The 138,969-nt window shown below is 57.3% G+C and overlaps 3 protein-coding genes across 19 annotated transcripts in view; all 3 read left to right on the top strand.

Annotated features, from left to right (window-relative positions):
• The first annotated feature begins 21,093 nt into the window (after positions 1-21,093).
• Positions 21,094-61,988, top strand: LPCAT1 (lysophosphatidylcholine acyltransferase 1). 2 transcript variants are annotated; one of them, XM_060146831.1, is made up of 14 exons: positions 21,094-21,228; positions 38,184-38,326; positions 43,937-44,151; positions 46,502-46,614; positions 47,932-47,992; positions 48,311-48,369; positions 49,927-49,961; positions 50,806-50,860; positions 52,572-52,654; positions 54,977-55,102; positions 55,637-55,790; positions 56,042-56,140; positions 58,552-58,693; positions 59,882-61,988. In XM_060146831.1, the coding sequence occupies exons 1-14, from the start codon at positions 21,094-21,096 to the stop codon at positions 60,064-60,066; spliced, it is 1,605 nt and encodes a 534-aa protein (XP_060002814.1). In that variant the 3' UTR covers positions 60,067-61,988. The 2 variants fall into 2 exon arrangements, with proteins under 2 accessions (XP_060002814.1, XP_060002815.1); XM_060146832.1 differs by lacking the exons at positions 21,094-21,228; positions 38,184-38,326 and adding an exon at positions 43,661-43,842.
• A 15,347-nt stretch (positions 61,989-77,335) lies between these two features.
• On the top strand, positions 77,336-111,161 carry SLC6A3 (solute carrier family 6 member 3). Its single transcript, XM_060145975.1, has 14 exons — positions 77,336-77,621; positions 78,786-78,917; positions 84,511-84,736; positions 88,969-89,107; positions 90,192-90,326; positions 94,152-94,255; positions 95,666-95,790; positions 99,221-99,333; positions 100,487-100,615; positions 101,254-101,353; positions 103,714-103,814; positions 104,883-105,050; positions 105,842-105,913; positions 111,064-111,161. Exons 1-14 carry the CDS (start codon positions 77,336-77,338, stop codon positions 111,085-111,087), a joined length of 1,854 nt encoding a protein of 617 aa, XP_060001958.1. The 3' UTR covers positions 111,088-111,161.
• A 24,936-nt stretch (positions 111,162-136,097) lies between these two features.
• The window catches only part of CLPTM1L (CLPTM1 like), a 12,618-nt gene continuing 9,746 nt past the window's right edge, over positions 136,098-138,969 (top strand). For 3 of the 16 annotated variants that reach the window (XR_009539952.1, XR_009539953.1, XM_060146824.1), the window contains exons 1-3: positions 136,099-136,326; positions 136,714-136,814; positions 137,779-137,968. Coding sequence is in view for 6 of the 16 variants with exons in the window: in XM_060146824.1 (XP_060002807.1) it covers positions 136,165-136,326; positions 136,714-136,814; positions 137,779-137,968 (453 nt within the window). In the remaining 10 variants the exon portion in view is untranslated. Of the gene's footprint in view, positions 136,327-136,713; positions 136,955-137,778; positions 137,969-138,969 lie in introns of all 16 variants that reach the window. The other 13 variants (XR_009539960.1, XR_009539959.1, XM_060146829.1 and 10 more) reach the window with 10 other exon arrangements.

The raw sequence follows: 138,969 nt of genomic DNA, 5'->3' as shown, positions 1-138,969 counted from the left end.
TTTTGTTGCCCTGCGGTTTCCAGGGCTGAGCTGGCCTCGCGCACCGAGTGGTCCTGCTCCACAGACCTTGGCCGCCTGGCCGCTGTCCAGCGGGGGACAGAGGGATCTGTGTTGGGTCCACAGCACAGCGCAGCCACGGCAGGAAAGCGGGGCGGCCGTTCCCAGAGCCCTGGACTGTGCGAACGAGGTTTCTTTTTCCGAAGCCGCCAAAATGTCGGTCCATGCTGAAAGCTCACCGCCAGCCAGGGTCACGGCAGTTACATCGAAAATAAAAATACTACAGAACCGGAAGCTGAGTACATTCTTTTTTCTTACTCTCCTTCAACAAAGCTGAATGGAATAATTGGGATCAAATCCTCCCCTTCGAAATCACATTTGGCGGAGAACCATCTGTGCCAAGTGTCAGCCTGAAATAATCCTTTTGCTGACATTACAAACCCTGTGAAAGAGAGTGGACCACAGAGATGCTGACGCCACCAGAAGCGCGGCAGGATAGACGAGATGTGAGTTCTCTTTAATTTTATGCTTAAAGTGAAAGAGCTTGTCAGCGGAGCTGCATCGAAAACGAGTCACGTAAATGCTGTGAGCAGTCTCACAACCTACTGTCAGGATTCACCCTCCAACGTAAAATAAAATTCAAGCCCGGAGATTAAAATTAAAAGTATTGAATATAAAAAGCCATAGCTTCATGATCAAAAGAATAAAGCTCGGGCTTCCCTGGTGGCGCAGTGGTTGAGGGTCCGCCTGCCGATGCAGGGGACACGGGTTCGTGCCCCGGTCTGGGAAGATCCCGCATGCCGCGGAGCGGCTGGGCCCATGAGCCATGGCCGCTGAGCCTGCGCGTCCGGAGCCTGTGCTCTGCAACGGGAGAGGCCACAACAGTGAGAGGCCCGCGTACCGCAAAAAAAGAAGAAAAAGAAGAATAAAGCTCAGGTCCTAAAACGTACATTCCCAGTTACATAAACACCCGTGGGTGTCTCGGTGTCACACCCCCTCCTGGGTCCAGCCCGTCTGCTTTCCTGTGCAGGACGGCAGTTGCCACAGTGAGACTCCGACAGACCCCAGCTTCATGCTGCTCCCCTCACCATCTGCTTTCGTCCATTTACTGCTGGGGTCATTTACCGTTGCTTCAACTTTCAGATGTCTCACCACCTCCTGCATCTGCTTGTCAAAATCTGTTCATGTCTTAGAAGGAGTCCGAGTCCCCACCCAAAGTGCAGCCTTAGGACGCCCCCTGGAACTCTGTGCCTCTCTTCTTTGGTCTTAGGTTGTGGCTGTTTCCGTGCTTCTACACACGAAAAGCAATCCCCATTCACTGTGGTCCTCCGGCTCTGCCTTGTTCCCACCGCCAGCAGCCGGGGCTGCACCTCCTCCTCGGCTACTAGTCGACAGCTCAGGGCTCCACACGTGGCTCTGCGGACTCCTCTTACCACCTGCCCCCCGGCTGGACACTCCAGTTCTCACAATTCCACAAGAAAGCGTCTTCTCAGCTGTGGGGCTTCTCTGGGATGTGTCCCGAGGGCCGCCGTTCCCGGGCCACGGGGCGTGTGCTTCTTCACCGACTGGGTGTTTGCGCACTGGTTCCCGGGCGGCCGCGCTCGCCTCGCGCCCCAGGTCCTGGCTGGTCCCCAGCACCACCTTGCCAGCCCCTCTCATGCCGCATCTCCTCGGGTGCGTCTCCCGGGGGTCTGCAGGCTCAAGCACCTTCTGTCTCTTCCTGCCCTGCGGGCTTCCTCTCTTGGGTGCTGCCTGTGCGTAAGCTTTCCCCATTTGGGGTCATTTTGCTTTCTTAGCGCCGTATAGAATTTCTTTACATTATCAAACGATGCTGGTCCTTTTCCCGTGATGCTCATTGTAACTATTTTCTGGCTGAGTTGTGGCTTTTATCTTCAGCTGGTTTACAGTGAGACTTTTACAATGTTATGAAACGTGCTGGTGTCTCTTTGGCTTGTGATTTTTGTGGACTCGTTAGGAAATCCTTCCCTATCCCAAAGTCACAAAGATAATCTCCGGGCTTCCCTGGTGGCGCAGTGGTTGAGAGTCCGCCTGCCGATGCAGGGGACATGGGTTCGTGCCCCGGTCCGGGAAGATCCCACATGCCGCGGAGCGGCTGGGCCCGTGAGCCATGGCCGCTGAGCCTGCGCCTCCAGAGCCTGTGCTCCGCAACGGGAGAGGCCACAGCAGTGAGAGGCCCGCGTACAGCAAAAAAAAAAAAAAGATAATCTCCATTTTTTTTTTTTTTTTTTTTTTGCAATACGCGGGCCTCTCACTGTTGTGGCCTCTCCCGTTGCAGAGCACAGGCTCCGGACGTGCAGGCTCAGCAGCCATGGCTCACGGGCCCAGCCGCTCCGCGGCACGTGGGATCTTCCCGGACCGGGGCACGAACCCGCATCCCCTGCATCGGCAGGCGGACTCTCAGCCACTGCGCCACCGGGGAAGCCCAATAATCTCCAATTTTTTTAACTTTAAGGTTACACTTTGCACAATTAGCCACTCACTCACTTGTGGGTTATTTTTTTAACGTGGTAAAATAAACATAAAAGAAAATTCACCATTTTAACCATTTTCAAGTGTACGGTTCAGTGGCATTCAGTGCATTCTCAACGCTATGCTACCATCACAGGCTCTTTCTTCACCCCGGACTCATTTGTTTTCTAAACCGTTTATTCAACAGACGTTATGGAGTCTCTCAGGAGGGCCGGCAAGACGCTGGAGCAGCCAGTGAAGGAGCTAACAGGCCTCCCCCTGTCCTCGGCGGCCGGCCCTCGGGGACGCGTCAGCGGTGAGAAGCGGGGACTCCCCGGCTGTTGCCCGAGGGCCGAGATTTGTCCCCTCTGACCTGTGAGGTGACACGGGGGGCCCTCACGCCGGCCACGCAGGGCGGCCCGCTTGCGGACCGGATGCCGCTGCATCTCAAGGAGCTTCCCCCAGAGAAAAGCTGCTGAGAGCACCTGGTGGCACAAACCAGCTCCCGGACGCCACTGATGAGGGTGTCTGTGGGCAGGAGATGACGCTCCTTCCGTGCAGGTTTCAGATCTTCTGGAGCAGAGATGAGAACCAGATGAGCTGGTGAGAGGGGCCCCAGCCCTAAAGGGCTCATCCTGGAGGGAGGCAGGCGGCTGCTCTGTTCTCTTCTGTTCCGAGAGCAGCTTTCACGGTGTGGTCGGCGTCCTGGCCCGGGGTCGGGCGGCAGGAGGGGCGGCTCCGAGAACAGCCCAGCCCTGGGGTCCCAGGAGGTGTGGGGCGGGGGGACCCGGGATGCCCCCGGCACCTTCTTCATGTGCAGCCGGCAGCGCCACGGCGCGGCCACGGCTCCCCCGGGTTTGCCGACGGCACGGGCTCCTCGGCACAGGCCTCGGCCACACGTCCGGTGGGTAGAGGGAAGGTCGGCCTGCAGTGAGGCCGCCGGCTCGGGACGTGCCCTGGACAGAGGCACAGGGTCGGGGGATGGCTCAGGACCAGCTCGGGGTGCGGACAAGAGGCCCCGGCCGGGTCAGCCCCCTAGTCTGCAGCCAGGCTGGTCCTGACTGTGTCACTCCAGCCGCCCAAGGCGTCGCCGATTTTCACTCGCCTTCTCCTGAGCGGCGAGTTCCACCGGACCTTGGTAACAGAGCCATCGGGGAGCCGTCCCCAGAGCGAGGCAGGCCACTGGGGTGCCCTTCACATGACGGCACTCAGGACTGGGGAAGAAGGCGGCTGTTCCGTGTCTCACGGGGTCTGGAGCTTACACAACTGCAGGTGCTTTCTTTAAGGAAAAAGGTGTACAATTACAGTAATAGATCAGGACGGCACTGAACACCTGTGTGGAGTGAGAACAGAAGTGGCCACACAGCACGAACATTCTAAAGCTGCAGGACAAGGTCAGATGTGGGAGGAGTGCCCTCCCTGGGGCCGCGCCCTCTCCGCTCCCCAGCTGGTCCACACCTTGGACACAGGGAGTCCCGAGCCCAGCCCAGCCAGGCCACGTTTACTGACAGCTTAGGGAAGTTTCCTTCCGCTTTGCCCTGCGGAAGGGCTGCCCTTCTGAGGCAGGAAGGGGGCAGGGCACAGCCTTTAAAAGCACGACATAGCCCGAGGACACGACAGAAGCTGGTTGGAACAACCAGACAGCTGACAAGCAGAGCTCCGCGAGACCCCGAGCCCCAGTATTCGCTCATTGTAACACATCAGCTACGTGACTCACCCACAGGAGCCAGGAGAGTTCTGAGGGTGACCATGGAAGGCCCAAAGCGGGCGCCGCCCAACCCCCAGAAACTTCCCAGCCCTCCAGCCCTCCTACTCACCAGCCTGTGACATTACCCAGCCCCATAAAGGCTGACAACCCCGTACCCTGGCCCTCTCGGTTTCTTGCTTCTCTCACTTCCGTCTATGGAGTGTGTTTCTCCCTGAATAAACCTTCTTTCTCTACCACGGCTCGCTCTTGAACTCCTTCCTGTGCAAAGCCCAGATCCGCACTCGGCAGCCGTGCCCGGGACTCGGATGGGACCCGGGAGGTGACCATCTTCCCACATCTCACTCTCTTACCTGCAACGCTTTGACCTCAGCTGTGCCAACTTCTCACCCCGCCTCAGCCTCCGGGCTCGGCCAGGTCCTGGGTGCCCCAGGGGTACCCTGCTTCACTCTTCCGCCTTGAGGGTCACAGAGGTCCACGTGGGCCATGGGCCCTGGGGGGTGGGGAGGTCATGTGGAAGCCAGGACCTCGCCCAGGGGAGGGGCACCCCCTAGGCCTCGCCCCATATCCCAGAGAACGCTCTGGAAGGGTCAGGAAAGAGGGGCCCAGAGGGTGACTGGGCCGGGGGGTTGTGGGTGAGGACACGGGCATCATTCTCTGGCCAATGGGGAGAAGCACCTCCCGGGGATGCTGTGGCAGTGGGGTGGACACCTGGCAGGGGCCAGGCCCCGTGGCTTCCTGGCAGAAAGAGGAAGGAAGAAGGTTTGCTTCTCTGACTTGGGCACTTTCTCACTGCGTGCACGGTTAGAGCAGAGGCACCGGGCTCCGGTGCTGCAATTGTCATAGTTGTCACCTGGGCCCCCTTGCTGTCCCCTCACCGTGCTCTGTGGCTCACTCCCCTCTGCTCATGGGGGACCTCGGGGCCCCCACGAGTGCTGTCACTTCCTTCCTCTCACCTCGATCCCCTCAAACCCAGCCCCCAAGGGAGTGCCCACCTGGTCCAGTGCTGGGGGGGTGACCCCACTGCCCCTCAGTCTCCCCCTCCTTCTTCCTCTCCGGGGCTGCGTCTCCTCTACAGACACCGCCGTCCACTCTGCCTCGCTCCATCTGTGTCCTGGAGCCGCGCCAGACATCTGGGCATCCCTTCCACGCCTGGAGGAGAGGAAAGAAATTGGCTTTGAGGATCTGAAAGAAACCACTGCCAAAGTAAACCTTAGTGTCCCCCACGGTGACAAATACCACGGTTGGTTACTCAGACAACCGAGATTCGAACGGAAACGTGTGGGTCCCAAAGACGCCGTGCGGTGGTCCACAGTCAACCAAGGAAGAGCTTGCAACAGCAAATGGTAACATGTCCACAGATTTTATTTTCCACTGAATCTCCTATCACTAGAAACTTTCTTTACTACTGGGCTAAAAAAAAAATTTTTTTTAAGGATTAAGATAGAAAGATTTAAGTTGGAGCCTAAGAACCTTGTTACATACAGCTTGGGGGATTGACAAAAAAAGAAGAGGGAAATGGCAAGGGTGTTACGAGGGTAAATCTGCAAATCTGTCCTGCCTGCAGATGTTACTGAGAGCTTTATATCTCAAGGTAGAATACGCTTCCAAGGAAAGAAATCATTTCTGGAAAAAGGACCTTTTGAAAAATGTTTTTTTTATTTTTTTTTTTTGCGTTACGCAGGCCTCTCACTGTTGTGGCCTCTCCCGTTGCAGAGCACAGGCTCCGGACGTGCAGGCTCAGGGGCCATGGCTCACGGGCCCAGCCGCTCCGCGGCACGTGGGATCTTCCCGGACCGGGGCACAAACCCGCGTCCCCTGCATTGGCAGGCAGACTCTCAACCACTGCGCCACCAGGGAAGCCCCTGAAAAATGTTTGACTGGTTCACATTCTCACAGTGTGTCTTTACATTTGGACTTTGGATAAACTAGAGGAGTGGCTGTGTAACGTAACTGTGTCCCCAGGGATCCCAGCACAGGCGTCACCTGACAAGGGACTCCACCTCCGAAGCCCTGGGGGTGGGTCTGTCCTCTGCTCTCCAAGTCCTAACCCTGAAGCCTTAATTGCTTAGACAGCAGGCCCAGACACCTGGGAATTCACTGGAATTCAGATTCACTGGGCATTCTTTTTGTTTGCTTGTTTTGGTTTGGTTTTTTAAGTTGATATGTTGTATTTTCACTTTTATTCAGTTCAAGGAATTTTTTTTTTTTTTTTTTTTTTGGCCACACAGCATGCGGGATCTAGTTCCCCAACCAGGGATCAAACTCGCTCCCCCTGCAGTGGAATTCTTGGAACTGACTTCCAAGTGGAAGCCTGGAGTCTTAACCACTGGACCGCCAGGGAAGTCCCTGGGCACCCCTTTTGGGTGTGGGGAGACCCATCCCATCGCCCAGTGTGGGACCTGCAAGGAGCTGCCTTTTCACACTTCACGCCTGTGAAGTACGACCGTGGCTGCAGAAATGCCTGGGGGAGCAGACGCAAGGGCTGCCCGGGGTCCCTGTGTTTTTACCCGTGTTCGCTTCATGGGTGGGTCTTGTCACCATCACACCTGTCGGGATCCTACAGGAGTTCTTCACGATCGCTTAGCCACGTGGGACGCACGTCCTTCGCCCCAGGTTGTGCTGTGCAGCCGCGATGCCCTCCCCCACCTCCGAAGAGGCACTGGACGCCAGGAACGAGGAAGTGGCCCTAAACCGTTTGGTTGAAGTCACTTCATGAATCATAATGATGGTTGGGAACAATAAGCCGCGTTGTGAGTGCTGCACGAGTGCACCTCAAACATCCTGTGCTGCTGTGGGCAGCCTTTGCCCGGGTTTCTTTTTAAAAAGGGAAGACAGAAGACCTCACTGCCCGCCCACGTGTGATTCAATGTCCGTTTGTCTCGGGTGGTTTCATATGCGGGAGGTGGGTCCCTCCGGTCGTATTGGGGGCTCCAGACCCCACCTACCCTCGCCCCCAGCCCCTCCCCCAGCTCACTCCCCCGGGGACAGGACAGGCACGAGGCTGGACCATTTACTTAGTGATTACCTCCGTAACCCTCCTGACAGCCGTCAAAGAGGCAACAAGATCTGGACGCAGCCAGTCCCTTGGGCCCCAGTGAGAAAGGGGGGATTAGAATCCAGGCTTAGAGGCGGCCGCCTTCAGCCCCTGTCGACTTCAGCTTCTCACAGAAGCACAGCATGCCTGTGAGAGTCAAACGTGTGAGCTAACGTTTAAAATAAAAGTGCACATCACATTTAGAGACAGGAAACAGCCTGCAATTGAAAGTAATAATCATAATTTGAAAAACAGAAAAAGACGACAGCGCATTGGCGCAATCTGTTCCTGGGAGGCTGTGGTGTGGACAGAGGCCCACGGTCACGAACACTGAGCGGCACCTGAGCCAACGCGGGCCACGATGTTCCACCTCGTGGAAGAGGAGGAGGTCCCTGCGGTTGGCACGGTGAGCGAGGAGCAGCAGGACTTCAGGTTTAGGTGCGGAAGCGGCTCACGCGTTTCATGCCGGCGCTGACACGATCGTTCACTAAGAACGTCCTGCGAGCCCACCTTTGCTAAGGTTGGACATGAAGACGCTGTTTGCAGTGACCCCTGAGACACGCTGTCCCACTGACCCCCTTAACTTGTCCAAGGTTCCCCTCACGGCAAAGGGCCACCCCGAACCCCAACTCTCGGGCAGCCCCTGGGGGGCAGCCTTTGTTCCGGTGCCCTTGGTCAGCGAGCACGTTCATGTGTCTAAGTCATGTCATCGTGCACACGTGCTGGGGATGTATGTCCAGAGAAATGCGTGTGTGTTACACAGGAACAAACCCAAACTGTGAAAATGAAGAGTACAGGGCACATGGTCAGAGTAGGACTCACGAAGCTGCATGTGAATGTGGAGGAAGTCCTCTGCTCAAAGAGAAGGTGGGGAGATGCCCACGTCGAAACACACCTCTCCTGTAAGAATTGGGGCTCTCTGCTAAACACACGAAGTTGGCACTGCTTTTCCCCAGTAATCTAGTCAGTAGCAAAAATCACATCCAGCTGGGCTTCCCTGGTGGCGCAGTGGTTGAGAGTCCGCCTGCCGATGCAGGGGACGCAGGTTCGTGCCCCGGTCTGGGAGGATCCCACATGCCGTGGAGCGGCTGGGCCCGTGAGCCATGGCCGCTGAGCCTGTGCGTCCGGAGCCTGTGCTCCGCAACGGGAGAGGCCACAACAGTGAGAGGCCCGCGTACCGCAAAAAAACCAAAAACAAACAAACAAACAAATCACATCCAACTCTCCACAAAACCCCGTTTGCCGTCCAGGACCCAACTCTCACAGAACTAGAACTGATTCCCTAACCTTCATGAAGCAGTTGACGCCTTGTGTTTTCCCAACCACATCAAAACAAACTCTACTGAGAACCCAGGGATGTGCTCCTGTCCACCCCAAATTCCCGCTTCTCTGTGAAAAGAGCACTGACTCTGGCGGACGAGCACTGATGAAGACCGTGGGGGCTTCAGAGCACAGGCCACGCCAGGCGCCCTTCCACGCCCTTCCAGGCACCTCACCTGCGCTCACTCCGGGCTTCACAAAAACCCTGCAGACAGGTTCAGCTCCATCCTTATTTTGCAGATGAGGGAGGAAAGTGAGGCAGACAGAGGTGGTCCCTCCCAAGGTCACGGCAGAACCCACGCTCCTGACCCTACTCTGCTGTCTTGCTGTGTCACAGAATGTAACTCCCATGACTAAAAAGACTTGGGACTTGGGTCAACTTGTCCCAACGGTGAGATCACCATTGGTTACAAGAGGGTTTCCAGGATAACCCTTTAATTCTGAGCCCGGATGAAAGGAGAATTGCTGAGACCGTGGTCAGAAAACAACCCCGCTCATATCAGACAAGTTTGCCCTAGCACGGGGATTGGCACAGCTGAACGGCATGAAAGTATTTCCTTTACAGCTTTAAGAATACAACAGCAGAAGAATCAGATTCATTTTGGGTTTTCAATGCCTGTTCTAACTGGGGGGTCATTTGGGAATTCCCTGGTGGTCCAGTGGTTAGGGCTCTGTGCTTCCACTGCTGGGGGCGCAGGTTCCATCCCTGGTAAGGGAACTCAGATCCCACGTGCCGCGTGGCGAGGCCAGAAAAATGGGCGTCATTCTAAAAACACACGATGACGTGAAATATATGCTGTTCAACTCGGACTAAACATGCTTTCCGGGAACCAAGGTCTGCACGCCCAGTTCTGAGCGCAGAGTCCTGACTCAGAAGCCCTTCCTCAAACCCAGGAGCTCCTTTCCACCCCTTGTCTTAAGAGATACACCCTCCTTATTGAGTCTCTAAACTCAAGTGGCTTATGAAAGCCCTGTGCTCCAATACAAGTTCCCGGCCTTATCAATTTAAGTGCTGAAAATAGGCACAGGGCTCCTGGTATGACCGACACCCCGAGGTCAAGGAGCCGGATCAGGTGATTCCCTGCAGCCTCTGTTCTCGGAGACCAAGTGCCCCTGCTCAGGACGACGCCCCTGTTTGCTGAAGCAAGAACCACTTGTACAAAGTGAGCCCCGGGGCTGCCGCAGCCGGGGCGCCAGTGCACTGGGAGGACGTGAAGAGGACAGGTGTGCAGGCAGGGGTGTGTGCAGGTGTGTGAACAGGTGCAGGTGTGCCTGCAGGTACAGGCTGTGAGCAGCACAGCCCGGGGTGCCCATGCTCCACGGCCCAACCCACCCACACCTGCCATACTTGCTCACTTCCAGGTGTGAGTGAAGGATATAGCGCCACCCGCCTGTGTAAGAGGTCTCGCCGGAGATCTGGTGCCCAGCCCGCATGTCCCCAAGAGAGGACTACAGGGAGGGAGGGGCAGGCCACGCCCCCCCACTCCTGGCCCACGTGCTGCAGACACCTGGGGCCCGGAGTGGATGAGGTTCTCAGCTCCTCACTCACTACTTTCCTCCTGGACCTCCTTCCAGACTTTCCCAAATGCCCTCTCCTCCTTGGAGACCTCCGTGACCTTCCAGTAGGAGTTACTGCTCCCTTCCTCAAGCTTCTGGGCCTTTCCAGCCCCTCTTTCCCCCAGGCACCTGCTGGGCCCACCTGGGCAGGCGTTATCCCCCAGCTCGGGGCAAACCCACATCCTTGCCCCAACCTCCCGGCCAGAGCTTGGGATGTACTAAGGGTTAGTCAATCATGAATATGAAGATTTAAGCCACTACACCCATCTAGAAGAAACTTGTTGCTTCTCTAAATGAGTCTATTTTCTCTCTCTCTCTCTCTCTCTTTCAAACAATAATGTGATACAACCAAAATGTCTCAGGAGCCTAGAGCGAAGGTGGCATCTTTGAGAAACATCTCCTGAATCCCTACGACGTTCTAGAGCTTTGAGGCAAATAAAAAGGTTCGGGAGATGTCAGACCACCAAGGGCAGGAGGCCCTCCTGACGGGAGAGCAGGGTGGGCTTTGGGGAGTGAAGTGGTGTGGGAAGGGGTGGAGAGGGGCCAGGCCAAAATGTCCTGTAGAAATTGGGATGAGAACCAACAAGGGGATTGAAGAGGAAGCGGGAGATAGGCGTATTCAGAGGGGTTTCAAGGGGCCTCCTAAGTCTATTTCAGTGCACAAAGATCAATACCTAAGTCTATTTTGTCGATACGAAAAGATCAAAAACATACCTCCCTGGGCTTTGCTTAGGTTTTGTGGGGGTTTTTGTTAGTTTTGTTTTGTTTGTTTTGGTTTTGCTTGGGCTTTTTTCAGTCCAAGCATCCCTAGTGGCCTATAGATTCGTTAGGATTAAGTTTGCTTGCAAGCAACAGAAAAATCCGGAACAATAACCACTTAAAGATAGAAGCGTACTTCTCACAACCATGAAGGCCAGCGGTAGCCACCCAGGGCTGGGAGCATCCTCCACATGGTCCGGGACTTGGGTTCCTTCTCTCCGATTGGTCTGCTAGGATGCCTTCCACTCCCAAAGTTGTTTCATGGCTCAAGATGGATGCTGCAGCTCCAGCCATTACATTCCCCTTCCAGCCAGCAGAAAGGCACCCTTGCTTAAGGGCACTTCCCAGAGGTTCCACAAATCTTGTGCTTTTGCCCCATCTGCTGCTGGAACGTAGTCATATGACCACAACTAACTGGCAGGTAGGTTAGGAAATGCAGTCTTTATCCTGGGTGGCCGTGCTTCCCTGTGAAACGTGCGTATTCCATCACGAAGGAGGTGCGGATGTGTGTGGCCTGGCCTCTACCCCCCTCCTCACCGTGAACGCCCTCCTTCAGGAATATGTCCTTCTTCCGAAAAGTGAGGTCTCTGTTTGCAACTTTGTAAAACTAATTCGACACAGTATTTCTCAATGCCAACTGGAAACAATTACTGTAAGCAATTTTTTTCATAAAAGATCACTCCTTTGAGAATATATTTTCATATTTGTGCTTTCTTTTGACATTTCGGGAAGCAAAATTACATGCAAACATTTGTTCTGCAAACCCAATGTGTGAAGAAGCTGTGCCTCTGAGTTCCAAAATCTGTTTAGTTTGCACAGAGGCCCACGGAAGAGCATCATCTCAGCTCATGTTCCACTCCAAGGATCGTCTTCTTAATGCCACAGAAAATGGAACGCTGCTAAGGGGACACCGCTAAGAGAGGGGCCGTGGGATGACGAGACTTTAAACCCCTGCGGCCCCTTACAGCTGCATCTCTGTGTAAGTGGCTTCAGATCACCAGCGTTACCCCACGTGAGTTGTAAGTGCTCACCTGAATATTAAATGACAGTCAAAAATTACACATAAGGGGGCTTCCCTGGTGGCGCGGTGGTTGGGGGTCCGCCTGCCGATGCAGGGGACGCGGGTTTGTGCCCCGGTCCGGGAAGATCCCACATGCCGCGGAGCGGCTGGGCCCGTGAGCCATGGCCGCTGAGCCTGCGCGTCTGGAGCCTGTGCTCCGCAACGGGAGAGGCCACAGCGCTGAGAGGCCCGCGTACTGCAAAAAAAAAAAAAAAAAAAAAAAATTACACATAAAATACAGAAAAATGTCAAGTATCTGGATCCTTACTTGATGTCCAATGTCTGTAACTTTGAGGAAAATGGTTTTGTCTGGAATCCAAGTGTTATAAAAATAGGACCTCTCTCTGGAAGGCCACCTGCAGAGATGGATGGCCACAGGGCAAGTCCATCCTGACACGTGAGCTGAAGGAACGACGCCTGGAAACACGGCCGCGGCCTTCACTGGTCCTGGCTTAGATCTTGACCTCAGTCTCTGCACCTCCATTTTCCTATCTATAAAATGGCCCGAGTGTGAGGGGAAGGGGGAGGGGAGGGAGGGAAAAAGCGGTCGGGAGAGAAGGGGGAGACTGGGGAAGGTGCTGACGGGGGTGGACGAGGTCAGGGGAGCCGCCAGCCAGGGGAGAGTGGACAGAGACTCCAGGAGCGTCTGGGAGCCCCGGCAGTAAGGTGGACGAGGGGCGTGGCCAGCAGTGAGATGCCCAGGAGCGTCCAGATGCCGACGGACCAGGGCCCAGCAGTGTGGGCCCCAGGACCGGCCGTGGGAGGGTGGGGAGCCCGGGGTGGCAGCGGGTCCGGGCGGCCGGGGGTGCGGCTACGCCAGCCCTCGGAGAGGACGGACACCTCGGGCCCCTCTGCTGTCCTGCCACCTCCAGGGGGTTCTGGGCCCTCCCCAGTGCCAGAGAGCAGCCCGTGCTGAGGGCACCAAACCAACACAGGCAAGACAGTGACGCTGCCCAGGCCACCAGCACCCGGGCAGCCCGGCTCCAGCCACGGCCACGGGTGGAGCTGGACGCCGGCAACGAGACTTGCGTGGGCACATCCTCGCCTCTGCCAGGTCTGAGGAGGGGGAAGGGCTCTGAAATCCTCCAACAAGAGGCCAGACCTCACCTGTGTGTGCTGGTGGCTCAGCCCGTGCTCGCGGAGACGCAGGCGTGAGCTCCATCCAGAGCCTAGGGGACACCGACACAGCCAGGCTTTCTTTAAGGGACCACGTAACGTAAACTCCTGAGCGTGCAAAAGCAATATTGTCTTTGTGCTTCCATGCTGGACTGTGCACCTTGAATCTAAATTGAGTACAGAGAAGATGGCGCTCTTCACTGTGCACTAGACAAACCCAGCGTAATAACGCTCAGCTGGCTGACGTCCATCAACATCATATTTTGATAGGTTGAAGTCCCCAAATAGGTAACATTTTCTTTCTTTTTTTCCCCTCCAAATTGCATCAGTGTTGGGTTGAATAAGAAAGCACGACGGGGGATACTTCACGGCCTTAGAAACGCGCTCACACACACAGTCCCCTTCTGCCCACGTCGACACCTGGCCCCTGCCCTGTGGAGGGCCCCGGGGGAAGGATTCAGGCCCTGCAGCCCCGTCCCCATGCTCACGGGCGGCACGGGGACCCCTCCCCACCTCGAACCCTCCGAGGACTGGACGGGCAGCGGGTGTCTGGAGCAGAAGAATCCTCAGTGCACTGGGCGCTGGGGTATTTTATGGGTATTTTATGGCCAAATGCGTACGGAAAACTCTCCCAAAGGGGCCAGCAAGGTAACGTAACAAGGAGAGCGGCGGGCGTGCAGTGAGACGAGGCCCCGGTGCAAGTGGGCCACGAGGCCCACAGAAGAACTTGCTCCAGGGCCGGTGCAGCTTGTGATGTCCTGAGCCATCCTTTGCAGACGCCACCAGGTTGCTTCTGGACGTGGGCGTGCTGGCTGAGCTGCTTCCACCGAGTGTAGCCCCCAGCCCACGGGAGGAGGGAGCCCTGAGCCCTGGCCTCTGTGGGGTGGTGGAGGGGACAGAGGCTGTATTTTATCTTCAGCATCTATTCACGGATTTTGCCAAGATTGCCCAAGATTACCTGGCCATAATGGGCTGGATCATGCTCCCCAAAAAAGATGTGCTTAAGTCCCGACCCCTGGTACCTGTGGAAAGAGCGTGACCTTATTTGGAAACAGTGTCTTTGCAGATGTGATTGAAGTAAGACCTCCAGGTGAGACCCTGCTGGATTTAGAGCAGGCCTTCCACCCAATGACTGGTGTCCTCCTAATAGAAAGAAGAGGGCGGCGGGAGACCCACAGACAGACACTGCCCTATAGCTATTAAAGAGACTGCATTTCAGTTAAAAACACTCCCAGAAAGAAAACTGCACACCCAGATGGCTTCATGGGAAATTCTACCAAATATCTAAAGAAGAGATAGAGCCAGCTCCACACACACTCCTCCAGAAATTTCAAGAGAACTGAACAACTGCTTCTAAGGCTAACATCACTCTGGTTGCAAATCCAGACACGGATGTTATAGGAAAGGAAGCAGCATCCTGCGTGAATACAGATGCCAATTTTCTTTTAAAATGTTTGCAGATAGAATCCACAATGTAAACAAAGGACAGTACATCAAGCCTAGGTGGGAGAAGACAGGGATGTCCACGTCACCGCTTCTATTCGAAAGTATACTCAAGGGCTTCCCTGGTGGCGCAGTGGTTGAGCGTCCGCCTGCCGATGCAGGGGACATGGGTTCGTGCCCCGGTCCGGGAAGATCCCACATGCTGCGGAGCGGCTGGGCCCGTGAGCCATGGCCGCTGGGCCTGCGCGTCCGGAGCCTGTGCTCCGCAACGGGAGAGGCCACAACAATGAGAGGCCCGCGTACCGCAAAAAAAATAAAAAAGTATACTCAAGACTCCAACCAGTAAGAAACAAAAGACATCCAAATTAGAAAGGGAAGGAGTAAAACTGTCTTTATTTGCAGAGAACGTGACTTTCTATCGAGAAAATACAGATACTAGAACTTGCAAGTGAATCTAGTTAGTTCATGACATGAAATCTGTATTAGAAATAAATTGTATTCTTATATACTAGCAGTGAACAATCAAAAATGGACATTTTTCAACAAGAATTTACTGTATAGCACAGGGAACTATATTCAATATCTTGTAATAATCTATTGATCTAATGGGAAAGAATCTGAAAATATATATTATATGTACACACATAAGTGAATCACTTTGCTGTACACCTGAAACTAACACAATATTGTAAATCAACTATACTTCAATTAAAGAAAAAAATAAAAAGGGGCATTTTAAAGTATTGTGTACAGTAGCACCAAAAATTTAAATACTTACTGATAAATCTGACAAAAGATATACAAGATCATACACTGAAAACTACAAAACGTTGCTGAGAGAAATTAAAGCAAACCTAAATAAGTTGAGAGATAAACCATGTTCATGGATCAAAAGACTCAATATTGTTAAGATGCTATTTCTCCCAAAACTGATGTACAAAAGCAACATAATCGTAACGAAAATGGCAGAAGGAATTTCCTGTGTAAATTCACAAACTGGTTCTAAGATTCACATGGAAATGGAAAGGACCTAGAATAGCTGGAACAACTCGCAAAAAGAAAAACTAAGTTTGAGGACCAATGCTGACTGATGTCAAGACACATTATAAGGCTCTAGTAATCAACACGGTGTAGAATTGGCATCAAAATGGATAAATAGATCAATGCGCAGCACAGACAGTCCAGAAATAGAAGCACATACATGTGGTCAGTTAACTCCTGACAAAGGTACAAAGGCAATTCCATGGTAAAAGGATGGTCTTTACAATAAATGGTCTGGAACCATGTATGCCACGGGCAAAATATTAAAAAGCCTTATATATATATATATATATATATATATATATATATATCTCACATCAAATAAAAAATGTGTTCACAATGGACTATATACCTAAATGTAAAATATGAAATTATAAAACTTCTTGAAGAAAACAGGAGAAAGTATTCATGACCCTGGCTTCAGCAAGAATATTTTTAGATATAACACTAAAACGCAGGATTCACTTAAGAAATGATAGATTAAAAATAACCACGAAAGACAGAACTCAAAATAAATATAAATATGAACACGTGGGGGTTTATCCAGAAATACAAGGTTGGTTTAAAATTGGAATATCAACCCATTTAATTCAACATATTAACAGGATTAAGGAGAAAAACTATATGATAGATCTTTGACCAAACGGCAAAAACTCTCAGCAAACTGGGAATAGAAAGGAACTTCCTCAGCTTTATTCAAGGTGGCTATGAAAACCCACAGCTAAGGTCGATGCAGAATCCCTTCCCCTAAGATTGTTAACAAGGCACCACCTCTGCTCAGCATCGTGTACTGACGTCCTAACCAGTGAAATGAGAGAAAATCAGAACAATAGAAGACACACATGTTAAGGAGGAAAAAACAAAACTACCTTTATTCACAGGTAGCATGACCATGAATAGGGAAAAGCCTAAGAAATCTACAAACATGCTATCAGAACGAAGAAATGAATTTAGCAAGGTTGAAGCATACAAAGTAAACACACAAAATTCAGTTGTACTTCTCTATATTAGCAACAAACTTCTAGAGACTGAAATTAAAAATCAGTCCCAGGGCTTCCCTGGTGGCGCAGTGGTTAAGAATCCGCCTGCCAATGCAGGGGACACGGCTTCGAGCCCTGGTCCGGGAAGATCCCACATGCCGTGGAGCAACTAAGCCAGAGAACCACAACTACTGAGCCTGCACTCTAGAGCTCACGAGCCACAACTACGGAGCCCATGTGCCACAATTACTGAAGCCCGCGCGCCTAGAGCCCATGCTCCGCAACAAGAGGAGCCACCGCAATGAGAAGCCCAACGAAGCAGCAACGAAGACCCAACACAGCCATAAATAAATAAATAAATAAAAACCGTCCCATCAGTCCCATGTGGGAATTCCCTGGCTGTCCAGTGGTTGGGACTCTGCGCTTTCACTGCTGGGCCACAGGTTCAATCCCTGGTCCGGGAACTAAGATCCCATAAGCTGAGCAGCACAGTCAAGAGGAAGAAAAAAAAAAAAGGTCCCATTTACAGCAGCATCAAAACATAAAACAATTAGGGGCAGAATTAGAAAAACATAGGTAAGACCTATAAGTGATAAGCAAAATCATGAAACATTGCTGAGAAAAATTAAAGAAAACCTAAATCAATGAGATATATACCATGCTCAGGGATAGATAACAATATTACTAAGATGTTGAATTTTCCAAATTAATCAGTAGATTTCACACAATCTCATTAAAAATCCCAGCAGATGTTTTTGAGATATTAACAAATTGATTCTAAAATTTCTATGGGAAGTGAAAGGATCTGGAAGAGGAACAAAATTGGAGGACTTACATTATCTAATTTCAAGGTTTAACACAAAGCTTCAGTAATCAAGGCAGTGTGATGTTAGCACAGGGGTCGATGTACAGATAAATGAAACACTACACGGGGTCCAGAAATGGACCCCATACTCACGTCACAAAGTTGCCAAGGTAAGTCAACGGGGCAAGGATGTTCTCATCAATGATGGTGCTGGATATCCAGAGAGAAAACAATATAAGCCTCTGTCTCCACCCTCACCACAGGGCTTCACAAACAGTAATTTCCAATGGAATCTAGACCTACAAGGCTAAAGCTAAAACTATAACACTTTTTAAATTAATTAATTAATTAATTAATTTGGCTGCATTGGGTCTTCGTTGCTGCGTGCGGGCTTTCTCTAGTTGCGGTGAGCGGGGGCTACTCTTCGTTGCAGTGCGCGGGCTTCTCATTGCGGTGGCTTCTCTTGTTGCGGAGCACGGGCTCTAGGTGCACGGGCTTCAGTAGTTGTGGCACACAGGCTCAGTAGTTGTGGCACACGGGCTTAGTTGCTCCGCGGCATGTGGTATCTTCCCGGACCGGGGCTCGAACCCATGTCCCCTGCATTGGCAGGTGGATTCTTAACCACTGCGCCACCGGGGAAGTCTGATTAAGACAATTCTTGAAGGGCCAACCGGAATTTATCCTACTGGCGACTAAGGCACATTAATCCAAAGGTACAGATGTTAGAACGGTGTGGTACCAGCCCAGGAACGCACAAACCAATGGAATAAAATAGAGCATCCAGAAATAGCTGTATAAACACTTCTCTTCATGCCCAAAGCGAGACCACAAGTGGAGACACAGATTGATCAACGGTGTTGAAAATATTGGGTCACTGTGTAAGAAGAAAAATCTGTAGCTGGGTTAGAAACAACCGTGAAAGGCAGAACTAAAAATAAATATTAGAAGAAAATGAAAGAATGTCTCTTCCTCTCCTGTAAATAACTCTGGAATTCAAAAACTAAACAAACCAAAACTATCGCATCACCCAGGAACAGGCAGGTACCTCCCGCGCTCCGTGCGTCTGGAGCGCAGGAAGTGGTTCTCTCTACATCCACCTTCACCAAACCGAGCACAGCAAGAGCGGGGAGCTGCAGGGACACAGCTGTGTCCCCAGAGCACAGCCAGCAGCTCCTGGGTCCCAGCGTCAGGGTCCAAGAGTTCCTGGGGATTCCAGGCGACTGGCTTTAGTGGTTAAAGGACCCACCTGGTGGTTTTTTCCAAAACCAAGAAACTAAGGCCCAAAATGATTGAAAGCTTTCTTTCTCCTCTAGCAAAAGGAACTGCTTATAACTGCCTGCCCAAGACCAGCTTCTCCCAACCAAGCTTCCAGAGCCCTCTGGGACTTCCGGAACATTCCATCACACTATGAAAATTGAAGCCTAGGTGTGAATGACCAGTGCAAGCCAACAAGCTTCCCAGCCCCTCTTCCGAGCCCGCAGCACCCTCCCCCAGCCCCTACCCGGCCTTCTCAGTCCGCAAAACTGACTCCCCTGCCCCCCACCCCCCGCACGGAGGTCCCTCATCCCCAGCGGGTAACTGTCCTCCTTTCCAGCTGTAGCAGACAGGGCTCCCCATCCCATCCCAGCCCGTCCTGTCCCTTCCCCTGATCCGGGATCCTTCAGGACTGAGATGGGGCCACAGCGGTGGTTTCAACCTCCCCTGTAGGGCTGGCTTTTTGCCTCCTGCCCCCAGCCCTTCCCCAAAGAGACAGTCCTGGATCCGAACCCCTCCCCTCCCCAGGCCTCCACTTCCCTCCTACTCCTCTGTCACCCAACTTTCCCCACGGCCCAGTGCAGGCTGGTCTCCACCGCTGGCTACTGCCACTGAGTGGCCATCCCAGTTCTATCCTGGTCGGTCCTCCTGCGGGGGGCGACTCCAGAGCGTCACCCCTGGCTCCCCAGCCCCGCTCTCCTGGCTGTCTTCCGCCCTCCTCGGCCACTCGGGGCCCACCAGGCTTCTGCTCGTTGTCAATGAGTGGAGCATGCCTCCCTCACCCCTTTCCCCTCACACTGCCCAGCCCCCCGCACCATCCCACCAGCTCTCCCAGCCGTCAGAGCACCTGAGCACCGAACGTCCAGGAGGTCAGCAGAGGGCCAATGGCCTAGAGGCAGAGGAGACGGAGCCCACCTGTGTCCACCAGCAAACGAGGCCCATCATGACCCCCGGTGCTTTCGTGTGGTCACAGCATGGTGGAGACGGCAGGCGCTGCTCGAGTGGCCTTTTACAGATGTGACAACCGAGGCTCTGAGGAGTGTTCACTCGTCCGGGTCGAGCATGAGGCTTTGAAGAAGTTTGGACCCAGCCCTGCACTTTCCCTTCTGTATTAACAATGCACACAGGATGCCGGCGACTTCAGGGGGGACCACTGGCCTCCCTTTTGGCCCTCCTTGCCCCAACGTCTCTCTCTCTCCATCAAAACGCAGAAGGGCCCTCAGCATGGCAAGGCTTCCCCACGGCATCCGTGAGGGTATTGGCTGTGTTATCAGAGGGCAGATCACTCCCTGACGTGCTGCCCAGGAGAACGCAGATGCCCCAGGAGCCCAGGGCTTTGGAGAAGGTCAGCCAGGCAGCCCTAGAACGATGTGGGAAGAACTGGGGCTCCTCCCCAAGGTTTCGGGAGTCCTTCCTCAGCCGCCACCCGCTGCCTTCTCCTGCTCTCCGTCACGTGCCCGTCGGGGCCACAGGAGAGATGTGCAGAAACGTTAATACTAAAGGTTTGCGGTGACTTTTTGAAATTTATAGACTTTGAACAGGGAGTTATTCTGCATTTGCCCTAGTTAGTACTGTGCCACAAATTAGGGATCCCTTGTGTACCCCCTTCACCCAAAAGAGTAATCCCAAGAACTAAAGTCCTCAGGGAATGAGAAAGATTCATCACCCCCTTCTCAAACCACTGAGTCCCTGGACCCTGTGGTCTGAGTGGACCCCGTGCATCTGGGATGAGGCCTGCCCTCAGGGGCTCCTGGTGCAGCCCACAGCCAGGGCTGGCAGGACCACGGGGCAGCGCAGCGTAGCCCATCTGGGGAGGACAGGTGAGGAGGAAGAAAAGCCAAGGGAGCTGGGTCTGGGACGGGGACCCAGTGGAACCTCTCACACGTGCGCCTGGCCAGGCGCTGCTCAACAGCGCCCCTCGGGATTTGGGCAGCTGGGGCTGCCTCCCTTGGGGACTGCTCTGGGGCTCTGCACCCACAGCCCGGGGTAGCGCGTGCCCGCCCCATCTCCACGTCGCTGCACTCCTTCCGCTCCACAGGCCGCGCCCCGGCTCGGCGCCCTGAGCGGCGGAAGGGGGCAACGTGGCGGGCCGCGCCGCGCTGGGGACTCGATCTCCCCTTCTCCGGGACCAGGCCCGCCTCGTGAGTCCCTGTGGTCAGGCCACCGCGAGAGGCTCTCCGCCAGGGCCTCGGCGCCCCTCGGGACCCGCGCCCAGCGGCTCCCGCGGGCACACCCGGGAGCAGCGCGCGTAGCCCCGGCCTGTCCGCGCGCGCTGGGGCGGTCTCTCCGGGCCCGCGGGGGGCGGGGCGAACAAGCACGCCCCTCCCCGGTCCGCCCCGCCCACCCCGCCGGCGCCCCCCGCCCGCCCCGCCCCGCCCACGTCATGCAGCCTCCCCTCCCGCGCCTGCGCGGCCGCGCGCCTGGCCCGCTCCAGACGCCGCGCATCCTCTGCCCGCGCCCGGCGCCCCGCGCCCAGCTCAGCGCCCGGCTCCGCGACCCGCTCCTCGCCCGGCCCGGCGCCCCGCTCCCCTCGCCGCGGGCGGCGCGGCCATGAGGCTGCGGGGACGCGATCCCCGAGCCGCCCCCGCCTCCAGCGCGGGGGCCGGCGACGCGCGGCGGCTGGCGCCCCCGGGGCGGAACCCTTTCGTGCACGAGCTGCGACTCAGCGCCCTGCAGAAGGCCCAGGTGGGTGTCCGTCGTGTGCCCAGCCCGCCCCGGGCCCGGGGCCGCGCCGAGGGTCGGGGATGCGCGGCCGGAGGGGGCTGGGAAGGGGACCTTGGGCGCGGCCCAGCCCCGCGGCGCCCCGGGGCCCGCGATCGCCACACTTCCCTGCGACCCGCAGCCTGCATCCCCCGCCGTCCTCACCCCATCCCCGGTTCCCGTCACCCTGGTTCCCACCGCCAGTGCCCTGAACCTGGCTCCGCATCCCCTTTCCCCAGGTCCCTGCTCCCGACTCCATCCCCCTCTCCTTGATCCCTGGACCCCGCAGCCCTTTGCCCTGGCCTCTGCACCCCGATGTCGTACCCGCACCCCGGTCGGTCGGCGCCGCGCTCTCTCCTGGTCCCGGCGTCCACTGCCGCCGCGTGCAGGCCCCGCGCGGTACCGGAGCGGCTCCCCCTGGATGTGACTTCGTCACTTGATGCGCTTCGTGTGGGGGGACCTCTTTGGTCACTTGAGTCAGTGCCGGCGGCAGTGGGGTGCGGGCTGTGGGCTCCCCTGGCGCTGCCGGCAGGACGGTTCTGCGTCTGCGGGTTTCCACGTTGTTTCTGGGGGACTCCCTTGGGGGTTAGTCTGCGGCCAGAGTCGGTCGTGGCCAGCCTGGTGCAGCCTGGGGTACAGCGCGCAGGCAGCCTGCTTCTGGCTCGTTTTATCTGCGGGGTGGTCTGGTCCTGGCTGAGGGACGGCGGCTGCAGGAAGCAGGACGGCCCCTACACTTGTCCCCTGCCTTCACGTGGCTCCCGACCTGGAGGGGTACTTCTCTGACCTGGTGGGATCTCTGAGCTGACCGTGAGCTGTGTCCGCATTTCTGGAGGATTGCTCACTGGAGGGCCTTTCTTTGACTCCAAAACTATGCATAGAAGCAGGGAAGTTTCAGGTCTTCAGGGGTTGTCTAGCCGGTGGGGCGTACACCTCCAACAACACTTTCTGTGGGAAGATCGGAGTTTTTTAAATGTGTAAAGTAACTCATCTGAAATCATATTAAAGTGAAAAGTTCTTGAAGTCAGTCTAAAACTGTCATTTCCCCAGATGCCTGCCTCTTCTCTAACAGCCCCCTTGGTGGGCCCGATGGTTGTCAGTGGGGAGCAGAAACGGGCAGAAGACTGGTGGGGGGGGGGAGAACGGAGAGTGGCAGCCCCCCTGGAGACACGAAAGGACAGGGCCGTCCCACCCCGCCCTCCATGTGGTCCCCAGTGCCTGCCCCCTTGTCTCCCCCAGGTGGGGCTCACAGTGGCTTCCTCTGAGCTCCTGAGTGAGCCCCCGTCACTGTCACACCCCCGCCCCCTGCTTCCAGGGTCTTCCTCCGCTGCTTAGAGCCCTCGGGAGGGGGCTCCCTGGGATGGAGCCCTGAAGCCTTCGGGCGGTTTCCGGCGCCCCCCAGGCCTGTCACCCTTGCTCCCGCTGCTGCAGAGCTGGCCCCTTTCCGCTCCTAACCCCTCTCTCCCGGCCCCTCTGCTCCTCCCTCAGGTCTGGGGTGAACTGTCTCCACCAGCAGGAAGCCCCCTGCGCCCTGGAGGGCCTCCTCCGTGTCCCTGTCACACTGGCAGCCCCCGTTGCTGCGGTCGCACGGGGCGGGGGGTCAGGTCTGTCCTGCCCGGGACCGTGCTCACTGCCCCAGGGAATGGAGGAGCCACACGCAGAGCCAGCTGGCTGTTGAGGGAATGAACGGGCGAAGGGACAGATGTCAGAGCAGAGTCTGAAACCCTGACCCCCTTCAGGTGGGGGGCCACAGGGTTGGGAATTGGAGGATCCCAGCTGTGGGCTGTTGTCTCAGCATCTGGATGAGTTCAGAAGAAGAATAGGTGTGTGGGAAAAAAAGAACAGGTGGGTGGCATGTTTTCACCTGCCTCCAAGGGAGGGATACTTGGTTTGTACCTTGTTGCAGTGTTTCAGAGGCCGGGTCAGAATAATCTTGGTGTCTTTGTAACAAAGCCCTGTTTCTGCCCAGGGGTCTGAGGCCCCAGGTGTAGTCTGTACTCTCCAGTTTCCAAGTCCAGCTCTGCAGAGGCATTTCGCTTTTTACCAGCAATGTTCTGCAAAACTCTCCCCCTTTACCATACTTTGTTACGGTAAAGTTTGAGCAGAGTGGACTTGGCCTATGCAAGCAAAGAAAGCCCACCTCCCGAAGTCAGTACATAAACGGATCCTGCAGTGTCCGAGACAGCCGGGGCCGCTCAGAGCTCACCTGAATTCTGAGTTGAGATAGAACAGTAAGCGTGCCTATATTTACCTGCTGGCCTTTGCTGTAGGGGAGGGGCTGCTGCGTGCCTGGGGATTAATGCCCAGTTGGCCCATCTGTCATTTAACTGCAGCTTTAGTGAGGAGCTTAAGCATCTCTTTGGACAGAAAACAACATGTTAAGACCTGAAAAACCATGAAGAGTGGAATATCACATCATCACCCTGTGATTCGGAGTCAGGCGGTGGGTCAGTGTCACCGGGTGTTTGTGTACTTCCCGCTGGAAGCCGCGGGTGTGAGCACATCCCCTCCAGCTCTGGTGCTTCCCCATTTCTGAACCCCCTGAACCAGTGTCACCGAGAGTTTACTTCCTGGAGAGCAGCCTGGTTTCCCAAACACCTTGGAACTGAGCCCTCGGAGGGAGAGGCCCTGTGTGCACCCCTCCCCCGGCCCGGTCCTCAGAGGGGATCACAGGAGAGTGACTCCAGGGACAGACCTGTTGGGCAGCCTGCGTGGAGTCCAATCACCCAGAAGCGGGTGATCTTTTTCTCCAAGTTCTGATCCAAATGCCCGAGTCTGGGGCTCGGTCTGGATGCCGAGCTAGGGGCAGCCGCTCTGGGGCAGGGAGCCCGCGCCCGCACACGCCCCAGCCACTCAAGGGAAGGCTGCTGTTTACATCCATCGTGGCCCCACATGTACACACACCAGGCCCACCTGCACGCCCTCATGACCCGCAAGTCTGCGTGCTCCACGCAGGAGACTCCACAGTGAGCAGCTCTTCATCCAGCCCCTCCCACAGCCCCAGCGCTGTGCCTGGTGGCGGGGTGGGGGGGTCGGTGGTGGGGGGACGGATGAAGGGGGAGGTGGCCCGGCCTAAAGCCAGTGCTCTTGAGGGGCTGGCGATAATAGAAACTGGGAACAGGAGACGGAGGCCCTCCAGGAGAGCATGTGTCCTGTGGAAGGGGCAGGCTGTGTCCCTGGGGATCTGGGAGGCCAAGGCCCAGAGGCCCCTTCTGAGGACTACTGAGGACCCGGCAGCACGGCCCTGGAAGGCAGGCGGGTGGAGAGTCGGGGGCCGTGTCCTCATGTCCAGGTGAGGAAGCCGAGGCCCAGGTCCTGTGCTGTCCCCGGACTCCGGGCAGCGCGGGCTGGCTCAGGGCAGATGTCTGACCCGCCGCTTCTCTCACAGCTCACCGGGAGCCTCCTGTAATCGGCTCCTACTTTTCTGGAAGGATGCACGTGTGAAACTCCGTGGTGGTTAACGTGGAGGAGTGAGACGGGGGATTCAAGGGTGCGGGATCCGTCTTCTCATTCGTTGCGTTCTTCTGCCCTGAAGTGGGACACACACACACACGCACGTGCACATAGTTTCCTCTTACACTCGCCTTAATTTCTTAGTGCTGAGCAAAGCACAGTCTTATTTCTCATTTTCACAAAGCAGGATTTTGTCCCTGAGAGTGGGCCCGGCCCGCGCCGGCCCCGCAGGCCCGGGGACCGTCTGAGGAGGTGACCTTGGGCTCCTGTACCCAGCGAGTCTCAGCACGGCCTCCAGGAGCCTCTGTCACGAAGCCGGGCCCTGCCCACCTGCCCCCGGGCTGTCACCACACAGCCAGGACAAAGGCCACCATCCCCGGCGGGCGGGGCCCCAGCCCACTTCTCGCGGGATCGCTGCAGGTTAGCACTGGTGTTTCCGTGTCCCGTAAACCTTTAGTCTTGCTGTGAGTTATTCTGAAATGAGCGCAGAGGAAAGCGTGTGTTTGGAAATACCCTGTGGAAATGCGGTAGCGGGTTTGTTCTCAAGCCCAAGTCACCGCTCGGCCGTCAGTGCGAGGTTTGCGGTAATTTGCTCATTCACACGTTCCTTGGTGTTTTGACCACGTTCCAGCCTTGTGGGCCGGGCTGTAACCGTGGCTGAACACCCTTCGTCACTGCGCACACGGCTGCCGGCCTCCAGGCCCCCCTTGGGCCCAGCATCCTCGGTGGCGCTCCGCAGGGGTCCTGGATGGGGGCCGAGCCGAGGCGCCTGGGACTGCAGCCTGTGTACCCCTGACTCGTGTTTCCATGTTAGACCCAGAGGAGTGAGTTATTTTCCCTAAAAAGTTAGTTGCCACCTAAGAGCTCTTTACACTACATCGTTCACGCTTTTAGCCTTTCAGCCCCTGGAGCTGGGCCTCACCTTGCAGGGTCGTGCTCGGGGTCCTGAGGTCCGGCTGGGGAGGACGGGCCACCCGGCGGGCCCTGCTACTCCTTGCCACCCGAGGAGCCCGGGAGCACAGAGCGACCTCAGTGCCCGAGACAGCGGGGATGCCGCTGGGCTGGACCAGGCACTGAACGCCCGCCCCAAGGCGGGGGTCTGTTTGCTAGCCCTGGAGGGGTAACAGCTGTCCCACGTACAGAGCGAGCGACAGAACCTTCTTTCGGTAGCAGTAGATATTTCTGACCAAGAGGGCAGAGCCAGTGGCCGCTTTTGTTTGTGGGCCTCATAATCTGCACATCCTCACTGGGTCTCGGCAGCTGGAGCCCTGGTCCCCCACCCTGGCTCCCTTCCTGCGGCTGGTTGCTGGCCTGCGACCACCCGGCACGAAGGGGCTGATGTGGGATGTGGAGCCCCTCCTCCCTCCCCCCAGAGTAGCCGGGGCCACTCTGCTTCCAGCCTCCCCGCAGTGCAGTGGTCTCCCGCAGGGCAGTGGTCTCCCCGCAGTGCAGTGGTCTCCCCACAGTGCAGTGGTCTCCCGCAGTGCAGTGGTCTCCCGCAGTGCAGTGGCCTCCGTGCAGTGCAGTGGCCTCCCGCAGTGCAGTGGTCTCCCTGCAGGGCAGTGGTCTCCCGCAGTGCAGTGGTCTCCCTGCAGGGCAGTGGTCTCCCCGCAGTGCAGTGGTCTCTCCCGCAGTGCAGTGGCCTCCGCACAGTGCAGTGGTCTCCCGCAGTGCAGTGGTCTCCCGGCTGCCTGCTCTGGCCCCGCCCTCTCCTTCCATCACTGCCTCACCTGTACCTGGTCCTCAGGAGCTGTCCGACCGGTCACCTCCCCGCTTCCCCAGGCTGCTCAGAGGAGTGACTGCCTGGCTGGGGGACGGGCTGCCCCAGGCTCCTCCCCCCTCCTGCTACCCTTAGCAGCCCCAGGGCCCAGTGCCGGGACCAGCCCAGCCCATGACGATGGAACTGGCGGGCCAGGGGCTACCTGCAACCAGGGCAGGGGGGTGGGCAGAGCTGGGGTGTTCTGGGGGGCTGCCTGCTGCTGGGGGAGGTACAGAACGTACCCATGGGTCGCCTTGCAGCTAGAGGGGCCATCCCAGAGCTGGGATTAGAGCCAGGATGTGGTTGGGGGGAACCCCTTGCAGTTGGGGGTAGGGCCAGGATGTTCCCTGGGGCTCCCCACAGCCGCAGGCCTGGAGGCAGAATTTTGGTGAGGGGCCTCCAGCTGTCGGGCTGGGGTTGAGCTGGGATGTCCTGGGGGTGCTCTCGGTACCTGAGGGTGGGGTGAGTAGGAGGTGCCCAGCTGGGGGGCTGCCTGCAGCTGGGAGCCCCAGAGGGCCCGAGGCTGCTGGAGAGGCTCCCACAGCAGGGGGACCAGGACACTCTGGCCAGGGCCCCGCCACTTCCTGCAGGTATTTGCTGAACCGGTGGAAGCAGCGGGAAATGCTGCAGGTCTGGGACTTCGAGATTCTCTTCTTCAAACCCTGCAGTAAGGGCCCTGGAGATAAGGGGTTTCCTTGAGCCACAAGCCAGGGTGGGTCTGACGTCTGGGCGGCTCTGAGCTGAGTGAGCAGGGGCCAGCGAGGAGCCTCTCAGGCCCGTTCTGTGCGGTGGGCGGGGGGCGGGTCCTTTGTCATCGGGGTTCTCACAGCTTCCTCCATCCCTGCCTTGGGGACCACCCCAGGCCCCCCTTCCCGTGTGTCCTGCCCCTGTTGGCCACCCACCAGGCGTGGTAGGATGCTCCTGGCTTCAGACAGTGCAAACATGAAAAGGGGTGCAGATAGGAGCCGGCCGCGAGAGCCCCGAGGGCAGGACCGCCGTGTCCTGCGACACAGCCAGGGGTTCATAGCCACCTGCGGTGAGCCAGCCAGTCGGCAGACGTTACCTCTGAGCCCTGGCGCTCACTCGGGTGGCACCCTTCGGCCCAGTGTGTTGTTTGTGGACACAGAGGTGCCCCGCCTCAGCTGCCCCCCTCCCCGCTCCCGTGTGTCTCAGCCCCTCGGGGAGACATTCTCGAGGACCAGGCTGCTGGTAGTGCTGGTGGGGTGGGCCCTGAGCCTCGGCACCTCTGTGTGGGACTTGCAGCCGCCTGGGTCCGCTTCTGCCAGTGGGGAGCTCGGAGCCTTGGAAGCTCCCTTTCTGCAGACACAGAATTACCGGGTGTCCTAACCCCACAGGAGAGATGCCTGGGGAAGGAGGTCAGGTGTCGCCGAGTTCCTGAACCAGCACTTGCTTTGGGATCTGAGCCTCGTGCTGGTGGAGCGTCCGGCCCAGAAGGCTTACACCTTCCAGCCTTTCTGCTGCTGCCCATCTGTCCTTCCCACAGAAGGGCTCCAGCCTGGGGTTTGCTTTACTGTGAATTTCACAGCTGGAGACCGCAGATCGCAATCACGGGGACCCCGGGACAGAGCTCTGGTCTCCAGCAGAGCGGTCCTGAAAACCCGGAGGAGATGAGATTTGGTACAAAACTTGGGTGCGTCGGAGGAGGAATGAGGAGGGCCAGGGAGGGTGCAGGCGAGACCCAGAGGCCAGCCCGGCGGGCGCCGGCAGCCAGAAGCAGGGGCGGTGCACCGGCTGTGGGCGCCCCCCACGTGTCCGCCCTGCCCCTCCAGGCCCAGCCTCCCCTCCCACACGTGGGAGGCTCTCCCCCTGTACTTCCTTCCGGCTTCTCTCAAATCCCACCAGTTATTATCCTAGGGGCCTTTCTCAACTGCCCTGGAGACCCGGAGTCCACGTGGCAGGCGGCTCCCAGTGTCCCAAGCGTCCACTGCCCTGGCCTCCCGGGTGGGCTCCTCTGCCATCTGCTGGAATGTACTGAGGCCTCCAGCCTGGCCTGAGTGCCCTGCCCGGCCTCCTTCAGGCCCCCGGGGCTGCGATCTCTGCTGCACTGCCCCCGAGGCCCCCGAACTGCCCCTCCGTGCTGACCGCTGACCCTGGGGCTGCCTTCCCACCTCCTTTGCCTGTGGACCATGGGCCCCACCACCCCCGGCATGCCCCGGCCCCGTGAAAGGCCAGTGTGAGTGCCGCGGCCAGACGCAGGCCGAGCCCGGCAGGATCAGCTGATGCGAAGACTTCGACCCGCCCCCTGGAGCCCTCGGACCCTGGCTGGGAGGAGGAAGGGCCAGTGTGTGGTTCTCCTTGCCGCCTGGGCTGCAGGGCGTCACGCTTAGGGTTCCCTCCGACCAAGTGGGTCTGGTCGCTCAAAGAGCTGCACAGGTGTTCACTGCGGCCTCACAAGATCACCCTGTCAGCTGTGGTTGAAAACGGTGAATATGGTCATCTAGGGAAATCGCTCTGTGTCGGACCGCGGGACAGACTTGTAAACCCGGTGAATGGACCGCGGGACAGACTTGTAAACCCGGTGAATGGACCGCGGGACGGACTTGTAAACCCGGTGAATGGACCGCGGGACAGATTTGTAAACCCGGTGAATGGACCGCGGGGCAGACTTGTAAACCCGGTGAATTACCGAAAGACACTCATTTTGCAGGAGGTTCCGGATGAGGCAACACGCGCTAACACTTGAGTTGAAAGCTCTTGAATAGAGACCACTGGGATGGTGCGGAAGTTGGGCCTGCTTGAGAGTTTGAAAGAAAAAAATAGCTCTTTAGAAAAGCTATATTTAATTTTAGATTTGAGTGGGAGAGCTAGGAAGAAATAGCTTCTATACACAGTAAGCATGGGCTCTGGAAGGAGAGTTTTCCCGAGTGGAGGCACAGGTTATCCTAATAGACACACAGGTAGATGGAGGACCTCAGAGGTCAGTCAGTGGAGGCCTGAGGTCAAGAAGACAGTCACACCTGAGCAAGAAAAAGACAGATGAGTCCAGTGTGAATTTGGGCACAGGATTTATGCAAGTGGGCAAACCCCCAAAAGAAGCCCAGGTACCCAGTAAACATAAAGTGCTGCATAAGCACAGGACAGGACCTGGGCCCCTGGGCCCCCACGAGCCATTCCCCCCTCGCTGGTGACCCCTCGGAGCTCTGGCCACACCTAGTGTTTCACCTGATGGTAAAGAGAAGCCTCTTCTGGAGAGCAGCTGTGTGTGTGACAAGGTCCAGGGAACAGCCACGTTTCAGAACGCCAGCCTTTTCTGTTTCGCTTTTGCTTTCAAGTATTTTAACTATTCGAATTAGTTGGGAAAAGGACTGCTTATCTCCTATTTGAAGGCGGTGTATGATTTGGACCGGAAGGCATTTTATATTAAGGAAGGTGTTTTGCTGATGGGGGCGAGCGGAGGGGATGCGCTTCCAGGTTGATTTGCTCGCTTTGCATCTCAGGCATCGGGTCCGGAGCTGGTACTTCTCCTTCCCAGCTGTGACCTCCAAGGGCCTGTGGCTTCACCGTGCCGGCTTGTAAGACTCCGTGGCAATAACTGTGCATTTCCTAAGAAACATAAATAAAGTTAGATGTGTCTTTTTCTCCCTCGCCGCTGCATCCAGCAGGTGGAGGGTTCCCTCAAGGTTCTGCCGGCTTCCTGCCCGAGCGAGGCTGGGGTGCGGCCACCGGCTGCCCAGGGCATCAGGTGTCACCTTGGCAGTTTTAGCATCTTCTGTCTACTCTAAAGTGGGATTCTCAAAAACAGCTGGCTTTATAGTTTGTTTGTTTGTTTGTTTTAATGCATGTAAGTAACAGCAAAGAAAAGATTGATTCCCTAGGTGAGGCCTTCCTGTGTTTCTCCCACGTGCCTTGGAGATCTTTCTGCAGAATCTGCGAGGCTCATTTCTTACTTGCTCCACGTGGAAGAGCTTGGAGGTGACCAGGGCCAGGCTCCCAGGAGAGCACAAGACCAGCCCCAGACGCACTGCTCCCTCCCCTTCCGCCCCAGCTGTGCTTGTCTGCAGGGGTGAGCTCTGTGCCCCACCGGGACTGCAGCTGACCTGTCTCGGGAGGCTCCTCCGGGTCAGGTTCAGGGCGCCTGTCTGACTCCCTCACTCCTCACCCTCTGGCCCTCGTCTGTGGCCGAGGGGTGAGAGGGTGCTGGACCTGGCCCTGCAGCTTGGGGAAGGACCCCCTGGGCAGGGAGGTGCAGGGAAATGGAGGAAGGAGGCCAGTGTGTCCGGCAGCGCCCGTGAGGGAGCCTGGGGTCAAAGGGTTACTCTGCAGCCGTGCAGAACTCTGAGCCCTGATCTGTTTTGGAGGCGGAGCCAGTAGGAGCTGGTAAGGAAGAGAGGTGGCGAGTGTGACTCCCAAGTGTGTGTCCAGGAACAGGCGGGTGGGCGGGGCCAGCTTGGGTGTCCCTTTGGGGGTTGTTGCCAGCTCTCCCGGGACGTCAGTGTAGGGGCCTCGTCCGCATCAGGCCAGGGTCCGAGAATGTGAGGGTGCTCACGGGAGGGAGGGGGTCCCAGGCCTGGGCTCCCCCCGCCCCCTCCGCCGCCAGGGCAGCCCCTTCTGGTCCAGGCTGCTCCTCGAAACTTGGCTTTGCTCCCACCGGCGGCGGACCTTGGGAAGCCGCCCCGCCTCCTGGCCCGGCCTCAGTTTCCCCGCCCGTCTGAGCCCATGCACTGTGGGTGCATTCTTTCTCTGGGGGGTGGCCTGCACCCTGCCTTCCCTGGAAGGATGATCGCTGACGCCCCCTCTGGCGGCCTGCCTGCGTCCCGCACGGGGTGCCCACACTGTTTGGGAGGGTGAACTGAGTTGCGGGGAGTTGACGGTCGTGTTCCTGGCGCTGCTTCCTTGCACGCTGTGAGCTGGTGAGCCGTCCCCTTGGCTCGCTGCGCCCGTGCCGGGTTCTCTGGCTGGGAGCCGTGTGGGCTCTCCTGGCCTCTGGTGCTTCCTGTGGCCACCAGTCAGCCCAGCGCCTGCGTCCTGGGCTCCCATCCTCGTCGGTTTGGGGAGACCCACAGGGCAGGGCACCTTTTGTCCTTCACACCTGGGATCTGGGCACCCTGGATGCTGGCTGCGTGCGCCCCAGGCCCCTGTGCTGGCAGTGCCTGTAGCACCCCCGTTAAGCCAGGCTTCACCTACCCCTCAACGCCACCACCGTGAGTGACTGGCCTATTTTCTGTGTGCTCACCGAGGTCCGCCATCCTTGAAAACACTTCATTCCAGGTTGTGAAGTCATCTAATTGGCTTGCACAGGTCTGTCCCGTCTTGTTTCGTGCCTTTTTTACCGACTGTCGCCCTGGGATGTGTCCGCTGTGTCCCGTGTAATTCATCGCTCCTCCCCTGGCTGGCCCCTGGTGTCTGTCACAGGGGTGACCTTCAGCACACCTGTCCCCCGGTGGCGCCCTGGGTGGCATCCAGCTCCACGGCTACCAGCAGCACGCCCATGGGAGCAGCCCCTGGGGAGCGGGGCCCGCCAGCTGGCCCAGTGTCCACACACAGCTCCCCACCCCTGACCCCGAGTTCTCAACTGCAGCAGAGGCTCCAGCACCGTCCTCACGGCCTGGGGACCAACTCTGAGCTGTGGTTATTCCCAGAAACTCAGGAGCATGTGGACTCCAGCAGAACCAGTGGGCCCTGGGCTCTGCACTCAGTGGCCTTGTGGGCAGTGGTGCAGAGCTCTTGGCCACATGACGTCAGGAGCCAACACGTCTGATGGTCCACATCTGTTCTATCAGTTCATGGATCTTACCCACTGCCCGAGGATGGTTTGTGGTGACTGTAGTAAATCGAGCACCCAGCGCACGAGGGCAGAGTCTATTCCTTCTTCTCTTTTCTTAAGTCCTGCTAAGATTTTTTAAAAATTTATTTTATTTATAGATTTTTGGCTGTGTTGGGTCTTCGTTGCTGCGTGCAGGCTTTCTCTAGCTGCGGCGAGCCGGGGCTACTCTTCGTTGTGGTGCGCGGGCTTCTCATTGCGGTGGCTTCTCTTGTTGCGGAGCATGGTCTCTAGGTGCTCAGGCTTCAGTAGTTGTGGCACATGGGCTCAGTAGTTGTGGCACATGGGCTCAGTAGTTGTGGCGCACGGGCTTAGTCGCTCCGTGGCATGTGGGATCTTCCCGGACCAGGGCTCAAACCCGTGTCCCCTGCATTGGCAGGCGGATTCTTAACCACTGCGCCCCCAGGGAAATCCCCTTTCTATTTCTATCAGCATGATTTTCAGGAACTTTCTGAGAAGAGAGATAATGGCTGAGGATGTGGGCTCAGCGCCGGGTTTGTGTGGCCAGCTGGCTGTGTGTGTGCTGGCTTATTACATTTCCTTTCATCATAGGAGGGAGTGCATTTCCCTCCAGCCTCCTGGTGGATGCGGTTCCTTTGGAATGGCGGGATTTCTTCCCAGGATGAAAGCACTGGCATCGGAAGGCGGCTTTGGAGAGTCTTCCTGGGCCTGCCGGTCAGCGTGCTGACGGTCCCGACACGCTGGTACCCGGCATCTGCAGCGTCTGCTCTGCCTGTAACGCGGCCGTTGTGTTCTCCAAGCTGCTGACACCAATTCCCTAGTGCTGTCCCGGCCGCACGTGCCGCGTCAGGGTCTCGCACGGCTGACCGGGGTCCCTCAGCAGGCGTGTGCTCGAGGGCACAGGCATCGCAGCCCCCTGGGGCCTGTCCTCCCTGGGCGAGGGCCTGGGTCTCTCTAGAGATCTTGTCTCTTAAGTAACGCATTATGTTTCCTCGTTGGTTGTGAAACATAAGGCACTTGGACCGACTTGCACGTGGGTGATGCCAACGGCCTTGGTGGCCTTGGCAGGGAGGAGGGGTGATTGCCGGGCTGGTCTGAGCCGGGCTTTGGAACCTCAGGTGCTGCACCTGGATAGTTCTGGACCGGTGGATTCGATGAATTCAGTGGGAACTGGAGACTGTTTACATCCAAAGCGAAATTGTCACTTTCACAGTTCTTATCACAGGAAGTGTCAAAACTACAGCAAATGTTTTTGCTTAGGGCGGGTAGCAAAGCACCCCAGAGGGGCCGGCTCAAACCACAGGAATTCATTCCTCCCGTTCTCAGGGCTGGAAGCTGAGATCCCGTGTCACAGGGCTGGCTCCTCCTGAGGCCTCTCTCCCTGACGTGTAGACGGCCGTGTTCTCCGTGTCCTCCTGTGGTCCTCCCTCCATGCATGTCTGTGTCCTGATCTCCTCTTCTTATGAGGACCCCGGTCACATGGGATTAGGGCCCACCTTAGTGACCTCATGTACCTTAATCACTTCCTTAAAGGACGGACCTCCAAAGACAGTCACGTTTTGAGGTGCTGGGGGTTCGGACTCCAATACATGAATTTGGGGACACAGTTCAGCCCCTGACACCAAAGCAGAGGAAACGCAACGAGCCGCCCCCTCTCCCCACCTCAGCAGTCCCCCCTTACGGCCCCTCTGGGCCCACTGACACCCCCTCTTCCCCCACCAGTGATTTGCAAGCAGAGCCCAGACTCCGTCCTTTCACCAGTAGCAATCCCGTGGGTATCTGCCACTCAAGGACAAAGACGCTGGCAGCCGCTGTGCAGGCCACTGTCACCCCGGCTCCGGGGCGGGGGCGGTTCTTGGCTACAGCCGCGCCACCCCCCACCCCCCACCCCCGCGACACACACTCTGATCAGAGGGTCCCCGTCCAGCCTGTCGTCTTGGTTTTCTTCCTACAGTGTATTGGTGCATCTGTGTCTCCTGGCCTTCCTTTTGCCGACTGCTTGCTGGTCGTCCGTGTCTTCTGGAAGCTGGTGGCTTGACCCACAACTAGAGAGATCCCATTCCTGTCGGGCACGCCCAGCCCCGCCCACCTGCTGGTCTGCTTCCGGGCAGGACCCTCTGTCACACACACGTGCCTGGATGGTGGGTTCTGGACGCCTGTGCGAGCCCTTCGTGGACGCCCCCACGGACACGCCCCCTCCACCCCTTGGCCGTCCCGAGGGACAGTCTCACGGGACAGGCAGCGCGAAGCTTCACATTGCCCCTAGGCCAGTGTCACGATCGGGAGATGGTTTCGTAGGGTCGTCCAAAGGCAACCAGGGAGGCTGGGGCGCGTGTGTGAGCGTGTATAAGTAGAGGTGTGGGTGAGGGTGTGCGTGGACGTGAGCGTGTGCCCTGAGGCGTGCGGGCGTGAGGCTCCCATCACGCGTGGCTCTTCCTGTGTGCGTTCCAGTGCACCGTGTGCTTGGGGCCCTGGGTCCTTTGGGCAGGAAGCGGTGCCCTGGGCCCGGGTGGATCACCGCCTGGACCCGCTCTGCTAGGGGCTCGTGCTGAAGTGTGCGGGGCGAGAGTGGGCAGTGCACCTTCAGGTCTGGGTTGAGCCGCTGCCCGACGACACGGACGTGCAGAGGACTCGCATGTCTGCGTCTGCGCCTGTTAAACCCCTTTTCCATGGGACGGTTTCTCGCAGGCAACTTCTAATGGCTTCATCCAAGTAGCTCAGCTGGGCACTCATTGCACGTCACCCTCAAGGGTCGTGTTACAAGCCCTCGTGTGGCCCTCGAGAAGGGTGACCGTACAGTTGATTTGGCACTTTTGAGGGTGATGGGCCCCCGGTGATGGCCCAGGGCTGAAGCTGTGGGCAACATCTCAGGAAACCGGTCCCCCCACCCGCCGTGGGCTCCTGAAGGGACCCGCCTCCTCCAAGCAATTTCCATGGCCCCCGCGTGCTTCCTGCCCACCCCGCCCCCCCACCCCGGCGCGTTCCGTTGGTACCTGCCCATCTCGTCTGTGGGAGGCCTGCCTGTTTGCCGAGGGTCGAGGCTGTGCGGTCACTCACACGTCCTTTCCCCACTGGCTGCAAGACTCAGACACCAGGACCGCCTCCCCGAGGCACACAGAGATGCATCCTCTGCGAGGCAAATGTGGTCGCGTCTTGTCCGCGGGGAGTGGCCGGCGAGCCAGCTTGCGGGGCGCCATCCGCTCGTCAACCAGCAATTTGAACCGTGCACTTGCCCCGACTCCAGGGTCACCCCTTCACGCCTCGTCATCACCCCAGTTGGTCCGGACAGACTGGGGTGCTGCCTCCCCGGGGCCTCAGAAGCCGTGGGGAAACTGGGTCTCTTTCTGGAGCCCCGAGATCTGTTGTTCTCTTCTGTTACCTGCAGTAGCCGCCGTCCTGGCCGTGGAATGTGGCTGCATGGTCGGGGCGTGTCCGCGACCCGTGAGCGCTCTGAGCGCGCGGCCCCGCAGCTCCTGTCGGCGCTTTGCTGCCTGCCATTCTGTCCAAGGCACGGGCACCGGCTTTAGGGTCCATTTATGGGGACACACCGCAAAGTATCCAGTGACTCAGCTGCCCTGCAACCTGGAGGGGCAGCGGCCACGGGTCATAGGACGAGCGGGTACGCGGGGCTCCCAGCACAGCCCCCGGAGCCGGAGCTCTGGGCCGTCGAGGTGACAGGCAGACCGAGAGGCAGCGCCCCGCCAGCGAGGAGGTGGGGTGTCTCTGCCCTCCCTCTGCAGCAAAGTTACAACAGCAAGGATGGAAGAGGGTATGTTTTGAAATGAAGGAAAGGCTACATTTTAAAACCTGTGGGATTGAATTAAAGTCCTTAGAGAAAGCTGCCTTCTCCATGTGAATTTGGGGGAAATAAGGTATTTCTGAAAATATGCTCCAGGTTCTTTCCTCAAGAAGTTAGAAAGAACATTAGGGTACACTCAGAGTGGAAGAGAGAGGCCCCTGTAAGATACAAAATTAATGCGACTGAATAGGTCACAGCAGAGATAAGGAACAAATGCACAAGTGGTTCTGTAAACAGATTAGCGAAGGGGAGGGCTGTCTGTCAGCATGGGCCTGAAGGGTCTCAGAAGCACAAACGCTATGAACAACGACGCCTAGATCAGGGCAGGGTTGATGTAACTTCAGGGCAGCGGTTCGCACGATTATCCTGAAAATGCACGATGGGGAGTCGGGTGGGAGGAGAAGCCTGCGGAGGACGCCCAGAGATTTCCTCCCTGACAGAAACACTGAAATAACTCCAGAAAATAGGAAATCTAGATAAACAGTGAAAAGCATTGGAACAGCCATCAGGAAGCTCCGTAGGAATTCCTCCAACGAGGTGGGCTGGTGTCTGGCGTGGTGACCGCAGGACCCGAGGACGGCGGCGCGGGGGACCTGACCAGGCTCGCCTTCCAGACGCATGTTGGCAAACGAACCTGGCGAGGCCTTAAGAGAGGTGGCTTCCCAGCGCTGGAACCGAGGTTGTGACACCAGAGAAGCCGTGGCTGCCGTGGGTCACGTGGACAGGGTGACAGATGAGCACGTAATTATCCCTCAGGGAAGACTTGTGGTGACATTCACCCCGTTCATGCTGACCCCAAAACAAGACGCTTAGAAAACCCGGGGTGGGAGGCACGTTCCCGCCAGCACGTTCCTGCTCTGTCTGACCCCCTGGAGCAGACACCCCCCCCGCCATTTAACAGGAAGCATTGTCCCCAGCGGCGGCCACGACAGATCCAGGGTCACCGGCCCTGTTCCACCTTGTGCTGAAACCAGAGGTTCAGCCAGGGGACCCCAGCCCCTGAAGGCGGGGGGGAGGCCGTTCAAAGTCACCATCGTCACAGCACATGGAGATCTGGACCCACACCGTGGGCGGCACAGGCCACACGTGGCCGTAGGGCACCTAGGATGTGGCGCGTGAATGAGATGTGCTGTGAGCACGGAACACGCCGGATGCCCTGGACGTGATGAGGATAGTGTGAGCTGGCTCGTCCACGCCTTGTGCTACGTGCGTGCGGAAATGATGGTATTTTAGGCGTGTTGGGTTAAATAGACTGCACGTTGAACTAATTTCATCACCTTTGTGTTTTTAAACATGGCTGCTAGAAAATGTAAGACGGCACACGTGACCTGCGTTGTATTCCTGTCGGGCAGCGCTGGCCTTGACGGAAGCCCCAGAGAATCAGGGAACGGTCAGCGTGCAGGCCTGCAGGCGGCAGAGACGGCCGTGGTGGGTGGTGGGGTGAGCAGCTTGGACACGGTACCACGGACCTGGGTCTCTTCCCGTCTCTCCTGTCTCCTGTGCACCAAACCTACGTGTTTCAAGTGTATTTTCTTGCAAATAATCAAAAACTCGTATCTGTTGGTTGTAAGGCTCCGTGAGTTTTGTCTTGTCATCCCTCCGCTCCCCTGTTTTCTAATCGACCGCCTGAGATCAAGCTCATCACAAAGCACGCTGTTCCTGAATGTCCCCCGCCCCCAGAACATCACTGCATGCACAAGTGCTGGTACCTCAGCCACAGCTGCCCGCCCACCGTGTGTCCCCCTCGTGCGCGGGGCCTGCCCCCCCACGGAGCCCCAGCCTGCTTTCCCCGCGTCCACCGGACCAGGCCCGTGGCTCTGGACGCCCCCCTCCCTCCCTGCTGGGCCCGCATCCCGTCTGTGACTTCCTGGGGTTGGAGAGTCCCCGGGTCCCCGTCTTCCTTGTGGTCTGAGCCCAGTCCTGCCAGCTCTGTGCCTGTGGCCCCGTGAAAGCATCCTTGTGTGCAGGGGCTGCTGGGCGCGCTGAGGAGGGGGCTCGGGGGCGGGGCTGCCTGCTGGGGGTGCTGGGAGTGGGCGGAGCGCCGTCGGCCAGGAGAGCACCCCGACCCCAGGCGTCCCCTCGGTGGCTGTAGGAGGGACTGGGCCGCAGCGTCCGCGGGAGGCGGGTGCCGGGGCGGCGCGAGGAGCCCAGAGGACAGTCCCGCGCGTGACCGTGCCCTTTCCCCGCAGGTGGCCGTCATGACGCTGACGCTCTTCCCCATCCGGCTGCTGGTCGCCGCCGTCATGATGCTGCTCGCCTGGCCCCTGGCGCTTGTGGCCTCGCTGGGATCCGCTGAGCAGGAACCAGAGCAGCCCCTGGCCTTGTGGCGGAGGTGAGTGCACGTCTGTGGGGGCCCTGGGGGGTGTCGCAGGCCCACGCTCCCCCTGCCAGCATCCTGCCCTGAGGCTCCCTCCAGGGCCCCGCAAGCCGAGTGGCCGCTGTGTTGTGCCCTGAGCACAGGGGTCCCGCGCTTCCCTGTCCCCTGCCCTCGAGGCCGCATGTCAGCCTGCTGCCGCTGGTGTGGTCTCTGCTTCGTGTGGATGGACGTGTGAATCTGTCTTAAGTGAAGATCCAACAGGGGCCTCACAAAAGGACATGAAACCACAGCATGTTCTTGTGTATTTAAATACCTAAAGCTGTCCCTTAACTCAAACTACACGCCGTTTCTAGTGAAGGAAAACGTTGAGCTATGGGAAGGATTTTGGTGAGTATTTCCAGTGTGTTAGAAGACACCGTTCCGGTCATAAAACCAGGTTGCTGGCCACCTCCTGTGTCTGCATCTCCGATCAATCCTAAGGTCCTTGGACGGTTTATTCAGAACAGAAGTGTTCTTAGTTTAGCGCAGGGCCGGGGGTCGGCTGCAGCCTGTTTTTGTGAATGAGGTTTTATTGGGGTGCAGCCCTGCCCGTTCATTTGTACACCATCCAGGGCTGCTGTCCTGGAGGGCAGGGGTCACTGTGGCCAAGGCCACAGGCCCACAAAGCCTAAACTACCTGCTGCCCGGCCCGCAAGGTTTATGGACCAGCTCAGGCCCCTCCTTTCTCTCCCAGTGTCTGAGCTGCTGGAATGCTGATGCCCTGAGAGGCTGTGGAAACGGGCGCCCATCCTGGACCTTGGTTCCCCGCTGCCCACGTGCCATGGTCAGAACAGCAGTTACATGCAGGGCAGAGACAGCCAGTTAAGGTTCAAGGGTTTTCTGAGCCTTTCACGAGCATGGTGCCTGGGGACCCCTCACCCTCCTCGTGGTAACATTTCACGTCCTCAGACCATCCCCAGTTTCAAGTGAACCATGGTCTCCCCCTCCCTAGAAACCAGAAGGTAGACGTGGCTGTCTCCGTGGGTGTGCCCCTGCACAGAGCCTGGCCTGAGGGACAGGAAAGTCTCTCCCAAGTGAATGAATGAATGAAAGAGTGAACGAGTGCACAGACAGCTGGGTTTTCTAATCTCTTTGGAAATCATGCTTTACCTTGAGATTTGGGGTTTTTTTTAATGTTTTAACTGTAAAATATGAATTTGGTATCAAATATATAATCAAGCAAAATAAATCCAGACCAAATCGGAATCAGAATTTCAGTTTTCACTTGGCTGAGGACCCAGAGCTAGAAAGCAGAGATTTTGTAGTTTTTTACAAATTACGAATGATTTGATCAAAAGCGTCTTAATTCCCTGTTCCCCCCGCTCTGTTCTGGGGCTGGGCTCCCCTGCCTCCCCGCTGTCCTCTCCCACGAAGGAGGAAACCTCGCACAACCTCGGCGTCTGTCTTTTCAAAACAGGTGACTCTGGGCTGTTTCGGTTTCCCTGTTTTGACTCCCTGTAGCTTTTCTTGTCTGCAGTAATGTACTTGGTCTCATCGGGTGATAAATGGGCCACAGCCAACTTTAGTTCCGACAGCCCGCTCGCTTCACAGAGGCACCGTGTGTGTGTGCGTGTGTGTGTGACGTGCACACCTGATGTGCCCCACGTGGGGAGATGTGGGGTTAAGGTTCCCGGGAGCTCTGGGTGCTCAGGTACGCAGAGCCTGAGCGTCGTCCTGAGTATATGTGTGTATGGGCGTGTCTGTGTGTATACGTGTGTATGTATATGCGTGTGTGTTTGTGTACGTGTGAGTGTGTGCGCATATGTGTGTGTTTATATGTGCACTGGCATGTACCCCAGCTGCACATGCTGCCCACATTGAATTCCCACCCCCTGCAGCCCACGGGGTCTCCACACAGCAGTGTTTCTCGGGAACTCGGTGCACAGCCCTGGGCTCCATGGAAACAAGAACAAACACCCGGCCCCGAGCTCCTCAAAGGAAACACAGTGACAGAAGGTCCTGAGTTTGGGACACGGGGAGTTAGGAGGAAACAAGTTTAAAGTAACAGGACTCAGAGTAGAGGACGTCACGTCATCAGCTGCGGCCTTGGGTTGGTTCACGCCAGGCACAGCTGTGCGGTTTTGAGCAGAGTTTTGTTTTGATCAGGGAGGATTTTTGCTGAATATAAGTTAACGTCAGTCAGACCTTCCTAAAATAAAATCTTGGGTTTTCAACGAAAGGAGGAACGACACAATTTCGCATAAGACTCTGTGTTTCAAAACACAGAGTGTTGTAAAAACTTCTTACAGAACCCAACCAGGCAGGGCAGGAGACACTGCTGACCAGTCCTGCAGGCCCTGGCCCTTGGCCGACTCAGGGTTCAGGAGGGTCAGCTCAGCCGTCACAACAGGGTACCACGGCGGGGCTCAGACAGCAGGATTCGTTTCTCACGGTTTTAGAGGCTGAAGTGGGAGGTCAGGGTCAGCAGCCACGGCTCGTGGCGGGACCTCCGTCCACCTGCAGACGCCGCGTCCTCACAGGCAAGACCTCTTCCTCTCCTGTAAGGACACCGGTCCCCTGGATCAGAGTCCCACCCCGGGACCTCACTGGCGCTTAGCTCCAGATACAGTCAGGTTGGGGGTCAGGGCTTCAGCATAGGAATGTGGGGCGACATGAGTCGGTCCATCGCAGACGATGCCCTTTCCTGAGTGCCCCGTGTGGGGACGTCCATCCCTGGGTCATCTCCATGACGACTCTGAGTCGCCACGTGTGTGCTGGTGGCGTTTCTCACTTTCGTTGGAGTAACGCGAGTTGGTGGTTACAGCAAAGTGGTGGGGAAGGGAGGGTGGCCGAGGGCAGGCCTGCAGTCCCTCCTCCCAGCGCCACGCAGACGCCCTCCGCACGTGTGTGTGGCTTTTCTGCCGTTGCCTCTGTCACCCTGGGGAAGGAGCCACGAGCTCTGGGCCTGTCGGGGTCGGACCCCAACCCCGAGGGGCACCGGGCAGCCTGCGCATCTGCACACGCGGGGCCCTGCGGTGGGTGACGGTGGTGGGCGGCATCACCATGTGCTTCTCTCTCACACGGTTTTCCAAAGTCACCTGCACATCTGCCTGCTTTGTGAAGTACAGTCTGAACTTTACTTCTTGCATTGTGTTTTCCATTTCACAGAATTTCCGATTTTATTTTGCCTGTTAACCAAGAGAATACTGAGCCCCGAGTGTAGCCTCAAAATTCTCCACCCCCAGAGTCCTGCGGCCGCTGCCTGGGATTCATTCTCCTCCCAGAGGGTCCGGGGCCCTGGCCGCTGCGTGGCGTGTGTTTCTCTTCTGCTGCACTCTCAGGCATGATCTGCATTTCCTGGGCCTGTTTTCTTTGTCTTTGTTCCAAGATTTTCTGAAGTATTGGGTTCTCAGAAGGAAGATGTGCAGGAGGAACTCATTCACATCTTGTGTCTGGAAACGTCTTTATTCTCTCCTCTGTGTTGGTGGGTAGTTTGACTGGGTATAGAATTGCAGGTTTCACGTCATGCGTCCCCAGAGCTTTGGAGATGCGCTGCTGACACCTGCAGCTTTGATGCTAGAAACCCGTTCGTTCCTCTCTGGGAGGTTTTAAAGTCTTCTCTTTGTCGTTGGAAATTTGAAAAATTCTCAAAGGAAATAACATGAGTCTTCTTCGTAAAATTCATTCTGCTGAGCACCTTGCGATGGTGCTGGAGATCTGGGTCTTTCTTCAACTCTGAGAAACTGTTTTCTTTGTATCTTATAGTTCCGTCCTTTTCTTTTTCCTGCGTGTTCTGGGAGGTCCCCTTCTCCGCGTTTTTGAGCCTTCTTAGGGAACCGGTATTTCTGCATGAGACTTTTGATTTGCAAGAGTATTTTCTTTTTCTTGTCCTCTGGACCTTTTCAGAGCATCCCTCTCTCCTGGCACTGTAATGTCCCGATTTGTGTGGATTTTTACACGTCTCTTCCGATGCCTGCCCTCGGGTCTCCTCAGGGTCATACTCCTCTTATCCATCATGTAGCTGGTTCTGCCCACACGTCCAAGTCTGAGGTGTCCACCTGTGTGATGAACGACAGATGGAGTCGGGGTGCAGGTCCCTGCCCTTGAGCATGTAGACCTGTCTCCCGATTCCCTTCCCCTGGAGAAGCTCTGGCATCTCCGGTGTCACTGGTGCCCTTGCCTTGGGGACCGTGGTGCTGGCCCTGCACTGGGCAGTGGCCGGGGCTCTGCTCTGAGGCCGGTACCCACACCCATAGGCATCTCTTCCCCACAGGCAGCTTGGGGACAGAATTCCTCCAAGACCTTAGAGAATTATCAGATTTGGTTTTTCCTGTCCCTGTACATCACGGTCACTGTTTGACCTTTGGACCCGAGAGGTGGTGGGTGTGTCTCCGATGGAGGGGCTGAGATCTGACCCCCTTTTCACCAGCTCTCCTCCTGGACCTGCCTTCCTGGGACTGGCTGCGCTCCCACTGCAGCCTCCCCCGCAGTCTTGCTTCTTTCTCCTTGTGCATCAACTGACATCCATTGGCTTTTATTTTTGTAAATGACTTTATCGTGAAAAATAACATGCATGCAGAGAAGTGCAGTTAAAAATGTGCAGCAGAACAAGCGACTGGAAGTGCGTGCTTTGTAGTCACCTAGCTCTAGACGCAGCGCCCAGCGTGGCCCCCGCATTGCGTGGGTGACTGACCGTGCAGGACCTGCCCGTGGTCGGAGGAGGTCGTCTCCAGGTGGCTCCTTGCAGGCGCGGTGCCGCTTCAGAGACCTGCTCAGACCTGTCGGGGCTCGTCTTGGGAATTCTCTTGCGAGGGTTGTTAAGCCCCTTGGGAAATCAGTCCAGTAAGGATTGAGGCTCCTGTGCTTCTATGCAGTGACTTTTGCCCAGTTTGATCGCCCACGTAGCACAGCAGCACAGCGAGACATGGGTCCTTCTCCCAAGGACTCGGGTGCGTGGCCTGCAGTCACTCGCCCGCCGGGCCGTCACTCAGCGTGGTTTCAGTGACGTGAAGTGATCTGGTTTGTAGCGTCAGAGATTCCTATGAAAGGGAATGTGCAGGTTTAGATGCTTACGTTCTCATGTGTTTAAAAAAGAATAAATAAGAAGCAAATTCAGTTAATCTAGCCTGATTTTTACTCTGTTTTCCAAGTTTATTGTCCATCTAATTTCATCCAGAAAAGGCTGCATCCCGGAGCCTGAGGCCCCCTGTGGGAGGCGAGGGTGAGGTTTACCCAGCACGTCCCTGCTCCTGCCCTCAGCTCTGCCGCCTCTCCACATTTCAGCGTGCATTTTAGGTGCCGACGATTTCTTTTCATTTAAAACTTATATCCTTAGGATGCTGAGAGCTCACCCGACGTGTCTGTGTCTCTCGTTCTGTCCTGGGGGCCTCCCTTCTCACATGCTGCTGTCCCTGTAACGGGGCTGAGACGGCTTCCGTTTTCCTGAGTGAACGGATGCGACAGCGTTCTGCTGCCCACGTGCACGGTCGGAGGGAAGAAAGCACAGCCGCCTTCCCTTCCCTCCTCGGATGTTTCAGTGACAGTGGCGGCAGGTCTCCTGGGATTGGCACAGTCCCTGATGGGGTGTGGCCAATGGGGCTGCGTCCCCCGCCAGGCCTGGGTCTGACAGCTGCGCTTCTGTTGCAGGGTCGTGGACGTCCTGCTCAAGGCCATCATGCGCACCATGTGGTTTGCCGGCGGCTTCCACCGCGTGGCCGTGAAGGGGCGGCGGGCGCTGCCCGCCGAGGCCGCCATCCTCACCCTGGCACCGCACTCCTCCTACTTCGATGCCATCCCCGTCACCATGACGATGTCCTCCATCGTGATGAAGGCGGAGAGCAGGGACATCCCGATATGGGGAAGTGAGTGAGCCCCCGTCCTGCTGGGAGTGAGCCCCCGGTGCCGGCCAGTCCGGGTCACGGTGACAGCGCAGCCACGCCCACACAGCTCGCAGCCACGCCCACACAGCTCGCAGCCACGCCCACACAGCTCGCACCCACGGGAAATAGGCACCGGGCCTTGCATCCCTGTTTTCTTTTCCGTGATTTCTTCTGTGATAGTTGTGATTTTCATTTTTTATTAACACGCAAGTGCCCTTGGCTATAAGGTGTTGAAGTGCTCCTTGAAGTTCTAACAAGAACGTGTCACCCTCATCACACAGAAGCTCTAGAAGTTGGGGACAACTCAGTAACTGTCCCATTGAGTTAGTTTCTGTACCGTAAATCCAGGTGTATGAGCGTCCTGAGACCTCGTAACCCGTCACCAAAGCTGAGGGCTTAAAATCACAGGAATTCGTCCTCTCCCAGCTCCGGGACCAGAAGCCTGCCATCAAGGTGCCCCAGGGCCCCGCTCCCTCCGTAGGCTCCAGGGGAGGCTCCTTCCTGCCCCTTCCATGCATTTACCTAGCGCTTCAAATGTCTTGACCACAGAGCTGCCCGCGGCCTTTCAGCGAAGCGGGCATCGGGCCCTTGTTGTCCAGGCTCGGGGCTCGCGGGACAGAGACTGCGTTTCCCTTCTGTCCTCAGAAGCGTTCAGTTCTCGGGTGGGACTCGGGTGGGGTCCCCACGGACATGCGCAGTCGGGGACCCCTGCCGTCCTGGGTCCAGAGAGCCCTCGGGGTTCCGCGCCTTGGGCCTTGCGTCCGTCCAGGAATTGGGAAAAGCCTCCTCATCCACTTTCTTCTCTTTGCCGTGTAGACAGAGTAGCTCTGACCGGTAAAACCCACCCCCGCCAGGTGAGCCGGCCTCCTTCCCCCTCGCCCCCTGGGAAGCGGCGCCGTGCTCGGCCAGGCCGGTCGCTGGGCTCACCTGTTTCCCTGCGCCCCATCCTTCTGGGTGATTCCACCGAACCTCCCTTTCCTTCTCATGGTCATTTTTTGGCAGCATCAGGAGTAATTGGTGCGGAAGGATAAAAGGTTCCAATTTGGTGAAGAAGCAAAATGTTTCAAGACGTGGGAAAAACTATCACTGAGATCCACTTAGATTTTGTGAGCGCCATGGACCCAACTAGATAGAATTTTATTCTTTTTTAAAATGGTTTTTCTTTGCTTTTCGGAAGACCTCCAAGACGTAAGTCATGAAATATTACTCTTTACAAGTAACAGAAATGCTCAGAAAAGAAGCTCAGAGCTCATCTTGGCACCAGCGAGGTGTGGCCCTGGGGCAGAGCAGGTGGGGACGTGGCCTCACCGGCCCAGGAGGGTGACCGACTGCCACGGCCTCTGCCTGCCATCAAAGTTTTCTAAGAAGTATCTTCCCGCCTTTACATCCTCGTTCGAGAGGACCAGTGGTCTGGGTATCGCCATCAGCTTCGGTCAGGGAGCCCTGACCTTACACGCGTGCTAGGGGCCGTGTGTGTGTTGCTGGAATGGGGTCTGTGTGAGTGTCCTGGGGCAGCCGTGACAAAGCAGCACAGACCACAGAGCTCAAAACTGCAGAAATGTATGTTCTCTCACTGTTCCGGGGGCCAGAGGTCCAAAATCAAGGTGTCGGCAGGTTGGTCCCAAGGGAGAGTCCATCCCAGGCCGCCCTCCGGTCTCCAGTGGTCCCAGCTCTCCTGGGCCTCCCCCGGCCATGGCCACATCACCCCGTCCTTGCCTCTGTCATCACGTGGCGATCTCTCCCTCTCTCCTCCTTACGGGGACACCAGTCACTGATCAGGGCCCACCCCAGCGCAGTGTGACCTCATCTGAACTTGACGGCATCTGCAGAGCCCCTGTTTCCAAACGAAGTCAGTCCCAGGCACCTGGGCTAGGACGTCAGCCTGTCTCTCTGAGGGACACAGTTCAGCCCGCAGCGAGGCTGGTGGGGTCCGAGCCACGTGCCCCAGGCCCTTCCGGCTCTGGGGCCTCCCCACTTCCCCCCCACAGCCCCCCACCAGTGACACGGGTGACCAAAGGCTCTCCACTCCCCATTGGGTCAGCCCCCTCTGTCTCTTTCTCCTGATGTGTCATCTGAGAACGCTTGGAGTTGTTACTGTGGGCCCCGCAGTTTGCAGGGCTTCTGGCCATCCTCTAAGTCCACTGAAGCCTCAGGGCCCCTCCTCCCCGATCCCTCGTGGTCCGCGCTGGCTGGCTGCCTGCCCGCGCCACGGCACAGCCCTCGGGGCACCTCTGGGGGGCTCACCTCTCACCGGGCGCCTCTGGGGGGCTCACCTCTCACCGGGCGCTGTGAGCAGCCTCCGCAACACAAGCACCGCCCCCCTCTCTTTCAGCTCTGATAAAGTACATCCGGCCGGTGTTCGTGTCCCGGATGGACCAGGATTCGCGCAGGAAGACGGTGGAAGTGATCAAGAGGAGGGCGCAGTCCAGCGGGAAGTGGCCGCAGGTGTGCCGCGCTGCTTGCGTTCTCAGCAGTTCTCCTAGAGGCGACCTTAGGGATTGGAGGGGAAAGGGAAGCACGAGGGCCAGAGCTTGCTTTCCCCGGAGGCTGGGTTCCTTGCGTTGCGTTTTATTTTCGATGAGTGCAAATCCAAGAATGTGCCGACTATCAGGTAGTTTGGGTTCTGGCGTTTTAAAAATAAAAGAAATAGGGGGAAACGATTCCCACATGCATCTCAAGTTCCCGAATCGTCTTTTAAGTTCTGTGTCGGAAAGAGCCAGCTGCCCTGACCCTGGGGTCAGCAAGGTCTCATGTCTGAATACTGCCTTAGGCTGCAAGGTGTACCCCTTTGCTTCTAAGAGTTCCGGGCTTGTCTGTCTGGCGTGCGTCTGGTTCCCTCGGGGCATCGGGAAGGCTGCCCCGGGCCGGGGAGCAGGGGCCTCGGCCAGTGTTAGCTGTGGGTGCGTTTGACCTACGCTGTGTATGTGTAGTTTTTCTTCTCACTCGAGCCGACCTTGAGAAGCTGGAGGTCCCACAGGACTCTGGGTTCTGGCCGCTCAGAAGACATTGAAGGCCTTGCTGTGGCACCCATGCCCGAGGACGGGCAGCCCTTTGGGGGCTGTGCTTCCGGGGCCTCCAGCTGCCATCCACACAAGAACAGGTTGAGCCCCTCCGCCATTCAGCTCACCTGCCTGACCCGCAGGCGTGCTGGGGTCGGTCCCACGCTGACTCGGTGCCGCTTGGAGATGATCTTTCTCTGGGGCTCAGGATTGAAAGCAGCCTCACGGGCTGTGTTTTCCACCACGCAGGGGAAAGTTAGCTTACGTTATGTTGCTGGAAGTCAGTAGGAGTTGGAGTGACTGGAGGTCCTGGTGAGGAAGGCGTTACTCCGCCGCCGATGCTATGGGTGTTTGCGCTGCTGGCCCGGCCCCAGCCTCTCCCCGACCCCACCCCAGGTCCCGTACTCAGCCACGGGCTCTCCATCCCTGCACCTTCGTCCTGCCTTGTGCTCGTGGCTGCCGGCTCCAGGCAGGGGGATCTCGTCCGCACAGCAGCTGCAGGTGGGCGCTAAGGCCACCTGTTCACATATCCCACCGCCCAAGGAGGCACGCGCTGTTCGCGTACCCGCGTTGCTTCCAGGTTTTAGTCAAACCAGCAGTTAGAAGGGAAATTACTGAAGCCTTCCGTATGCATCTTAACTTTTTCAACTGAACATAATTAAAGTGCCTAAGTCACATCAGGACTGGAGGAAATAGGTTGTGAAATTGGCCCCTGTGAACTCGGAACTGTCCCTTTGATGCTGATTTTTTTTTCCATTTCAAGATAATGATTTTCCCAGAAGGCACTTGTACCAACAGGACCTGCCTAATTACCTTCAAGCCTGGTAAGTAGTTTTCTTAATTATTTCTTTTCTGCCTCGAGAAGGTGGGGGAGACCCTCACTCCCACCAAAGCGCCTCACCCAGGAGATGCCCTTGTGCCTGTTTCCTGTGAGCCTGGGGTTTTCTCTGAGTGTCCACGGCTGGCATGGACACTCCATGGCTGAGTGTCCACAGATGTTGAGGAAACCTGGCCAGCACTGAATGACCGCTGACCGGGAAGGCCTGTCAGAGAAGCCCCCTTTGTTCTGAGACCCACACGGGAAGTATGGGCAGGGGACTTGCTGCCGTGGAGATAAGAGGTGTCCCTTTCTCCCTCTGCAGGTGCGTTTATCCCAGGAGTCCCCGTCCAGCCGGTGGTTCTGCGGTACCCAAACCAACTGGTGAGTGTGTTTCCCTGGCACGAATGTCCAGTGAATTTCCTGGGCCGGAGAATTGCCCGGTGTCTCAGGACATTGTCTCCATCTACCCTGGCACTCTGCCTCACTCCCCAGCACTAGCTCACAGGTCCCGCTTTCGTGGATCGCAAAGCCCTGGCCCTTCCTTGAGCCTGACGTGTAGGTGTGAGACCCCCGGGTCCCCAGTGGCTCTTGCCTCCCAGCTTGCACTCTGGGACACTTTAAAACTGAGAATATTTAATTCCCAGAGGCTGGCAGCAGGAGGGAAAGAGGCTAAGTACCTCCGTGGTCCCTCTGCCAGGTGCAGAAAGGCGATCTGGACGGGCCCCAGCTCAGCTCGCAGGGTGGGGGGCCCGGACGAGGTTCTGGTGCCTGGGGGCACTCCTCCTGGGCCGCCCTGCCTGTAACCCCCGTGTGACATCTGTGGGCACCAGGGGCTTTCAGCCCTCCCTCTTCCGGGCCAGGGCCCTGGGGTCCAAGGTCAGTGCACTGACCGTGTGCCCATGGGTGTGGACAGGCCCAGTGTGTGAGCGCCAGTCAGAAGTGGCAGCCGCATGGGCCGGCAGACACAGCTGTTCCTACAGCTCTGAAGAGGTGCGTTCGCTAGCCAGCTTCTGAGAATGAGAATCCGGCACCTGTGTGTAGGATTCTAGATTTTCCCCTTTTTAAGTTTGTTGCATCCGCGTATTGGAAGCACGGCGCTGGGCTCTTCGGGGAACGGTGACCCCCGCCTTGCGCTCACAGTCTGTGTCACGTGCTCTTCGGCTGGCTAAGGTTTGAGCACCGACCTGCGTGGAGGGGGCTGGGCTGGGGACTGCGTGTGGGACGCCCCGTGGCAGGTGGGTTTCCAGGAGCCATAAGGGGGCAGGTGGGTGTCAGGCCTGCAAGAGAAGGAAGCCCTGGTGGGTGACGGTGTCAGGGCAGAAGCAGCACGTGTGTCACCCACGGTCCTCACCAAGGTGGCTGAGGATGGAGGGCATCTGAAATGTTCCCGTGGGACCCCGGGCAGGCACGGGGTGGGGGAGATGCGGCCCTGTGGCTTTGTTCCGTGCTCCCTGCCCCCGTCCGGGGCTGACCGTCGGGGGCGCGTCTCTGACCGAGAGTCCAGGCGGGGACCCTGGGGGCTCAAGTGGGTGTGGAGCTGGAACGGGGCTGCCAACAGCATCACCTGGCTAGGTGGTGGCGATGGGCAGGGCGGGGCCTGCAGAGCACAGAGCAGGTCCGGGTGTGGACTGAAGTTGCCCCGGGCGCCCGGAGAAGGCGGAGGCAGAAGGGGGGCAGGACGGGGTCTTGGGCGGATGCTGGGATGGGTGACCCCGGGGCCGTGGGAGGAGAGGTGAGCGAGTCTGGGGGGACCTGCGGTGGTGGGCTCCCCCTTCTCCCCTGCCCCAGAGGGGACGTGGCTGGTAGGGAAGACAGCGCCTCTGGGGTCCCAGGCGGCCAGGGCGAGGGCGGGGCGAGGCCGGCATGCCCGCGGGCAAGGAGGAGGGGCGCAGCGCCCAGGGCTTCCTTCCTGACTCATCGCTCCTTTCCTGCCCCCAGGACACCATCACCTGGACGTGGCAAGGCCCCGGAGCGTAAGTCAGACCCCGCCCTGTCTTGTTTGTCCTGTCCTCCCAGGAAAGCAGGCCCGCTCCAGTGACCGCCGTGCTGCGTACTTTAGCAAAGGCAGAAACGGAGCGCAGGGCCACTGCTGCTGGGCGGCAGTTCGGTTCGGCCCAGGGAGGCTAGCTGCACGAGGCTGGCCTTCTTCCCACTCCTGGATTCCAGGGCCCTGGCGGGAACGTAACTGAGAACTTCTCTTCCCGCCTGTGTCTGTCAGCTCGGCGATCAGCTGCACACGGTCGGCCGGAGAGGAGAGGGGAGCGTGGGGCCTCCTCCCGCGCGGCCGCTGGGGGCGGACGGGGGTCCAGGCGCCGGCATGTGGGCTGGCGTTCGGAGGCGGAGGGCCGGGCGGTGAGGCCACGCAGAGCGCTCTGAGGCCCCTGGCGCATGGGAGGGGAGGGGCAGTGCTGAGGCTGGAGGGCAGAGTGGGCGGAAGCTGGGGAGTGTCTGGGAAGGGGATCTTTCAGGGTCCCAGTGGCCTGGGCATGGGGATGGCATGATGTAGGGCCTGGGACAGCCAGGAGGGGCCGGGGTCGGGTAGACGAGACCTCCTGAGCCGGAGGTCAGACAGGGCACAGCCAGGCGGGTGTGCGTGTGTTTAATAAGCTCAGTGGCGGCTTCTGTTTAATCAAAGTAGCCTTGTCACTCAGCGGTGTGTTTAAGGTTCAGGTTTAGGCTGAGGAAGGCGCCGCATCCCCTCGGGAAGGAGCATTGCCTGCTCGGTGGTGCTCTCTGCAGGGGAGCGGGGTCTGGAGACTTTAAGTAAAAGGAATTGGGAAGCTTTTAACCAGTGCTGTAAATCCGTTCATTTTTAAGGTTGAAAATCCTGTGGCTCACGTTGTGTCAGTTTCACAATCAAGTGGAAATTGAGGTTTGTATAGATACAGTGTTACACAATGTTGTGTGGGAGTTTATACAGATGCCATGTTATACAATGTTATTCCGTCTGTATTGTTATAATGTTACATTGTGGTCTCTATAGATACAGCGTTACACAATGTTATTTTGATGTCTCTATACATATAATGTTATATGGATACAATGATATATAGGGGTCTCTGTAGATATAATATTATACAACGTCACGTTGGTATCTGTACAGATCCAAAGTTATACGTCATCTGTCTTGCTTTGAACTTTTTCCATTTCGCGTGGCTCCTCAAAGGTGCTTCCCAGGGGGTTTGCATCAACTTTGTGTCTCTTGCGTGACTGTTTATCCATTCAGATAGGATTTTAAAAATCAACAGGAAGCTAAGCCCGTCATTCTTTTATTATGGTTAGCATAGCTTAAGGGCATACCTGCAATTACTGATTCTTTTGGCTTCTACTTCTACCCAGTACTGACACTGCTGATATCGAACTGCTAAACTTATCATACTGTTATCCTGTTTAATACTTGGTCAGACCAGGTAGACTGCCTCCCCGCATTCAGCCCGTTTCCAAAGTCACAATACCTGTCCTCCCTACTCAAATAAGTATGGTCACATTCATGCAGCCTGTAAACTTAATTGAGTGGATGAGGAATAGGGTTTATTTTCTTCAAAGGGGAGTTAACCTGCTACTCCTACACCTGAACATGAGAGATGAGTCTTACACAGCTTAAAGCATTTCATTGGCTACCTTCTGATAAATACTGCAGAGTAATACCGAATTTACAAATGAGCCCGGCTTTCAGCCGGGTTTTTCACTTCAGTAGAACATAAGCCGCTTAATTATGAAGGACTGGGCTGGAAGGGCCGTGGCCCGGGTCCAAGGGTGGCTGGCCTGCAACCCACGGTATTTTATGTGGCTCGTTTGCTGGTGGCCGAGAGGCAGCAGCGGGGAGAGACTCCAAGGAAGATGCTCTGTTTCAGACTGGTTTCTAATTTGAAGAGTTGGAAAGAAACTGTATGGCTTTGTGAAATCACTCTAAATTCTTTGCGTCACTCCTACAAGACGCCAGTGCTGACATGAGGAACTGTTGCAACTTACAAAGTTTTTAAAAAGGTAGCAGTAAGCGAGAGACTAGCATTATACGATGAGAACTGATAGGATTTGGGGATGTTCCTGTATTCTTGAATGTCCATACTAAAGAAAAGGGCTCAGTGATGGTCATTTTCCTTTTCTACAATGGGGGGTCGGCACAGGCTGTGAGACGTACTTATTTAAAACACGCAGAGACACACGTTCCTGGGACAGTTTATTATATTCTGCAAATGCAGTAGTTGTCAAAAAGCTAATAATAGTCTTTCAAGTGGAAATAACTTGTCGTGTTACCCGCAACACAAAACTGAGACTTTAGAAGTGGAAGCACACCTGCGATTCTTTTGATCCCAAAGACTAAGCCCCTGTGCGAAGTCTTAAGCACGACTCTCTGGCTTCTGTGTTGGAGGAGTGGTGCTCCTGCTGAGGAAAGGTGGGTTGTGAGTTTACACACGTGTGCGTGCATGGGCAGCAGTGACAACTCCAGAGACGATGCCGGTGGAGGGCGCTCTGACAGAGGTCTTGATTTGTCCGGGAGCAGGTTGTCATCGTGGTGGTGGTGGGGGGGCGAGGGCAGTGTCTTGTGCTCGTGCGGGTAACCGGCGTCTCTGTGTGCACAGTTCCTTCCCGTGTACACCCCGTCGGAGGAGGAGAAGCAGGACCCCGCTCTGTACGCCAGCAACGTGCGGCACGTGATGGCAGAGTGAGTGCGCGCCCCTTCCGCGGCGGGGAAGCCCCGGTGCCCTTGGCCACCCTGAGTATTTGTTACCCAGGGTCCGTGTCCGCCAGTGCCGTGGCCTCGCTGTAAAGCCAGTCAGCGGCGTCGGGGAGGCGGCTGGAGCCAGCCTAGGCTGGGCATCGGCCAGCGTGTGCTTGGCTGCGTGCATTGTCTCCTGATTCTGTTGGAGGACGTTTCTGCTTGTTCAACATTTGGAAGATGGTTCATTGCCACTTAATTCTGCACATTGCAAACGTCCCCATTAGCCAGCAGTCCCCACGGGGGCTGCGTCCGTGTGCGTCCCTTGGAGACAGGCAGCGGGGCCCGGGCTGGTGCGTCCTCGACACGTGCCATCTACCCAGACAGCGTTACTAAGGTTCTACCTCCGTCCCGCCGAGCTAAGTGTGGTATTTGTGCACTTAATCTCGCGCTGCTGGTACCACAGTGTGTGTGGAGCTAGGAATATTCTCACTTCCTACTTCCCTGCAGTTCCCGCTTGTTTCGGGCCCTGGCAGCCTCAGCGCAGACCCCAGGTGCCTTCACCCTTCCTCTCAGTCCCAGCCCCTCCCTCCCCTCCTCTCTTCTCCGAGGCAGGGGCTGCCTCTGAGTTCGGCCACTGCGGTGCCTGGAGGGGTGCTCGGACGGTGTCACCTGTGGGGAGGTGCACACGGCTGCCTGGCGCGACTTAGTTTCTAAGGGAAAGTCCATCTCCTCACTCCGGATGCGTCGTCCCCGCTTCAGTGCATTCTGTGAGACACGCTGAGCAAAGTCATGCGTTTAACCTCGGCACACGTGAATTGAACTCAGCCAGGCGTTCAGTCCGCCCAGGCGCCCTCGGAGTGTTAGGCGCCGGAAGTGGAGTCCAGCCAGACGCGCCCGCTCCCCTCAGGCCCCCCTTCTCCGAATCCCACATGCGGACACAGAGCTGCCGGGATGCGGGAGATTCTCAACTCCCAGCTTTTGGGAAGTCAGGGCAGTGAGTGACACCCTTGATCGACCTCTAGATAAGAAAATAATACCCACAGAGTCGCAGGCCTGACAGGTTAGGTGTAATTTTTTGTTGTCGTTGTTCGTGTTCAGACAAATTAACTATTAAATATTTTAAATATTATCCTAAAGAAACTTCTACGGCGTCCTATCATCTGTGTTGACAGAGACACGTCGTGTTCAGTGGAAAAGGGCAGAAGCCCATCGGGTCTCCCCTTGCCTCACAGCCAGAACCACGGGCGTGGGCCGTCACCTCCCTGGTCTTTGGTCACACCGGGGCTGCGCCTGGGAAGGGCCGGGGTCCCGACAAGCTTTGCAGGCGGCCCTGAGCCAGCCCTGTCCCCCTTCCCGTGGATAGCCCGGGAGCTCCTGGGGCGCTTCTGGCGTCTGTCCCCACGCGACCAGGCCTACGTGCTCTTAAGGGGAGCTTAGCAGCCTCGGAAGGAAGCCTTCAGCGTCGCTGTTTCCTTGTTACCTGACGCACGCAGCGTTGCCATGGCAGCAAGGAGCTATAGCGGTGCCCAGTACCCGCCAGGGGCTGGTTCCCGGACCCTCGGAGACCAAAACCCAAGGATGCTCGAGTCCCTCCTGTGAGACAGTCTAGTGCAGCCGCCCCCCGTGTCCTTGGATGTGGAACCGCGGATCCGGAGGGCCGACTGTCCCATCGAAATGAGTAAACGCCCTGTCAGTCACGGAGGCGGGCTTGGGGGCCAGTTTTCTGTATGTGGTAAATTTCCTGCCGTGAACGCGCTCTCCATGATAGTCAGGAGGCCATTTTTCTTGAAATCTGACGCCGCCCTTGGAATGACTGGGTTCTGACTCTCCCTCTCGCCTCAGGGTGGCACCACCACAGGCAGCAGCGGCCCCCGCCGCCCGCAAAGATGACTTGAGCTGAGCCGAGCACCACTGCGGGCAGCGTCGTCCTCTTCAAGGCGCTAGATGCGTGCTAGCTCCCCAGAGGGCGGGAACCACAGCGATAGAGGCTAACCACGCAGCCGGGGCGGCCCCAGGTTCCACGTAACTGAGCTTTGGGGTCAGCTCTTCGGCCTTTGTGTTTAGCTGAACGTGGTCTTTATTCTATTTATTGATTTGTTTGTCTGTTTCTATTTTGGCCACACCTCGAGGCACGTAGGGCTGTTCCCCGGCCAGGCAGGGAACCCGGGCCGCTGCAGTGAAAGTGGCAAATCCTAACCACTAGGCCACCAGGGGACCCCCTGAACCTGGCCTTTAAACATCACCTTCCCGCCCACTTCAGCGTCCAGCGCGCTCGCTCTGCTGCCCCGAGGGGCCGGCTGATGGCAGTGCCCTCCTCTCCCGCAGGGCCCTGGGCGTCTCCGTAACTGACTACACGTTTGAGGACTGCCAGCTGGCCCTGGCAGAAGGCCAGCTTCGTCTCCCCGCGGACACGTGCCTTCTCGAGTTTGCCAGGCTGGTGAGGGGCCTTGGGTGAGTTCCCTGCTGCTTTCTCTCGAGCACCCAGTTGGAGGCAGTGCTCCTGTGGGCGCCTGTGACGCCCACCAGGCCACCGCAGGGTCTCCGCCTGGGCACTTGGTGACTGAGCTGGAGGTGGCGGGCGATCGAGATAATTAATGGTGCTTTTTCTGAGGTTTGGGGTTTTTTTCTTTTCTCTTTTTTGCAAATTCCACACAAAAGTAAGTGTCTTAAACCCTGAATGGTCGGCCCTGGCTGTCTCTTTAGGGACGCGCCCCACCCGCCACCGCCGTCCGCCATCCCCTGAGGACCTGCCCAAGGGTGGGGCCCGCACACCCACAGGGGTGTCAGTGCTTGTGCGGACGCTCACACTGGGCACACTCGTGCCTTCAAGCTCCTGGAAGAGCCTCTCTTCTCGAGGACTGACTGCTGCTTGGTCTATGAATCGTTTTAATGTTTTGTTGGGTCTTAATACATGACCGTAAATTTGCCATTTTCAGCATTTTGTAATTTTATTGAAAAATAATGTTCCCCTCATTTTTTGTTTAGGCTAAAACCAGAAAAACTCGAACGCGATCTGGACCGACATGCAGAAAGCGCGAGGATGAAGGAGGGCGGGAGCTTGACGCTGCCCAAGTTCGCGGCGCAGCTGGAGGTCCCCGAGTCCCGGGCGCTGGAGGACCTGTTTGCCCTGTTTGATGAGGTACGGCCTTGTTGGGGGGCTTGGGGGCAGCTGTTTCCCTTGTGATAGAAATGTTCTTCAGACAATTTTGGAAGAGAAGGGGAGACCAGCCCTTGTTGCCCATCCTGCCAGCCACCCAGTCTTTAAATCAACGTTTGCTGATAAACACGCCTGTAGTTGGGGTTTTTGTAAGCGGGTTGCCAAAAGGCCTGTGACGTCACACCCATGCTCGGGAGGGGGCAGGGCTGTCTCCTGAAAGCGTCTCTTCCCAGAAGGGCGGCGGGGAGATGGACATGCGGGAGTACGTGGTCGCCTTGTCCGTCGTCTGCCGGCCGTCGCAGACCCTGGACACCATCCGGCTGGCGTTCAAGGTAAGTGTGGCGTTTACGCGACCTGTAAGTTGTGGGGTCGGTGAGACCTGGGTCACGTGAGGCCTGTGAGACCTTTTATAGCCCTTATGACTTTGGTAAACTTGCCGTCTGCCTGCTCTTCTCACATAGCCGTTGTTTGCAAAGAGGCCCGCAAACCTCCTCTACTTTATTTCTCCCTGGAATTTAAAGAGCCCTCACTCGTAAGAAGAGTGTGGGGAAGGGTCTTCCTGAGTCCTGGATGCCTGAGCGGGACCCATGGGTTCTGTCTCCCAACACGGCCTCCCCATCAGCGTGTTGACCAGAGGAAAGCAGGGCTTTGGGACTAAGGAGCCGCCTGCCCCGGCGTAGCCCAGAGCCAGGCCGTTCGCCATGGGTGCAGTGAGTCTGGGGAAGGCCCATTATGGCGTCCCAGCCCGCCCACAGATCCACCTGGCTGCCCTCAAGCATGGCCTCACCTGGTCAGTCCCCTAGGGTGGAGCTGGGCTCGCTTTGCCACCTAGAGACATTCTGTCTGTGTCTCACAGGTGCAACTCACATTAGCCAGACTCACGAAAACATGATGTATAGGTCAGGAAGCCGCGGTCACTCACTGCCGGGAGAATCCCTTCTCTCCCTCCTGAGCCTAGCAGACCCTCTCCATGGCAGACTGGGAGAGTCCCCCACGGTGCAGGGCGGCTTCTGCGGGCCAGGCCATGGGGGCTAATCAGACGGCGGCGGTCCTTGGTAGCGCCCTGTCTCGGAAAGCCTGTCCCCTCCTCCGGCCTTGGCGGGCACCTCCCAGGGTTGCCCTTGGGCTCATCGCCCCCGTGCCGGTGCTGCCTCGGCCACGCGCATCTGGTGGCCCTGCAGCAGCTTCTCTGACAGCTCGCGGTGGACTCTGCTGCCACGACGGTGGCTGGCAGGGCAGTGGCCAGCTTGTTGTTCAGTGAAACAGCTGAGCGTACGCGTGAGCACCTTGTAGCAGCGCTACCAGGCCCCGCCTGAGGGCAGGTGCGAGGGCTGCGGGGAGGACGGCACCGCTTGTGCCGCCTTGTGGGTCCCGGCACTGGTCCACGGGACCTCCCCTGCGGTGACCACCCCTCACGGGCCCCCCGGGAAGGCAGACGGCCCCGCGCCCGGGCATCCCCACAGCAGGGCCGGTGTGTCCTGCTCATGGGACATCCCGCCGCGGGAAGCCCACCTCTAGGCGGGAGGGCAGAGTGAATGCTCCAGGAAGTTCCGGGGGTTGGGGAGCAGATTGGTCAGGGGGCCCCCAGCGTGGGGAGGAGAGCCCACAGACAGCGCAGCGGTGACGGCCCCCAGCTCTCCTGCAGCCCCTGGTCAGGCTGGTAGGGGGGCGGGGGCGGGAGCTGCTCCTCCCAAACTAGGGCAGCAGGAGGAGGACGTCAGGAATTCACGGCGCAGGATGGAATGCAGTCGTGTGTGCTGCTCTCAGCCCGTCGGTAGCCAGGGCTGCGGCTGGACCGGCCCCTGGGGCTCTCAGGGTGACTGCAGTGCACCCTCGGCAACAGCCATCAGGGAGCTTGGAGAAGAAAGGTCTGTTACTCACGGGTCCTGGAGGTACACGGGGGGCCCCCTGGGGGCAGCGAGGTCACAGCTCACGGGGCGAGAGTGTGGATCTGGGGCTCTGCCTTTGCCAGGGTTGAGGGTAGGGGCCTAGGGTTTTGGGGGTTCACTCTTTCTTGGCGAATTTAAAGCGTAAGAGCGGGAATTAGGGCACGGGAGAGGAGAAGCAGGGTCCCTGAGGTGGTCAGTTATGCGGGTCACCCAGGGCCTTCTGGAAGGGGGACCTCATGGCGGCGGGGCGGCCTGGCTCCTTTCCTGGCCGTTTCACTGGTCACCGCGACTCACAGCTGCAGTGTGTTCATTCAGGTGGGCATCCGTGAAGTGGGCACCCCACAGCCAAAGGCTGAACGCCAGGTGCTCACGTTGCAGTGTATATACCACCCTTTCTTGGTGGATTTAAAACACAAGAGCAGGGCTTCCCTGGTGGCGCAGTGGTTGAGAGTCCGCCTGCCGATGCAGGGCACACGGGTTCGTGCCCCGGTCCGGGAAGATCCCACATGCCGCGGAGCGGCTGGGCCCGTGAGCCATGGCCGCTGAGCCTGCGCGTCCGGAGCCTGTGCTCCGCAACGGGAGAGGCCACGACAGTGAGAGGCCCGCGTACCGCAAAAAAAAAAAAAAAAAACAAAAACAAAAACACACGAGCAGGGAGCTGAGGGCTCCCGGCTGCCACCTGCCCGAGGTGCTGAGGGCTCCCGAGGGCTCGGTCGTGCAGCTGAGTTCCGGCCCTTCTGACCCTGTGCTATCTGGGCCGGCCGGAGAGCTGGGAACGCCAAGGAGGAGAAGCAGCTGCCCTGGATAGTCGGGGCTGGCGGGGCCGGCGGGTGACGCCTGCCCCTGCCTTGCAGATGTACGGGTCGCAGGAGGACGGCAGCATAGACGAGCACGCCCTGTCCAGCATCCTGAAGACCGCCTTGGGCGTGGCTGAACTGACCGTGACCGACCTCTTCCGGGCGATCGACCAAGAGGAGAAGGGCAGGATCACGTTCGGTGAGTGGCTGGGAGCTGGGGAGGACGCCCCTAGTGCGAGGTGGGGGAGGCACTGCCCCCTGCACTCTCGCCAGGCTCTCCTGAAACCTGGCAGGGCTGGGGTGGGAGCTTCCAGTCTCGCTTCTGCAGGCCGTTAACAGAAGCACGTTCCCAGCCCAGCTGTAAAGTAGGCGCCATTCCCGGGGCTGCGGCCGGGCTGAGGTCAGGGTCCCCGGTGGGGGAGGGACTCCGTGCCCGGCCCATCAGGACCGATTCCTGGGGCATCTCCTCTCCCGGGGTTTTGGCTGCGTCACCTGTCGCCACACAACGCGGGACAGCCGAGATCCTCGGGAACTGGGACCGGAACCCGCCTGGGGACCGAGGCCGGGGGTGTGGGGGCAGCAGGAGCCCCAGAAGGCGGCCCACTCAGTGCGCCGGCCCGCGTGCACATCTGAGGATGAGCCCATAATCTCCCTGAAGTAAGAGGAGACGTTTGCTCAGGAAAGGTCATTGTGCACGTTGTGTTTGGATGTGTTTTTAATCGCATCCAAATGTCAGGCAGGTGCCGCAGCGCGTTGGTCCGGGTGTGCGCGCCTGTCTGCGCTAAAGGGGGCCGCGCCTCCCGGGGAGCGGGTGCTACTGCCGAGGCTCGGAGCCCTGACCGACTGCAGACTCCCCGTGGAGGCAGCTCCGCTCCCAGCGGGAGCACGCGTTTCCCTGCAGCCGCTGGAGCTTGCAGTGCCCTGGGCCCGGGCCTCTGAGCATCACCGAGCCCCCAGGGTGCCCCAGCGCGAGCCCGAGGGCGCTCCCCACCCCAACGCCGGGACCCAGGGCCACCAGGAGACACAGAGCCGCGCAGGCCCCACGATGGCTCAGGGTGACTCTCTGTGCACCCGGTGTCCCCAGGGCCTAGCTGTGTCCATCGAGGCTCCTGCCTCGGGGGTATGAGGCCTCTGCCAGGATGTGAGCACGCAGAATACATCCCTGACTTGACCCTTTAGTTTCCCCAAAGCAGGAGTAGCCGAAAGGACGTGGGAGCCACCCTGGTCTTCACACAGAAAACTGAGGTGCGGTGCCTCTCGTGGCCTCCCGAGGGTCCATGTAGATGCTACGACGCCCCCAGGGTGTGAGTGGGGCGCCAGGGAGAGACCCCAGACTCTAGACCTTTGCCCCCGCAGGCCGGTAACCGAGGTGCCTTTGTCTTTCCAGCCGACTTCGAGAGGTTTGCCGAAGCGTACCCCGACTTCGCGGAGGAATACCTGTACCCCGAGCAGACGCACTCCCAGAGCTGCGCACAGACACCCCTGGCTCCCACCCCCAACGGCTTCTGCGCTGACTTCAGCCCCGAAAACTCGGCCGCTGGGACGGAGCCTTTTCGTAAGAAGCTGGACTAGGACGTAAGGTTCTGGCGAGACGAGGCATCTCCGCAGCCGCCGCCCCGTTTGCTGTGACAGCATCCGGGCTCCACGCTCCCACACGCGCTGTCCCTTTCCTGCCCTCGGGCCCGAGTCCTAGAGCAGCGCGGGCCCGAGGCCGTGGCTGTGCGTGCCCTGACGGGCGGGCGCGGTGAGCTCACGGGGGCGGCTCCTGGAGCTCCCTTCCCGGCGGCACTCGGGGGCCGGCCCGGGCGTTGCTCTCTTTTCACCTCGAGCCTCCCGTTTTGTTTCCAGCCTCTCCCACCGTCCCTGCTGGTCCGTTCCAGGCTGCGCAGGCCGGCGGCTGCCACACGCGCCTGAACGCGGGACGTGTCACCCGCGTACCGATTCCGGCACAGAGTCTCTGCCGACCTCGGTGGAATCGGTGGCCAGACCCGCCATCTGATTTTTCAACGTTTCTATATTTGCAGGAGCTCATGAGTATTTTATAAACTTCATTTAGATACTTCAGGAAACACTCAGCATTTTTTTACGAAAAGAGAATTGCTTTTCTACTTCATCTTCCTTGGAGGGTCAGGGGATGTTTACTTACAGGCCCTTTTCCTGACAGACCCTGAGGCTGTCTGGGGCTTTGAGCTAACTCTCCCTCCGGCCTCTCTCGACCAGGGAACTCCTCTCCGCTGAGGCACCCGGCCCGGAACCACTTTTTTGTCTCCTCGGTCCTTTACAAACCCCCTCTTTTTATACCAGCTTGGGGTTTCTGTTTCCGTGCGACATGATCTACTTCACCAAAGTGTCAGCTCCGATCAGAGCATTGAATGTCGGGGAGATGAGGTGGGCCGGGGTGTAAAAGGCGGGGGCGGCGTTTCCTGTCTCCCGGCCGGGTGCCCCAGGGGATGGTGACACCCTGGAAGGCCCTGCCTGCGCTGACTGTCCCCCCGTTCACACCAGGGTTCTCGGGGCATCTGGAGACAGATGAGCCTCGGGGAAGGAGGGAGTGGGAAGCAGCGGCAACGGGCAGTTGGGGCGCCCAGGAGGCCCGGGGGGCTCCAGTCCCTCTCTACGTCCGGGGGCGTCAGTGGGGCGCAGCGCCACCGGGCTCGGGGAGGGGCTCCAGGTGCTGTCTTCACTCTCATGAAACCACCTTGATTCATGTCCTTGTGACATAACTAGAAACCTGTCCTCAAAGCACAATGACAACCACACACTGAGTCTGTTCCCTGAAGCAAAGCCTCTGGGTCTGTTTGGGAAATTTTTTTTGGTTTCTAATTTCTCTTGGGGGCATCTCCATAGGAAGTGACCACCAGAGCCAGAAGTAAGGGGAAATGTTTACTAACTTCCTGAGGCTTGGAGATGTGCGTGTCTACGGTTAGACGTCAAAAAAAGGAAACACCCTTAACTTCCGTTCATTCCGAAGCCCCTCCTGCCCCACGCAGGGTGCGGGGTGACTGACATTCCAGGGCGCCGCCCGTCAGGCACAGAGCTTCCCGCACGGCCTTGGTAGCGACCAGGACTGACTTCATGATCGCGGGATGCGTGGAGTTTCATTTTTAAAAGAGAAAAACCCACACCTGGCAATGAAGGAGGTGAACGAACTGAGATGTTCCGAGGAAGGGCCTGGGCCCTGCGTCTGTGGATGAAGGGTTTTTGAATGAAATGCCGCTGTGCGTTTTCAGGAAAAAATCTCTGATAAACAGACATCGAATGGATGTTTGTTCCTCCTGATAACTCTTCTCTTTCGTAGCGACTTAGGGTCGCGGGCATCCAGAACTGTGAACGTACAGAGCTCGGGACTGAATCCCCTTGTGTGGGGCCAGGAGCCGCAGGGGCGCCCGCCGCCTGCAGAGGCCCTGCCGGGCGCGAGGGGGTGGGACGGGTGCCTCCCAACAAACTCGGGGTTTTCAATGGAACGAATAAAACGCAAAGTCTTATGTACTTGAGGACGTATTTGTTATGTGCGGTTTTTTTTCATCAGAAAGACAACAGCGGACGTGACGCAGGCTGTGACAGGAGAACCAGTCCCGCTGAGATTTCTTAGTGCTTTTCTAGGACGTTGGGGAAGCATCGTAATTGAACTTCTGTAGAAAAAGCTTTCTGGATGGCAAAGGGAGGGTCGGAGGTTTCACTGGCATGCAGACAGCCGCTGACGCCTCACAGAACTCAACCTCGTAGGCTGTTTGCCGACCTGCTGAGTTGGTTTCTGTAATTTCTCTGCGAAACACGCACCTTCTGTGTACGCTTTGTCGAGCGGAGAGAGACAGGAATCTTGAATTTGTCCTATTAAGTCAGTGAGGGATTTAGAAATAGAAGTGAAAGAAAGAGCTGGTGTACTGCAGTCCCGAAAACTGTAGAGGAGAAAATTGAGGTTGTGTAGCCAGCGGCTTCCGGATGGAGTGACACTTAGCATCGTGTTCATGTCGTAAGTCAGGGAAGCCGGAGAGGGAGCCCGTGGTCTGACCCCATCGGGGCGGCGGCGGACAAAATGCACCAGAATGACATTCATGCACCAGGGGTAGGCATTGGCCCTTCCTAACATAACAAATGGGTGTTGCCTTTGAAATTGGTTAAAGTTTGCTCAAGTCTTTAAGTGAAAAAAAGGGCCAAAGCAAGCCAAGGTCTGGACATTTCACATTCAAAGCTGGACACAGCTTCCCAGTCGAAGGAAGGGGACAAGCAGCCTCTGGGAGCTGCGGTGGGGGCGGGGGGGGGGCACACTGCCGCGGCTTGAGGGGGTTCCCAGCGCCCCAGAGGGGACGGGTGTTAAGGAGTGGTGGGCGCTCAAGGTGTTCCTGGTGGCGATTCCTACAGAAGCAGAAGGTTCACCTCTGCCCAACCCCCTGCCCCCATTTGCTGATCCGGCCGGAAGCCTTCCAGCCAGTGGGACAGTGGCAGACCCCGGCCCCCTCCTGGGGCAGAGCGCTGCACATGGGGATGCCGCCGAGAGCAGCAGGCGGCCAGTGGCCAGGACAGCCCATCCCTCCAGCCACGCAGGGCCCATCCTCGCTCCTTCCCGCGAGGGAGTGACGCACGTGATGTAATGGTCACTTCTGCAAACGCAGAGGCTCCGCCTCCTCCCAGAAAGTAAGATCCCGGGAACCCTCGCGTCCATCCCGGAGATGTTCACTCTTCTGGTGCTGGCAGACACCCCCCGATGCTCTGTCACACGGAAAACTAGGTTTTCCCTAGTCCCAAAGTGCCCGCTCCTCAACACTGCCGTTCCCTCTGTAAACTGAGGACACACACACACACACACACACGCACGCACGCACGCACGCGCACACACACACACACACACACACACACACACACACACACACACAGACGCGCGCGCGCCAGGCAGGAAGGCGGCTGCAACGGCGCTGCCGTCCTCACTTCCGGGGCCGGTTGTGTGGCTGAGGCCGGTATTTACTTCCTTCCTTCCTCCCTCCCCTCCCCCGTCCCCCGTCCCCCGTCCCCCTTCCTCCGTGCTCCCTCCCCCTCCCCCACCACCCTCCCCCACCACCCTCCCCTCCCCCACCACCCTCCCCCACCCCCTCCCCGCTCCCCATCCCCCGCCCCCCGTCCCCCTTCCTCCAGCCTCCCTCCCCGCTCCCCCACCCCCCTCCCCCGTCCTCCCGTCCCCCCTACCCCGTCCCCCGTCCCCTGTCCTGTGGCCCCCACCACACCTTGGACGGTTGGGTCTTTGCCCAGTGAGACGACTCACATTTTCACTCCAAAGTATCCGGAGCCTGTGGTCTTGCCTCTGCTGGTCACAGGATTTGTCCTGAAAGTGCGGAGAAGCACCCAGAGGAGCCCCGGGCCCCCTTCCCCTGCTGCCGTTAGCACCCGTGACACCCCCGGCCCTGTCACGTCGCCGGCCGGAGGAGCCCAACGGCTGGTGGCCATCTGAACTTGCAGCGCGGAGGCTCCGCGGTGTCCCGAGTAGGAGTGTCTCATCCAGCGGAACGGAGACCCTCAAGACGGACAAGCCCAGAGCTGCAGAGAAGAGAACAGAAGCATGTGGCTGGCTCTCGGGCCAAGATTCAGGGCAGCGACGGGTTACCCCTCGCTCACCTGTCCTGGGGCAGCTCCAGCTGCCTGTCCCCGCGCGTCCCCGTCTGCCAGCGCAGCCTCTCTCCCGGGTCCAGCCAGGCGGCCGCACAGGGAAGAGAAGAGCCCGACGCTTCTGCACAGAAATAAAACCCTACCGCTGCTCACATGTCCCCGGCCAGAGCGCAGCACGTGGCACCCGAGTGCCACAGGCTAGGGCATCCCACAGACGCAGAATCACACAGGCCACACCCCGCGGTCCCCGGCCATGAGGGTGAGAAGAGCGTTCCCACGGGCCCCCGGGCGTCGCGGACGTGCGTTGTGCGCAACCAGCTCGAAGCACAGCCTGCATGCCACGGGGGCACCCATTAGGACGGGCCCCGGTCTCTGAAGCGTCAGAAGTCGTTCTCCTCCCGTCAGGCCGGCGGCTTCTGGTGGGGGCTCGCTCAGAGCTGCCAGGCTTCCCTTGCGGTATGATAAATCCCTTCTTGACGTAACACGAGCTGGGCGGCGGGAGTCAGCCGCCAGTGAGGTCCGCAGGCCGTGCTGCCAGAGCCGCAGGGGCGGGAAGGAAGTCCACCCCCGGCACAAGTGCATCAGGATGACGACAAGCATTTCCCCTCGAGGACGGGGGTCCGGTGCGAGCAAGCCGACGCCCAGAGAAGGGGCCGCGCTGGGAGCTAAGTCCTGGGCCCGTGTCTGACAAGGCGGGGTCCGGCCCGGCCACGCCAGCCGGGGCTGCTCTGGTCGCTCGGCTCCGGGTGGGCATCCGTGCCTCACCCAGCGCCTCCGTCCCCTGCCGTGCTGTACTCGCTGGGTCGGCTGGGAAGAGAGGCAGGCCCATAGCCACCAGCCGCATCCCGCCCTGGGCAGGGGCACCTGAGATACGCACTACAGAGAAAACACCACGAGCCCATCGTGTAGCAATGTGTGGGCCCAATGGAGCAAAGACTGGGTAGAAAGCTGACCGAAAGAAACACCAAGGGTCCTATCACAGGTGACGGAGGCCCAGGGAAGGGGAGGTTAGGACAGAAAAACCTATTGGACAGAATAACGGCCAGAGTTTTCCCAAATCTAACAGCTCAGATATCCAAGAGGCTCCACTCGCCACAAGCAGAAGAAATATAACAAAAATACGGCAAAAGGCACTTTACAAAAAATTCTGGAAGCCGCTGGTAAAGAGGTAATCTTAAAAGCAGCCAGAGAAAAAGAAAATACTATCATGGAACGAAGGTAAGAGTGACATGCATGTGGAAACCTGGCTCTGCAGAAAGAATTAGTGTTATTTAAAGAGAGACCGTGAAAACTTAAAAACGTATTGAAAGCCTTCAGAGAAAACAAAATAAAAACACAGAGGTATGACTAGTTAATAAGCCTATAGATAAATAAAATGGGATAGCTTAAAATAATAATTTCACCTAGACTAAGCAGGAAAGTAAGAAGAAAAAAATAAAGAACAAAGGACAGATGATACAACTAGAAAACAAACAGCGTGGTAAACTTAAATCCAACTGTACCAGTAATTACATTAAATATAGACTAAAAACTCCTAAAGGACAGTCGCTGGACCAAATTAAAAAGCAAACAAAAAACCCTAACTATATGCTGTTTAAACACATGTTGAAAGTTTAAAAAAAAAACAAAAAACGGAAATATATGTAATGTGCAAACATAACCACAAGACAGCTGATGTAGCAAGATTAATAATATCACAGTAAGTGACCTTTAAGAGGAGAAGGATTACGGTGTCAAAGACAAACACTGCAGAGCCATGAAGGGTTCAGTTCACCCGAGGACACAGTCCTCCTAAAGGGGTACATCCCAGTGATGTACCTTGAAATATACTAAGCAAACATAGGCAGAATGAAAAGACGCAATAAGTAAATCAGCAAACATAGCTGGAGATGTTCACACAATTCTCTCAGTCGTCTATAGAACCACCAGGGAAAGAAGCACAGTTCTGTAGAAAATTTGAAAAACGCTGTTTACCAAATTGACTTCATTGCCATTAAAAATGCACATGAAGCAGTTGGCAAAATAGACTCCGTGCTTGGCTCGAGAGTAAATCTCAAAATATTTAAATCGTACAGTGTGTGTTCTCTCATCCAAAGGAAGCCGCCCATATTCCAGGGGCAGGACCGACCTCCATGGCCCCCCAGCCACACGAGAGTCTGGCAGGGGTCTACCACAGGATTGTCAAGAGCTGCTCGGGCTCTGATTAGTTCTTTTCAACTTAATAAACGTTAATGAGGCCACAATCTTGCTTTTGGTCAAGATGGAGGGGCAGAGGCTGCCATCCTGGAAGGGGATTTCGGGTAGAAACTCAGATGGGTTTTGCCTGAGTCGTGAAGAAGTCGTAACCCCCTCGGCCAAACTCGACTCTGGTCTTGCTACACAAAGCTTAAAAGCAAGACCTGAAAGAATGACCAAACTCTTTGTAAGTAGCTTACCTGCAGCCCAAAGTTCGAGAATATTCAGAGGAATATACAACTACCCAGCATTCAAGGGGTCAAATTCACAATGACTTGCATCCCATCAGAGGTCACCTAGACGCAAAAAAGCAGGAAGGATGATCTACAATCAACGAAAACAGACCCAGAAGTGACTCGGGTGATGGAATTAGTAGATGAAGGCGTTGACAATCATTATGCAAAATCCGTGTTCAAAAGCTAGCTGGAAGCAAGACTAACCATGTGTAGTTAAGACATGACAGGTGTATTTAAAAGACACAAATCGAAATTCTACAGGTAAGAACTACGATGTTTGTGACGGAAGATACCCTGATTGGGATTAAGGGTGGCTTTGACATCACAGAGGAGACAGCAAGGGAACGTGAAGAGTAGTAGTACAAACTGTTCAAAACAAAACAGAGAAAAAAGACCAACATTTGCACTGAGCACCAGTGAGTGTGAGACTTCAAGTGGCCTGATATATATACCACTGGAGTCCCAAGGGCAAACAAAAATATTTGAAGAAATACTTTCCCAAATTCAGTACAGACTATAAACCCCTGGGTCCAAGGAGCTCAATGAATTCCAAGCACAGGCGCCATGGAGGAAACACACCAGGAGCATCGTAATCGAGCGCTTAAAATGATGATAAAGAGAAGGTCAGCCACCAGAGGAAAAGGACACGGCAACGACCGTGTGCACAGAGCAGATTCTTCATCAGAACGACAGAAGCCACGCCCATAAACTACGCAAAGAAAAAGAACACGGTCAACCCAGAATTCTTCACTCGGCAAAAACAGCTTTCACAACAGAGAAATAAAAATGCTTTTAGACACAAAAGCTAAAAAAATTTGTCACTGGCTGGCAGACCTCACTACACAGTGTGTGAAAGTAAGTCCTTACAGCAGAAGGAAAGTGATTCCATTCTGAGATCTCGATCCACACGGAGGCCTGAGGAGGCTCAGAGCTGGAATCATGTGGGTAATAGAAACACTTGTTTCTCATCATTTAAATCTCTGTAAAGGATGACTGAGTATCTAAAGTAAAACTGACAATGCATTCTGGGGTTCATAACACAGAGGTGACAATGGCACAGAGGCCGGGAGGGGTGACTAGAAGTGGCCCCAGGTCCGTCCTAATGACATGTACAGCAGTGTGATGCCACTGGAAGGTGACACGAAAATGACACAGCAAAGAGATACGACTAAGAGTCCAACAGGGGAAGCAGAACGTGGGGCTTGAAAACTCCTCAGTCTGAAGGACAGCAGGAACGGTGGTAAAGGGGGACAGAGGGCACAGTGTAGCAGATGGTAGATGTAACCCAACTGTATCAACACTACATTAAACGTAAATGGTCAAACACCCCAATCAGTCAGCAGAAATCGTCAGATTGGATGTAAAAGCAAGAACCAACCACAAGAGGCCTGCAGGAAGCACACTTTACCCGGCCACCAATGGGCCAAAAGGAAGAGGACAGTGCCAACTCCATCCAAAGAAGGTAGGGCAAACGTTGATCTCAGAGCCCAAGTGGTCAGCGGGTGTAAGAGAGGTCATTTCACGTAAGGATTCAGCTCCCAGGAGGCCATGGCAACCCTAAGAGAGCTTCCACGTGAACCATGCAAAGACAGCAGAACCACAAGGACTATAAGACCAGCCCCCATGGCTGTGCCTCAAGGTTTCAACGCTTCTCTCCCAATGACGCACAGGACAAGGGTACGAAACTGATCTATACCTTACACCACGGTAATTTTAAGTGGATCTTATGCATAAGGGTAGAACCCAAAATTTTAAAACTCTTAGAGGAAAACTTTTTTTGTGAAAATTTTTGTGACCTTGGGTTAAGTAAAAATTTCTCAGACATGGCACTAAAAGCAGGATTCATTTAAAAATTTGATAAGTTGGGTTTCATCAAAATTAATAACTTCTGTTCTTCAAAAGACTCTATGAAGAGAATGAAAAGGCAATCCAAGATTGGGAAGGATATTTACAAAGCACCTGATAAAGGACTTGTATCCAGAATATGTAAAGAACCCTCAAAACTCAATAATAATATAACAAACAAACAACCCAAATGTGCAGAAGATTTGAACGTCCACTTGACAAGAAGTGATACTGATGGCAACCACACACATGAAGGACTGCTGAAACACTTAGTCATTGGAGAAATGCCAATTTAAACGGTAATGGGATACTACTGCACACTTATTAGAATAGCTAAAATTTAAAAGACCGGCCATTCTAAGTGTTGCCAAGGACGTGGAGCAATGGAAACTCTTGCACTGTTCTTGGAAATGTCAAACAGTATCACCACTTTGCAAAACAACCTGACAGTTTTTAAAAACAGTTAAACACACATCAACCAAATGACCCAGCCATTCCACAACTAAGCACTTAACTCAAGAGAGATGAAAGCACATGTCCACACAGAGACTTGTGCACAAGTGTTCACAGGGGTTTTATTTGTAAGAGTCAAACGTCCATCAACAGGTGAATGGATGAATAGATTATATGCTCTATCTATACGATGGAATACTACTCAGCAATGAAAAGGAATTCACGGATTCGTGTAACAACACAGATTCAGCTCAAACATGTTAAGTGGGAGGAAGAGACCAAAAAACAGTCCTTACTGTAGGTTCCACTTATATAAAATCCTAGGAAGAAAAAAGGAATCTACAGCTGTCGGACGAGCGGTTGCCTGGGTGGGTGGATAAAGATGGATACGCAGGAGCGCGACGACTGTCCGAGTGTGATGAACATTATCCTCATGGCGCTCGTGTCCCGTGGCCACATAAACGGCCTCCCAAATTGTGCACTTGAGACCCGCACTGTTTATGGTATGTCGATTAACCCCCAATAAATCTGTCTGTAGAGCGAGGACACAAATGACAAAATAATGACAGAAAATACAGTTAAGTTTTGTGCAGACGGTGGGATTACAAAGTTTCCTTTGTCCTCCAATCTCGTTCTTTTTCGGCATTGTTTTGGCTACTCTGGGTCCCTATGCATTTTAGAACCAACTGGTTGAGCTATTCAAAAGAGCCAGTTAGAATTTTGGTTGGAACTGGGTCAATCTATAGTCAGTTTGGGAAGAAATTAACGTCTTAATGATACTGAGCCTTTAGATCACGGACATGGTCTTACCACTCCACTTCCTCCGGCCCTTTTAGTTCTTCAGCAGTGTCTAGATTTCAACATTCACGTCTTGCACGCACGCATTTTATGCCTAAGCATTTTGTTTCGGATACTGTTGTAGATGAAATTATTTTACATTTTACTTTATAGTTGTTTCCTGCTGGTATGTAGAAATACAATTGATTTCTGTGTATCCTGTGACCTTCTAAATTCACTTGTTAATTCTAGCTTCTGTTTTGCAGATTCATTAAGATTGTCTCCATAGGTGATTACGTCATCTGCAGATAAAGGTCATCAATTTCCCGATTTTCTTTGAACTCTCTTATCACACAACCAAACACTAGCCAATGTGTAAGAATCACTGAGACCCCTACCTCTGACTGTCTTCTTCCTGGCTAAGGTACAGCCCTGTGCACTGCTCAGGTATCTGCCCACTGGGAAGATTTCCCTGTGTCTTCCGAGCATGGCTGCACTGCTGCAGGCTTCCACTCCCCGGTGGGATCGGTACACTGTGGGATCCATGTTTCCGCAGTCAGATGGTCATAAGAAACGCCCGTGAAGCCCAGGTACGGGTTAACGGGGTGATACCGGTGCAACAAGGGGGGCACCTGTTCCTGGCAGCTTAGTTGCGTCTGCAGCACCCGCCCGAGCCTGAAAGCGTGTATATTGCCTCCACTTGGTGGTGGCAAATTGCTGTCTGTACCAAACTTCATGGGTTGGCTGGTTAATTTATGCCAGGCAGCTCAGCTTATAGGCTAACTGAGTTTCTTTGAGTTTCTACTATGGCTCAGCGGTATACTAATTCAAACGGAGCATAAGGCTTTTCAGAAGACTGTTTGGTTATTCTCCAGAACTCCAAGTGTTTGCACTGAGTCCCTGCAGGGGCTGCCAGGGGCTCCACGCTGCATCTCTATCTTCCAGAATCTTCCACGCCCCATGGGTCTGGCCAGGTCAGTGTTTCTCAGAGTGTGGCCCCACAACCAGCAGCAGTGGCATCCCCCGAGAAGTTGTTAGGAATGCAGGTCCCCAGGTCCCACCTCAGACCTGCTGACTCAGAGTCTCTGAGGGTGAGACCCAGAATCCTTGCTTTGGGTGCGGGCCAGGGTTTACGCTGGTGACTTGGGAACTGTGCTAGGTCACAGCCCCCTCTTGCCAGTGCCGCCTGCTCTGCGCTCCCCTCAAAATGAACCCTATGAATAACTTGGGAAGCAGGCCCGCCCACTGGCCTCCTCCTCCGTCTCTGCAGCTGCCCCTGCGGGCTTGGCCGGTCTTCCCATCACAGACCCTGAGCTGGCCTGACGGAAGCCCTTCGGGAAGCGCAGTCCTAGGCTCCAGCCTCGGCACGTGGGAGCTTGGGGTGCAGGGTCCAAGCGTCTATCCGGACAGATGGCCACAGCAGCATGGAGTGCCCGGGGGTGCTTCCAGGCTGCTGGCGGCTTTTCTTTCCGTCTGCTCGCTGCCCTTTGTCCCTTGGTGAGGAGAAGCCAGGCCAGGGTGGCCAGGACCCTCTGAGCGCAGGAGGCCGCTGAGCAGACCCCGGCGCTGCCCTGAGGGTCGCTGCCGGAAGCGATCGTCATTTCGGTCCCTTTCGCACCGTGTGAGGGTGGTCAGCAAGCAGAGGGGAGGACGGAGGCTGGGCCACCTCACGGACGTCGTGTGACCTGTGAACTTGGGGTGAGGCCTTGTCTGGCCACCTGGAGCCCGGCATCCTGGTCTGGTGTCGATGCCTGCAGCAGCGTAGGGTCAGAAAGGGCGAGGGAGCTGTAGCAGAGGTGCTCCCATGGGCTCTGCGCCCAGCGCCCAGTAGGGTCCAAGCACCACGGTTCTGCTTGGCCCCTTACGTCTAAAGCAAAGCCAGAGGGAGCGCGGCCTGAACTGAGCCCCAAGTGCCCTGCCAGTGCCCTGAGCAGGGCATCTTCTCCCACCCTCTGTTGGCACCGCCCCCGAGAGTCCCTTCTTCCCTGGAAGCAGCAGGACGCCTGAAGCCAGCTCTCCTGCACCGCACTCCTCCCCCTCCAAGGCTTTGCGCGTCCAGATTAAACTAGCCTGGGCTGCTGGGACCATGTGTCGGGAGGCTCCGACATGTTCTCAGCTGCTCCCCTCGAGAAAGGGCCTGTTAAGGTTCTTCTTTGTTGTGGGATGAACTGTACCCCCAGATTCAGATTGTGAAATTCTAAGCCCCAGGACCTCAGAATGTGGCCTTAATTGGAGCTGAGGTCTTTGCGGAGGTAATCAAGCTAAAATGGAGCATTAGGTCCGGCCCCGATCCAACGTGACACAAACACACACACGCGTGCACACACACACAGAGAACACCGTGTGGGCGTGAAGGCGGAGATGGGGCGACGCTTCTACAAGCCAACGACACCAAGGATGCCAGCAAACCCCAGAAGCTGGAGGGGGGCCTGGAACTGACTCCCCCTCAGTCCTCGAAAGGAGGCAGCCCTGCCGACGCCCTGATCTCAGCCTTCTGGCTCCAGAACAGAGAGGACGCTATTCTGTCGTTTAAGCCACCCCATCGGTTACGGCGATCACCCTGAAAACCCAGCCGGGGACCGACCCCATCACCAGTGTGGTGCCACCTGAGCTCTCCAGCTCTTCCTAACAGAGCTTCGGGGTGGCGGCCCTCCAGCCAGGCACCTCCTGACGGACGTGCATCTGGGGATGAGGAAGCACCTCCCCTCTGCTGTTGGACTGCTGTGCTCACCGGGCACCACTACCCCGGCCTCACCTGCAGGTGGCTTTCTGAAGCGCGGATAGAGTTCTGCGTTTATCCACCATGGCTCCAGCCTCTCGGGAACCTCGAAGGCCTTGACATCAGCGCGTGGCCTTTGTCCTCCCGTGGATGGGCCCCCCGTCGGGGGAGCACCCACGCTGCGTTCCAAGTCAGGGTGAAGCAGGCTGCTCGAGACAGGACACAGGGCAACGTCCAGCAGCGACCTCCTCGGTTGGCGGCACCCAGATGGGTGTCACCATTGGGGCAGAGCCACTCTGGGGGCAGCAGCTGGCAGCCAGAGCCCCGGGCTCTCCCCTGGGCCCCCCCACGGGCTCTGCGGCTGCAACGGGTCCACAGCAGACAGCGAGCGACTGCCCTGAGGGTCGGCAGGACGATACTCTGAGATACTTCGTCCATCCAGGGCCCTGAGCCAAAAGCAGCCACGCCAATAATAAACCTTGGGCAAAGCTCCAAGCATGCGAAGGCCGCCGTCTAATCAGCTCTAACCCCACAGGTTCCACCGCACAGGTGCCGACGGGGGGGCCCTGCCGGGGACGATGCAGGTGCCGACGGGGGGGCCCTGCCGGGGACGTTGGAGGTGCACAGGAGCCGGGCAGCTGCCTGCTCTGTCTTCTGCGGCCAGGCTGCGGGCCCAGCTCCCACGTCATTCTGCTCCAGCGCACCCGGGCTCCTCATCCTGCGTCACCCTTAGAAGAGGGGCGGGCGGGGCGGGGGCGCTCCTGGGCGCGCGACTCTTCTCCTCGGTGCAGGTTCGCTGTTGGGCTTGAGCCACAGCTGCTCCCACCTCCCCGGCCCCGGCAGGGTTTGCTCTGCTTCCCAGGTGTTTCCATCTAGTATCTGTGCTTTTTGTGTGTGTGTGGTACGCGGGCCTCTCACTGTTGTGGCCTCTCCCGTTGCGGAGCACAGGCTCCGGACGCGCAGGCTCAGCGGCCACGGCTCACGGGCCCAGCCGCTCCGCGGCACGTGGGATCCTCCCGGACCGGGGCACGAACCCGCGTCCCCTGCATCGGCAGGCGGACTCTCAACCACTGCGCCACCAGGGAAGCCCTAGTATGTGTGCTTTTAACATACACATCTGAGCTCACTGGCTCTGCTGTGTTCCTGTGACCCTGCCCATTAGGCCCAAACCTAGGATCACTCCTCTTTCTTGAAACCCATTGTGGAGCATCTGTGGGGAGAGCCCGCCTGCTGTGATGCCACTGGTCACAGATTCAAGGCGGCACATCACCATCTTCTGAAATCCCTGCCCCTCCCCGGGTGTACGGAATGAATTGCGTCCCCAGAATTCATGCTGAAACCCTAACGCCCGTGCGGTGGTCCAGGAGTCGGGCCTCTGGGAGGTGGTCAGGTCACGGGCTGAGCCCTCATGAGTGGCCCCAGTGCTCTCATAAAGGTGGTGCGAGGACTTGACTTCCAGCCAACACTTCCCTGTGCGTAAGCTGCCCCGCCTGTGGCGTTTCTGTTAGCACAGCCAGCGGAAGCCGGGACCCTGAGTCGTGGGCTCTTCCACGGGTCCCAGTCCTGCCTGGAAGAGCAGCCCCTGCCGGTGCTTCCCCGGTACCAGGTACCAGCCCTGTCCTGGGCACCAGCCCCTGGTGGGGAGGCTGCCGGAGGGGCAGTGAGATGAGCCAGGGTGCTCTGCGGGCCCCTGTACAGGGTCACTGCTTCTGCGGCACCGCCGAGGAGGGACATACGGCCCAGACAGGGTGGAGAGCAGCTGGCGTGGACACCCCTCTGCAGCCAGCGCAGGGCAGGAAAATCAAAGCTCACACGGAGTGGGGAGGGGAGGGTTACGGCCCAGGCTTGGGTCACCAGGGCCTCCACCATGTGCAGAGCCAGGGTGCCACCTACCTTGATGCTGTCCTGCACCTGGGGGTCCTGGGCCTGTTGGTGGTCTGGGGACTCCATTCCTCCGCGTCATGAATGTGCAGTCTTGCTGGGGGTCATCTCAGCAATGATTCCGAATCAGTCCGTCCTGAGCCAGTATCGACAGCTGTGGCTTTCCGGGCTGTCCCTGGAAATCGTGTTCCGATGCGAGTGTGATTCGAGCCCCTTGGTTCCAGTCGATTCGCTCTCCATGTGGGCAAAGCGCGACGACGCTTCGCTCCTTGCTTGACGCGCGCGGACACTGGGTCCTGCGAGGGGTCGGCTCTCGGGCCACAGAAGGACCCGCGTCCCCGCAGCCCGGATCCGGGCGAGGATCGGGTACCTCGCGGCCGGGGCGCAAGACCGGAGGAGAGAAGGCAGAGACCCGGGCGGGGTCTCCGCGGCCCGGCTAGGGACGCCCACAGGACCCCAAACGCCAGACGCAGAACCCCTGCCCCCAGGCCGGCCCAACTCGAGTGGGACCGGCTGGTGGAGGTGATGCCCCCAGGGCGCCAGACCTCGGGATGGGCGGCCGCGGCGGGAGGAAAGGACGGAACCGACGTCTGGGGAGAGGGGTCGGTGCAGCATCGGGAAGGCGGCCCCTGCGGCAGCGGCGGGAAGAGGGAGAGTGGGCAGGAGAGGGGGAGGGAGGCAAGACCCGGCTCGGCCCCGCGGGATCCCGCGCTGTGCCCCGCGCGCCCGCCGCCCAGCTTCCTCCCCGGGCGGAGCGGCGGGTGGGCCAGGGGAGCCCCCGCCCCAGGCAGATGCGCGGGGCAGCCCCGGGGGGCGCAAGCTCGAGTGGGAAGGAGACGGAAAACCGCCCGTCTCGGTCCTGCGAGGCCTGGGACCCAGAAGGGACCCTGCTGCCACTCGCCCCAGGCTCCGGGACGCGCGAGGCCTCGGGCAGAGCGCGCTGCTGGCCGCTGACTGGCGCCGGCGGTCGGTCCTGGGGGGCGGGGCTCGGGGGCGCGTCCGGGCTCGTCCTCCGCCCACCCGGGGCGGCACGGAGGCGGAGCCAGGGCGGGTGAGCGCCCCCGGTGGCCGGCGGGGCGGGTCCCGGCGACAAGATAAGAGCCCGGAGCGCAGCGGAACCCGAGCGGGAGCTTCCGTGGACGCTCGGTGTCAGGACCCCAGCAGAGTCGAGGCTGGGGCGCACAGGTGAGGCCGGGCCGCCCCGTGGCCCGCTCCCCGCACAGGTGCCCCTGCGCTTCCTCCGGGCGCTCCGCTCCCGCCTCTGAACCCGAAGGCTGCGGCCGGGGGGCGCCGGGCCGGGGCGAGCACCGTCGGGGAGCGCCGTGTCCCACAGGCTGCGGCGTCTCCAAAAGTCGCCAACAGTTGGGGTGCACAGCGCCGCGACAGTGCCGTTGGCGATCTTAAGGTGAGGTGGCCGAGAGGTGCGAGCCCCGGAGCGGGCACGGGGCTGATGTGCGCCCCCGTGGCCCCTGGCCCCATCCTGCCCCAGGCTCGGAGAGACGGGGCAGGGGCCGGCTGCCCCGGCTTCCCTGAGGCGCTTACCCCTCCCTGCTGAACCAGACCTGCCCGGGGTTGGGGGCACCTGGGCAAGCGGCCCCCAGAGCCAATAGGGGTGATTTTCTCAGCCATCGCTTCTTCTCACAGGGCTTAGTCTTTGACTTTTAAGGTGGGGCAGGGGTGCAGGGTTGTGGGATGCTGAGCGTCCAGGCTGCAGGGTCGGACTGCAGCTCTGTTTCTGTTCTCGGTGCAGAATCACACTTTCTAAGCACCACATTCGCTTTCTGTACCCAAACCTGGCCTCTGAGGCCGGGGCTTCAGGGGTGGGGTGAGCTCACCCCAAATGCAGAGCCGGGGTCTCCCTGGCAGGTGGTCCCCGATGCGCCTGCGAGGGCCGCTGTCAGAGCAAACCGGCCGGGATCTGGAGCCTGCCCGGCCGTCTCCGCTGGACCCCGCTGCAGGCCCGTCCCTCCCGCTTCTCCCCACCCCCAAGTCCCTTCTGTCCCTTTTCATTCATCTCAGGAATGTGCTGTTGTGTTTGTCACAGAGACGTGGTGCATACAGTGACGTGTCGTGGGTTTCTGTTCAAACTTGGGTGCAGAGGAAAATAACCCCTTTACCACTACCATCTGCTACCTGCTGCTTCAGAGTGTGTGTGTGTGTGTGTGTGTGTGTGCGTGTACACGTGCAAGCGTCTGCAGTTGAAACATCCAAATGCCAGAAGAAGTCATATTTGAAGCTGCCCTGGGCCTCGAGGGCCCATCTTGCTCTCGGCCACGTAATTTCTGTGTTACGCACTGTGTGTAATTCCTTCTGTTCTCCTTGATTATATTACCCAGAGTTTCAAGAAGGTAACCTGGAGATGATTTCCCTGGTAAAGCTACTACGTGCAGGAGCTAGTCCTGTAAACCCCCAGGTAAATCCTGACTGGAAGGATTTACCTGACCGGGAGCTCTTGTCCCTGCCCAGCCCTTCCAGGTGTGGCCACAGGTGGACGTGGAATGTGCAGCCATTCCTTGAAGGAAACTCTTGTAATCGTTCCTTTGAAACTTTGAATTCCCGTGGCTGACTCTGGTTTTAGAATTTTGCTTTTGCCTTTGGTCTCTGAGTATAAAGAATGTATGTGCACTGTCGTATTTGAAGATTGTCGAGACGGGGCAGGGGTGCAGGGTTGTGGGGTGCTGAGCGTCCAGGCTGTAGGGATGCTGCCAATTACTCCCCGGCCATGTGGGGAGTGCGGAGGTAGCATCTTGCATTATTACTAGATTAGAGAGGACACAGCCTTGCACTTTGATGGGAATGGAGAGGGGTGCGTGGGAAGGGGGGAGGGGAGCAGAGTCTGTCCTGAGGTCTCCACGGCCCGTCTCCCAGCCCCACGAGGAAGGCAGCTCATCTCCTACCGTCCTCAACCCTGGCTGTGTCCTCCTGGGTGCTTGGAGTGCGTTTGCTCTGCCCCCCAAAAATGGCTGGAAATGCCTCAGATCTGTGCTCAGGCCACCCGGTGCACCGTGATCCGGCTACTAAATCAGTGCATCCCCGTGTGTTTCTCTTTCATACTGGCTGTAGACCAAGAGGGAGGAAGCTCTGAGTCCAGGAGGCCATGAGTAAGAGCAGGTGCTCTGTGGCACTGATGTCTTCCGTGGTGGCCACAGCAAAGGAGGCCAATGCCACGGGCCCGAAGGCGGTGGAACTCGTCCTGGTCAAGGAACAAAATGGGATGCAGCTCACGAACTCCACCCTCCTCAACCCCCCGCAGAGCCCCGCGCAGGCCCAGGATCGGGAGACCTGGAGTAAGAAGGCCGACTTCCTCCTCTCGGTGATTGGCTTCGCTGTGGACCTGGCCAACGTCTGGCGGTTCCCTTACCTGTGCTACAAAAATGGCGGGGGTGAGTGCGTCCCCCCTCCCCCGCGCCCTCCTGCCAGCCAGGGCCACACGGCTGGCATCTGGAGGAATGCGGCATAAGTGGGGCGCAGTTTCCCCAGATGAATGTCCTGGAGCCGATGCTGAGGCCAGGAAAGCAGGTCCCCGAGCGAGTGGTCAGAGGCACCGTGGCTCCGCTTTCTGTTTCCAAAGGTGACTTTCACTTTGGAAAAGAAAATTCTCCAAGGCCCAGAGAATGGTATCTTTGGTTGATTTAACCCGTGTTTACAAGCATGCAGAGGCCCTTGGCCGTTGACAGCACCAGAGATGCCCTGGGAGTGTGCCCGTCCCCCTCCCCCTGCACAGCCGGGAGTGTGCCCGTCCCCCTCCCCCTGCACAGCCGGTCCCAGAACTCCCGTGTGTGGGCTTGAGGCAGAAAACTAAGAGATGGGCCAGGGTCACCACGAAAATTCGAGCTGAGAAGCAGTTAGGTTGGCGCCTGTTTCCCGTGAGCCCCCCGACTCTGCCAGCCCCTGTCGGGGATCACTCCATGCCACACACCTGGGGCTTCGGGAGGCTTCCTTGGGGAGGGCCTTCCAGGGTGCCTGGGAGTGGGTCGGCGTTTTGGCACCCCACCGGAGACCTAAGCAGGTACAGAAGTTGCCCCAAGACAGGCATCAGTCTGGGGTCTCCCTGTCTCCCCCGCCCTCCCTGGAAGAGAGCCGAGACAAAGCCCTTATCTGAGGGGGAGCCAGAGGGCTTAAGGAGGCTGAGCCTGCGGGGCCTGAACTTTGTGCCCTGAGCGAGGCTGCAGGTTCCACATGCCAGGGGCCGGGCAGGGTCACATCCCGAGGATTCACGGCTCAGGAGGGGGGAGGGGGACACAGGGCAGGCCCTGCCGCGCAGGTGGGGAAGGGACGGCGCCCAGGAGCAAAGCCACGACGTGGGCTGACCCGTGACTTGGGGAGGGAGCTGACCGGAGTCTTGGACAGCGGGGGCCAGGCATGGAGGCAGGAAGCTCACCGCCCCTGCCTGCAGGGAGCTTCAGGGAGAAACAGGGACAGGAGACGGACGACAAGGGTCGTGCCCAGGACACACGTGGTCTGCTGGGACAGCCGAGCCCTCTCCCCAATGACAACAGGCCAGCCCGTCCTCGGCCGCAGGCTGAACACGCTGTCGTGTCCCCCAGGTGCCTTCCTGGTCCCCTACCTGCTCTTCATGGTCATTGCCGGTATGCCGCTTTTCTACATGGAGCTGGCCCTCGGGCAGTTCAACAGGGAGGGCGCTGCCGGCGTCTGGAAGATCTGCCCTATCCTGAAAGGTAATGGCGGGGACGGCCCCTTGCACGCGGTGTGGACCAGGGCAAGCCTGGAGCGATTCTGAAGCAAGTCAACCCCAGCTGTGTGCGTTCAGTCCTGCTTTGCTGGGTGTCTAGGCACGTGGACACATCCTTTTAATGTTGGTCCTACTTTAAAGCTCTGTAATGACTAAGGATTTGAGTGTGTCTGCTTGTTCCCAGGTGAGGCCAGCCTGCAATGGATGAGTAGTGTTGTTTTGTCAAAGTGCTAAAATAGTAGAAAAGATAAAGCAGACTCCTAGCTCTAGATCTGTCATCTGTCATCTATAATCTGTCATTCATCCATCTCTGCATCTGTATTAGTTTGCTAGGGCTGCCTTACGAAGTGCTGCAAACTGAGTGGCTTAAATAATAGATGTTTGTTGTCTCGAAGTTCTGAAGTCCAAACTCAAGGCGCTGGTGAGGTTGATTCCTTCTGAGGGCTGGAGCGGGGGCGCTGCTCCAGGCCTCACTCCTTGGGTCGTGGGCGGCTGTCTTCTCCCTGGGTCTTCACATCCTCCCTGCATGTGTGTCTCTCCATCCAAACTTCCCTTTTTACAGGGACATCAGTCACACTGAACTAGGGCCCACCTCTGTAAAGACCCTGCCTCCAAATAAGGTCACATTCTGAAATACTGGGGGAAAACGTCAACAAATGAACCTTGGAGGCCACGATCCAACCCACAGCACGATCTATCTACCATCTGTGGTGGAGTTCTTCCTTTTGATGGCCTGCTGGGTGAACCCTAAGGCATGAGCCCCTTTCTCCTAGGCTAGATGATGCACAGCTCGCCCAGCAATACAGCTGCAGGGAACCCCTGGCCCAGCTCACCCCACACACCTCTGCAGGGCGAGGCAGCAGCTCTGGGTTCAGGTACCAGTGCTGGGCATCCCCTTAGCAGGATTTGCTCACAGCAGTCAAAGCTTAAGTAAGTCACTGGAACGGCCTCTGGTGCGCTCGGTGTTCCCGAGGGCGGAAGCGCAGGAAGCTGAGACTGCGGGCGCCTCTGCAGAGCCGGGCAGGTCGAGGGCACGGCCGGTGTCTGCGGGCAGGGCCGATACCGTCAGGGGCGGCGAGTCCACCCTGACACTTCAGGACGCGTGAGTTCATCCTGTCCTCCGGGCCTGCCGGGCAGCCAGCATCTCCCGCGATGGGCTGCGCAGCAGTCGGTAGTTACACAGCACGAAGGTGCCGGGTCGGACATGAGGCGGGCCCGCCCTCAAGTGACCGTCCTGGGGGCGCCAGGGAAGGACGCCGGCTGTGCGACACGTTTACTTCGGCCTCTTTCCCGAGAAAAAGGACGCTGACCCCAGGGCTGCAGGCCCGCAGACAGAAGCACATTTCCAGCTGTGTGTCCTACCAGAAGAAGAATTTTCTCCAACGAAACTGCCAAAGTGAATCTCTACACTGCAGTTTGTAGAACGTCAATGAGGGGTCTCCAGGGGTCTCGAAGGACTAGTTAAGCCTGAAGAATTTGGTTACTGCAGAACATCCGACTCGAACAGTGAGAGTGTCAGCCCCTCCACGGGGAAGTTACGCGTGCAGCTGCGGGGCAGTCAGCACGGCCTGGCCTCGGAGCCTGGAGACCCGGGCAGACGCCAGCTGGCTCCGAGCTCTACTCCACCTCACGGCCCATCCACGCTCCTGCCTCCCAGGTCTGGAAACTCATCCTCCTGGAGGGCTGTGCGGGGCCAGTGAGGCCACATGGAGAAGCACCCTGCAGCGCCCGCGGGCTGGAGATTTGGGGAAATCGCACATCACAGAACGTCAGCCGTCGAGCCTTGGAATCCTTGTGTTATCAGCACAGGGCTGTTTGTTGCAGATCAGAGAATCAACGCAAGAACTTCTATGTGTGAAGAAGAGAAACCTTGAATGTTTGATACTAACGAAGCTACGATCCCTAGCAGGTGATCACCTGCTAAGTTTCTCCATAGGATCACCTGTTAAGTTTCTCCATAGGATGCCCATTGGACGGGAGGTCGGCATCGCTCCTTGAGTGAGGTGAGGCAAACCGTGCTGTCCTGGATACCCTGATACACGTCTTCCTTTCCTTCCTTGTCTTAAAAAAAAGTTTAACTAATAAAATTGCACGTACTTTCATGTGTCATCAAATAGGGGGAACACATGATAAATGAAGACATCAGTTAAAATGCCCCAAACGGTCATCATGGGGCTGCAGGTCTTCCAATGGGCGATTGGCACATCCGGGCCCTGCGGAAGGGAACCCAGCTCTCCGGGGAGCCCTCTTCCCCGTCTTTCCCTTCCCTGGACCCGGGAGTCCTTCCATGGGCCTGACAGCACTGAGATCAACCCGAGAAGGCCAGGCAGTGACGCCCACGGTCAGGGCGAGGGCCCTCAGAGGGCCGTGCCGTGTCCTTGGTCCCCAGCACTGTCCCTCCAGAGGCTGTCGGTGATGCTGAGGGCAGCCAGTGTGACCACGGGGCCCAGGAGGGGGTCTCTCCAAGCTCTCCCTCCCTCCCTCCCTCTCCTTCCTCTGCCTCTGTCTCCCCTCTCCCTCTCCCTCTCCCTCTCCTTCCCTCCCTGCCCCTCCCCTCCCCCTGCCCCCTCTCTCTCATAGACACACGCGCGCGCACACACACACACACACGTGCGCATACATACACACACCAAGTAGATACGAAAGGCACTCAGACCCACAGCGGAGGAATTCTCTCCTGTTTTCTTCAAAGACCTGCCAATGAGTCTTGCAAGGAATGGGAGCTGCCGCATCAGGGCGTGTCCTCCAGCTGGGGTCCTGGAATTACTATTTGGCCCGGACACCCTCTTCCTGCGGAAGCCAGCTCCGGGGAGTGCTCTGGAGTGACCTGGCTTTGGTGGTGGAGGAGGGGGCTGTTGTCCCCCTTGAGGCTCGAGGATGCCCCGTTTCAGGTTGTCTGGTTAATTGCCTAAGATCACCCCCACTGTGTGTATGGCATGGAAAACACCTATTTTAGCGACTATAAAATAATTTATTATATTTTGTGGTCAGTAATATTTTAGTGTGGTTTACCAAACTCTCCCTCTTTCTAAAAAGGAATTTTAAGTGGCTTGAAAGAAAACAAAATGCATGCAGAGTTGATATTAAAAATACTGAACAAACTGAGATTTACGAAAATTGACCTAAAAGCTGTGATTGAAACTCACACTCGGTCTCGAGCCTCCAGGACAAAAGAGGAACAAATCAAGTTTTCATTCCTATTTTCACTGGAAGTATTAGAGGGGACCGAGCCTGCCACCTCCTTGGGAGGGACGTTTCCCGTGGCACAGAATGATAGAAGAAACGTATCAGGTGGGGCTTGATTTAGCGTATGTGATGACGTATGAACCCTGATCATTCACTGAACAAGAGCGTTCTCAGAGCAAACAGGGCAGTGGATTTCGTGCGGCTGGGTCTTAAGTGACAGAAAGGAAGAAGTTGAAGGGAGGGTCGGTGAGGGGCTGCCCTTGGGCGGCCCAGGGCCAGGGCTTCCTGGGGCTCTGTGGTCCTGGAGGACAGAACTCAGAGGGACCGAAAGAATGGCTGGCGCTCACAGCCACATTCCCAGGAAATCGCTCCTTCACGCAGGCCTTTGGGGCAGCTGGACGGCAGCGCCCTTGGATGGGGGACCCTCCGGGGCTGGTGTGCTGCGGCTGATGGGGCAAAGCCCACGTGTCCTAGGAGCCACGCCAGCCCGGGGCACCCTTGTCCCTCTGCTGTGACAGCGAGAAACCTGGCCTGCCCCGCGGAGGGCTATCCACACGGCACCGGGTTCTGAAGGACCAGAAGCGGAGGCAGCTCTCTCTGACCCCGGATTGGACCTGCTTTAGCGTTTGATCAGAGGCTCCGTTGAGTTCCCCAAACTTCAAGTGGAGGATTTGGTGTGCAGCGCTGTCACCTTCCCAAGATTTCCGGGCAGGCACCCACAGCCGCTCACCACCACGGAACACCTTCCGTGACGCACTTCCCGCCGACGTGGCTGCCGGGGCGAGTTCACGGGCAGCCAGCCTCTCCTAAGGAGCTCAGGGAGCAGAGGTGCAGTAAAGAGTTATTTCACATTGATGAGTCCACGTTGCAGAAGGCCTTCTGAAGGAACAGTTTGGGTTTTGCCATCACTGCTACTGAGCGTGTTTTCCAAGAGGGACCACGTACCAGGGACTGTTTGCTTTTAAATAAATCACTCCTGATACTGTATCTGTTTAATATCTACACATAAGTAAATTGTAGTCCCTCTCTTTTTGCTTTCAGAAGAGGAAAGAGAATTTTAATGAAGTGTCCTGAGCAGGAAAATAGCTTCTCCTAAGGGCTAGACCCATAAAAAACAAGCCAAGCCACTCCCCAAAGACGTCAGCTTGAAGGCAAGCTCCTCCCTGGACACAGGCGGGCAAGACGGGGCAGGGCGCCCCCCAGGTTCTAAGACAGCGACGTTACAGTCAGAGCCCAAACTAGTCCTAGCAGCAACGCCGGGAAAGAATGCTGAAACAGGAGAACTCTGCATGGAGCCTGTTACAATCAACCGCAGTCACGGGACCCGACAGTGCTCGTCCAACACTGAATAGGGAAGAGGTCTCACTGCCAGACCGTCTGTCCACCACAGCCAGGATGTCGCGTCTCCAAAGACTGCTCACCACTCCGTTCTGGTCCAGGAGCCAGGAGCCCCTCAGGGACCGTCAACAAATTCCAGGGCTTGTGATCCTGGAAAGGGACTCTGACAAGCCCTGGGGGCCCCAGCGTGGTCATAGGTGACCCTTGGAGACCCTGGATGGTCATGCATGGTCCTGGGTGATGCTGGGTAGACCCAGCTGACTCTGTTTGCCCTGAGTGGCCTAGAGGGGCATGGTTAGCTATGGGTGGCCATGAATGGCCCTGGACAGCTCTAGGTAGCCCAGGTAGGCATGGATTGTCTTGGAGGCCCTGGGTGGTCCTGGATGAGCCTGGATGGCTGTGGAAGAGCGTGAAATACCCTAGTTATCCCTTAGTGACTATTGGTGGCCCTGCATGGCTCTGGGAGGCACTGGGCATCCCTGGGTGACCCTGGATGGCCTTCATGGCCCTATTGGCATGGGTGGCCCTGGATGGCCTTAGGTGACCCTGAGCGGTTTGGGGTGGCCTTTGTCGACGTGATGTTTTGTACCCTTGGGTGTTCCTAGATGGCCCTGGCTGGGCCTGGGTGCCTGCAGACGATTCTGATGGTTTTGTTTGGCCAGCGGCCCTGGATAACCCTGGGTTGAGTTGCCCTGGGTGACCCAGCGTGGCCCTAGATGAGCTTAAGTGAGCCTGGATGACCCGGACTGGCTGTGAGTGATGGTGGACAGCCACGGATGGCCCTCCGTTACCCCGTATGTCTGCGGGTGACCTGGCTGTACCAGGGCGTCCCTGGATAGCCCTGCATGTCTGGGTAGACGTCAAGGGCCACGGATGGTTTTGGAAGTGGGCAGCCCCTTCTCTGACCATGACGCGAAGTCTGGGACCCACCCTTTCCCTCGTCTTCTGGCGTGTCTAAAGGCGCTGCCTGGTTTCAGGACAGCCCAGGTGGAGCTGCGACCCGTGAGGGGAGGGGCAAGGGTGAGCTGCTAATGGGGCCATGCTCTCCCCACCAGGCGTGGGCTACACGGTCATCCTCATCTCACTCTACATCGGCTTCTTCTACAACGTCATCATCGCCTGGGCGCTGCACTACCTCTTCTCCTCCTTCACCACGGAGCTGCCCTGGACCCACTGCAACCACACCTGGAACAGCCCCCGCTGCTCCGACGCCCGCGCCCCCAGCTCCAGCCCTGACCCCAATGACACCTTCAGGACCACCCCTGCCGCCGAGTACTTTGAGTAAGTGGGGGCCTCGGGGTCTGATGACACCCCCGGGGGTGGGGAGGGGGACCCGGGCCAGCCACCCGCCCCTGCTGCCTCCCGAGGATGTGGGGAGGACCCCTCCCTGGCCAGTGCCACGTCCCGTTCCTCTGGGCTCTTGTGGGCTTATTTCTGACCCCACCTCTAGCAGCTCAGCACGGCTCCTGCAGGGAGACCTCGCAGGGAAGGGAAACTGGATGGGCTGCCCCACCTGCTCCCTGCGGCCCTTTGGGGTCTGTTGGGGGGGATGGCCTGTGACCCTGCAGATGCCGCAGGGAGGAGGCGTGTGGGGCTGGGCTCCGGGGGCTGCAGCACCGCCTCCAGAGGGGGCTGGGCTCCCCTTTCCCAGTCACCTTCCCCGTTCTCCCTCCGCTCATGGCCTGGCCTCCAGCCGGAGGCGGGACCATCAGACAGTTGCCCGAGGTCTTCCCTGAGGGAAGGCACCGTCCCACTCCTGGGGCCTGTGGAGCTGGGTGAGACAGCAGGTGTGCAGGAGAGAAACTGAGCCTTCGGGCACTGGGAGAATCTGTCGTGTGGGGGTAGGAGTGACACCGCCAGAAGGGCAAGGGATGTTCATGGAACCTGCAGACATTCAGCATCTGAAGTTGTGTGTTTCAGATACTCAGGGTCTAAGTCCTTTGCTCTAGAATCCCCGCCACACGTGGGGAACGTATCTCCAGGACTGGCTGCTTCAGAAAGTGGCAGCGATGGGCAGGAACGGAGCGAGGCGGGGTTTGGGGGGCCTGGGGGGACCGCCGGAGGGATGGGGTGCCTTTCTCAGGCATTATTAGGAAGAGCATGGTTAGCGTGGGGACAAGGGTTGTGTGTGATGGGACTTGTTTAATTTTTTGGAAGATACTCTTTCTGGCAGTTTGGGATTAGAGAGTGAAGGAGTCTGGGGAGGGCAGGGAGGGAGGTTCCGCAAAGGGGGGAAGAGAGGGGCCACTGAGAACCCACCTGCCCGGAGGAGGGAGAGTCCAAAGCTGGGGCGTGAGGGCCTGGGTCTCCAGGAGCTCTCAGGAGGGGGCGAGCGGGTTTCAGAGGACGGGCTGGAGACGAGAGTCCACCTGGGATGGGTCCCATTAGATCTGCCTGAAAGACTCCAATGCGGACGTACCCGCGAGAAATGGAAACCCAGGCCCTGTCACCTGAGTGTGTGGGCAGGACTCAGAGCGACAAACAAGCAAGAGATGATAGATTCGTCCAAGTAGAGGAGAGCAGAGCGTTCATCAGAGTTGCCCGTGCATTCTCAGGGGCTTGTTGCCAGCCGGTTCATTACTGCATTTCCCAAACCTAAGAGCATCTCACGGACAGGTCAAAGCCCGGGCTGCAAGTACTCTCACCAGGGGCCCAGCTCTCAGGTTTCGTGTGTGATGGGAGACGGGGGACCAGAAAAGAGAGAGGGAGGGGTGGGGACCCCTGCACCAGAAAGCAGACATGGCTGTGGGCGAGCGCCTGGGAGCATCCCACCCGTCCCACCACTGACAGACGTGCAGAATCAGCTCTCGCTAGAGTTGGGTTTAAGTTATCATTTCACCAACAAAACGATGGCTAAGTTTTCAAGCTACCGTGTCCTTTACAATTTTAAGATGGATTTTGGTGCAATTTAGAATGTTTAGAAAGCTTTAAGAGATACCAAATGTGTCAGGTGAGGCCATTTGGGGGTACTTACCTTTTGTTTGAGAGGTGTGGAAAGAGTTGATTTAACTAAATGATTTTTCAGATGAGAAAAATAGAGGGAAAAACTGATTAGTCAATGATTTATTATTAAGAATGCTAGAAGGAAACATATGTGATAGGTGAATTTAAAAAACAAAACAAAAACAGAGAGCTCACTAGTGAAGTCTGTTTGGAAATTCCAAATCTGGAGGAGAAAGATTGAGCTGGAAAGCTGCCTGAACCCTCCACGTAAAGGGCTGTTAGCAGGAGCAGATGTCCAACCGTATTTGGAGGTGACCCTGGGACAAAGGCAGGGCCTTTGAAGGTTTACGACAAAGTCATAGATCATTAACGACACGATGAGTTATTAAACTGCACTGATGACACGCCAGGTGATTTCACTAACGGTGGTGACTGGGTTTCCCTGAGACAGGCCCCACTGACTGTCAGGTCTGCAAGGGTTTTCTGGAATGTAAACCCACTTTATAAAGGGGATCTTTGTGGAAAGAATTACATGTTCTTGAAGGCACATGTAATTAGGGAGCTCACATCCCAGCATGGAATTCCAGGATAACTATAATCATTGAAGTAGTAAAGCTGTAAGTGCTACAGAGTGCATGTGGGCTTCGGAAACCCCAAAAGATTGGCCCCTGTAACTCCAACTAGTGTTAAATTTCCCTCAACTCCATAAACACTTATTAAAACCACTTTCACCTACTTTCTAATATAAATTAGAACGCGATATATTTAAAGCTACAAACTTGCCTCTAAGAGACTGCTTTAGCTGCCTCCTGCACGTTTAATATGTTGTGTATTCAAGTATTCCCTGATCTGCCTTGTGATTTCTTCTTTGATTCCCAGGAGATTTTTAGAAATTTGTTGTTTGACTTTAAAATATTTGGAGGTTTTCTAGATATATTTCTGTTATTGATTTCTAATTTAATTCAGATTTGGTAAGATAATATATTTTAAAACCTCATTATTCCTAAATATACTGAGATTTGTCATATTGCCCAATATATGGTTTATCCTGGTAAGTATTCCACGTGCACTTAGAATGTGTATTCTGCTGCTGTTGGGTAGACATGTTGGCTAGGTCCTGTCAGCTCCTAGTGCTGTTTAAGTTTTCTACATCCTTACTGTTTATTTGTTCTATCAGTTACTGTGAAAGGGGTGTTGAAATCTCAATTATAATTGTGGATTTGCCTATTTCCCTTCACAGTTCTATCAGTTTTTGCTTCATTCATGTATTTTAAAGCTCTGTTCTAAAGTGCACACATGTTTATCAAATCTTTTAATTGAGCCCTTTTCCATTATGAAATGTCCCTCTTGGTACCATTCCTCATTCTTTTTTTTTTTTTCTTTTTTTTTTGGCTACATTGGGTCTTTGTTGCTGCGCGCGGGCTTTCTCTAGTTGCGGTGAGTGGGGGCTACTCTTTGTTGCGACACGTGGGCTTCTCATTGCAGTGGCTTCTCGTTGCGGAGCACAGGCTCTAGGCGCGTGGGCTTCAGTAGTTGTGGCATGCGGGCTCAGTAGTTGTGGCTCGTGGGGTCTAGAGCGCAGGCTCAGCAGTTGTGGAGCACAGGCTTAGTTGCTCTGCAGCATGTGGGATCTTCCCAGAGGAGGGCTCGAACCCGTGTCCCCTGCATTGGCAGGCGGATTCTTAACCACTGTGCCACCAGGGAAGTCCCTATTCCTCATTCTGATGTCAGCTTTGTCTGATATTAATATGATCACTCCAGCTTTCCTATGAATAGTGTTTACATGGGATATCTTCTCCATCCTTATGTTTTAAACTTATATGTATCATATTTGAAGTGGGTTTCATGCAGACAGCACAGAGTTGGTTCTTGCTTTTTTATTTACTATGACAATCTCTGTCCTTTAATTAGAGTGTTTCCAATCAATAATTATCAGTATGGTTAGGGCTTAGTCTTTCATCTTGCTTGTCCCACCGGTTCATTGTTTCTTGTTTCCTCTGTTTATTTTATTTGGAATTAATTCATTATTTTGGCTGCCACTTTACCTACTCCATTTGCTAATAAGCTCTAGCTCTTCTTTTCTTGTTTTGTTTTGTTTTCTTGGCCACACCACACGGCATGTGGGATCTTAGCTCCCCGACCAGGGATCAAACCCGTGGCCCCGGCTTTGGAAGCGTGGAGTCTTAACCACTGGGCCACCAGGGAAGTCCGTCTAGCTCTCTGTCTTCATTTTTAGTGGCTGTTACAGGGTTTGCAATCTGCGTCTCTAAGTTATCACAGTCTACTTGCTCCTGACCGTGTGGCCCTGGGCCAGGGCTGGGCTTCTGTGGGCTCCCAGCGTGCGGTGGCCCACCTGCTCTCCTCACCTGGAGGGTGGGCCCTGCATCTCCACTAAGGCTGGGGTCCTGGCCTTTCTGGGGTGGGGGGCGAGGGGTGGGGGTCTCCATCAGGCCAGGTCCCTGCTGCCATGCCGAGTGGGGGAGGGCAGGTCTCTGCACAAGTGCAGCCCCCTGTTCCAGTTCTGGGCAGGGAGGCAGCCCCCCCAGGACCCCCATCTCCTTCCTCTCCAGGCGCGGCGTGCTGCACCTCCACGAGAGCCAGGGTATCGACGACCTGGGCCCTCCCCGGTGGCAGCTCGCATCCTGCCTGATACTGGTCATTGTCCTGCTCTACTTCAGCCTGTGGAAGGGAGTGAAGACTTCTGGGAAGGTGAGGCAGCAAGGCTCGCCAGCTGGGGAGTGGACAGGTGGCCGTGGTGGGTTGGGAGTGGACAGGTGGCCGTGGTGGGTTGGGAGTAGACAGGTGGCCGTGGTGGGTTGGGAGTGGACAGGTGGCCGTGGTGGGTTGGGGAGTGGACAGGTGGGCCGTGGTGGGTTGGGAGTGGACAGGTGGCCGTGGTGGGTTGGGAGTGGTAAGGTGGCCGTGGTGGGTTGGGAGTGGACAGGTGGCCGTGGTGGGTTGGGAGTGGACAGGTGGGCTGTGGTGGGTTGGGAGTGGACAGGTGGCCGTGGTGGGTTGAGGAGTGGACAGGTAGGCCGTGGTGGGTTGGGGAGTGGACAGGTGGGCCGTGGTGGGTTGGGAGTGGACAGGTGGCCGTGGTGGGTTGGGAGTGGACAGGTGGGCCGTGGTGGGCTGGGGACTGGGCAGGTGGCCGTGGTGGGTTGGGGAGTGGACAGGTGGGCCGTGGTGGGTTGGGAGTGGACAGGTGGCCGTGGTGGGTTGGGACAGGTGGCTGTGGTTGAAGAATGATGTCAGGAGAGTGCTTTCAGCGTGAAGACAAGCACAACAAAATATTTTTGCTGATGAAAATATTTTGGTCCTTATCTGGGCGCCCAGAGCAACGATGACCAGAATGCCCCCGTCCCTCGGGCTCACACCTGCAGTGGCTCTCCAGCACCTGAGGGTCTTCCGACGGCCACAGGGGCTCTCCTCCACACCCCCGCGGCCCAGAGTCCATCTTTCACAAGTGAGCCAGGTGCCCATTTGCACAGTCAGTGCAAATCACTCACATCTGCCTCATCAGGAGTTCAGCCAATGCTGCCTACTGCCAGAGCCCAAGTGCAGAGAAGGAGGGCTCCTTCCTTGCCAAATTGTTTGTCCATTTTAATCCCCGGGAAAGACAACATACAGGATAGAAGGCACTGGACAGTCTCGCTCCAGGAGGCATTTTTTGAGCTGGTGTCCTGTGACTGTTTGGGCGCCGGGCTTCCCAGTCTGAGGTCCCCCTCTCTGAGCACAAACCATGAGGGTGGCCGGGGGCCGGTGCGGCCTGGTGACACTGTGCGCTCCCCAGGTCGTGTGGATCACGGCCACCATGCCGTACGTGGTCCTCTTTGCGCTGCTCCTGCGAGGCGTCACCCTCCCTGGGGCCGTGGACGGCATCAGAGCGTACCTGAGCGTGGACTTCCATCGGCTCTGCGAGGCCTCGGTGAGTGCGCCCTCCGCTCGCGGCCCCAGTCCTTGTGGGTACAGGGCTCTACATCCCAGGCAGGAGACCCCAAAGGCTCACTCCCCCCGCTGTGTGCTGGGCCCACCGAGCAGAGTTCCCTGTCCAGGTGACGAGGGGCCGTGTGGGCACAGCAAGCAGCTGAATGGACCAGAGTAAGGACATTAGGGGAACAGGTCACCCAGGTTTCTGCAGGGAGAGAGCAGGAGTCGGCTGCCTCTCGACCTCTTCGCCGTGGGCCGTGCTCTCCCTGGAGGAACGCTCCCGGCTCCTGGGATGAGCACCTGTGGGGCCACCCGGTCTGTGCCCGAGGCTGTTGCCGCTCAGCTGGATCGCAGCCGCAAGCTCTGGCCCCGGATGCATCCTCGGAGCTGGGCTGAGGCTGCGTGAACTAGGGTCCCCCTCGGGGAGCCAGACCTTGATGGTCAAGCACCCGGCGCCCCCGGCATAAAGGCGCGATGTGACCGCATCGTGGCCAGAACTTACTCCACAGTCAGGCTGCAGGTTTCTTCAGCAAAGGAAGAAGTAATTCTGGGTTGAAATATGAGAAGACAACCTCATGAAGAGAGGAGGCTCTGCCGGGCAATGGCGGGGCGGTGGTGGGTGGCGAGATAGAGAGAGAGAGAGAGAGAGAGAGAGAGAGAGAGAGAGAGAGAGGCAGCAGCATCGCAGGGAAACAGGCCCAGAAGCGGGGAGGCTGGGCGGGAGGCAGGGTCACTGGAAAATCAGGTGGACTAGACTGGGCAGAGGGAGGGGCCCCAGTGGCCACCCAGGGAGGCTGAGCTACTGGGAGCAGCACGAGGGCGAGGGCGTGGGGCCCGGGCCTGACGCTGCCAGGTTGTGAGAGGGTCGGCTGTGGGGCTCATCGGGCCGGAGGAAGCACCGCCTGGGGCAGCAGTGGGCAGGAAGGGCGAGAAGGGGAGGCAGACGTGGCTCCGACCCCAGGAACCGTGGGAATGGGGGGCGCTGGCAGGGCGGAGGTCGGGCGCCGAGGGGCAGCGAGAGGAAAGCCCCACGGTCTCGGCCCCACAAGCACACAGGCGAGGGCAGCCGTGAGCAGGGCACCAGCCGGGCAGCCCACCCGAGGACCGAGGCTGTGAGGGCAGCACACGGGTCTCCACGGACAACTAAAGGCAGAGTCCGTCCAGCAGCGGGTCCGGGGCCCCACAGCTGCAGAGCCGAGCCCGGGGAGCTGAGAGGTCAGCAGGGCATCCGTCCTCGGGACAGCCCGTGGCAGCTGGGGGGTGCTGGCAGGAGGAGGTAGCCTTGGGCGTCCAAGGCCAGCTGGGCGTGATCTGGAAGTCAAAGAGAAGTGGGGCGTCAGGAAGGACAGGCGGCATGAGGGTGCGCAAAACAGATGCCAGGGGTGTGAAGAAATCAGAGAAAAGTAGGAACCGGTGGTTGTCACAAGCGAGGTAGATTGGCAGATGGACGAGACAGATAATAGATTTCAGTGGACGGATGATGGATCATAGGCAGACAGGCAGTGGATGACGGATGGATGACAGAAGGACAGGCGTAGGTGGTGGGCGACGGAGACACAACAGGACTGGACCTGACCTGAGTGTCCCTGCCTCTAACAGTCCCGTCAGCTAGGGAGGGGAAGAGCAGAGACCAGGACAGAGCAGGCCCACAGCACTGGGCTCCTGGGAGACCACAGTCCCCAAAGGACAGGTCTATGCAGTCCCCAGCGCAGAGGCTGGGGCCGTTCCTGGTACCCCCGTGGGGTTCTGGCTGACTCTGCACCACGTCCTCCAGGACAGAGCAGGGCCTGGGCCTCACCCGCTGGGCGGCCGTCCTGAGCCGTCCTCCCAGGACTGCTCCGGGCCCAGCGGCTGCCTGTACACCCTCTCCCAGGCTCAGGACAGCCTCCCTCAGAGACTGAGTGGCCCCGGCACCCTTCCCCTGGGGCTTGGCAGTGGGGGGCCAGGTCCCACAGGCCCCGAGGGGATGTGGTTGGGGACTGGCCCAGATCGGGGTGCAGGGCCCCAGCACCGTCCCAGGCTCATCCCTGCCCACCCCCTGGGGGTTCAGCCATGATGGCTCAGTCCAGAGGGGCCACAGGGAGGGGCCTGGCCAGGTCCTCACTGGTCCGGGCCGGGTGGGAGCAGAGGTTCCACTGAGGGGCCGGGCCAGCAAGCGGATGGGGCGGAAGTAACCGTCGGCTCCGTCCCTTCTTGTGCCCCTGGCAGCGGGGACCCTGTGCTGCTCTGACGTGGAGGCTGCCCTGCGTCCTGGGGCCATTTCTAGACCCCCATGGGGATGAAGGGGACTGCCTTCGGGGTCAGCGCCACTGTCCTCAGTGGCATCCAGAGGCCCGGCCCTTTCAGGCCGTCCAGACTCGCAGTCGTTCATCTGCGGCTCTCGTGGAGCTGCTCCAGCGGACGGGCGGGGTCTGGGCTGGACAGAGTGCTGTCCGGGAGGGCTCCATGCCAGCAGGAGAGAGGAGGACGGGAAGTGAAGGAAGGGCAAATCCAGGCCAGTTCTGAGAGGCTGCCCAGGCGGGCCCCAGGGTGGACCGTGGCCTGGGTCTGGAGCTGGGTCCTAGGAGCGGCAGTGAGCAAAGGCCTGGACAGGTGGCTGGGAGGCGTAACCCGATGGGTGAGCTGCACGTGCAAAGACTCTGGGGTGGCCGCTGCCCACGGTGAGGGCCTGGGGTTGAGAGGAGACAGGAGCCCCCCGGCGACACCGCCTCCCGTCCGCAGCTGCCTGCCCAGACGAGCTGGCTGGTGGCCAGCATGAGGGGACCCCTCGGCCCCCTGCCCACCCGGCCGCTCTAGGCCTTGAGCTGGGAAATGCTGTCCCCAGTGCTGGGTGACCCCAAGACCGGGCGTGCTGCCCGAAGGACCGAGCACCCGCGCCCAGCCCGTCACTCAGTCACACGCAGCCCAGCTGCCCTGTGTCCCCAGCTGGGGAGCTCTGGAGTCACTGCCTGAGGCCCTCGGCCCACAGGCCTGCACCACGGGCTGTGCGGACAGCCCCCGGGACCTTCCGGCACGGCAGGTCCGGCCAGGCCCCCAGGGTGGGCTTCCACGCTCTTCATCCCTGCCCCAGGCTATGCAGGGCCAAGGGGGGCCCGCGTCGCCATCACCAGCTGGTCTCCACATCACCCTGACCAAGAGGGTCGTGTCTGACTTTTAAAACACCTCCTTGGTCCGGCATCGACCGCAGGCCTTCACTTGTCATGTGTGTCGGCACCCGGATGTCACCTGTGCCACCCCCAGCAAGCGCACAGTGTCAGAGCCACGGTCGGCTCCACAGGGCTTTCTTCACGTCCCGCCGCGTGCTCACCCTGCACTCACATGTGCTCACCGTGCTTTCACCGTGCGCTCACCGCGCGCTCACTGTGTACTTACCATGCACTCACCAGGCACTCACCCTGCACTCACGATGTGCTTCCATGGGAAGGACAGAAAGCGCGTGTTGGTGGGCACGTGTCTGATTGAGGCGCGCACGTCACACAGCATTTTCATAAATTACTGCTGTTACCAGGGTCACGGGCCAGACCAACCCTCACCAGCTGGAGTAATGAGAAACCGCAGGTCCTGCAACAAGACGCAGCCCCCTGTGTTTCAGGCTCTCTCGGGCCAGCAACGCGGGAAAGGTTTATTCCCTGAGATGACATTTGCTTGTTGACAATGAGTTTAAGTTCGACCCTGTTCCCTGGAGCCCCTGGCAGCGAAGGCGCGGCCGTCTGTGGGTCCACCCCAGTGGGTCCACCCCATGACCACTCCCTGTCCTCGGGCTGGCCGAGCCCCCCACAGGGACCTCTCACCGCCGCTCTGTCTGTGTCCCTGCTCCGCGCAGGTCTGGATAGACGCCGCCGTCCAGATATGCTTCTCGCTGGGAGTGGGGCTTGGAGTGCTCATAGCTTTCTCCAGTTACAATAAATTCACCAACAACTGCTACAGGTGAGTCCCGGGCTCCTGTAAGAGGCTCTGCAGAGCCAAGTGGGGGCACAGCTGATGTGGGGGGGCATCGCTGGCTTTAGGAGATAATGTGTCCCTGGATGAAGGGAGGGGGAAATGAGCTGTGCTTGCAACTCAAAGCAAATGGCTTTTAAAGTGGAAACCGAACAGGAAAGCTCTATGCTCAATGCTGACTGTGGCTTTAAGGGAGCATCGAAGCAGTGGAGATGCTGATCGCCTCGCTGGGAGGAGGCGTCCGGGACCCCCACACACACCCAGGCCCCTTCCTCTGCCCCCTGCTCCATCCCCTGCCCCACCCAGCCGGCCTCATCCTCCCAGCACTCAGGGTGGGTCTCCTCCCCCATGTGCCCCACGAGGAAGGGCCTGCATGTGTCCCCACCCGGCCCACACCTAGGGATCCTGGGCCCCAGGGGCATCCCAGACTGTGCAGAGGCCGCCGGGGACCCGGCACCGGGACAAGCCGGAAGGTGGCTTCACTGTGCGCCCAGGGCTCTGGGGCCTCCCCGCCCGGATGACCTGAGTGACCTGCAGCCGCTTGCTGGCCCTGAAATCCTTCTGAAAACAGAGAAAGAATTTCATCCAGGACTGCTTTCTTTGACCTTCATGAGCCTGTATTTATTCTCTTTCATATCATGAGGATAAAAATGCGGTAAAAATACAAAGACGGTGCGCACAGCAAAATGGCCAGGCTGACTGCTACCCAGAGGGCCACACAAAGGTGGGGTCTGCACGGCAGGACCAGAGCCCACCCTGTGCCCACCTGGGTCTGAGCACCCTGCAAACGTCCTTCCACTCGGGCACCAGGAGGCCTGACCCCACACTCCCCCCTCCCCTGCTCTCTGAATTCTCAGCCGTCAGAGTGGGGTCCACAACCGGCAGCACGGGACCCCCAGGAGCCAATGGGAAACACAGCATCTGGGGCCCACCAGACCCGCCCCGTCAGAACCTTCATCTTAACAAGCTCCCCGGGAGACATCTCAGAGCCCCGCCTGGCAGCCCCTGTCGAGCGGGGGTCGGGACCCCTGTGGTCGTCTGTGCTGCCCACCTGGAGCCCCAGCTTTGCTGGCTGGACTGTCTCGCCTTCAGCACTGAGTCGGGGTCCCCAGGCAAACATGGACGGGCCGTAGGGCCTGGCCTAGCCAACGTCTGACCAGAGCCCTAAGCCGCTCAGTGGGGGCTCCAGGTGGGAGGTCCTGTCACCATCACCGGATGCCAGCCTCCCTCCCGCAGGGCAGCCCCGGACAGCCTCTGGGGCTGCAGGAGGGGCTGGCCTGCTCGACTGGGGAAGCGCCCCCGGAGCTGCCTGCCCCAGATGCAGTAAATTACGAATAATGACTGGAAATTGCAGCGGCTCCAGGCCGGGTGCTGAGACAGCACGTCTTGTTCCTGCAGAGACGCGATCATCACCACCTCCGTCAACTCGCTGACGAGCTTCTCCTCCGGCTTCGTGGTCTTCTCCTTCCTGGGGTACATGGCCCAGAAGCACAGTGTGCCCATCGGGGACGTGGCCAAGGACGGTGAGTGCCCCGGGGCAGGCAGGTCCCTCCCCCCACCCCGCCCGCTCCCGGGGTTCAGGCTGCCCAGTTCTCGATGAGTGTTTTCCCTGCAAACCTAGAGGGAAATGCACAGGCCTCCAGAGCCCTTCCCACGAGCTGCTGCTGCTACTGAGAACAGGATCCTGGGTGCAGCGCGCCCTGCGCCTGCCCCCTCGGGCCACCGCATGCAGAGGCTGGGGCATCTTTGCCCCTCGTCCCAGGGTGCCTTGCAGAGACCACTCGGCTGCAGGACGAGGGTCTGGTTCCCCTCACTGGGTGGCCCCCGCCGTTGTTTACACCTGGCCAGGGATGTGAAGTTCAGGGCTCTGAGCTGTTCCAAGCGGCACGGACCTCGGTGTGGTCAGCCAGAAGGAAGCTGGACTGGTTTGGACATAGCAGTTACTCTGTTCCAAGCTTTTCCTCCAGATACCCAGTGGCCATGGCACGTGTAGATGGGATTTGGATAATCGCTGAGAATCCCCCGAAGTCTCTGGACACGGTGACAACAGAGACCCATGTTCCCAACCTGCTCACCATGCTGTCACAGACACCGAGTGTCTGCAAACCAGGAAGTTAGCTGAGGGGGAGTGGGCGGGGGAGGGCTTGGGCCCAGGTGACACAGGGACCGAGCTGGGCCCCGCAGGAGAGAGCCCCCGGGGTGCTGGGCAGAAAGTCACGGCTTAGGCAGCCTGAAGCTGGGTCAGCCCAGGACCCCAAGGCCTCCCACGACGGCCGCCACCCTCACCGGCCTGCAGGATCGCTGTGCGCGAGCCAGGAGGGGCCTCCCCCGAGACCGTCCTGCTCAGGGGTGGGCCCCTCCCTTCCCCTGGGAAGCCCCTCTTCTCCCAGGGGCTGGGGGACTGATCTCCTCCTGGGTCTTCTCACTCTTGAGCGGGAGGGTAGCCTTCAGGGAGGGGCTGAGGGGGACAGAGGGCCAACCCCACCTGCGCCCTGAGCTCTCAGCGGGTCGGCCCGTCAGCCCATCCAGTTCTTGAGAAGTTGAGTGTTGAGAGCCGCACTTTTTTTTTTTTGAATTTTTGAATTTTATTTATTTTTTTATACAGCAGGTTCTTATTAGTCATCAATTTTATGCACATCAGTATATACATGTCAATCCCGATCGCCCAATTCATCCCACCCCCACCCCCAGCCCCACCCCCGCTGCTTCCCCCGCTTGGTGTCCATAGGTTTGTTCTCTACGTCTGTGTCTCAATTTCTGCCCTGCACACCGGTTCATCTGTACCATTTTTCTAGATTCCGCATATATGCGTTAATATACGATATTTGCCTTTCTCTTTCTGCCTACTTCACTCTGTATGACAGTCTCTAGACACATCCATGTTTCAACAAATGACCCAATTTCGTTCCTTTTAATGGCTGAGTAATATGCCATTGTATATATGTGCCACATCTTCTTTATCCATTCGTCTGTCGATGGGCATTTAGGTTGCTTCCATGTCCTGGCTATTGTAAATAGTGCTGCAGTGAACATTGGGGTGCATGTGTCTTTTTGAATTATGGTTTTCTCTGGGTATATGCCCAGTAGTGGGGTTGCTGGGTCATATTGTAATTTTAGTTTTAGTTTTTTAAGGAACCTCCATACTGTTCTCTATAGTGGCTGTATCAATTTACATTCCCACCAACAGTGCAAGAGGGTTCCCTTTTCTCCACACCCTCTCCAGCATTTGTTGTTTGTAGATTTTTTGATGACGGCCATTCTGACTGGTGTGAGGTGATACCTCATTGTGGTTTGGACTTGCATTTCTCTAATGATTAGTGATGTTGAGCATCTTTTCATGTGTTTGTTGGCAATCTCTACATCTTCTTTGGAGAAATGTCTATTTAGGTCTTCGGCCCATTTTTGGATTGGGTTGTTTGTTTTTTGATATTGAGCTGCATAAGCTGCTTGAAAATTTTGGAGATTAATCCTTTGTCAGTTGCTTCATTTGCAAATACTTTCTCCCATTCTGAGGGCTGTCTTTTCGTCTTGTTCATGGTTTCCTTTGCTGCGCAAGAGCTTTGCAGTTGCATTAGATCCCATTTGGAGCCACACTTTGAAAGCAGGAAACAGAGGTTTGGAGACGGGGCAGACAGACCCCTCCAAGACTGCGGTGGGAAAGCTGGGGGCTGGGGTGAAATCTCAGCAAGTGTTTCCAAATCCATACTCTTTCCTGTAGGAAAAAAAAAGAAAAATCCAATATAGGCAGGAGAAAGGGAACATAATGCAAATAAGCACAGAGCAGTGAAATTTACTCTGTTGCATTTATGCATTTTCACCGCTCTTTTGCCCTTTATTATGGTAAGTAGCAATAGTTTGCAAGAACCTCCATTAACCCCTGAAGTCAGCTGAGTGTATTCTATGCATTTCCGTGACAAGCAAAGTAAATGTCATTTATGGCTCTAATTCTCAAGAAAACAGGGTGAAATGTTAACCCGAGAACGGAAATGAAAGGTGAGGATGTTGCGCTTACGTTCGGCCGAGCACATGGTTATATCTTCCTGGGTTTGTGGCATTTAGACTGTGGAGCTTTTCAAACGAGCCACCCCTTCGCTCCACACCGGAAACCCTGCTCCTTCCGTGGGGTTGGGAATCGCAGAGCACAGGCCTGACACCAGGGCTCCTAAGAGACCCTGGGGGGTGAACCCTGGCTCTGGCCTTTGTTCCTCTAGAAGGATCAGTAAGTGCCCTGTCCCTAACAGCTGGCATCCGAACAGGCCCCGCTGAGGACGAGGGAACCAGAAAAGCCGCCACACCTCCGTGATCAAGTGCTCGGCAGCCCGTGCCCGGGAGCTACGTGGCGCATCTTTTTAGGTTACCCGTGAAAATGATCAACTAGCGGTTTCCTGTGGGCATCTTTTTTACTTTGGGAACACTTGCTGAGATTTCACCCCAGCCCCCAGCTTTCCCACCGCAGTCTTGGAGGGGTCTGTCCGCCCCGTCTCCAAACCACATAACAGTACGCGGTTTCTAGAGATGATACTCAGAGTAATACGTTGGCACAGAAAAATGTGTACAGTGTGGGCTACGTGGACCACAGCATGCCTGAGCGTGTGGGCAGCGCACGTGTGTCCACGACAGGCACGAGAGACAAACCAGGAGGCGCCCCGAGTGCTTGGAGGGATAAAGCGTAGGGCCCCTGGAAGCCACTCCCACCCTCTTCCCGTTGGCTGTGCCCCCTCCTCTCCCAGGGCCCGCACAGCCCCGGGAGGCGGTCGCGGGGGCTGGAGGGGACAGAACAGAGGCCCTCCCTCCCATGGATCCAGTTTCCATTCTCCAGAGTCCTGGGCCCTGACTTCCAGGAGGGAGGACTTTCCAAGGAGGGCGGAAAGAAGGCCGTGGGCAGGGCTTCGTGGTCTCCGGGCGGGGGTGGAGCTGGGGGTGGCGGGAAGCAACGGCGGGGTCTGCTTTCAGGGCCGGGGCTGATCTTCGTCATCTACCCCGAGGCGCTTGCCACGCTCCCGCTGTCCTCCGTCTGGGCCGTGGTTTTCTTCGTCATGCTACTCACCCTGGGAATCGACAGCGCCGTGAGTGACCTCGGCGCTCCGCGTGCCGTGGGCCCGCCAGTGACAGCCAGCCCTCGCAGGGCCGCGCCGGGCCCGGAGGCCCTTGCGGGTCCCCCAAACCCCATGCCTGCACGGAGCCCCTGCGTGGGAGTCAGGGCCCCACAGTAACTGGCAAGGAGGCTTCGGACCAGCTCGGCCCTCTTCTTCCCCTGGGGGTGGGGGGACAGCAAGCCCCCCGAGAGTCCTAAACACACAGGCACAGGGCCGGGGGCAGCAGGGCCGTGCAGGAAGACGAGGCAACGGGGCGACGGGACACACAGGGCCCCGGCAGCCTGACTCACGCCTTCCCTGCCCCCCAGCCGCCAGGAGGAAGGGTGCCCGTGCGGGGTGGGAAGCGGAGGCTGCAGCCAGGCCCTCTGAGCATCCTGTGGCGGCCCTGCGTGCGCATGGGCGCTGGCTCGGCAGGCGGACTTCCTCGGGCTACTCCTCCACGTGGCCTGCTGGGACCGCCAGCCGGGACCTCGGGCCCCACGTGCATCCGAGCTTCCTGGGAAGCGCGGAGGACCACGGGTCCCCACCGTGTGACTGCTGGTCACGCGCTGTAGCCCTCCACCTCCGTCTCCCCGTCAGCCTTGTCAGCTGCCCACTGGGTGGGCACAGCCTTGGCGGTGACTCCCATAGTCAGCACTTCCTGGAGGAGGCGGTCCCAGCAGCGCAGGGCAGGGAGGCTCCCCAGCTGGCCGGGTTTCGTGGGCGACACCCCGTCACGACAGTACTGAGAGTCAGGAGGGCTTAATCAGTGAGGACGTGGCCAGTGGCCAGGCCAGGTCCTCCCTGGGAGCGAAACTAAGCTGTGCTTGTGGGACAGACACTAGCTTAGAAAAACCCAGCAGAGCTGAGCCTTTGTGGCGGCGCAGGGGACGGTATTACGAGGGCCACGTAGCGCTCCACCCCCGTCTGGCAAATCCTCACCAGGGGACAGGGCATCTACCCAGGTCCTCCCTCTCCAGTGGCCGCGTCTTCAGAGCGGCCCTTGCCGAGGGTGCATTGTGCACCCCGGACACCGTGCAGCTCCTGACTGTGCGCGTCCGTTGCGTTGCCCGAATGGCGGCCTAGGCGGGGTGCAGAGCGCCGGCCCCGCCCCCAGCGCTCCTCTGCCCTGTGTCGCCTGCAGATGGGCGGGATGGAGTCGGTGATCACCGGGCTCATCGATGAGTTCCAGCTGCTGCACAGGCACCGGGAGCTCTTCACCCTCGTCATCGTCCTGGCAACCTTCCTTCTCTCCCTCTTCTGCGTCACCAACGTACGTACCTGCGTACCTGCGCTCGCCCGCCTGACGATGTCTCATTAGAATTTGGTGTTGGGCAGCAATGGTTACTGCTGTCAGACCAGACAGAACCACAGCATTTCCGAGGGCTGCACCCCTCCAAACAACCCGTGACCCGTAATACATGGGTGGCTGTGGTCACACTCGGGGTGGCCTTGAACACACGCAGGGAGCCACGGCCACTCAGAGTCGCCATGGTCTCACGCAGTCCCTGGGTGCCTGAGCACTTGGTCTGGAGTGTTTCAGAACCTGGACAGCTCCCTGGGAAGAGCCCGTGGGTTTGTGGGCCAGGAGGCTCAGGGGAGGCCTGTCAGGGGAGATGCAGGACCCAGGTCCCCTCCCTCACAGAGTCCCTGCCAACTTTGGCATTTGCTTTGCCTTCATCCCTAATTGCTGGGGAGGAGAGGAGTTTTTCTTTTTCGGGATAGATGGGTCCCTAAGCTGCTTGTGGACTGAATTTTAGTGATTCAAATAACACTCTCTAGGGAGTAAACTAGAAGTTGTCTGTCAACTGAAACTGCAGGCCAGGTTTATGCTTTGGAGAGCGCACCTTCGTGGGCGAGGCGTGCCACACCGGGCACCCCGAGTTCAGCAGGCGCTCCCCTCTCTCCTAGGGTGGCATCTACGTCTTCACGCTGCTGGACCACTTTGCGGCCGGCACGTCCATCCTCTTCGGGGTGCTCATGGAGGTCATCGGGGTGGCCTGGTTCTACGGTAAGGACGGAGCTTCCCTCGGGGGGCTGGTGTGCTCCAACCGCAAAGACCCAGCCCCTGTGCCGTCACTGTGACCGGCCGGGCCGGCGTCCTTGGGCTTTGTCGCTGTGCTGCTTCCTTTCTGGCAAAGCTGCCCTGCTCTGTGGTCACCACACATCACAGAGGAGGCTTGGCGGCCAGCGGTTCCATGGATCAGTGAGGACAGCCTGGACGGCAGCCCGAAATCCTTACTGCGGTCAGAGCTCTCGGGGTGGCCACATAATCACGCTGCTGGTTCTTGAGGAGGAAGGATTTGTGAGGACGCTGGGACACTGGCTGGTGCTGGAGGCGAGGTCTCAGCACCGAGGTGGCAGGGGAACAGGCTGAGTGGGCTTCTTTCTGGGGACGTGGCACTAAGGCCCTCAGCTGACGGGAGGGGTGACGGTGGTGTTCAGAGAGCCGCTGTTCAGCGTCAGGCCAGAGCTCCTGACCCTGCGCGGACAGCACCACCTGGACTCCAGACCACCCCCCGCCCTGGTCCAGCGCTCATTCGTGGATTAGGCCTGGGAGCCCCTCGAGGCCAGGGGCCTGCTGCTCAGCAGGCAGCCCCTGGAAGAGGCGCAGCCCCGCCTGCAGCCGTGCTCCCCGGCCCCTCCTGGGGCGCCCGCCATGTTTCCCGGGATGTCCTGCTGTAGGTTTGACAGCTGCAGACGCTGTGCCCTTTCCAGCCTGCTGCCCGGGCCCACCTTGCTCTCTCTCCGTTTCTCTCCTGTGACCTGGGGTCATGGGGCCGCTCAGCTCTCCTGGCCAGGTATCCTTGGGGGAGTTTGCAGTGAAAGCTCGCGATAACGGGCACACGCCTCTGCACGTGTGCGTGCCGCAGCCCAAGCCAGGTCTGTGCTGTTCAGGAACCGCAGTGTCGCAGCAGCCCTGCTGTCACACGAGGGGGTCACGGTCTCTGCCTCGGCCCTGGAATTACAACCTGAAAAGCACTCTGGCTTTGAGAGGCTTAACCTGGCAAATAGTCCATATTCCAAGAACTCTCCCAATTGTAGTTACTTTGCTACAGAAAAGGGAAGTATCGAGCTCTCTGTGCCTTCATTGGCACCTGGAATCAATACTTGCCTGTTGCTTTAAATCATAATCTCCCCACCCCAAAATAAAACCTCAGAGAAGGAGAGAAAGTGCTTCAAACGTATCCCACAGCCACGAACGTGGGGCTGGCGGAGACGGAGGGAGGCTGGCCCTGCAGGGACCGGGTGCTCCCCGAAGCCTCCGAAGACAGAGGTCACGCTGTTTCTCCGGACGGCAGCTCACACCCAGAACGCGCCCACCTCTGTGCCCCCAGGTCCCTGAGGACGGGCTGGCCCGCCCTGGACCTGCCTGAGGGCCCGAGGGGCCTGGCGGACACGCCCGTCTCTGCTGGCCTTTGGGGTCAGCCCCCTCCACCCCACTCCTCCAGGGTCCGAGTCCGGGATCTGCTGGTGGGGTTGGAGTGTGAAGAGGGGATTCTGCACGGCGGTGTAGCTCTGCTGTGTCCCCGCATGTGGCACAGACTCGGCCAACCAGCTGCTGTCACATGACCAGAGGCCAGGCCAGGCTCAGGGCAAGAGAAATCACTGTAAGATCTGGAGAGAGCTGTGGCACACGGAGCTTCTAGAAGTAGCTTTCCTTACAAAAGAACGTTCACATAAACGGAAAGGACAGTGTGACACATGCTACTACAGCATGGAGGAGCCTTGAGGACACCATGCGCGGTGACATAAGCCAGTTACAGAAGGACAGATCCTGTAGGAGTCCCGTGAGGTCCCCGGAAGAGTCAGGTTCACAGACAGGAAGTGGGATGGGGGCGTGGCATGGGCTGGCTGAGGGGGTGGGGAGCGAGCATTTAATGGGGACAGAATCTCAGGTGGGGAGGATGAGAAGGTTCTGGAGGTGATGGTGGTGGTACTCGCACAACAGTGTGAATGTACTTGATGCCACTGAGCTGTGCACTAAAAACGGTTAAATTGGTAAGTTTTATGTTGTATATATTTTATTTTATATATGTTATATATTTTATGATTTTTGTAAATGAAAAAAGTGATTACAGAGGGGAAGCACGGATGGCCGTGGGCCACAGGGAGGAGGACCTGAGATGGGAGGAGGGCGGAGGCCCCACAGGCCCCCTTGGGGTCATCGGTGATCCCAGTGTCGCCACGGGGACATGCATCGGGCCCGGGTCAGCAAGACCCCTGGGCGGCTGGGTGGGGCGGCCTGGGCACCAGCGTGCAGCCCGAGCTCCAGGTCTGCTGGGGGTGGCCGGGGTTGGTAAGGGCCCGGCGGGGCCCGCGTCTCGGGCAGGTGCCGTGCTGACCGCCTGCTTGGCCACCTCCCCACAGGCGTGTGGCAGTTCAGCGACGACATCAAACAGATGACCGGGCAGCGGCCCAGCCTCTACTGGCGGCTGTGCTGGAAGTTCATCAGCCCCTGCTTCCTCCTGGTGAGGCCCCTCTTCCCCGCCCCCCCGCCACCTGGTCCAGCAGGTCACCGGACTCAGGCAGGAGGGCAGGCTGGCCCCCCACATCCTCTGGTCTCCTGAAGCTCCCCCCCGACTGGAGCCACTGAGAAACCATTCATGGGAGGCAGGGCTCCCACCCGATCAAGGCCCTGCTCGTCCCCTGTGCTTGGAGGGTGTCAGCTGACCTCTGCCTGGAGGCCCGAGAGAAGGGTTAGAACCTGGGAAGACGGGTGCTCAGATGCGAGGCCGGACGGGAGCCGCTCAGGTTCTGTGACAGCACGGCCCCCAGGGCTCCCCAGTAGCTGCTGTCATCCAGGCCAGGGGTCTGCAAGCTCGGGCCTGCGGCCAGGTCCACCCACCGCCTGTTGCGTTGGAACAGGGCCGTGCTGGTTCATCCACACATCCACACCACAACCTCAGGGCTGGGTGGCTGTGACCGAGCCCCGACGGCTCACGAAGCTGGAACTGCCTGCCCTGTCTGGTGGCCCCAGGCAGCCGTTCAGCGGCCTTCCAGCTCTGAGTGCAGAGCCCAGGCCGGCGAGCACCTCGTGACCTTGGCCCTCCTCCTGCCCAGCCAGCCCAGCGGCACCCAGGGTGTCCACAGATGGGGCAGGGGCCTCGGGCAGCGCCCCCTCCACCCCAAGGGCCCGTGAGAGAGGAGGCGGAGTGGGGGTGAGGTTCCCGGTTCAAGCCCCAAGCTCCCTGAGCTGCTCCAAACCTGCAGGGGCTGCTGGTCACTCCAGCTACCCAGCAGCCTGGGGCATGTGACCTCCAGACCAGCCAGGTGTCCTGCTTCTCCCCGCGTGGCAACCTGTGAGGTGTACAAGGGACGGCGAGAGAATCCCCACCCATCAGACTTAAGAACTGGAGGGCTGTGTGCCCCCCAAGCACGCCCGCCCCGTCCCACAGCAGCCCCGGTCTGCAGAGTACACACAGACGCCCGCTGCCCAGGTTCACGGCCTAGTCCCGTTGTGCGGGGGGCCCTCCACCGGAGCCACCCGCTTGGCACCCCTGCCCCCAGCCGCCCCTGACCCCGTCCCTCGGTTTCAGTTTGTGGTCGTGGTCAGCATCGCGACCTTCCGGCCCCCGCACTACGGAGCCTACATCTTCCCCGAGTGGGCCAACGCGCTGGGCTGGACCATCGCTGCGTCCTCCATGTCCGTGGTGCCCATCTATGCTGCCTACAAGTTCTGCAGCCTGCCCGGCTCCTCGAGGGAGGTGGGTATCTGGATGGGTCTCCCTCACCTGCCCTTCCCCCCGCCCCCGATTGTGAGGCCACCAACAAGGTCAGGCGGGTGTCCCTGTCCCAGGCCTGCTCCCGCCTGCTCATCTCTGCCCAGCAGGAGGGGCTGGAGGGGCCGGTGATCATGCCAGAGACACGTGGGCCGGTGTGGGGGTGGGCTGTGCCTGTGCGTGCGTGTGTGCGTGTGTGTGTGCGCGCACCTGTGTGTGCCTGTCTTGGTGTGTGTGTGTCCTCACGTGGGCACATACCCGAGCGTACTTGCCTGTGTGTGTCTCTGTGTGTGTGCACACATGGTCTACGGCGTGCAGTGCAGGTGGAAGGGCAGTGGTCTGAGGGTGGGGGTGGAAGCAGGGGACCCACCCTCTCCTGGGACCGAGTCCACGTGGGGCTGAGCAGGGCCAGCGGGATCCCCAGGCGGGCACCCCCGTGTGGGTTGGGAGTGGCTCTGGGCCTCGCAGTCGCTCGGGCAAGCTTCTGCATCACCTATGAAGGAGGAGGTGGGTGGGTTGGGCACAGGGGTCCCTCCACCTCACATCTTGATGCCGGGATTCCTGGAAGAGATGGAGGGCGCCTTTGCTCAGGGCCCACCGTGAGCTTGACGTGGAGATGAGCCTCCTCCAGTAGTGGCTACTTCGAGTTGGGCTGGACTTTGCTCCAGGGTCTAAGGAGACCCAAGCCATCAGCTCCCACGTCGACAGCCATTGACCAGGGCCCGTTCACCCCGCTGAGGCTGGGCCGGCGCCCACAGTTGCTCCTTGTCTTCTAGAAGCTGGCCTACGCCATCACGCCCGAGAAGGAGCACGAGCGGGTGGACAGAGGGGAGGTGCGCCAGTTCACGGTGAGTGCCACTCTCCCCGCCGCTGGCTGGGGGCGGAGGCGACCTGGGTGGGTGACCCTCCTCCAACCCCAGAGCGAGGTGCGTGGTCAGGACGCCAGCGTCAGCTGTGAATGCTGCACAGCTGAGCCCTTCCAGGGCGTGGACACTCTGACTCAAAAGCTGCGTAAGGGGCATGATTTTAGGCAGGGGCGGAGGTGGGGGCCTATTGGGACAGAGAACTTCCCCTTGTGCAGTTCGAAGGGTCGCGACTTGGTTGCATGATGCTCTGTTTGTGCTTTGCTTTCTGTCTCGTTCATTTCAGCTGTCATTATTTCTCCCTTCTACTTTCATTGGTCTACTCTGTCATACATTTACTAACTTCTTAACTTAGACCATGGATCATTAATTTTCAACCTTTCTTCTTTTCTAACATAAGCATTCAAGGCTAAGAATTTCCCTCAAAATACCCTGTTGGCTGTGTTCCACAACTTTTTTTTTTTCTTATAATTAGACATTTTTGTTAACATCTTTATTGGAGTATAATTGCTTTACAGTGTTGTGTTAGTTTCTGCTGTATAACAAAGTGAATCAGCTATATGTCACAACTTTTAACATAGCATTTTGTGTATCATTTAGTTCTAAGCATATTTTAATTTTCATTGTGACTTCTTCCACCCATGCTTAGAAGTCTGCCTTTAAATTCCCCAATATATGGGGATGTTTCATTTATCTTTTTGTTATTGATTTCTAAATTAATTGCATTGTGTTCAGACACCTTTTTACTCATTCTTTGGAGTGTATTGATACTCCTTTATGGCCAAGTACCTAATCAAATTTTATAAGTGCTACGTGTATCTTTAGATGAGATGTATTCTCCAATTGTTGACATGCAATTCTCCTTCTGTCCATTAGATTGAGCTTGTAACTGCGCTGTTCAAATCTTTTACAATTTTGCACATTTTAGCTCTGTTTAACCATCAGTAATCAGTAGATATTTATGGGATATCTGACCTTGAAAGCATATTTGTCCAATTTTCCCTTGTAGTTCTACTGGGTTTTGCTTTATCTACTCTGAGCCTGTTTTCTGGGACAGTTATGGGTTCAGAATGATCACATCTCCTTGGCCGATCCTTGCTCCCTTGCTGTGTTTTTGCTCTTAAAGTCCTTCTTGTCTGAGGTGACTACAGCTTCACTAGGTTTCTTTTGAGTTTACCTGAAATGTCTTTTGTGATCTTTTAACTTCCAGCTTTGCAATCATCTTAACATTTAGGTGTCTTCTGCAAACCTCGAATACACTGGAATGCTTTAGTCTGGCAACTGGGCAGATTAATCCATTTATATTTGTTGTGATTATTGGCACAGTTGGGCTTCATTCTTCTATTTTTTAACCCTGTTCCATTTTTTAATGTTTATTTTTCCACCTTATTATTGCCTTTTATGATTGATTTCTTGGTCTTTTTTTTTTCTTGTTCTACTCTTTCCTCTCTGTTTGGAATTTATATACTTTATTCTATTCATTTCATAGTTGTTTGTGAAATCATACCATGCATATTTCACTTTAAGTATAAAGTTAAACATTATCTGAACCCCCATCCTGAATATCACAAGGACTTAAATTTTCCTCCTACAGATTAATAAGCTATTATTGTCCAATATTCCATTTATGTCATTTTTAACCCACAACTTAGTCACTATTATTATTGTTGTTATTTTGTCCAGAAACTTCCCTGGACAAGTGTGCATGTCCAGTGTTTATTTGTTCACTCTACTTTTTGGCATATACGTCTTTCCTTTGAGGACCATTTTCTTGCCTTTCGAAGAAGCATCCTTCAGACATTCCTTTAAGGGGGTGTCTTAATAAACTTCCTCACTGTTGTGTGTCTGTGAATGTCTTTACTTTGCCCTTATTTATGACAGAGTTTCCACAGGCATGTGGCTCTCGATCAAGTTATGGTCTTTCAGCATTTTGAAGATGTTGGTTCTCCACCTGCAGCCCTGCAGTCCTGCTGAGACATGTGGCCCCATGGGGCAGGGTCCCCGGACCCGTTCCAGCTTCCCTTGCATTTGGTGCTGCAGTTCCCCTGTGATGTGTCTGGGCATAGATTTCTTTTATTTATATTATTGCAAAGCTATTATAAGTAGTTTTATTTACTTATTCCTCCCGGCATCTCTTGTGTGCCCAGGGTCTGTAAATTCATGTTTTTTGTGAGTTCTGGGAATTTTGCAACCCTACTTAAATCTTGCCCCTTGCCTCTCTGCTTCCGTCCTGGGCTCTGCCACATGAGGCTTCCCTGGCTCCTCCGGGTCTCATACTCTTTCAGGTGTCTTTTTAGGTTTTGTGTCCGGGTGCACCATGGTACATTAGTCCACCCGTGCCTGTGTTTCATTTATTTAACCACATAACAAAATAAACCCTTGTGAACAACCGTACAAAAGTCCACCTTGATAGTAACTCACATCTACCTCCGTGTCTGCCACCCTCCTGCCCCTGAAATCAACACCATCTCAGTCTAGCTGAATATTTCCCATGCATTTTCTGCTGCACAGTTTTGTTGCATCTGTAGGTACTGCTCTATTCCTGAAAAGTAGACTGTTTGGTTTCAGTTGTTTTTAAATTTATTGAAAGGGCATCACGCGGCCTGAGTCTTTGGGTTCATTTCTCCACTGTGCACGGTTACAGCACCGTACTTCATGCTTCTCATACCCACAGTCCACTGAGCCTTTTGGAACTGTGGGTTTATAATTTTCAGTGTATTTGGAAATTTGGGGCTATCATTTCTTCCATTTTTTTCTGTCCCACCCCCTTCATGGGCTCCAGTTACACATATTTTAGGCCACGTTAATTCTCTTCCCTCTGTGTGTTTTATTTTGCATGCTTTCTGTTGCTTTTGTTTAGTCCACTAATTTTTTTCCTCTGCAAAGTCTAATCTGCTAATAATCCCATCCAGCACACCTATCATTTCACACCTCATAGTTTTCATCTCTAGAAGTTCACGCTGGGTCTTTTTATGTCCTTCATGCCTCTACTTACCTTTTTGGACATGTGGACTGCAGTTATAATCACTGTGTAATTCCCTCATCTGCCAGTGTCAGCATCTGTGTCTGTTCCGGGTCAGTGTCAGTTGGCTTGTCTCATAAGGGGTTGAATTCTGCTGCTGCTTCACACATCTGGTCATTGTTAATTGGATTCCGGCTGTCGTGAGTTTTACCTTGTTAGAGGCTGGATGTATCTGTGCTCCTTTACGTATTATTAAGCTTTGTTCTGGGTCGTCATTAAGTTACTCGGAGACAGTTTGATCTTTGGGGGACTTGGCTTTTAAGACTTGTTAGGTGGGACCAGAGCGGCATTTAGTGGGGGGCGGTTTCCAATGCTGGTGCAAGACCTTGGTGAACACTCTACCCGGCGCCCCGAGATCCAGGAGATGCTCCAGCCTGGCTGCGGGGCGGGCACAGCTCCCGTCCTGTGAGTTTCAGAGACATTTCCCGAATCCTGCCGGGAGGGTGTCTCCGGCCTCGAGTGCCCTGAATGCTCAGCTGAACCCTCGGGTCCCTGTGCACGTGCCCAGGGCTCAGTGCCGCACTCGCCCCTCTGCAGCTCCATCCTGTGAACTCCAGCCACCTTGGGCTCCCCAGCGCTCACCCCAGCTCATCAGGCCAGGGGTTCGCTGCCCCACCTGGGCGTCCCCTCCCCCGCTGAAGCCTAGATAGCCCCTCGAGGCCGCAATGGGGCAGCTGGACAGACCCCCCTGCTTGTCTCCCTCGGGGAATCTGTCCTTTGTCGTCTGGCCTCCTGTGTCTGAAAACCCACTATTATATATATTTTGTTCACTTTAAGCTGTGTCAGATGGTGGAATATATTCAGTCCCCATTACTCCATCTGGACCAGAAATATCTTTGTCTGTAGCTGTGGCCGTTCACTTTGACGCTGCACATGGAAGTGTCACGTGTGCAGTTATGGAAACGCGTCTCCGTCACGTACCCCCTTCCTGTGTCCCCCTTCACCGACAGTTACATTGTTCACGTGTCTGGAAGCAGCAGTTGGCCTTGGAACTGTGCAGCACCGTGCGTGGCGTCTATCGCTTTTTAAACCATTTCTTACCCAGCTGCCCAGTAATCTGAGGACCACACAACCTCTCTGGTCCGCGGGGATCTGAACTGGAGTTTCCGGTTCTTGCCGACCCGCCCGGGGTGGCTGCTACCTGTGCTTCTGCCCTCCTGGCTGCAGCGTCACGGCCTGACCTCCACCTGTGGGGACTCTGAGAGGCCCCGTGAGCACACCTTCCTCTGAGAAGGTCGCCTTCGGCTCATCTGTGGCCAGGACACAGGGCCACTTCACCCCCGGGGGCGGGTCTCAGCTGGGGCCCCAGGTGTGGCCCCCCGGCCTCAGCACTGGTCTGGGGCGTCCCTGGTCAAGCCCTGCCCCCTGGCGGCCCTTTGGCTGCTGTGTGGGTGTGTCCTGAGCAGGCTCTCCCCGTGGTGACGGAGGGCCCTGCGGTGGGACCGGAGGCAGCATCTTCCTACCCCCGGTGTGGCTGTGTCAGAAACAAGCCCTGCCCGTCTTTGTCTGGAAATGTTTACAAAACACAGTCCTTGCCATTTAGTGTGATCGAATGGCCTGTGCTCAAAACTAAGCTGAACTAACAGCTGGGTGATAACAGGTGATGACATTTGTGGACAACTAAATAGGGCCCCGTCCGTCTCACCCTTCCCCGAGCGGTGAACGAGGCCTCATCCCGCACCCACAGGGTCACACAAAGCAGACAGCTCCACGGGGTGCAGGGTTCCACTGGGTCGGGATCAGAGGCCCCAGGGGGCCAGGGGCGTCGCAGGCCACGTGCGAGCCAGTAGGCGAGAGCTCTGGACCAGCCCAGGCACGCTGGCATCCAGTGTCTGCCCAGCGGCTGATGCCACACTGGCCAGGGATGGCAGAGGCCGCTGGTCCCCGCTCTGGCCCCTCGAGGCCACTGTGCCCGCCGACAACATCTCTTCGTGAGGTGATGACTTGTCTCCATAGGCGTCAGGTCTGTGGTGCCCCAGGAGCAGTGCTGGGCCCCCAGCCGCCCGCTGGGCTCAGGGATCTCCCAGCTACAAGCCGGGCCGCCGGCCCGGGAGCGGCTTCTATCCAAGGAGCTCCTCCCTGCACGTCTGAATAAGCCCTGTTTTCTTTCCAGCTCCGCCACTGGCTCGTGGTGTAGAGGGGAGCGGAGGAAGGAGACCCGCAGGGCACCGTCCACGGCAGGACAGAGGCAACGAAGAAGGGAAATCGGAGTTTTGAGAGAAAGGAGGGCTGCTCCCACGCCGCACCTTCTGCTTCGCCGGACACACTCAAGCCCTTCCCCTGACTGGTCACACCCTCTGTGCCACGGAGAGACGACCCTCTGTCCGCCGTGTCACTGTGTAACGTCCCTAGTCTGTGCCCGTCCCACAGGTAGAAACGTCTGAGTCGTGTTCTGTGCGTTAGAGCTGCTCCCTTCTCCCGTGCCCACCCCAGGGCCCCCTGGAGCCCACAGCTTGCCGTCACCCACGTGTGCAGGAGAAATACGATAATTATAGATTACGGATTCTCTGAGAATCCCAGCGCTCACGATAGCTTCTGGGATCCTTTGTTTTGCTCGTATTAAAAATACCGAGTGCCGTATTTTGCCTAATTGTGCAGAGGTGAAATGGCGGAAGCCATACGAAAGGTGACGAAGTGGGACCACGTGTCCCCACATCACACAGGTCTGCTCAGAGCCCACGGAGGGCCAGGGCCCGGGTGTGAGATGGGGGTGCTGTTTATTTCCTTGTAGCTACAAGAAAACTCCATAAAATGCATGTGGGCTGCCACCACTCCTGCCCGACGTGGACCCCCAGCCACGGAGAAAGTGAGCTTGGCACGAGCAGGAGTGCGTCCCCCGTGGTGGTCCCCGACACGCAGAGCCCCCGAGGTGGCAGCCTGGAGCCCCGCAGTCTTGGGAGGGAGACCCCGCCGGAATTCTCTCTGAGGCGCGTGTCACGTCAGGAAGAGCACTTGTTTCCTCAGGGAACGGCTTTTAGAATCGTATTGACATGGGAATCAAAGCCAGTTCTCAGAACGCAGGGCTGGTTTCTGAAATCTGTTTGCTGACGTTCCCGTGGTCCTTGGCGAGGGTGTTGGACCCTCAGCTGGGAAATGCTCCCAGCACTGCCGTCCTGGAGGGAGCACGGCCGCAGTCCAAGCACGGGCTGCTGGGCCGCAGGAGAGGCACTGCCAGACAGGCCCACGGCGGCTCCTCGGCCATCCCTGCGAATGGACCTCGGCCCAGGCCCGTGGAACCGGCCGCTCAGGGGAAACCAGCTTGCGGACCGGAGCGCGAGAGGAATCGGGCCCACCCTGTCCTTCCCAGGAGTGTTGAGCACTCGTGTAGAAAACCCATGTTGTCCACGTCCATCTGTCTCACAGTGGCCTCTTGTGTGGTCGTCACCAACAATAAAAGAAACCCATGGGAAAACGGCCAGCTTCCCGCTCGATGTCGTTTTGTGCCGGAGGCTGCCTCGGGCCCCCCCTCCCCCTCCCTTGAGAACCTGCCTTCACTCACCTCTCCCTGGCCAAGAGCAAGCACAGCCCCTCCCAGGTCCAGTGGGCTTAACCCAGACCCACCCCAGGGCCCCCGCTGGCTGCGCGCCACCCCCTCCTGCCCCCATCTGTCCCGCCTCTCTCTCAAGCCCTCACCTGCCTGGTCAGCTCCCCTGCAGTCTCCCCAGGTGTCCAGACTCCAGCCATGTGGTCTGACCACTGCTACTGCCCAGCCCAAGTGCCTCTTCTGGGGAGACAACACCAGAGTCCCGAGTGGCTCCCTGCCTTTGGTCCCTAAGGATCTCTTGTCCACCCTGGCCAAAGAGGTCCTTCTAGACACCAGTCAGCTCTGGTCACAGCCCAGAGGAGAGCTCCGTTGTTTATCATTATGCTTGGATGCCACCTCTGGAAATCTTCTCTGGCCCCGCTTCTGGGTTCTGCCCTGCTCAGTGCTCCTTGATCGCCCACTGTCCCCAGGCCTCCCCAGCAGGTGTCCCATGGAATGGAGAGTGCTCACTGCCCGCCCCCCCCAGTTTGAGCAGGAGCTCCCCTGGGAGCAGGGGCTGAGCTGGTCTCACTCGCTTCTGCCATTGTCTTAAATAGACCTGGTACACAGTAGACAGTGGCACTCAATTTATATTTACAGATGAATGAGTTAATGGATGGGTATTTAGGTGGATGGGTAGGTGGACGGATAGATGGGTGGTTGGTGGACGGGTGGATTGATGGATGGATAGAAGGAGGAAATGGAGAAAGGAGTGAGGGAAGAGGGGTAGAAAATGGATGGATGGGTGTGTAGACAATGAATGGACAGATGACAGAGGGAGGGATGGATGGATGGATGGAGGGCTGATGAGCAAGTGGTTAGATTGATAGATGGATGATGAATGTATAAGTGGAGGAATGGTGGACGGATGGATGGGTGAGTGGATGGATGACGGGATGGATGGGTAGATGGGTGGGTAGATGGGTGGATGGATGGGTAGATGGTTGGGTATATGGATGGGTGGGTGGGTGGATGGATGGATGGGTGGATGGGTGGGTGGGTGGATGGATGGGTGGATGGATGGGTGGGTGGGTGGGTGGATGGGTAAATGGATGGATGGATGGATGGATGGATGGATGGATGAGTAGATGGATGGGTATATGGATGGGTGTGTGGGTAGATGGATGGATGGGTAGATGGATGGGTATATGGATGGGTGGGTGGATGGATGGATGGATGGATGGGTGGATGGATGGATGGATGGGTGGGTGGGTGGATGGATGGGTGGGTGGATGGATGGATGGGTGGATGGATGGATGGATGGATGGATGGATGGGTGGATGGATGGATGGATGGGTGGATGGGTGGATGGATGGGTGGATGGGTGGATGGATGGGTAGATGGATGGATGGGTGGATGGATGGGTGGATGGATGGATGGGTGGATGGGTGGATGGATGGATGAGTAGATGGATGGGTAGATGGATGGGTGGGTGGGTAGATGGATGGATGGGTGGATGGTTGGGTATATGGATGGGTGGGTGGGTAGATGGATGGATGGGTAGATGGATGGGCATATGGATGGGTGGGTGGATGGATGGATGGATGGATGGATGGGTGGATGGATGGATGGGTGGATGGGTGGATGGATGGGTAGATGGATGGATGGGTGGATGGGTGGATGGATGGATGTATGGGTGGATGGATGGATGGATGGATGGGTGGATGGGTGGATGGATGGATGTGTGGGTGGATGGATGGATGGATGGATGGATGGGTGGATGGATGGATGGGTGGATGGGTGGATGGATGGGTGGATGGGTGGATGGATGGGTAGATGGATGGATGGGTGGATGGGTGGATGGATGGATGGATGGGTGGATGGGTGGATGGATGGGTAGATGGATGGATGGGTGGATAGGTGGGTGGGTGGATGGATGGGTGGATGGATGGGTGGATGGATGGGTGGGTGGATGGGTGGGTCGGTGGATGGGTAGATGGTGTGTACCTGGGTGGATGGACAGGTAGGTGGATGGGTGGAAACACAGATGGTGGAAAGTCCTGTATTACATGTAAAAGTCTACCATTCTGGTCCAGTCTCACACACCCCAGTGGGGCTATAGCCATTTGAATGCTGTGTTTGGCATCTGTTCTCCAAGGGGAGGTCAGGTTCTTTAATACAAGTGAAACGTGTCAATTTTGAAACACCCGAAGACGTGTTTTCTTTCCACACTAGCCTGGTGCAGAAGCCAGCTCCCTGGGCAGGAGGAGGCCGCCTGTACCCTACTTCTGTCGATGGGAGGCCTCGGTCCCTCTGTCCACACCGCACTTTGCCATCAGGTTCACACTCTTCACCCAGTGACCTTTAGACACAAAATCTGGGTGTTAAAGCCCAGAAAAACCGTGTGATTTTTCCTTTGAGAGAAGCATTTTAATAAAGGTTTGGCAACAGTGAAATAGGTGATTTGAAGGGTAAACAGATTCCTCCGTAGTTGGCTTTCTTTGGTTTTGCCCCACAACTTCTCCCTTAATCTCTATAGACGCACCTGACCAGCATCTTTACCTGTCTCCTGGTCACTGACAGCAGGAAAAGGTCACTTTTTTTGAGACACTTAATTAGCAAGTCCTGTGTTCCATGGTCCCCTGTGGAAGATGCTGCCACGTCCTGACCTCGGGGGACCTTCCTGCTCCCCTCCTCCCCCAAGGACCCCCAGGGCCCCAACGCCACTGACAGAGCCTCCTAGCAGATCGGGGGCCTCCCACTGAGCACAGAAGGCCCACCCAGAGCTAGGAAAACAAAACCAAAGACGGCAGTCCACCTACCCAGCCCCTGGCCTTAGGTAATGGTGCCCCAGGTGATCCCGGCCGCCCCTGCACTGGGCCATGGCAGACAATTTTTGGTGTCATTACACAGAATGGGAAACGTTGGACTATGCCAATTTAGTGAGTCTGCCTTGAGTTTTTTTCAATTTAACAAAATAGAAAACATCAGAGTCAGCGCACCTAAGAAGGGCAAGGTCTGTTTTGTGAAACATGTGTTTCAGGTATGCATCTTACCTGCGCGAGGGAGCGACAGCGAGAGAGACAGAAAGTCAGAGACAGAGAGAGACAACAGGGTGGGGGGAGACAGGCCCTTGCAGGTCAGGGTCAAAGGCCTCGGGGCCCCGCCCTGGGTAGGGCAGCGAGCACCCCAGTCTGCCTGGTACCTCCAGAACGGCCTAGTCTCCAGCCCCCTGGGGCCCCACTGCGTCCCCCAGCGCAGGCTGGCTTGCATTTACTTAACAAAACTTAAAACCCAAGTCAGTATTGACTCGGTGCTGAAGATGTTTACCTAGAATTTGAATAATTCTACTTATTCCAAGAACTGAGTTCTTTGCTTCAAGTCATTTGTTGTGTAGACAGGGCGTTGCTCTGGGTTAAAACCCGCCTGGCGTCTGTATTTACGCAGCAGCGCAGTCGGCCAGCTCCTTCCCACCGGGATCAAAGGTTAATATTTGGAACAGTTTTCAATAAATGTATTCAAAGATGGTGTTACGAGCCATCAGCTATTAAATGCTCTGATATCTTTAAAGCCTTGTGCACACAGAGAAACTAAATGTAAATTCTAAAATGTTCTATTACACCAGAAATGATCACCTTGAATGAGAAGCCACCGGAGGGTGACCCTGGGCTCCCCCTCTGGTGGTGATGCCGGCCCGGCTCACCCTTTATCTCCTGGGTGGGGACTTCAGCTCTCTGAGGACGAAGCGGGAGAGGGAGGCAAGGGCAGGGCTGGCCCGACTGTCCAGGTGAATAACTGGTCCTGCCGCTGCCTGGGTCCTCACTGCCCACCTGTTTGCCCACCTGTCATAGGTGCCTCCCCCTGCCCACCTGGGTGGCTATTAAAAGCGTTAAAGTGTTAAAATGTGGGAAGTGCTGAGAAGTCCTGGGTGAGTGTGGCTGGTGGTGTTTCCGTCTGCTCTGAGCGGTATCTCAGACAGAGAGCTGACGTTTTCTAATATGCTTCCTGGTTACGGCTGGCATGTAGAAAAGTTGTTTTTAATCCAGCTAATGGTTTGCTTTTATGGCTCTATCTGACTTTGGAAATGCAAATTTATTTGAACCCCTAAGCTGTCCGTTCCTTCGCTCTCCGACCACAGCACCATTACCTTGTGCGCGCGTTGGGACGCCCGTCACTCTGACGCGCCCCCTGTGGGCGTGGCCCGGGTACGCCTCCCTGCAGGCATCCACGGTGCCCACGTGGATACAGGGGCCAGGGCTTTGGAGATGTGGGCGCAGCCTTGGCCGGGAGACGCTCTGCCCGTGCAGTGAAGTGTTCGTAGCAGCCAACGAGGACCGGGAAGGAAGTGCCTCTTGGGCAGGAAGGAGGGAGTGGATAACGCCAGCGAGGATGGGCGCCCAAGGGTCCAAGGCACCCCCCCCCCGCTCCCGTGGGCCCCGCTCTGAGAACCTTGTAGATGCAGGGCCCGTTACACTCAGCAGACCGAGTGCAGTGCTCACACCCCCTCCTCCAAGCCCCCATCCCCTTGCACCACTGATGGGTGTGACTCCGGGTGAGATGGGAGGGCCTGGCCGAGGTCTCCAGCCCTGCGCTGCCCTGTGACGTCTCTGGGTCCAGGTCTAGAATTCAGCCTTTAAACACCTGCTCTCTGTGCTGAGGCTCTTCAGCTGGGAAAGTCTTAGACCTTCTCTTCTCTGATGGAAAAACACATCCCTGCGTTTGGGCTCATATCAGGAAACTCTTCCTTGTTTTAGCAAAACAACAGACTTTCACCAAAAATAAAAAAAATGCTTTGAAACTAAAATGGCACAAAATGAGATTCAAGCTCCCAGGCAGGGCTGGGAGATTCCAGGGAGCACGAGGGAGATTAGAGCCTCAGCCGAGTCCAAGACCCCTCCCACAGGCCCGTCGCCCGCGACCCGGCGCAAACAGGGCAGGCGGGGAGGGGCGCTGGGAACGCCCCCTCTCCCCGCCCCCGCCCGCAAACGCCCTGCCTGTCGCTGAGCGTCCGGCCGACCACCGTCCGGCCCCTTGGGTCCCTGGGCGGCTTCTCCATCCTACTCATGTCGACCAGACGCCGATGCACGTGTGCACTGGCCTCGCTGGGGCATCTTCTCTGCCATCCCCGCCCCGGGAGGGTGTGGCTCACGCACCCAAGCCTCCACCTCCACCCCACAGAGCTGTTTGCCCTCCGGGGACACCTCCTGTCTCAGCCACAGGTGCCCCAGGCCCCGCCATCGACCCTGTCTCCAGTCGCCATTGGAGGAAACGAGTCCGAATGGGGCCGTGTGACCCTTTCCCCGTGGCCTCTCCCCTGCCCCATGCCGCAGGCCTCCTCTGCTCCCAGGGGTCTGGCTGCCCCGCCTCCCAGAGCTCACGCCCTCGGGTGCCCTGCCCCCGCCGCCCAGCCTGCAGCTCCCATCTAACTGACAGGACGCAGCAGAAATGAAGGGACAAACCGCGGAGGCCGCACCCGCTTTACTGGAGTCTCCTCCGTGATGAGGATGCGGACGGCCCAGGTCCCGGGGGCAGCGGGAGTAGCCTCCGGCCAGCATTCAGCAAAACCGAGTCCGGCCCGCGGCCACGAGAGCAGCCTGGGGGCTTAGACAGAGTCCTTCCCCGTCGGGCCTCAGACGGGCCGCGGCCCGAGACCCTCTCCTGCCCGGCCCCCAGCCTCCCGTCACGGCAGCAGTCGACAGACTGGCAGACCAGTGGCTGAGCAGGCCAGGGCGTGAGGCCCCCGTAGCTCAGGGGAGGCCAGGAGGGCTCCGAGTCCCGCAGGGCTGGGACAGGCGGGCAAAGCGTTCGAGGGGCCCCTCGACGGCCCACCGCCCTTCCTGCATTCGGGTTTGGGAGCCAGCTGGGTCCTGCGTGCACGTGAGCCCCTGGCCAGGAGGACTCGGCACTCACTGTGGACGCGTTGAGTTGGGGCTGAAGAAACAGAGGCCCTGAGGGAGAGCTGGGGCCCGCAGCCTGGACGCCGGCCCCCGGGATTTCCAGGACTCCACCACACTTCTTGTCCAGTTAGGGCTGCACTTGTGCCCCCAGATTCGTGTTGAAGTCCTAACCCCCAGTACCTGGGAGTGTGACCTTGTTAGAAATGGGGTCTTTGTGAATAGATTTGGTTAAGATGAGGTCACACTGCAGGACCAGGCCCTGATCCAGTAGGACTGGCGTCCTTGTAGAAACAGGACATTCGGAGATAGACACGTTCCCGGGAGACGCCATGTGAAGATGGGGCAGAGATGGGGTGACGCTTCTACAGGTCCAGGGCGCCAAGGACGCCAGCAGAGCAGAGAAGCTGGAGGGGGCCTGGACCAGGTTCTCCCTCGGCCTTAGAAGGAACCAGCCCCACTGACACCTTGACCTCAGACTTCCGGCCGCTGAACAGGGGTTATGGCAGCCCCGGGACACTCACACCTCCCCTCCCTCATCTTTCTGTCCAGTGAACACACATGACATCCTACTAGTGCCAAGCACCTGGGAGGTGCTGCAGAGACAACGGAGCCCCAGACAGGCCTGGCCACGTCCTGGGGTCCACAGCTCACCGGGGAGACTCTCAGCCTAACAAACACAGCAAGTGCACTGACGCTGATGTGCTAAGAGGCCCCAGAGCCCCAGGGTCCCAGCACAGCAGGCGGGATGCAGAAGAGATGCCTCAGTGGCAGCTGCAATGATCTGACGAGCTCATGGGGACGCGGGAGAGGAGAGGACCGAGGCCCCGCGCGGGGGCTGACGTGGGGCGGGTGTGGCCGGCACAGCCCCTCCCTGCCGCTCTGTGAGCCCCACCAGAAACACACAGACGGGGGTGGGAGGGGCGAGGGCCGTGCTTCCCGGCCTGCAGGTCATAACCATCAGTGGATGGAGGATCCAACACAAGGGTAGCAACTCTTTCTTTTAATGAATCAGAAAATGCCACGTGCGCTGTATGTTACAAGGGTAAGAATTGTTTCCGGAGACTTTTTGTTCAGTTACTTAGACACAGGTTACGCATGCACTGGGGCTGAGGAGTAGACTGCTTCCTGTCTGACGCCGCGAGTGCCCACCAGGAAACAGATGCACACGACTGATCCACACCTCGATGTCCAGCCCAGGACGGAGGAGGCACCTGGGTGCCGAGCAGCCCCAGTGCCTTCCACAGCGGGCAGAGCCAGACCGCCAGCCTCTTCCTGAGCGACGGCCGCAGGACAGAGCCTGGGTGCCGGACCCCAAAACCTCACGTGCCGACGGATGCCAGCTGTGTGTGCCCTGTGCTGGCGGTCCCCATCTAACGCTGCCCGGGACCCCAAGTCCCACCCGCTGCCCATCCTGGAAAGCGCACGATGGCCCAGGGAAAAGAGGATTCCCACCAACCTCACCGGTGTCGTGGTCGAGAAAGCACGTCACACGCTCAAGGGAGTGGTGTAGGTGTACTCGTACCAGTGCACGCGTGAGTGTGCACGTGTGTGTAGATGTGTGCTCATGTGAGCATGTGCACGCGCGTGGGGTACGTGTGCACTCACCCACACACACCATCGTGGTGCCGGGCTGGGGGTGGAAGGTGCCTGGATCTCTTCCCCAAGTGACTCGGGGGGCAGAAGCCAGAGAGGAGCCCCAGGGATGCACGACAGTCACTGGACGGTGAGATCCGGGGGAAAGCAGGGGTCGCTGAAGGCGAGGGAGGCGTGGCCAGCCCTCCAGGTGTCCCAGCAATCCGGGCCAGGCCGGGGCAGCCGAGGAGCGGGTGCTGGGAGCACCAAAGGCGCTGCCCTCTGCACCCAGTCCAGCCGGTGCTCCCCTGAGGCCGCATCGGGGCTGTGCTCGGCACCTCCCTTTCTGCCACCCTGCGAGGGGCTCCCCACTGCTCCCTGTGCCCCGCCGGAAGCCGGAGGGCCAGTCGCATGTCCACATGCTCCACAAAGTAGGTGTGTCCCGAGATGTGAGTCTGCACGGGACGTGCTAACGAGGAAGGGGGCCCACGAAGCTACAGATCCCACCCACGGCGCCAGGCCAGGCTCAGCAGCCACAGCGGACGCGAGTGCCCCTGCAGAGCCGCCGCCAGGGCTGGCCGCGAGTGCCCCTGCAGAGCCGCCGCCAGGGCTGGCCGTCCAGATGGTCACTCCTGACCCCTGGCCGGGTTGCTGACCGCTCGTCCCACACAGGAGGGGCTGCTCCGCCGTTGGGCACTGCCCCCGTCATCCTCCCCCTGTTTCTCATGGGAGTGATGCTAAGCCGTTGCCTCACTCGTGAGGTTAGTTTAATTAAAACTGAATGAGCTGGGTGACCAGGTGCAGATAAAGCACAAACATGCCCGGCCCGGCCACCGGCCTGGTGCCCAGCTCGTGCTCCCGTCCAGCCAGATGGGGGCCAGCCCTTCCCTGGCCCAGGCCTGAGTGTCCCCACGTCCCTCCCTCCCCAGCCCTGCATGCCCCTCCTCCCTCAGCCCCCCTCACTGGGCCGGCCAACCGCCCACCGGACCTCGGGCGTGCCGGCCCAGCCTGTGTGGGTGGACAGATGGACACCTGACCCCAGCCCAGCCTGTGTGGGTGGACAGATGGACACCTGACCCCAGCCCAGCCTGTGTGGGTGGACAGATGGACACCTGACCCCAGCCCAGCCTGTGTGGGTGGACAGATGGACACCTGACCCCAGCCCAGCCTGTGTGGGTGGACAGATGGACACCTGACCCCAGCCCAGCCTGTGTGGGTGGACAGATGGACACCTGACCCCAGCCCAGCCTGTGTGGGTGGACAGATGGACACCTGACCCCAGCCCAGCCTGTGTGGGTGGACAGATGGACACCTGACCCCAGCCCAGCCTGTGTGGGTGGACAGATGGACACCTGACCCCAGCCCAGCCCGGTCACTGGAAGACGGTGTTTTGACTGAGAACCGTCAGGCGAAGAGCTGTGCCCTAGTTAGGGCGTTTGTTTTGCACAGAGATGAGTGAGCCATCCTGAAATTGCTCTGTATTTATTCTAGAATTAGGCAAGCAGGCAAACGCGTAGGTAATCAGAACGGCTGCACAGTTTGCAAGTTCTGTTCAAAATGAGAACGCGGGGCCCTTGCTCAAAACTCGCTCAGAATTTCAGGACGGCAACAGCAGAGCCGCAAACCCTCCAAGCACGAGGCCCTGGATAATGCGAGTCTGGGCTGGAGGAAGGAGCCGCAGGTCAGCAGGGGAAGGGGGAGGGGGGCTGCCGCCCCACATGGGAGTCCGCACGCGCTCAGGACTGTGACACAGATATGGGTGTGGACACGCACGGCCAGGCAGGCGGGCGGAGACCTGGGCACACGTGTGTGTGGAAGCATGTTCTGAGCTCCGGTCTCAGACGCCGCAGCGCCCAGGTGGGCATGGAGCCCACTCTGAGCCCAGACCGCAGTTCCGAAGATCCTTCTCCCGCCAGAGGCATCAGGTTGCCCTGGAGAAACCGCTGATTCCAGAGCTCAGGCCCAGAAGGCGCCAGTGAGCCTGGAGTGTCCTTTGGGGCCACAATGGGGGGGCCCATGGGAAGGACAGAGCCACCCCGAAGGGCTCCCGAAGGCCAAACCTGGGACGAGCTGACCAAAGAATAACAATAATGACAGTGACGGGTTACAGACTCCTGCCTCAGCCCAGGCTGCCCCGACAAACACCACAGATGGGTGTTTAAACAGCAGGCAGATTTCTCACGGCCCCGCAGGCTGGAGGCCCCAGGCCACGGGGCTGGCAGGGTCCTCACGCAGTAGACACAGACACCAGTCCCACCACGGGCCCCACCTGCGTGGGCTCGTCTGAACCTAATCACCTCCAAGGCCCACCTCCCCATACTTCCCACTGGGGGTCAGGGCTTCAACATACGGATTTGGGGCACACAGATGTGTAGTCCATCACACCAGCTAGGAAAACAAATGCCCAGATAAGGAGGAGAAGCCGAATTACGGTTCATAAACGCAGAAGGGCCAATGGGCTCAGAACGGCCACTCAGCAAACACCACAGTGATCACTGTGTTAGGCCAGAAGCATCTAGGGATGTAAAAATCGGTGGGAAATTATGATGAGACGTGAGATAGTCTCCCCATGAGACAGCGAACGGAGACGCAGCAAGTTCACGGTGGAGCAGACCACCTGCCGCGCACACGCGGACAAGAGGCCCCCAGAAGGGCCCAGTGCCGCCCCTGTGGGTTCCTACCCAGGGGCGCGTCCTCAGCGTGGCCGCAAGGCAGCAGCAGACGAGCCCCAGCTGACAGGCCTAGCCTGGGCCAGTGTCCCCCAAACGTCCAAGAATGAGGTCTCCTTGGAGGAGACCCAGGAGACATGGTGACTAAACGCCATGCATGTCCTGCGGTGGGTCCTGCTCAGATGAGGCCACGTTGCACCGGTGCCAACAGTGCTCACGGAGCTGGGTCGGTGTTCCCTTCCCCGCCGTGAGCAGGGCATGGTGGCGATGGAGTCGTTGGCTCCGGAGGTGCAGCTGCAGGACACGCCGGAACACCCTGTGCGGTTTTGCTTTTTTATGAGTCCAAAGTCATTTCCAAACGAACAGTTAGAACGTGACCCTGAAGTAAACGATGTTCCTTTGTCCTTGGCGTATACCTCACTGACACACAGTGTGAGCGCTGTGCTCGAAGGCTTCGACTTGCATGGTTACGTCACCGCCGCTTTGTCCTACGGCTGTGCCCGCGTGCAATGGCACCTCCCCAAGTTCATGTCCACCCAGACCCAGAACAGGCCCTTATTTGACGTAGGGTCTCCGCAGAAGTGGGTGGCCAGGACGAGGCTGAACCGGGTGGCGCGGGCCCAGTCCAGCACGGGCGTCCCGTAAGAAGAGGGCGGGCACGCAGAGGGGAGCCGCGGGAACAGGAGGGTGGCCCCTGCCCAGGGACCCAGCCCCGAGCTGCCAGAGCGGGGCAGGTTCTCCCCAGGCCTCAGTGGGAACCACCGTCTGGCACCTGCTCCCAGACAAGAGACAATAAACCCCTGTCGCTTTAGACCCTGCAGTTTGTGAGCTCGCTGGGCAGCCCCAGGCGCTTGTTCCCATCGCCTGTTTCTTTTTTTTTTTCTTTTTTTCTTTTGGCCACAGCACGCAGCATGCGGGATCTTAGTTCCCTGGCCAGGGATCGAACCCGTGTCCCCTGCAGTCCTGCAGTGGAAGCGCGCAGTCCTAACCACTGGACAGCCAGGGAATTCCCAGCGGTTGCCCGTTTCTTTCTTTCTAACGATATGATATTATTCCATGTGTGGGAACTCCACGCCCTCAAGTGAGAAGACGAGGCCGATTCACCCGAGGCTGGCCGTCCTCAACCCCGACGGCTAGATCAGTGCTTTCATCATTACAGTGTCGCACAGAGCATCCCCCGCCCTGGAAGTCCTCTGCGCTCTGTCTGCTCATCGCTCCCCACAGCCCTGGTGACCCCTGATGCTTTCACTGTATCTGTAGGTTTATCTTTTCCAGAATACCGTACATTTGGAATCACACCGTCTGTAGCCTTTTCAGATTGGCTTCCTTCACTCGATCATATGTATTTAAGGTTCCCCAGTGTCTCTTCACAGCTTCATAGCTCACTTCTTTTCAGTGTCTGATGTACCACAGTTTATTTACCCCGTAACCTACTAAAGGACACCTTGGTGGTTTCCAAGCTTTGGCAGTTATGAATAAAGCTGCTATAGACGTCCATATGCACGTTTTTGTGTGGACATAAGTTTTCACCTCCTTTGGGTAAAGAGCAGAAAGTCTGATTGCTGGATCGTATGGTAAGAGTAGGTTTACATTTGTAAAAAGCTGCCCAACTGTCTTCCGAAGCGTCTGTACCACGTTGCGTGCCCACCGGAGTGAAGGAGGTTCCCTTTGCTCCACGTCCTTGTGAGCATTCGGTGCTGTCGTGTTCTGGATTAATAGGTGCATGACGGTGTCTCGTTGTTGCTTTAACTTGCACATAGGATGTGAAGCATCTTTTCATATGTGAATCTGTCATCTGTGTATCCTCTTTGGCAAGGTGTATATTCAGATCTTTTCCAATTTTTAAAATGGGGTTGCTGGTTTTGTTATTACTGAGTGTAAAGAGTTCTTTGTATATGTTGGATAATAGTCCTTTAGCAGATGCGTGTTTTGCAAATATTTCCTCCCCATCTGTGACTTTTTTCATTCTCTTAGCTTTCACAGACACTTCATTAGTTTCAACAAATCCCAACTCATCAATTCTTTCTTTCATAGATCATACTTTTGGTGTTGGGTCTAAAAACTCATCTCCAGACCTGAGGTCATCTAGGTTTCTCCCGTCTTATCCTCTGGGAGTTTCAGAGTTTTGTAGTTTCATTTTAGGTCCCTGATCCATTTTGAGTTGATTTTTGTGAAGGGTGTGAGGTCTCGATTCATCTTCTGTGTGGACATCACTTGTCCCAGCACCATTTGTCGAAGAGACTGTCTCTGCTCCGTTGCGTTGTGTTTGCTCCCTTGTCAAAGGTCCGTGACCACATTTATAGGGTCTGTTTCTGGGCTCTGTTCTGTCCGTTGATCTATACGTCTTTTCCGTCCCCGACACCGCAGTCTCGGTTACTGTAGCTTCACAGTAAGTCCTGGAGTCGGGTGGCGTCCGTCCTCCAACTCGGTCCTTCTCCTTCAATGTTGCCTTGGCTGTTCTGGGTCTTTTCCCTCCTCTCCATGTTAATTTGAGAATCACTTTCTTGACATTCACTTACAATAACTTGCTGGGATTTTGATTGGGTACACTTCATTTTAAATGGTTAAACTTACTGATTTTTATTTGTTCTACTGAATTGTAAACTGTAACTAGAAAGGCTTTTCTCCCCTGTGTTTTCCTCTAGAACTTAACGTTTCATTTTTTTGTATTTATATCTCTAGTCCTTTGGGGGGTTATTCTGGTGTAGAGTATGAGCTAAGGATTCCGTTTTATCCTTTTCTAATGGCTGCCCAGTTGTCCCAAGAATATTATTTTCAAAAGTCCATCTTCTCCCACCTTTACCATAGGCCAAATGTCTATGTGCATCTGATTCTATACCTCCTATTCCACTGGTCTGCTGTCCAAAAACTGGAATTTCAAATATTCAGACCAATAGAAGAATTTTCAAGAATTAATGACGAAAACCCTCATCTCCATCCACCTGGGCACAAGAAGGGGCCGAGAGTGGCCTCCAGGGCGTCCTCTGCTGCTGTCGCCTCTCGGGTGGCACACGTTCCGTGGTCACCATTCCCTCGGCCGTCGTAGAGGATGTTCACTGGCCGTCCGTGAGTCCCAGTCTTGCCGACCTTGGTGCCTGCCTTTTATAACAAACATTTTCCCGTCGCCTATTGCTCTGCCGAAATGAAAGTCAGGGTCAGTGTTACCTACTTGTACGTATCATTTCGGAAAGATCAATGTAACGGCCTGTCATAAAGGAGCAGAGGGTGAATAAGTTTGCACGCGCAAACAGGTACTTTGGTACCTAGATGCACAGATGCCTCCCCTGGAAGGCAAGGTATTGGACCCAGCGTCCCCATCGTGGTGCTGTGGGACTGCAGCCGCGGGGAGGGCAGGTGACACGAGTGCCCTGTTGTCCAGAGTGACGGCCACTACCTGCTTGTTCTCCACAGAGCCGAGCACCGTCCTCCCCGACCACCTTATTGCAAATTCCTAGAAAGATCAGACTTGTTAAAAACATGCAAAAATTATGTGTTTATATGTAAATAATCAGAATCTGGGCTCAAGCTTTCCACCGAGTGTCCGGCAAGACCTTGCGAACCGCTCACACAGGGCCAGGGCACCCTAACGACCAGGCATGGGGCCACCAGCCAAAGGCCCACAGCGTCCAGCGCAGCCCTTGGACCTGGTACCCCCCGGCAGGGGGCACCGGGTCACAGGGGAAGACAGAGGGAGGAGAGTGACAAAGGCGGTGGGGGAATCTACGTAACTGGCTGCCTGGACCCATGGCCACGCGGCACCACCGTGCAGCACCTGCCTATGCGCGAGGCCCAGCTGCCTCCTTCAGCCCTTGGCCCCCGTCAGAGGCCATGGTTGTCACCAACGTGCCCATCCAACACCGGCTTTGACGCTGGACAGAGGCGGAAAGAGCCGGCTGGACGTGTTAATTCTTGCCCAGGGTCTGTCTTCCTCAGGCCTCTCCTCACCGAGATGACGACCAGGACGGCGGAGCAAGTCGGGCTTCCACCCTGAAGGGCGATGAACGGACCCTGCCTTCCCCTGGGTAGATAATCCCAGCCCCTACCCTGCCAGACTCCGCCCCTCCCTCCCTGACTCCCCCCCAATCCCCTGCGGGGTGACTGTAGGTCCTGGCCGCATTGCACCCCAGGGTGGCAGTCTCCTCGCGGCGCTGAGCGGCCGGCCTTCTCTGCCAACTCCCCGTGTCCTTCTCTTCCCTCTGCTCTCCTCCCTCGGCCTCAGGACCTTCCGCATCCAGACTGCTTGGTCTCGACCTCCTGTCCCCGGAGCCGTCACCTTCCACCCACCTCGCCCCATGTGGCCTCCTCTCTCTGGCTGTCTTTCCAGTCCTCTGGGGTCATTCACCCCATCACTGCCACCCCAGCCATTGGTCGGGCTGCTGTCACGCCCCCTTCCCCCAATGCAGACCCCACGTTTTGGGCCTGAGCCCCTCCTTCCACGCAGCCGGCCCTCCGTCACCTGACAGGCCAGCCGCACTGCACTCAAAGCTCCAAACGCGCCCAAACCCGGCGGCAACTGTGCCCCCGACGTCACCCACCTCCCAGACCCGTAAGGAGCTCCCATCCGCCCGCTCCTATTGCCACCTGAGACCGCGGGCCCCCGAGCCCCCGTGCCTGGTGAGAATGGGGTCCCGGAGGGCGCCCTGCCCTCTCCGTCTGCTGCACATGCGCGGCCCTGCTCCGCGGAGGCCTCCGCGCCCTGTGCTCTGCAGCCCTGCTCGGCGGATCCCCAGAGCTTTGGCCTCTGCGTCTCCCTACATGGCGGCACCCCGCCAGCCCTGACTGGCACCTGCAGTTGCCCTGCTGACCACCCGCCCCTGCCGGTCCGCTCCCCCAGCCCCGGGACTCGCCAGTGCTGGCATCCTCCTTCGGGTGTGCATGTCGGGGACCGCACGGCAGCCTGGGGTGACAGCACACCCACCGTCGCCAGGGGCCCGGGAGGATGCAGCCGTGGCCAGGGCTGTGCCCCGCTCCGAGGGACTGCGAGGGCCTCCCCAGGGACCCCTGAGGCCATCTCCCCGTCCTTCTCAGCACCTCTCTCTGCAGGTGAACCCTGAGCTGCGGGGCATTACACGTCCACAGCATCACATCTGCCAGAGTCTTGCCCACCCCCCCAGGCAGCCCGCCCTGCCCCCAGGTCATGTGACATCATCCCTGTGCGGGGGAGGGGGAGGGAGGGAGGGAGGCAGGAGGCACCCTCTTGCTGCAAGTCCCCCCCCACCGGCCCCGCCCCAGGTCTGCTCTGTGTCCCGGTGCTGGCGGTGCCGGGTGATGTTCTGCAGCTGCTGGCTGTGCAGTGTGAGGGTCCCGAGACCACCCTGAGGTTCAGTGACTCACTAGGACTCAGCTCAGCAAAACTGACTTATGACTTATGACAGCCAAGCGCCCAGATTACAGCCAGCCGGCGGGGGAGGGGTGTGCAGGGGGAAGACACAAAGGCAGGGCCCAGGGGAGCCCGGGCACCCTCCCTCCGAGGAGTCCCGGACGGTGACAACACGCCCGGGGGGCGACGGCCAGGGAGCCCGGCCTGAGCCCTTGAGTCCAGGGTTTTATTTGGTGTGACCACATGGCGTGGCTGACCTGAGTCATGTTCCCTGGGCCAGGGAAGCAAGGATGCTCGCATCAGGCCAGACATTCCAGGGCCTTGGAGTCGGGGGCAAAGGGCCAGGCCTCACCTGGGCAGGGCAAACCCTCCGCCGCACAGGCCGGGCCCTGGACGTCGGCTGACAGCCTCAGTGTCTGCCTCACGCTGGTCCTGGAGATGGTGGTGTGTACGGTCCCGGTCAGAGTTTTAGTTAATTCAGGTGGGGACAAGGGACTGGCCAATGGAGCTTCTGCTCTTCTGGAGAAAAGACAGCAAATTCTGAGACACTTATAGCTTATACTATACTATACTATACTAGCTTATACACTTATAGGAGGGGCCCTGAGTCAGCTTAAAGGGAAGCAAAACTCGAGATCAAATCAACAGAGACGTGAAAACTGGAGGCCACCAGTGAAGAACTGGAAAACCTCAGATCTTAACTCAGGCTGGAAAGAGAGACGTTGAGAAAAGGTGTGAAGGAAGAGAAAGCTAACCGTTTAGAACAAGACTACCTGGTGGCCAGAGGAGCATGACCCGGAGCTCCCTGGGGACGTGTCCAGCTGGGAGCAGCTGAAGGGAGTGGTCTCGGAAGCCCACCAGGAGATGTACGGCCGCAGACAGCAAGGAAGGCTCCCTGAGTCGCGGGATCCCTCCTCACCCACGCACCCCAGACAGAACGGGCGACTGGGGAGGCCCAGGGCCCACCTGAGGTCACATGGCTGTGCACCAGCTCGGGTGGACGTGTGACAGGGGTGACTCTCCCGGGGACAGCATCTCACAGACGCACTCTGTTCAGACAGAAATGTAGTTATTTCGTGAGCAGATCGTCTCCTGTTCTCTGAGTTCTGGACGCCGTACGGAGGGCTCGCAGTTAACGTTACTGCCCAACCCCCCGCCACGGTGAACCGCACGGAGTTTGCCTGAGCAGCTGACGTCACTGGAGACATTTGGGACCCAACATCCACCGAGCGAGGGCTGTGCTCACTCTGCGATGAGATGTGAGTGCTGGGCTGACCAGTCCAGCCTGGAAGAAAGCCCTGCTCACAGCTCTAACGAGCTCAGTGTAAGCAAGGCCAGGCCCGAGACGATGTCAGCAGGAGAGGCCGGGCGGGGACACTATGCGGGACGCCACCCACCCCCAGGAGACCGGCCCCAGCCGTCCAGGTCTTGAGCACGGGGCCCGGCCTCTCTGTGCCCATCCCACTCCCGCTGCTAAAAGGCTCCCTCGCTCCCGCCTGGCCCTCGCCCTGCGCTGGGGCAGCCTCTCTGGACTCAGCCCCAGCTCCCCGTGCGCACCTGCGGCAGGCGTGCAGAGACTCCGTGCCCTCTGGGAGGGATCTGCACCCTCGCAGTGGGGTCTCCACGTGGAAGATCCAGGGCTGTCGATTTTGCTCTCAGTCCTGGGCGGGGTTGTTATAGCAACAATCAGGGCCCAGGGCTGGAGCTCAGACAGAAACATCAGAGCACAAGGGAAGCAGGACAGAGCTCCAGACGTGGCCATGTCAAATTGGCCTCTTCCTGCCATGAAGGGCTATTTCCTGAAGGTTTGGGGCCTTCAAAAGCTGTTTGGCTCCCCGCATGTTCCAGAGAAGAGAATCTATTATTTGTTCAAAAACACGTTTCCAGTACCGACACGGAGTCATATTAGAAGCTCTGAAGGAAGGTTCGCCCAACTATCTGTGAGATAATGACAGGGCTGAGTGCTCTAAGGCTGAAACCTGTCATCACATTGATCTTCCTCCTGGAAAGCTGGTCCGTCCATGAGGGTACAGCGGGGCGGACCACCAGCACCTCGCTGGGGGCAGAGGGATCTACGGGTCTGCCTCCCGAGCCCCTCAGGACACGACCCACACCAGCCCCGCTCGCGCAAGGACGGCGCACGCTGCCCCCGGGGTGGGGACTGCGCCCTGGGGCCAGGGCCAATCCAGCTGTGAGAGAAGCAGAGGGCGTCCAACTCCTGAGAGGGCGAGAGCCGCTGCACCCGCTTGTGTGCGCCCCTCCCTTCCCGTGACCTCAACTCCTGCCCGCCATCTCCTCTAAGCCTCGAAACAGCCGATTTTGGTGACATTCCAGGAGGATTCGCAATGGAGTTGGAGGAGGGGCTGTATGGGATGAACTGTTTCCCTCCAAACTTACATGTTGACGCCCTAACCCCCAGGACCCCAGAATGTCACTGAATTCAGACATAAGGTCTTTAAAGAGGTAATCAAGCTGAAAGGGGTCACCAGGGAGGGCGCTAATCCAATCCGAGCGCTGTCACTGCAAGAAGAGATTAGGACACAGGCAGGGACAGATATGAGGGCACAGTGAGGAGATGGCCCTCAAAGAGACCTTGATCTTGGGCCCCCAGCCTCCAGAACTCAGACAAGGGATGTCAGCTGCTGAAGCCACCACGGCAAACCCACACGGACCCAGAGCCAGACCCTTCTGACCCTCCCTCCAGGCCGGCCAATGCCTCACAGGGCAGCCGTCCAACAAACGATGGTCCGGCGGCCAGGACAACCTAGTAGGACCTGGCTGGTCCTTCGTGCTGGGCTCTGGGCCGCGGGTTTCCAACATCTGCTCTCCTCGACTCTCCGCCAATAGGCGGATTATCCCGATTTCACCAAAGGTAACTCTAGGAGGAGTTACACGTCTCACCTGAAAGCTGAGTCCAGTGTCCAGGACTGACTGGTCACGGCCAACTTCACTCCGCGAGCTGTGACCACACCTAGGAATACAAGCCAACCCACCCCAGGGGAGAAGGGGCCCAGAGGCCGGCACCCACCCCATTCGGCGCCTCCGATCTGTTCCTGCTGTTTCCACATAGCAGCACCTCAACTGCATTTCTCACAGTTTCTCTTCACAGGGTTTTATTTTTGCTGATAAATAAACCCTGCAGAGTCACCTCCGATGCGTCAGGATGAATGGGCTCAGGAAACACCCCAAGTTCAGCACAGAATGGGGCTCAGAGCGGCCACAGCTCTGCTCCAACACGGCCAGGCGTCTCTCGTCTTCAGAGAGACACCCACAAAAACTCCCACCACGTAACAGCACCTCACCTGTCAGACTGTTTGACACTGGACCCCGAACGCAGGGCACCAGAAGAGCACGCACGCTCACGCTGGCGGTGAGGATCTGAGCCGTGTACCAGCCGGGGAAGAAACGATGCTGCACCTGGTGAGAACACCTGCACCTACCATCGGAACCTACGCCTCCACCTCTCAGAACCTATCTCAGACACACCGTCAAAAACTATGAGAAACTGTATATTCAAGGGTATGCATGACAGCCCTAGTCTTAATAACTAAAGACTGGAAACAACCCAGTTGTCTATCAACATGGAGACCATTGAATAAACTGTGGTACATCCACAAAATAGAGCCGTGTGGCTGTAAAGAAATACAAGAAACACCACTATTTACCATAGGGTGTTTTCTCCAGATGCAGGTAAAAAAAAGAATTAAAAACTCAATGCAGGGCTTCCCTGGTGGCGCAGTGGTTGAGAGTCCGCCTGCCGATGCAGGGGACGTGGGTTTGTGCCCCGGTCCGGGAAGATCCCACATGCCGCGGAGCGGCTGGGCCCGTGAGCCATGGCCGCTGGGCCTGCGCGTCCGGAGCCTGTGCTCTGCAGCGGGAGGGGCCACAACGGTGAGAGGCCCACGTACCGCAAAAAAAAACAAAAAAAACCTCAATGGAGGGGCTTCCCTGGTGGCGCAGTGGTTGAGAGTCTGCCTGCCAATGCAGCGGACATGGGTTTGATCCCTGGTCCAGGAAGATCCCACATGCCACGGAGCAACTAAGCCCGTTCACCACAGCTACTGAGCCTGTGCTCTAGAGCTCGTGAGCCACAACTACTGAAGCCCGTGTGCCACAACTACTGAAGCCCGCACTCCTAGAGCCCATGCTCCACAGCAAGAGAAGCCAACGCAATGAGAAGCCCGCTCACTGCAACTAGAGAAAATGCACGCACAGCAACAAAGACCCAACGCAGCCAAAAATAAATAAATAAAATAAATAATTTTTTTTAAAACTCAGTGGAACTTCTAGAGATGAAAACTATAACATCTAAAATGAAAAATTCACAGGATAAGCTTAAGAGCAGTTTGGAAACTGCAAAAATATACCAGGGAGCTTGAATACATAGCTTTAGAAAGTACTCAAACCTAAGCAAGGAGAGGAGATAAAACCCGAAAAAGTCAACAGCCTCACTGACATTGGGAGAGCAGGCTGTCTAACACACACGTCAACGTACATACCCCAAAGAAGAGGCAGACGAAAAGTATTTGAAGAAATCCTGGCTGCAACATTTTAAAGTTTGATGAAACTCACAAATTGAATAGGTTCAACTGGCCTCACACAGGACAAACAAGGGAAACCGCTACAGCAAACTGCCGAAAACCCGCGACTTTTTATAAAAATGCTAAAAGCAGCCAGAGAAAATAGACAGCCTACATAAAGTGAAACAAAGGTAATATAGCTATAACCGCTAACCTCTCATCAGAAACGATGCAAACTGGAAGATAATAAAACAATATTCTTTAACATGCTGGAAGAAAAAATGCCCATCAACCTAGAATTATACACTTAGTGAAAATCTTTCCAAAAAGTGAAGGCAAATTAAAAAGAGTCTCATACAAGCAATAGTTGAGAGAATTTACCACCAGCAGATTGGCAGAACAAGAAATGCTAACGGAAGTTACTGAGGCTAAAGGAATAAACACCAGCTAGAAGCCAGCATATGTACACGAGAGCCAAGAGCACAGGTGTATGTACAGAAACAAAATGTATCTTTGCTCATTTTAAATTTACTTAAAATATAGTTGAATGTTTAAAGCAAAAACAACAATGGACTCGATGGCGTACCTGGAAGTGAGGGGGTACGGAGGAGGTTTCTCCCCCCGATGGCAGCCCCCTCCCTTATCCTGGGAACCTGGGTCTGTGGACTCCATCCAAGGCTGTCCATAGTCATTCATCCTCAGGGGCGTGGTGAGTAGTTCTTGGGCCCAAAAAATAAAATAAAAACTTGGGATCATACCGGGAGTCCACTCCACTTGGGAATTACCATGAATGAAGTAAAGAAAGGCCCTTGGGCGGTGGGGGGGCTCCATGCAGCCCTGGGCGCAGCAGCTGCTTCCCCTCTTTCTCCAGGTGACCCCACGCCGTGAGGAAACAGCGCAGAGCACCCGGCTGTGACGGCCTGAGTGGTGTGTGTGTGAGCACTGGGGTTCTGATCTCACACAGCGCCCGGGGCTGACATTTGAGGGGCCCTGAGAATAAGCCTCACTCTGGAGGAAAGGGATTAGCATTCGAGGGACCCCAACCAAATGCCCACCCTCAACAGTAAGTTCTCCAGATATCACCTACAAACCAGCACCAGGAGGGCCGCTCAGAAACAGGAGAGCTGTTATGAGGAACTTTCCAACACTTAGTATTTTTTGTGGGTGGGAAAGAGAACCGCGTGGGAGCCACATCCTCACCAAGAGGGCTGGGCATCGGACACAGGGCGTGACCTGGAGTCTGGAAGCTGTGTGGGCCCCAAGCTCCCACACACCAAGGCCTTTTCATAGCTCCTGGACGCACAAACAGCGGGACACCCAGCTCTGCGGGACGGCTCTCCTCCCTGCAGAACAATAACCAGCTGCACCTGGAACGGAGTTCAAACTGGATCAAAGCTCAGTCTGCAAGATTGGGAGAGGGATGTGAAGCTGCATCCTAGAGCCCCCCCACTGAAGGCCGGCTGTATCCTGGCCTCTGGATGCCATGAGATGCCCTGCCCTGGGTACCGCACCCATCCCCTTGTAGGCTCACAAAACTGGAGGTGGCCTTTGTTCCCTGCAGACTAAGAGGCCTATAGCATGCCTTCCTCCGCTGCACAGAGTAGAGCACCGAGGGCAAAGCTGCAGGGTGTAGAGCAGCCCAGCCCTGAAGGTGCTCCCCAAGTGTGGCAGGAGCACAGCGCACGACAGCTGAGGGCAAAGGGCTGGTAAGCCTGCTACGGAGGATGGATTTTATACTCAGGGTGACAGGAGTCAGCAAAGGGTTTCCAACAGGCGGGCAGGTGTGCTGAACAGGGAGCAGGCGGGAGGGGAAGGTGGAGACGGGGGTCCAGCTACATGCTATTCCAATGGCGGAAGCCAACATGGCCACAAGAAGATGCTACAGGGGAGGGTGAGTACGTGAGGGTGCAAGAGGCAGGGAAAAGTCTCCGATGCCCCTAAGTCTCTGACCCATATCCCAGGGGGGTGACCCAGAGCCACCGCTGCACTCCGCCCCTGATGCCTTGCTCCTGGGAGGCCTCCATCCCTCCACCGTCTCTGCAGCAGCAAATCACTCTCCCATCTACTCAGCGAGCCCCCACCCCCTTCTCTGAAGCCCTGAGCAATTTATTGGTCTTTAACAGCATCTACTGTTTCTATAAACGCTTAGCAATGTTTTTGATTGTGAGACAGAAGGAAAAGAGAAGTGGATGTGAATGCGAATGAGGATGGCGCATTCTCCATCACAGAGGGCCGGCCACTGGGCATGGGAGGCTCCAATGAATCAAAGGTCCTGATTCCACGGACTCTTTAATGCAAACAGGAAGAGCACGTGCCCTTCCAGGGGCCAACTGGGCAGCTTTCAACAGCCTGGACAGGGGGAATGAGTTCCCTCACTCCCTGGAGCCCCAGCTGAGCTCTCCCTCTAGCGGGCGGGGGGGCTGGCCCTAAGGGGAGCTACTGAGGATCCGGTCCAGCCCTCAGCAGCCTCGGCTCCTGGGAGGCACTGGAGGGTGATTTAAAAGAAAAAAAGAAAAAAAAAACTTCACATATTGAGATATAGGGAAGTCGTTCTGGTTTATATATGAATTAACTTGAATTTGATGCTAACTAAAATAGCCTGTTTGTGGCCTATCAGACATACATTGTACATCTGCTTTAATTATTAGAAAAAAAGGACACATTGACCAGAAGTAAAGAATGTCCATGTTAAAAAAAAAGATTAAATGGCGCTCTTCCTGGGACGCCAATGCTGGTCCTCCTTTGATAAGAAGCCCTTCCCAGGCGCCAAGGCCATACTGATTCGCTGTTTACGTGCTGATCTGTTCTCTTTATTAAAACCTTGAAGAAATGTTATCTGACTTGTTTAATGTTCTTTGTTCTGACGAAATATAAAACTGTGCCGAAAATCATGCTTATCCGGAGCAGTTTCTCGGGGAAACCTGGTAAGCGGGCTTCTGGGCTAGTCCTCAGCTTGGCTCAAATAAAACTCTTCTCTATTGTTATAGATTGTTTATCGATTACTTTCGTTGACAAGGGCCTCGGCCCTTCATTTAGAAATGCTGTGTTTTTCTTCAAAGGCGCCCCTCTGGGGGTTCATATTTAAAGACGACGGAAATCAACACGAAAGGGTCGCTGACTTTAGTGAGTCTATTTCTTTTCTCTTCCATTTTTCACGTTGACATAACGCCAGACTCAGAAAGGCTGAGAACAGCGCACACCCCCGCCGCGTCTCAGGCCCGGCTCCTCCGCGTTCACACGCCGCCCCGCCGTTTGGCCCGGGTGCGAGGGTCCCTCCCGCTTCTCCGGTGGTGGCGGCGTTGGAGAGCCCTGCGCCCCGGCCCTCCCGACGCCCCCGCCCCATAGGTGCCCTGGGACCCGCCGAATTGCCAGCGCCCGGACCCCGCGGGGTACGCCGGGAGGACGGCGCAGGCGGGTGACGATAGCGTCGCGCCACTCACGCAGGCGTGCGCGCGTGCGCGGCGGCGGCAGGACTACGCTTCCCAGGGGGCCGCGCGGCGCGCCCACTTCCGGCGGGCGGCGCGGGCCCGGAAGCGGCGCACCGGCGAATCCCGCAGCGACAGGTCGGCGGCGGCGGCGGCGGGAGCATGCGGGGCGGCTGGCGGCCCGCGGCGCGCAGCGCGTTCTTTCCCCGTCGGTGGCGGCGGCGCGCAGCGGCTCTCGCGTGAGCGGCGGCGGCCGGAGCGGCCGGCAGGGCGCCGGAAGGGCGGGCGGCGGGGCCCGCGGCTGCGAGGCGGGCCGGGCCGGGCGGCGGCGGCGGCGGCGGCGACGCCATGTGGAGCGGCCGCAGCTCCTTCACCAGCCTGGTCGTGGGCGTGTTCGTGGTGTACGTGGTGCACACCTGCTGGGTCATGTATGGCATCGTCTACACCCGCCCGTGCGCCGGCGACGGCAACTGCATCCAGCCCTACCTGGCGCGGAGGCCCAAGCTGCAGGTGAGCGCCGGCCTTCGCACCTGACCTCTGATCTCGGGCTGGGCGGGGCCGGGCCCTTCGCACCTGAACCTGACCGGGTCTGGGCAGAGCTCTCTCCTCCCCGCCCCCGAATCCTAAAGCTCCTGACCCCGCACGCTGGCCCCCGTGCCCCTCTTCACCCCATCACGTGGCGTCCAGAGTCCCTGTACCCCTGCCCCGTTCATCAGGCAGCCACACACTTTAGCAGGTTGTTCCTTTGCAGCAGGTGCGTCCCGGAACGTCCTGTCACCGGGCGGAGTTGTGTCCCTTGCGGAGTTAAGATGCACCTTTCCCTGTGCGGCTGGTCAGGTCTCTGTGTGCTTTCTGCCAGGGGCCTTGCCCAGCTGACTTTCTTGACGTCCTTTCCAGCTCAGCGTGTACACCGCCACACGGTCCAACCTGGGTGCCGAGAACAACGTGGACCTGGTCTTGAACGTGGAGGACTTTGACGTGGAGTCCAAATTTGAAAGGTATGGTTGTGGACAGGGTGACAGGCAGGCATCATTGACGTTGAGATTGTTGACAGGTCAGCGTTCTGCACGTGAGGAGGGTACCACGGAGAAGCAGCGTCACCAGCCATCTCGTGCACGGTAGAACGTTTTCATTGCAGGTGTGTGTGATACGCACACAAGCAAACTTTTTTACTTGAAAGTAGCAGACGCCGAGTTTGTCCTTTAGGAAGTAGCTTACCCAGCGTCTGACAGCTGTGGGATACGGTGCGGCCCTGGGGAGCTTCCAGAGGAGTGGGGATTATGGTGGGGACTACGTGGTGAACAGAGCTTACACACGCAGTTTCCCACAGAAAACAACTTGTGTTTTCCTGGCAGAAGTGGTTCAGTTATGTCGTCTAGAAGGGAAAAGGGAAGGGGACGGAGGAAAGAATTTAGCAGAAAATCGTAATTAAGTGAAATGTAACTTTGCAACAGAGCAGGCAATATAAACGTTGACGTCTGTAGAGTGGCTTTTTGAAGCTGTATTTAAGCTATGGTTTTAGCTTCTTAAATTCTAGCAAGTTTAATTTTAAAGATCATGTGTTTGTCACAAGTTCTCCTCTTCCCTCTTGGCTGTCTGGGAGGCGTCAGAGTGAGCACCGGGGTGCGTGGTGTCTTGCGGGATACACATCCTCTTGCCGCTACGGGGGCGGGGCACACACGTTTGGTGTTGGCCCCCTTAGCCTGTGACCTCAGCGCCCGGAATGCAGGCCTTTCAGCTTTGGGGCAGCTGCCGTGCTTTCAGGGTGTGTTCCATAAATGTGCGCACTCAGGACTTCAGTAACATCCAGGTAGCTGGGTTTCGTTTTTAGTATTTCTCAGCTAAAATTAGTTGGTCTGGGTTTGAAACAACATTTTTTATAGAAATATTTGCATAGTCTCTACTCTGTGCGCACACAACATAATGTGTACGTGATTGAAATCATCATTTGTTTTGTTGCAGGACAGTCAATGTTTCTGTTCCAAAGAAAACCAGGAACAACGGGACGCTGTATGCCTACATCTTTGTCCATCACGCCGGCGTCCTGCCCTGGCAGGACGGGAAGCAGGTGCACCTGGTGAGCCCGCTGACCACCTACATGGTCCCCAAACCGGAAGAGGTGAACCTGCTCACTGGGGAATCTGCCACGCAGGTGAGCGGTGCCGGCTGAAGGAAAGCTGCTGACCCCCTTGTAGCTCACACACACGTGTCCGCGCGCACGGTGTGCATCTGGCGCTGGACTGACTGCTGGGAAGTGAAGCGATCAGATGTTACCGGCACATACGTTGTCAGCTCGGTAACTTCTCACGGGTTTGCAGATGAATTTATGTCACATCGGTGACGTGCAGTTTAAGTAGTTCAGTGATTTTTGTTTTTTATTTTTTCTGGCTGTGCCGTGTGGCATGCGGGATCTTAGTTCCCCAACCAGGGGTCGAACCCGTGCCCCTTGTAGTGGAAGCGTGGAGTCTTAACCACTGGATCGCCAGGGAAGCCTGTTCAGTGACTTTCTTTACCCAGATGCCTTCTCAGGCCACAGGACCTCTCAGCCCCCAGAGAGCGTGTGTGCACCCCGATGGGTCCAGGGCAGCCCCTTCTGCAGAGCTCAGCTGCAGTCAGAACTTAGAGTTGGGAGACACTGCACTGTGTGTAGGACAGGACAACGCTTGAATATTTATTCGAAGGATATAACTCAAAATTATGAAAAAGGTGTGTGTGCAAATTGTGTCTTGTACACCCATAGAAAGCTGTACGTACAGGGAAAGGCTGGAGATCACATACGCGGTCATTACCGCAGTGGAGGGTGGGACGGAGCGATCCTGGTATTCGGGTCCGCGTTGAATGCAAGGGAAGTCATCCACGCCAGGGGCGGCAGCTTTCCAGGATGTGTCTGCAGCTGTCTCGTGTGTGTCCTTGGAAAGACCCCTCAGTTCTGTTTCCCTGGGCACCGCACGACACTGCCTCATGGGCCTTTCTGGGGTGCCAGGCGGTGGTGTGAAGGGTGGAAGGAGTCTCTGGAACTTACAGGTGCTGGATAAACGTTAGCTGTCGCTAACGTTTTTAGTGTAACTGTTAGTGCTAAGTTGTAGCTTTAGGGAGGAGATAAATATTAATAGGACGACACGGTTCACAGAGCTTGTCAGGTAGATATGAAAT

The sequence above is a fragment of the Lagenorhynchus albirostris genome, chromosome 3, assembly GCF_949774975.1.
Source record: "Lagenorhynchus albirostris chromosome 3, mLagAlb1.1, whole genome shotgun sequence".
In the NCBI taxonomy this organism is placed as follows: domain Eukaryota; kingdom Metazoa; phylum Chordata; class Mammalia; order Artiodactyla; family Delphinidae; genus Lagenorhynchus; species Lagenorhynchus albirostris.
This window is presented reverse-complemented; position numbering and strand designations above follow the sequence as displayed.

What these genes read in the sequence shown, in the direction of transcription:
- LPCAT1 (XM_060146831.1), top strand. Translation starts at nt 21,094, where the DNA reads ATGAGGCTGCGGGGACGCGATCCCCGAGCCGCCCCCGCCTCCAGCGCG. An exon ending in TGCGGTACCCAAACCAACTG is followed by an intron (nt 48,370 to 49,926) that starts GTGAGTGTGTTT and finishes TCCTGCCCCCAG; the next exon opens with GACACCATCACCTGGACGTG. An exon ending in TGTTTGCCCTGTTTGATGAG is followed by an intron (nt 55,791 to 56,041) that starts GTACGGCCTTGT and finishes GTCTCTTCCCAG; the next exon opens with AAGGGCGGCGGGGAGATGGA.
- SLC6A3 (XM_060145975.1), top strand. Translation starts at nt 77,336, where the DNA reads ATGAGTAAGAGCAGGTGCTCTGTGGCACTGATGTCTTCCGTGGTGGCC. An exon ending in CCTGCCGCCGAGTACTTTGA is followed by an intron (nt 84,737 to 88,968) that starts GTAAGTGGGGGC and finishes CTTCCTCTCCAG; the next exon opens with GCGCGGCGTGCTGCACCTCC. An exon ending in CGGGGTGGCCTGGTTCTACG is followed by an intron (nt 101,354 to 103,713) that starts GTAAGGACGGAG and finishes ACCTCCCCACAG; the next exon opens with GCGTGTGGCAGTTCAGCGAC.